The sequence below is a fragment of the Protopterus annectens genome, chromosome 3.part1 (assembly GCF_019279795.1).
Source record: "Protopterus annectens isolate FY-2018-M chromosome 3.part1, PAN1.0, whole genome shotgun sequence".
NCBI lineage: Eukaryota > Metazoa > Chordata > Ceratodontiformes > Protopteridae > Protopterus > Protopterus annectens.
The window spans coordinates 418,130,685-418,274,863 of record NC_056732.1 but is presented as its reverse complement, the minus strand read 5'-3'; positions in this window follow the sequence as shown (position 1 = coordinate 418,274,863).

The window sequence follows — 144,179 nt, the reverse complement described above, 5'->3', positions numbered from 1 at the left end:
GAATATTTTCTTTTCTATCTGGATATTCAGTCTGCACTGGTGATTTTTTTTCTTTAGAACTTGAGTGTATGCACATATAAATATCACTTTTGAGACAATTTTGCAAAGAGATGTGTCTCCACATACATTTCAACCACTCCTACTAACATGTTCTCTTCAGCATAAAATTATGCTATCATACTCGAAGTACAACATGACAGTGCTAGAGTCAGACATATGTGGTGTTGCTACTATTACATTGCATAGCATTCATCTTCCATACCTACACAGGTGTAATATTTAAATCAGGCCCAGTCTACTGCTGTGTATGTAGTTGATGGTACATTATGGTCCTTGTTGACCTTTGGAATCACTCTTCATTTCACTACCAGTTAGAAAACCTTTCATGTAGCCCCATGCATCCACCATCCACCTTTTCCCTCTGGTCACATGACATCCTTCCTGCAGAGGAGGGGAGGACGACCTCATGTCAAATATGCATATACACATAATGAAGCAGAGTCTTTCCATGAGCCTCTGCAAGCCATCTCAAGACCAACACATACTCACAATAGTATTGCTATCTTCCATAATATAGATATAGGGAGTTTGTTTTAAATGATATAATAATGGCTAGGATTTTATGTGATGTTGGCCATTATCTAATCCTATCCTATGATCCTATGAACAGTTGACATGTCAATGTTGCTGTAATTGACATGTGCTATACTTACATGCAGATGTTCATTATTGCTACAAGAGGGTATTACAATCTGTGATGTGAGCAATGTAGTGACAGCTGTTCCTGCCACTTCATTACATGCTCCTTCTATAACAGCTGTAGTAATATACCGCCTGAAGACTGTTGACATGGTATGATACACTTGTATATATATTGTTGGCTTATTAGGACATATATTGCAGTGGAGCAGATCAATCTTCTACACAGTTCACATTCCACCATCACAGTGACACTTGTAGTATGGCACAGGTGTGCATGTGTCTACATACCATCACTAAATGTTCTGCGACACATATCAATGTGATTATCTGAGGTATAGCCAGCTATACCAGGAGAAGTACGGGAGTAGATGTGTAACATATTCCAGCATAGCTAGCTGGAGTTTTGTAAAAAAATATATGTCATTTGTATATCAAACCATTTGCACAGGTGATTGTGTTGAAAATGTATTTGTAAAGCTACGTGTGTTAAAATGTACAAACAGTGGGTCCTACTGGACAAAAAAGAAATACACCTGTATGTCAGACTGTATTTTAACTGTTTAAATGATTGTATTGTAATAGAGGATACTGGAAGAGAAGAGGTTAATCTCAGTCCAGGTAACTCTGAAAAATAGTCTGAAATTAAATTACCTGTTTTTTGCCATAAAGATAGTCTCCCAGAATCACTATCCTTCCATGCAAGACTAGCTTAATCCTGCATGGAAGCGGTCATTTAGGAGCAGGACGGCAGCATGCCATGCATATGAATGAAGGTGTGCTGCCTGAGCTCCTAATCTTACATGGAACATGTAAGAGTGCAGGGGGCATGTCTGAGAGCAGAGCTATCAGAATATACATGCCCCTGCAATGAAGAACAGCAGACAAGTCAGAAAAGAATGAGCAAGACTGCTCATAGGTGTACACATACCCTCAGCAACATCACCCCACGCGTATAAGAGCAATAGTTAAAACAACAAATATAAAGTTTTTTTTTTTATGAAACAGATTAAATTTAACTGTAGGTGCATGGGTTTGCCAATTGCTTAGCTATGGTTAATGCAGCCTAAATGGCAGAAGAGGGTAAAAAGCAAGATATATGCAAATGAAGCAGTACAGCAATAGTGTAATGGGTAGAGCATTCACCTTACGAGCAGTCATTCCCGGTTCAAGTCCCACTAAAGTAGAGTCCATTTTACATGTCAAACCACTTTATGACTGATATTTTAATTGAATAACCTACTAAATAAATATTTGTGAAAAACAAAAAAGGTAGAAACTCTCCAGTAACCCTCCGGAAGGCTTGATAAAGCTATGATAAAATACCAGATGCAAGCAAAATGCAAACATGTTTATTTAAGCACAAAAACACAGGCTTTTCATCAGTAGCACACACCAACTTCTTCAGAACGGATACAACGTCACAACATTAGAACCCCTACTTATAAAAAAACATTATAATCACATGATCACCAGGGTATGGATTCAAAAAGCCGTAGCTGTGCTAAACAGACCCTGAAACAATGATAAACATTGACAAAACAAGTCAGTTCGCTCTACTAAAAAAATAGAGAATTACATAAAACAAAACAGTTGGCTATTTGCATTGTATTGATCTTGCAAAGCTATTAAATTTATAATACTTATTATAAAAACATGAACCACTGTCTACAAAAGTACGGACACCACTTATTTTTAAAACTGGAACATCAAACACAGTACGTGAAAAATGCCTGACTAGTTGGAAGGGAAGAATAATAAATGACCAAATTCCAGGAGGTAAACTTAAGGAATTCTGTAGAAGAGTTGAAAAAGTCTACAAGCAAATCTGCTACTGCCACATCTCCTTTCAGGATGATAAATATATCATCCAGGAAATGTGTGTACATCAATAAACTATAGATAATATATTCTCCCTTTCCCAATAGGCCATGATCAAATTGGCCATGCTAGCTCCACATAGAGACTCCATAGGGACACCTATCAACTGGAGGAAATATCTGTTATTAAATGTCACGTAATTGCAAGACAAAATAATGTCCAGCAATTCACTGACCAGTTGAATTTCTTCAGCTGGGGCTTTTTTTATAATCATCATAGCTAGAATCCAGTCTAAGGCTACTAAATGGGAAATGGAGGAATGCAAATCCTTCACATCTATGGTCAAGAAATGTCTATCTGCACTGTAAGGTACCTGGTTAACCCTGGATAGAAAAGACCAAGAGTCCTTAGATATTTGCAGCTCACTTACCACGTATTTCTTCAAAACAAAATTACCTCCAGTTTTGCCCTGGATAGGATTTCATATTTGGATGTGGACCTAATGAAGGATAAGGAAAACGGTTGTTTCATAGCCAAGATATATCGGAAGGAATCCTTTTTCAATAGTTATGTACAGTTTAACAGTTGCCACTCAATTTCACAGAAGAGGTCTATCATCAAAGGGCAACTAGTTAGAGCTGCAAGGATGGTGTAGAGAGACAGTGACTTCTTGGAGGAATGTAACTTCATGGGAAATATTTTCCTTAACAGAAGTTACCTTGAGGGACTTATTTCTGAACTCTTGAGAGAAGTACAGAGAAAGAGGAAAAAGGGTTTTTATTTACCTATTGTTAACTAAACTAGTGTACCCCAAGAAGATCATAATCCTAAGTTAGATTTGGGAGCATCTATGTTCAATAGTTTTATATTGACATATAGTATGGATGCAAAGGAGATAATTTCCATCATCTTGAAAAACTGGAATTTTGTCATACAGGATGTGTCTATCCAGAAGAGGTTGATAGAATTCCCAAGGATAGTTTTCAAAAGGGGTTACAACCTCAAAAGCATACTAGAGAAGAAAGCTAGGGTCTCCAATTGTAGGGACGGCATGTACAAGTGTAACATGTGCCGTTACTATAACAATATAAAAACGGGCTCCAAATTTGAATGCTTTGGTGAAACATATAGGAGACAACCCACAACATGAGTTTCTGTTCTTGGTAATTGACCGAGTGCAATCAGGTGGAAGGAGAGGACCAGAGTCACTTATTTTGGAAAGTAGAGAATTGACGTGGCAGTTAAGGTTAGATGCCTGCCATTTTCCTGGCATAAACGGTATGTCATCTATTACATACCTATTAAAACTCAAAAGGTTAAACAGGTGACAATATCTTACAGTCGTATTATTGCCTAAATATATTTTCCATTTAGCACACAGCAGTTTATAATGTAATTATTCACTACTTAAAAAAAAATGTTTTCTTACCACTTCCCTCCTTTGGTTTGCATAGCTGTAGAGGTTATAGGGAAATATCATTATTAACATTATCATTTTTATAATGGTTATTGGTCTAGGTAGTCATGAGGGTCACAGGTTTCTGGTCAAGTGCGTTTTGATTTAACAACAATAGTGCCTAGCAGTAATCAGTTTTATTCATTTTACACAGTCTTATATATTTTCATTTTAATCTGTATTGTATTTTATTCTGTATACTATTGAATTCAACTGAGGTCATTTAGGTGTATAGACCACTCTTTAATTTGCAGTCTATAGATTTTAATATTCTTCCCTTCCAACTAGTCAGGCATTTTTCACGTACTGTGTTTGATGTTCCAGTTTTAAAAATAAGTGGTGTCCGTACTTTTGTAGATAGTGGTTCATGTTTTTATAATAAGTATTATAAATTTAATAGCTTTGCAAGATCGATACAATGCAAATAGCCAACTGTTTTGTTTTATGTAATTCACTATTTTTTTAGTAGCATGAACGGACTTGTTTTGTCAATGTTTATCATTGTTTCAGGATGGGTTTTGCACAGCTACGGCTTTGTGAATCCATACCATAGTGATCATGTGATTATAATGTTTTATTATAAGTAATTAAGTAAAGGTTCTAATGTTGTGATGTTGTATCCATTCTGAAGAAGTTGGTGTGTGCTACCGACGAAAAGCCTGTGTTTTTGTGCTTAAATAAATGTGTTCACATTTTACACGCATTGGGTGTTTTATTATAGCTTTATCAAGCCTTCAGGTGGGTTACTGGAGAGTTTCCAACTTTTTTTGTTTTTCATTTAGTTTAATTCAGTTCCTAAGTTTGTTCAACAAATATTTGTGAACTGGAGTACTGCATTAACTGCAGATGTTAGGTGTCAGTGTCATCACATTGCAAAGTCCACAGATAGTTCGTGTGCCCCATACAGTATATGTACACAAGAATCAGGGGTATAAATGGAAGGTATAATGTGTAATGAATGATAATTCTATACAGCGTCCAAATTCCCCACCTTCCCAAGAACCATTAGACATTACTGTTTAAATTACTGCAGTGGTAAGTGGGAATAAGCACTAGTAAGCAAGTGCAAGCACTATTAAGCAGTAGTAAGTGGGAGTAAGCATATGTAAACACTAGTAAGTGGGTTAAAGCCCATTTGCGTGGGGGTAAGCAATGCGCACACAGGTTAAGCCATATTGAAGCTAACTCTCTGTAAGCATAATTAACCGGAAGTTAGTCTTGCTTACCCTTGTGCAAGCCCACGCAAACCCGCTTACCAGTGCTTAAAAGTGCCTTATTCACTCTATATCTAACAGCCGCTGTTCTGCCCACCAACAAAATAAACAGCCTTTGCAGATCTTGAACCCAGGTCCCTATACACTATAGGTACATCAATTATCCGCTAAGCCAACACAGCAGTACATAAAAATTGAGGTATCATGAAGCAAATCCTCACTATAGTAAAATCAAACTGAACACGTGAAAGGAATCTTATTTATTTATTTATTTATTTATTGACATTTGTTAACCGGGTTTGTCTAACTGGGCTTGTGGCCCATTTTCAGTGGAGACCCGAGGAGAAAAGCTCCAGTAATACATTTTAAAACAAGTACAATTTTAAACAATATTGATATAATAGCAGTTATAGCAAAATGATTCACATATATGTTCGGTTACATGCATAAAGTTAAAGTTGCATTAAAAAGAAGCTAAGTAATAATTTTACATTGTTATAGTTCAATAGGTCAACAATAAACATTTTTTGTTTGTATAAAATTGTGCAAATGCATAGTAGACACATTGGAGAGAGAGGTGTAATAAGGTACAAAGTATGGTCCTTTTGAGGGTACATAAAGGGAAGGAAGACTAGGTAGGGTCATGGCAAGGGCAGGTTCTGGAATTGAGAAAATAAGCTTTTAGTTCATTTTTAAAGTGTGAGGTGTGGGAGATTGAATGTAAGTCAAGGGGAAGTTTGTTCCAAGCATGGGCAAGGGAGTGTTTGTAGAGTAGTTTGCCTACTGACCTTTTTGGGTGGTAGATATCAAGTAATTGTTGGTTAGAAGTACGGAGGGTCCGGGATGGGATGTAGATGGAGACTAAGGAAGATAGAGATGGACAGAAGGAGGGTTTATAAAGAATAGAGTGTAGCATATGAAATTGATAAGATAGCAGAAATTGGGGAAGTTCAAGCCATTGTAGAGAGTTTAAAGAAATGCAGTGGTGTGAGTTGTATGTGGAGTTAGTAATGAATCTATCTATTTTATGGTAAGTCTGTTGCAGTTTGTTTAGAGTGGAGGCCTGGATATTGGTAAGAACTGGGGCAGCGTATAAGAGGGAGGAGAGGAGGAGTGCCTGGCCCCAGGGTAAGTCTAGATTCAGGGGTTAGGAATTTTTTATTCCAATATAGCAGACCTAGTTTCTGTTTTTTTTTTTTTTTTCTTTTTTTATACATTGGAGTATGTGTAGGTTGAACTTGAGTTCATCATCGATAATGACCCCTAGGAGTTTTGTGTGGGTGTCAGGTTGGAAGTTTGTATTGCTAGAAAATGTAATAAAAAAGGAGGTTTTATGATGAGAAAGAGAACGGAGAAGGAAAAGTATCTATATAAAGTCTTATGTTCTATATCCTACTACATAACATAAATATGTGAACTGGAGTACTGCAGTAAGCCCAGATGTGAGGTGTAATTATAATAAAGTGTTGAAGCCCGCTAATAAACACAAGGACCCCATACAGTGTACGTAAACATGAATCATACCAGACATATGTGTGTATATATATATATATATATATATATATATATATATATATATAACATGTAATGAACAATAAATCAATTCCAAAAAGCAAATATAATCTAAAGAAAATATTAAGCAATGCTAAGCATTGCACAGGCCAGCTTAGTAGAGGTAAGCAATGTGTAGGCCAACTAACTCAATTTGCCCATTGGTATACCCCTTTAAACAAAGACAACCTTAGGTAAGCAAGTTTGCCCATAGCTTAGCCTTTTCAAAATCAGCCAATCATGGCAAAGTGTGGAAATCGGCCCTATTTAAACCCAACAGGTGGGAATACATCTCATAACTGGTTGCCCTTGCAGGCACCATGTCTGGAATGTGAGAGAGAGTGCACTTTCAGGCAGAGCGCTGGGGCATCCAGGAGTCCAGAGTCATGGCAGGACTCCTTGTCAAAGACCATGAGCAAAGACTGCTGCGGGGCCAGTACCAAGGTTCCCAATATAATGTGGAAGCCTGGGACTGTCTCACCCGTGACCTCACCAGTGCCACTGGCATACCCCAAACTGGTGAGCAGGACAGGCATCACTATGCTAACCTGAAGTGGTGAAAGGCAGATCGCTTGGATCAGTGGATCCAAGGGGCTAGGAGGACAGGGCAGGTCCCAGTAGTGTGTAAGTATCACTCCAATACCTGTTTAATAATTGCCAGGTCATGTATATTATGGATAGGTATGGCTAAATATTCCTCTTTTGTCCTTCACAGCGGCAAGTGAGCGGGCTGTGAACCTGGAGACCCATGGCTGTCGCTTTGAGAGGTTTTGATGTGAGGCAGGTTAGTAATACTCTTGCATGTAGTGTCATAGGAAATAAATCTAACTGTATTAGTAAGTCAATTGTCTGTATAAAACCTGTATTGTTTAAGACAAGTACTGCATACACCAGAGAATATGGCAGGAACAGTCTCATACAGGTAGTATGTAAATAAAAGCATAATAGTCTAACTGCTGTACTGTATGTGTTTACTCTGGTATCATATGGTAAGGCAAATTTGCAATCACTTAATAGTACTGTTCTATTAAGCACTGTTGCGCATACTGTGCAACATAAATTAAAAATGTGTAGGAATGTCTGTATATGACTGTTGTAATCCCCAGAGGTCAACTAGTACAACTGGGAGAGACATAGACAGAAAACAGTGAAAAGACAGACAACAAAATCCAAATATCACACACAACTGAGACATAAACTGTTATATTGTTAGCACACACAGCCATGGTTCAAATCCTGGGAGTGGTAGTAGTCCTCATACAGAATCATACCCCACAACTGTACAGATATGTCCAGAATGTCCAGTATATTGGCCCATATCTGCTGTCTGTCCCCCTGTCCCCCTGGGAAATCAGTGGGGTGATTCCAGATGTTTAGGCAGCAGACAGGAAATACAACTGATTGTCACACCTCTATAAAAACAAACCTGTCACACTTGCAACTCCCCAAAATGTTATGAGAGTATTAGGCCAAGTATATACCATCTACACCCCCATGTTGTCAAGCTGTGACCAGAGTGTGCACAGTAACAGAGTGAGATGCAAGTGCATAATACTAATGTGAAATCTGGTACTTTGTGTGGCAACATACAGGTAGTGCTAACAAACATCGCTCCCACAGGTCCATCAGATACAAACACTGTGCCTAGAAATAAAGCTTGATACCCTGTACTGGTACTGTTCACTCTGGTATTGCATGGAATTGTGAGTGTTGCAGTTGCTCTAAATAATAAGGTATCACTGATCACTGTCACCCACACTGTGCTACATAATATAACTGTCTAGGAAATCCTGTATAATAGTGTTGTAAGTCCCTAAAGGTTAAAGAGGAAAATAGTCTACATATGTCCCAGTTCACCTGCATGTGGTCAAGACATGGCCAGAGTCTGTGCAAAATGAGATGGGCAGATATGTGGTAACATCAACCTGGAATCTGGGAGTATGTGTAGAAACAGTTAGTGTCAACAAACAATTCCACCACAGGTTTACCAGGTAAGAGGTGTATACTGCAGGTAAAACCAGTCCATGCATATAGTTGTTGACAGCCATATCACTGTCCAAACTAAGGCAATAGGGTAGTGTAGTAATACTTGTAAGGTACAGATAACAGCACTGACTAGGAAAGCAATGCAAACTACAGTAATATACTAATTATTAATTGACATCTTTCTCCCCCCCACCATATCTCCAACAATACACTAAATACCCACCTCAATCGGTACGTGATGACTCCACTGTAATGTTGGGACATATGTCCTGTTGTTTGATAATTATTTAAATCTGTTTCTATGCAAGTGCTATGTTGAAATACTCCAACTTTGGTGGTATGGTGCCATCAATGTACCAGCATGCTGTTGTTATTACCACTGTGGTCCCATATATGCATATGTTCTGTTTGCTATGCAACTGTTGCATATCTGGTGTCTGGATTAATGGGAATATCTATGCATACAGTTATACCTAATCCTGGAATGTGTTGACTATTACTAACCCACATATGTTGATAAACCATAAACTCCATAGCACATATGGGAATGCGGGTCCCAGCGGACCCACCTGTCCCACCTCAGCTGGCCATGGTACTGGGCATCAGTAAGTCTGGGGCACAACTCAGGACCTCCTTGTCCATTGGTACTGCACCACCTTTTGGTGGAACCACCTCAGGGGATGGGCTCACACTCCCCTGGGAGTTTGCATGGACAAGAACCGGTCATCTGTCACCAAGTCCAAGTCATGGTGCTTAGTGAGTTCTGCAGGGAGGTTGGAGATCTGCTACACCAGCTCGAGGGCAGAGTGTCACGACTAGAGGGTAGGGCTGGCTCTCCGACTCTGCCCCCAGCACAACCAACTTTGGGGCAGTGAAGGTGCAGTGGTGACTGCCCATGGGTGGGGACCACAGTCCCACTGCTTCCACTAGGGGGCTCATGGGCTTCTGATTTCCCAACACCCCTCCCCATCAAGGTGTTACCCCCCACATGTGTCATATATGGCCCTTGTATGCATCTTGTTTGTCTTATCTGTTAACCTACTCAACCTACCTCTCCAAATATACCTACTATTCCTCCCCAATATCCCACTCTCACCTGAAAGAAAGGGCAATCTGTTCCCAAAAAAAAAATATTGCCCCATACATAGCTGTCCATTTTGTACATGTGTCCACTGGACACATGTAATCTGGTCTAATTGGCATCACAACATATTATTGTTGTCCTCACTCCTCTTTCAGGGGTTTGAGTGCCCAACTCTAGCTGCAAATTCAGTGTATATGCACAGCTGTTGCTGTAGAAGAAATGGGCAGCTATTGACCTTCCCTACACCTTCCTGCAGATCCCTAGCTATTTTCTCTACTGTCTTTCCCTCTTTGTGCCCATTTTTCCCCACTTTTCAATCAACCCTTTTTCTTTCCTTTTAAAGAAATTATCACGGGGGTAAGCAGGAGTAAGTACTTTTAAGCAGCAGTAAGTGGGTTTAAACTTGTTTGAGCAGGGGTAAACAATGCCTACACAAGTTAAACAATTCAGAAGCTGAGTATAAGAAACTGTCACCAGGAGTTAGCAGTGCTTATCTCTGTGCAAACCTGCGCAAACCCGCTTACAACTGCTTAAAAGTGCCTTAATCATCCTGTATCCAATGGCCCTTGTTCTGTCCAGCAACAAAATAAACAGCCTCTGCAAGGCTCAAACCACGGACTCTACACACCATAGCCAAAGATATTTATCACTAAGCCATGTCAGATATACATAACCCTGATGTTTTCACAAACAAATCATCCAGCCCAGTCATTCAACAGTACAGGAAATTTATTTAAACATGTAGATGTGCGTGTGTGTGTGTGTGTGTGTGTGTGTGTGTGTGTGTGTGTGTGTGTGTGTGTGTGTGTGTGTGTGTGTGTAAATATATTAATATCTAAATAGATACAACATATCTATATTTGTATATATAGATATATAAATATATACATATATATATATATATATATATATATATATATATATATATATATATATATATATATATATATATATGTGTGTGTGTATAAATATATACATATATAGATACATATGCCTATATCTATAGATATATATGTCTACATCTATATGTCTATACATACATATATATATATATATATATATATATATATATATATATATGCAGCAATATATCTATGTAAGTATAAATATGTATCTATATAGGTATATACAGACATATATCTATAGATATAAAAGAGAACATAACAAAAACATATATGTCCATATGCACCGGTAATGGGGATGAGTGGGCCTAAATAACATACAAATTTGTACGTATAGGTATCCCCCCCCCCACAGCCAAACATGTCTGCCCTGCAATACAACATCAACTGTTGCAAATCCCATAATCAGGACCTGACACAACATGGGCACAAGATGTTAACAGTACTCCATCCCACCTGTATGATGTCAGGCTGGTATCAGTAACATATCATGCGGTACAGTCTGGCTACCATAGGGAATGTACAATGTGGAAGCAATCAACATTCCTAAGATACATATACACAGACACATATAAATATATATATAAATATATCTATATATATATATATATATATATATATATATGGAGATATATATGTAGCTACACATACACACACAGAGATATGTATAGGAAGATACATATGTAGAAGGTGCACACAATACAGAACAGCCACTATGCCTACAGTTGTCACCTTAGCAACTGGACAGCGTACCGTATGAGCCACCCATACAAATGGCAATTGCTGCCTGCAACATATACCCACAAAGAGCTCAAAGGATATAACACCACACACATGTTTACATACATGGGAAAGCTTTATTTGTGTACTATTACAGTTCTATATGCCATGTCATATAGCTGTTTAGACTCTGACATACGTATAAACAGAGTAATGCAACTGTGAAACAGTTATATTAATACAGTAGTCTGGAAAGGTTTACATATATTGCTGTCCAGGCCGAGGCCTTCAGGTAGTACAATAGTAAAGGCAGACTGGGCCACAGGATAACAATCAATCAACAGTAAGTAATGCAGATGTATAGTCCAGCAGCCTCTAACTACATTCTGTACACAATCCCTAGGGGATAAAGACCTCAGTTGACACAATGGGATGTATCTGTTACATAACAAGGCATAACTGACATCATCACAATCACACTGACAAAAGGAACAGTCTGTATGGCAGGAAGCAGTAGGCCTGCATTTAACCAAGATGAATTGTATGGTAATGTGCATCCAGATACCTTAAGGCAGCTTACCCCTGATACCCCCACATGTTGTAACACCCTAGGTTTGTTATGGTGTGCCCCCCCCCCCATTGACTGAATAATACAGGGCCATATACCACTGTTACATACACTGGCCTCTGGAGTGCATAAGGGCTCACATATATTGTGTAGATGAAGACCACACATATATGGTCCCAACCCCACAATATGTGTGGGGGCCACAACAGCAGTGGACTGATGGCAGGAATGGCAGCATGACATACTCACAGCCCACTACATAACAACTACTGACAGCATGTCATATGTACAAAGTTGGGTATGTAGGTGGAGGACAGGGGCTGGAACACAGGCCCATATGTGAAATACTGTTGTCATACACTAAGCAAGTCATTGGTGTTATAGGATATTCTACAACATACCCTTAGTCAGGAATATGAAGTTAGAAACAGACAGGGATGTAGGCATGTACTGATAGCACTCAACACACATACTGCAGGTGATATATCTGACACAAGGCCTGTGTGGTGGACAGACAAAACATAATAGGCACACCTCTGTCCTTCAAGTGGATAGGTCCACAGTTGAGAGCTATGCAGACAGACTGCATTCCACGTTAAACTAGTATGTACACATAAACCCTGTAACACTGCTGCTATACAAAGCATACAACAACACTACTTACACTCTGTCTGTACTTCTGGAACCTCCTACAAATATGTAGCTGGCCTGAGTGTGCAGGTTCTATTGTAAGAGGTATTATTACCTGCTGTCTGTAGCACTGCTGCCCACACACAGGAAGGATGTCCACCATACAGGAAAGGTAAAGGGACCATGCACACATGATGTAGGGATTTATAGTAGTTGGTTGCCATGACAGTGGTAATCGGAAGTACTACACAGCATGCTGCATGCAAGTAGCAAGTGGAGGACACTGATTGGTGTAGAGGCCATCACCAGATCATGTGCATCACCTACAAGCCATGCTGCAATCTATTCCAAGCAGATCAATCCATTTATTGGAGGGAGACCAATATATATATATATATATATATATATATATATATATATATATATATATATATATGTGTGTGTCTGTATATATATATATATATATATATATATATATATAGAGAGAGAGAGAGAGTGAGAGAGAGAGAATGTTTAAAAGGCAAAAACAAACACACAAAAAAAAACATCCAGCAAACTATCCAGAAGAGACATCATTCCCACAACAGGCATGTAAAGTATATATGCATGTAGTTGACTATAGTACTTGGTTCATAATACTAGGATAGATGATGTGGAATAATTTATATGTCTCATCGGGTGTTGTTGTTGTTATGATGTTCAGCTGAACAACTTCTAAGGACAATAGAGTCTGTCCCTGTGGGTATTGGGCCATACCTGTCAACTGTGCAGAGCAGCACTGACTGGTAAGATGTAAGCCATCATAGTGTGTGTTGTGTAATGGGAAGTATGTATATTACTGTGGCCAATAGCTGGTGGTGGAAGTAATGCCATAATGATGGACATGTGGGTTCCACAGCCCACCTGTTGCAGGATACTCAGGTTAACCTGTATTGCAGCATGCAGGAATGCCATAGGTGTGTAATAAGGTTACCTGCAATCTGCCCCTACATATACCCCCCTAATGTCAGGCTGTGTCCATATGTGGCACCTGTCTGTGTTGTAGCAAGCCAGAACAATCCAGCTTTGCAGGAAGGTGTTGTGATATTGTGGACCTGATGTCTGAATGTACCCCATATATAGGTATGCATATGTGTGCATATATATATATATATATATATATATATATATATATATATATATATATATATATATATATATATATATATATATATATATATATATATATACATGTCTACATATATACACACACACACAAACATATATGCATGGAAATACATGTCCCCTATATTACCACCACAGTGCTGCATGCTATGTGTGAGGGAACAGCACACATAGCAATACACACAGATATCTAGAGTTGTCAGTGTGTGCAACATGGAGGGGTATGTCACATGTGAATCCCCTTGTTGGGACCACATTGCCCTTGTCTGTGAAGTCTGGAATGGGAATATGAGGAAGTATGGCAGGTATAGTTATGGAGGTGGACAGGGCTGGTAGATATAGAGGACAGCCTACAGGGGGTGGTATGTGACACATGTGGTGGGTAAACACCCTGGATGGTGTGTGTTGTCTGTGATGTGGAAGCCCCATGGACCCCAATATAGACACAATGAGAGCAAGCCTCCCACCCACTGCTACTCACAACTGCAGTCCACGTCCCGAAGGTGTCTGGCCTGGAAGCTGAGCAGGAGGAACATGTGGACCCTGTGAATGTGTACTGGGTGCCTCAAGGTGATATAGCACATCCTACATGTGCCTGTGGGGCCCGTTATGGAACAGACCCTGGACCTGACCTCAGGGAAACACGATCATGCCTGTGTGTGCCCCTAGGGGAGGGGGACAACATCCCTTGAGTTGGTTCCACCTGAAGGTATTGCTGGACCAATACATGAGGAGGACCCAGCGTGGGTCCCACGTGTGATGTGGCCTGGTAACATGGGCAGATGTGTTTGGAGAGGTGGTTCTGCTGGCCAATAGTACATACACATGCTATTGTGTCACTGTTATAAAACATCTTTGGGTAGTAGTAGTCTACACAATCCTGGAACATGTCCAACAGCATGCATAGATATCCCCAATAGCATAGAATGTCAGATGTGCAGCAACCACATAGCAAGCATACCACAGGCATATATGAAACCATAGTGGCCCTGACAATGGCATGCAGGTTAATAGTCTGTAAGAGGCCAGCAATGATAGTGTCCATACAGGGAACATGGCTACAAACACATTGCACAAAGTGTGGTACAATACAATATCTGCCCCACTGGTAGGTAAGCTGTAGCCATACCTATTGAGTTGTGTGTACAGTTTGCTGTCACTGATATGGTGGGGGGGGGTGACAGTGATGTGTATTAAGAACTGTGGTAATCTTGCTCACACCAGTGTCCATCTTTATGTCTTTCTGGCAAGATGTCACATGGAAGACTTCTGGCTTACTCAGCAGCTGAGCATGACATTGTGGTAAACCACCTAATCCAGAACTACCCTGTTTTGTTAGGCTGGGCTGGCCATGATCTACAGGAGTGGACTGCCCTGTGGAATGACCTAGTCCACAAGGTCAATGATGGACTGCAAACCGCAGTTATGAGCAGGTCCGGTATCATTGTTCTGACCTGCTTCACAATGCCTATTGGCATGCTGCTGCAGTCTGGGGGAATCACCTTGCAACAAGGTGGGGCCATGCCATCCATCCCCCTGACATGTGTGGGGGAGCTCCTAGCCAGCTTTGTGGCACCTGCCTATCGGCATAGCCAACAACTGCCGGACACCATTGTGGAGGTGGGTGCTACCCACACACTGGCTGAGGAACATAGAGATAAACAGATGTGCATATGTGGTAGTATTGTGGACATGTACTGTTGATATATTGTAATGCTGCACCCACTGTGTAGCAATGCCACAGATGTGGCCACTGACTTTGCATCTGTCACCCTCTTATGTAGGTCCGTCCGGTATACCACGAAGGCAGCCTGTATCTGGTGAGTATGGTTTATGTTGATGCTTGCCAAGACACCGGGCATGTAATGGCTGTGGTATATTCCATGCACACATTTAACACACCTACGCAGAATGCATGCTGTACATGTGCAGTTATTGTTGCTGTTAAATGCATGGCATCACAGTGGTGACCATGATGGTGTATTGGAAGGGTATGTCAGAATCCTGCAAGATAACTAACATCCTGTCATTGCAGAATGTGTCCACAGAGAGCAACATAATGGTGGGAGACAAGGCCTACAGTAGGGACATGTTTGAAACATCACCCATATACAGTGCAGCACCAGTGTATATATCGGTAGGACAATGGCAACTGTTGCAGAGTTACACTATGGCATAACATATTACTGTGGTCCACATTATCAGCTGGGACTAGGCTGTAACATGTGGTATTCAGTGTATGGGACACTGCAAACTGACACATGTGTAGGCATTTCTTGTCAAGCATCTGCAAAAAGGCTGAAGGTGGAGGGGTTGTCAGCATGACACACCAGTGTACTGCAGCAGGGATCCTAAGGATGCTAAGAATGGCTGTATCTGCACATAGTCAGGTTCAGGAACTGTGGCAGATGTAACCCTACCCCCACAACAATAGTGACGGCAGTGTGTGAACACCAAGGGATGTGCACATGAGTAGACTTTGCAATCATGCAGATTAGGGGGACATGTGTAGGGCAGACTGAACATACACTGGCAAATGCAGATGGCCCATGTTAGTATAGTGTAGTACACATAACAATAGGTGCAACAAACAGTCATGATAAGGGTGTGCACACATATGCCCACACGGAGTGTATACATTGCGGTCAGCATCCGCACACCTAACACATTTCGTAGACACTGCATGTGAAAGTACAGGACATATGTCACATATCAGGCTCATGTACTGTTAATATATGCAGTGATGTGGTCCCATGGCAGATCAAGGAAGGGGCATCATATCAGTAAGGGTGTGTACACTCCCCATAGCCATGGTATGCTCTGATGGTTGTCAGTGTAATAGTATTGGACTGGTCATACATGGTCCGCTGATGTTGAGAGCTGTAAATCAGACATCAGGCATTCACAAGTGACATCTGTCCATATATCATCCCAGGTATGTGTTGCTGAAAAACATAGGAGCTGTGAGTATTAAAACTGACATACCTGACAGTACTACACATTCAGCAATGGGTTGTACACCTGCGAGGTGTGGTGCACAGTACATGGTAGGAGAAGGGGCATCACCTAGTAACACAACACATGCATCACACACATGGATTGACTATAGCTGCACTGCATGCTGTTGTGTACCATATGTTATCCATATGTTATGCATGTTTACAGATGGGTAATTGGAGAGCTGTGTGCACTATCATTGTGCAACCTCACCTGTGTGTGTGTGTGTGTGTGTGTGTGTGTGTGTGTGTGTGTGTGTGTGTGTGTGTGTGTGTGTGTGTGTGTGTGTGTGTGTGTGTGTGTGTGTGTGTGTGTGTGTGTGTATGTGTGTGTGTGTGTGTGTGTGTGTGTGTGCATCCTAGTGGGTGGCTAGTTTGTCTATAGGGTCACTCTGGTGAAGTGGAGGGATGTAGATGCATGTAGGATGCATGTGTGCATGTATGCGTGTTTATGCGGGTGTCCATGTATGCACATGTGTGATTGTAGGGTTGTTCATACAGCAGTACCTCCCTTTGGGATTCTGCAGTACATGGACATGGACTGCCACATGACACACCAGGGATACTTGTCATGCATGTAATCACAGGACAGCTGATAGTATAATAAGGTCTGTAGCATGGAACAGGGATTGAGAGGGAAGGTAGACACCAGGTATACCCTTAATATCGCATTCAGCAGAGAGGTGACTGACAGCCCATGTATGCAGCATACAGATGTATTGGGGAATTACTAGTCAACTCCAGGGAGTGTATCCATATATTACAGTTGCCACATGATAGGCTGAAGGAGCATCATATCTGGTATGTACTGAGCAATGCATACACATGACACTCCAGTGCATGATATTATGGATTGAACATAGTAGCCTCCACATACAAGGGACATGTTCATGATGCCCAGACATCACAGGGTGAACACTGATTGACAGCAGTGAGGTCATGTGAAACCACTCCACTCAGGTCAGGTAGGCAATGAAGCAGGCAATGGAGCAACAGGTCTTGTGTTGTGATCACTTGTCTAGGCATTTAGAGGACTGATACTTTAATGAGTGGTATCAATGAGTGTATGTTACCAAGGGTGATGCAGGATGGGGAATGCATGGGAATATATGTGGGGCTGTCTGTAAAATCACGGACAGGTAGGTATTAAGGTGGTGTGTGTGTGTGTGTGTGTGTGTGTGTGTGTGTGTGTGTGTGTGTGTGTGTGTGTGTGTGTGTGTGTGTGTGTATGTTTATGTGTGTACTATTATGCAATGCTGTACAGGTCTTAATGTGTGTTTATTGTTTCCCCCCACAATTGGTGAGGTGGGTCATGGTCCCTCTTGCATACAAGCTAATGTTGCTGTCCATACAGACACCAAAGATGATGATAGTACTGTTGAGGCACAGGTGGGGTTGTCAGGGGCCAAAACAGCACCATCATTTGACATCCCCCTTTCAGCCAACCCAACCCCGCAGACAGTTTCAGTGCCTATACATCAGTGGCCATAGCGGAGGTACAGCTGGCGTTTGGTGGCAGTGCACAGAAAAGTGTGGTAGCCATGCCTACTGTGTCTGGTCACAAGGCATCACATAGGCAGATGTGCCAGGGTGCTCATGGTAGGGCCACTGGTCATAATGCCCCTGGCAGATGCAACACAGCTGGTACCAGGAGGTGCATGTTTCAGGCTGTCATGGCAGTGCAGGCATGTATGGAACGTTACACAAGACAGAGCCTGAGGCTGCAGAGGGCTGCTCTCACATCTGCAATTGACAACTTCTGTGAACTGTCTGGTGCCATCCGTGCATTTACTGAGCTCATGGATAGACAGTCTGGTGAGATGATGGCCCACATCAACTGTGGTTTGTCCGTGCTTGAACATGTTGTGGTGGGAGTATGGCGATGGCCCTGTGGATGTAGAATAGCAACACCAACAGCTGGCATTCAACGTGGACATGCTTGGACACCAATGGACTCCTGTAGCGGCAGTACCAGCCCTGGAACTGTGGGGGGGTGCTATTCACACTATACCACAGCAGGCCACAAGCACATGGTCCTGGCCAGTCCCAGGAGGGACCTGGTTCCAGCGGACATTTGTCATCATCAGGTGAGAGTAGCACATTGAGGCCTGTACCTGGATGTGCCCATGGAACCCCTGGCAGGCACAGTCTATGTGTCCATAGCTGGAGGCAGTGAACTGCACACCCTGCCAGGTATGGTCTGCAGCTGTCCATAAACACCTGTGTAGGGCAGTCACATGGCAGAACTGTGTGCATGCATACCCACACACTATACAAACACACCTAGGGCAACCCCATACCTACACTCACCACATCACCACACACAGTTCACCTCATTACACCCCTCACCCACACACATGGTGTCAAATGTATGGCCCACTTTTGGCCTCTGGCAAACCAACAACACACTCTGTGCATATGATGATGCCTGTGCCACATCCCTGTCATCCATACCATTGATGCAGGGACAGGATAATATGGTTCTGATGCACATGGTGTCTGTACTACATTGTACCAAAGCACTGTAGTGTAATATGTTGTCAGGAGTAATATTTGTCTGGTAGTGTAGCCATCCAGTAATGATGCATTATAGCTGTTAGTAACACTGGTTGATTGTGGTCTCTATAATGTTATCCATTTGTGTTGTAGGTGTACATGTGTCAGTACGAGGATGGTCTGCAGTTATATTCCACAACAGGGTATGGCACTGTGGTGACACCATGACTGTGACAACTCTGGGGTACAGTTGAACACATGTCACAGGTTTGTATAACAGTTATTGCCTGTGCCACATGGGCAAGTGAACTGCTGGGATGTGCATAACTGCAACCTGATGTGGACCCACCCACATACATGCGCACTCTTACTTGGCAATACTGGTACTAGACCCCTACCTAGATATGTAGTGATACCGAAGTGTGTGGCTTTCATTGCACACACCACACATCATTTAGGGTGAGGTGTGTTCCGGGTTACCTGTTACATGCAGAATATCCCCAGACATGTACAGTATGCTAATGGGGGGTGTAATGGGTGTATATGGACAATGCATAGTGTGACATACCTTCATATACACATTAACAGACACATAAAAGGCAGAGACATGTCCGAGAGACCTGGGCCTATCACTGCTAACTGACCTGACTGTGTGCCCAATGTGCTACAGATAGGCTGCACACAGCACATGCATAACTGGCTTGGATTGTGGTATCATTTACCTGTATGGTTGATGGTGACAGTGGTAACATTAACGTGGTACATGGGACATATACCAGGTGTACCTTGACAGTGTATACAGCATCCACACCCGCCAGTGGATATTGTACTCCCTGAAACCCATGATGACATTCTGACATACCCACCATCACACATTGACCATGACTGCAATACAACCCATTGTGGTACTACAGGGATATGCATCTAATGCACATGCTACAGGCATAGTAGGGTGTTGCATTGTCATACCTCACCTATGGGTAGCACCAACACTATCTGTACTACTGTGTGGCAATAGGTATTGTAATAGGGGTATGTGGCCTCGGAATGCTATACCCTACAGATATAGAGACATGCACACATACTCAAACTTGCCAGAACTCAATGGGTATCCCATGCCTATCAACCCATTTGTACAACACTGTTGTGCTGGTACTGCAAGGCTTGTGTAGCCGGTATGGAGAGGAACTTAACAGGGTACATGTACTGTCCTGTACAACAGCAGCCACAACCATGGCAATGGGTGTTGCAGTGGTTGTGAAGGCCCTCATGGAATTCCCAAGTACAGGTGGGCTAACACACAGACACTGCTATACTCAGTAATGCACATGTACACATGTGTCAGTACTGGAGTGCATCACTGCAGTGGTCATAGCTGTGTACCAGCTATTGTCCAAGGAGAGATGGGTTGCGTAGGGGAGTGGTATCCTGCCACCTGCCATGTGGCAGCAGGCAATCTATCAACAGACACTGCTGTGGTGACCCTCAGGGTGAGAGTGACATGCATCAGCCAAACCTCCAGGTGTCTCCTGCAGATGGCCACTGAGGTGATCAAGTTGACATGTATGCAACATGCATTACAACACATGGTTAGTGTCTGTCATGGAGACCTGTACCCAAGCATGTTCTATTGACTGTGGTAGTGTAGTGGAGATAATGTGGCATGTGGTGCGTACAGGGTGTTATCTCTTATATGTGCCAGTTCTCACAAAGCTGGGCAGACATATCAGTGTCAATCATGCTTAGGTTACCTGTACATATCCCAGCTGGATACCTGCCATCTGCACATGTATACAGGGACTGACAGTCATCAACTTGGCAAGTAGTTATGCAGTAGGATGATTGTGTTGACAGATGTTTAATAATGTGCTGTACAGACGGTAGTCTACAGTTACATTCCACATGTTGGATCATTATCCAGTAGGGGTTATATACTGTGACACAGCTCACACATCAGGGATATAATAGGGAGGCCTCAGAGACCAGCTATGCCTGCAGGTGAGCCTGTTGTCAATACTACATTTAGCACTCTACTCTTGCCTGGGTAAGCACTGTCAACAGTAGTACCACCATGATACACTATATGCCAGTGTGACAGCATGTACCCTGGGCTACTACCCCTGTATGTAACACATTGACATGGATAACAGTGCTGTACAGGTCTCATATATAACTGTGTTCCAAACATGACACTCACACCCCTTGCTACTGTAATGACAGCACATAGGCGCATGTATTGTACATGGCATTACATACACTTATTACAGATGTCATTACCCTGCTATGTTATCAGACTGGGTGGTGTGAACTGGTTACCAAGGCTAAGCCATGCTTAGCAGGTGTCAGCATTGCTGCAATATACCAGCTAAGCTGATCTGTGCACTGGTAAGCGAAGCCTACACTGTGTAAGTGCCCCTATGTTTACCCGTAGATTAGCACTGCTTAGCTTCACACAAACCGGTGCAAATGTGCTTAAAACTGCTCAAAACTGCCTTAACCACTCTGTATGTGACAGCCCTTGTCCTGCCCAACAACAAAATGAACATCCCTTGCAGGTCTTCAACCCAGGACCCTGCCCACTATAGTCACAAGACTTAACCACTATGTCATGACCTCTGTGAAGACAACTGTTAATTTTCCAATATATTTGTCAATACACATATTGATTAGTATTGAACAATTGCCTTTACTTCCCCAATTGTGTAGTACTTGTTATTAATATGACTGTTGCATCATATATGTTGTTTTATCATAATGTACACATAGCAGATACATACGGTAAGATACATCTGGGAGGGTATACACAACTGTGAGGTTTACACATGACAGGAATATGGATATATACATATAATAAGAAATAAATTCTCCTCACCACTGCTAAAGACACTGAGGGTAGGCAAATAAACAAAGAAACAAGACCTTAGGTGTCGTCCACAGCTTCAGGCTTCAGACTGTTAAAACACAATTTATTAATCGCTTAAAAAGTGAAGCTGACAGGATGTAAACTTCACTAGAATATGATGAACTGAAAATAGTTAAGTATCCAAGCGGTTGTCATCCACAGCTTCAAACTTCAGGCTGTTAAAACTCAATTTATTGAAAGCTTAAAAAGATAAGCTGACAAAATGCAAGCTTCACTGAAGTACTGAAATAATTACCCTAGTAATTAACACCCACAGCTTCAGGCTTCAAGTTGTTAAAGCACAGTTAATGGATGCTTTGTAAGCAAAGCTGACAAAAGCATATACTTCACTGGAGCGTAAAAAGCTGAAAAGATGAAATTATCCACGATAAGCGCTTTCGGCAGATGCCTTCTTCAGATCGTATAAAAGTGTGGTTAGCTCTTCCTGTTTATAAAGGAAACACAACCAAGAGCTGGTAGCTGATTGTCTTTGATGTTCTTAAAGGTACAGGACAAAAATAAATGTTCAAAGTGGAGATTTGTCTCCTATAATGTAATTCAATGTTAAAGATGTTAAAATCATGTATTAATGTTTGGTAGGTTTCTTCTAGATTTTAAAACAGGTCTGAGAGATACTATTGTATTGAGATCTGGGTGAAGAAGGCATATGCCGAAATCGCTTATCGTGTGGACAATTTCATCTTTTCAGCTTTTTACGCTCCAGTGAAGTATATGTTTTTGTCAGCTTTGCTTACAAAGCATCTATTAACTGTGCTTTAACAACTTGAAGCCTGAAGTTGTGGATGTTAATTACTAGGTTAATTATTTCAGTACTTCAGTGAAGCTTGCATTTTGTCAGCTTCTCTTTTTAAGTTTTCAATAAATTGAGTTTTAACAGCCTGAAGTTTGAAGCTGTGGATGACAACCGCTTGGATGCTTAACTATTTTCAGTTCATCATATTCTAGTGAAGTTTACATCCTGTCAGCTTCACTTTTTAAGCGATTAATAAATTATGTTTTAACAGTCTGAAGCCTGAAGCTGTGGACGACACCTAAGGTCTTTTTTCTTTGTTTATTTGCCTACACTCAGTGTCTTTAGTAGTGGTAAGGAGAATTTATTTCCTGTTTTGTTGTTTGTTTCTCCCACTCTACACATGGCAGAAGGGCAAACAGGAGCAGCAGTGAAAGCGAAATCATGCAATTTTCCTGTTTTTTCTAGAGACATTGCGAATCCACTTTTAACTATTAATTTTAGTCGTGACTGTTTAGCACCCAATACTACTAACCTTGCAGTAGATGCTAGTTTTTCTGATACGCTTCGTGAAGTAGAAAATGCTGCTTATTGCCTTAAAAGGCTTCAATGGCAACGCTTCCATTTGGAAGCTTGCCTATTTCATCAGATAGTGCCAAGAGGAATGAGAGTTAAATGCCTTCCCTCTTATGGAAACACCTATCCGGAGCTGTTAGCCCAATGGCAAAGGAGCAATTTGGAAACTAGCCAAAAATACATGAGGCTGCTCATCGATTTTTTTAAACCTGAAGAAGAACAAATTTCCTCTTTTATTTCCAAGAAACAAGAAGAACTGGAACGTTGTGATTTGCAGGACCAGCATTTATGCCAGATTGAACAGTGAACTTAAACACTTATGACAATAAGCTTAAATTACAAAAAATGGGTAAACTGAATCAGGGTCATAGGGATTTTACTAACGGTCATATCTTTGAATGGCCTAGAGAGGACAATACCAGTTGAGGACGTCCCCATTTCTCAACTACCAAACAAAGGAAAGCTATACAAGGTTTGGCTATAAAAGAGACTGCTAACACTTTGCATCCTTCCCGAATAACTACTACCTCATCAACTTCTCTTCCCTCTTTGACTTCATCTACAGGAGAGGAGGTTCCTACTGTCAGCACTGATATTGTCACCAGGGATCTGGAAGGAACTGGTGCTAACGATACCAATGAAGGTAGTAATTCTAACACCACCATTAATTGTGCTACTAGACCTAAAGAAGCGATGATGCACCTACCAGTAAACTGGCCATTGCCGTTTTTTGTGAGAGAGAATTTGTACAGGCCACAGAGGACGCAGAGTCAAGAATGCAACGGAAGATGTTTGTGGACTAAATATTGGGGGTAATGACTTAGTAGTTAACTTATCCAAAATCACACTGGATCCTGATGTTATCAGCCTGTTAAATAAGGGGCTGAGTTTTACTCCAGCTGTTTCTTCTGATGTGAATGAATTCATGATGGATGTTAGGTTGTTCTGCAGGAATGTGTCCCTGAAATGTATTTTTGGAGAAGGTTCTACGAAAGAACAGCAGAGTGATAAGAAATTGAGCTTATTTACTTAGGTTAATCCTCCTCAAGTAGAACTTTTTATGAAATTGTGTGAGGATGAGATAAACAAGGTGAGAGGTACAACAGATAAAGTTAAGAATTGTTTCTATAATTTAAACAGGAAAGAAAAAGAGACTCTCCAACAGTTGAGAAGGACAGATAGCTTGGTGATCAAACCAGCAGATAAAGATGGCTGCATAGTAGTGATGGATGCAGACTGGTATCGTAATAAAGTTTGACTGATGTTGGATGACAAGATGACTTATCACAAATTGAGTAAGAAAGAAGTAAATCTGAGAATTCAATGTGTCAGAGGGAGCACCTATGATCTATTGATGGAAAGAAGGATCAGTCAAGATTTATAAGAATTTTTTGAAACACCTCATCCTATGTTTCCCAGCATTGGTGGATTACCTAAGATACATAAAGATCTTTTGGACCCTCCCTTACATCCCATTGTCTCTGGGAGAGGATGAATCACTGAATCCATATCCATGTATGTTGAAAATGAACTCAAGAAAGCTTTGCCTTATGCTACCACTGTCTTAAAGGATACAGGCAGCTTCTTGAAAGACTTGTTCTCCATTGTTAAGTCTCTGGATGGTTTTGATAACCTTCTACTTGTAACTATGGATATAACCAGTCTCTTTACTGTGATCCCCCATGAGTATGGCCTGAGGGCCTTACATGATTTTCTGATTAGACATAATTTAACAACGGAACCTCTTTGTTCTCTGCTGGAACTAGTCCTTGAGAATAACATCTTTATGTATGGAGATACCTTTAATTTGCAAACCTGGGGTGTGGCCATGGGAACTCCATGTGCCAACAGTTATTCAAACTTGGTCTTGGCTGAGTGGGAATTTAAAACAATCTTCAGTGATGGAAATATCTGGAAGAATGAACTTGTCTATTATGGGCGATTTGTGGATGATGTTTTTTGTTTATGGAAAGGAGGCATTGACCAATTGGATCTTTTTGTCAGCTTTATTAACAACAGCACTGACTTCCTTGAGTTCAAAATGAAACACTCATCCTCAGTCATAGATATTTTGGATGTCAAGATATGTTTACATCCAAATCAAGGTCTCTATACTGGGGTGCATAGGAAAGAGACCTGGCAAAATCATTTCTTACACAGGCAGAGCATGCATCCAAGACATAATTTTGATAACATCTTTGACAACCAAATCTTAAGAGTCTCAAAACTTTGTACTGATGAGGAGGAATTCTTGGAAGAGTAATCCAATCTACGTAGATATTTGAAGGATAGGGCCTACCAGGAAAATAATTTTCCACCAATTTCACAGGTGCAAGCCTATAGAAAGCAAAGAGGTCAGCCTTATTACTCAGAGAGGTCTGAACAAGCTTCACAAAGACAGTCTAATGACACAACACCTCAACAACTTAGATGTATGCTTACTTACAGTTCGGACAATTGACAGGTCTGTGAAGTGATCAGGAAATTCTGGCCGATTCTGACAGCAGATGATAAAATAAGGAACATCGTTGGAGAGAGACCTAGGATTCTCTATAAGAATAAAAAGAATATCAAGAGATTACTATGCCATAAAGATGGCTTTAAACGTGGTGTTCCACTATCAGACCACAAGGGTACTTTTAAATACTGCAGATGCAAAGCTTGTCCTTACTTAGATACTAGTAATACTTTCCTCCACCCAGTATCTGGACGTAACTTTTATTTTGATGTTTATGCTGATTGTACTACTAGCCACATTATCTATTTGGCTACATGTCGCAAGTGCCAAGCTTTTTATCTTGGTAAAACTGACCAACGACTAAAGGATCGTATTCTACGACATGTCAGAGACATTGATCAGAAAGTTCCACATAATACCTTAGCAGCACACGTATTGGTCCATCCTACGCATAATTTATTGTTTAAAGCTGTGGAAGTGGTCACCCAAAACATCAGGGAAGGAGATGTCCATAACAGGACAGAATTAAGAGAGATCTCTTGGATCAATAATTTTAGATCCAATCAACCCCCAGGTCTCAATACAATAGTACCTCTCAGCCCTGTTTTAAAATCTAGAAGAAACCTACCAAACATTAATACATGATTCTAACATCTTTAACACTGAATTACATTTTAAGAGACAAATCTCCACTTTGAACATTTATTTTTGTCCTGTGCCTTTAAGAACATCAAAGACAATCAGCTACCAGCTCTTGATTGTGTTTCCTTTATAAACAGGAAGAGCTAACCACACTTTTATACGATCTGAAGAAGGCATCTGCCGAAAGCACTTATCGTGTGGACAATTTCATCTTTTCAGCTTTTTACGCTCCAGTGAAGTATATGTTTTTGTCAGCTTTGCTTACACAGCATCTATTAACTGTGCTTTAACAACTTGAAGCCTGAAGTTGTGGATGTTAATTACTAGGCTAATTATTTCAGTACTTCAGTGAAGTTTGCATTTTGCCAGCTTCTCTTTTTAAGCTTTCAATAAATTGAGTTTTAACAGCCTGAAGTTTGAAGCTATGGATGACAACCGCTTGGATACTTAACTATTTTCAGGTCATCATATTCTAGTGAAGTTTACATCCTGTCAGCTTCACTTTTTAAGCGATTAATAAATTGTGTTTTAACAGTCTGAAGCCTGAAGCTGTGGACAACACCTAAGGTCTTTTTTCTTTATATACATATAATAGGTTGATATATGTCTACATGTACATACACATGTATATATACATATGTCTGTATACACATCTGCATAGTGCAACATATATATGGCTATGTGTACATCTCTTTGTGTATATATATATATATATATATATATATATATATATATATATATATATATATAAATATAGCTATATATGTATGCACATCTTATGTGTACAGATATGCCTATTTATGTAGATACATATGTAGATATCTATAACTATATGTGCATACATATCTATTCTGATATACCTATTATTGTCAGTATATATGTAGATATCCATAAGTATATGTGTATAGGTATCTCTAGCTGTATATGTGTAGACATATATTGCTGTGTATATGTATATATCTGTGTGTTTTATATATATATATATATATATATATATATATATATATATATATATATATATATATATATATATATATATATGTGTGTGTGTGTGTGTGTGTGTGTGTGTACATATACATATCCATCTATGTATGTTGATATGTATATATATATGTGTATACATCTATATAGGTATATTGATAATTATATATACATATATGTTCACCATATGTCCAGAATATGGAGTGGAGTCCTACCGCAGCCCCAACAGTCCCAACCTCTTATTGCAAGGGGCTATCAGGTATGTATTGCAGGTATATATGTAGACTATTGCTACTGTAATAGGTTTTTCTTCACAGACATGTGTGTGGGAGGTCACATCTGCTTTAAACATATGCGGCATTGGCTAGACAGACATCCTAAGGACATCATACTACAGTACCATTGGTAGCACAGTAATGGTCCTGTGCACTACAGTGGAGATATGGCCAATAAATGTGGACAGTCTGACACACTCTGGTCAGTCCAGAGGTATACACAGAACCCCTTAGTGCAAGACATATGGACCAAGCTGACAATGTGGATGTTAACAGCCATGTAGATGGGTATATCACATAAATACTGGTATACATTTGCCCCCATAGTTTATGCATTCACACATCCCTGTCTGTCCTGACACATAATAACCACTAGTACAAAGGTGACATGGCCATATACTACCCACTAGTTAGTGACATACATCTGTACAGCATCCCACTGCTTTGTCTGAAATACGTGACTGTTATGATGGCCTGGCAGCAGTACATCCGACAAGTATATGGACATAACATCACACTGGGTAAGTACACTAAGCTTCTAGGCATGTAACAAAGCACTGTGCAGACTGCAGGCAGACTGCCAGAACACTGGCCTACATTTCTTATGGGGGAATACACATGTACCTGCATATATAGCAGGCTTTACAGGCATGTCACAGCACAGAGTAACAAACACCTGCGTGAAAGTGCATAACCATAACCAATGTGAACACAGTCACAACCACATATGGTAAGCTAGCATAATATTACAGTATATGGATTATCTGATCAACACCATCCTCATAGGTGCCACTCACACACTAACCCTACATATACTGGGCCACTACACAGTGTGGTCTGATGCCTGTCTGTGGTGTGGAACATGTGTGTGTTTGGCCCTACAAACATGTAAGCTGATAGGGTAACATACACTGGAGCAGCATGTAACATCAAACAGAACAGGAGCAAGAACAATGATATCTACCACAGTCTGTACGCAGGCCAAGGTACATATTCACAATACACACACTGTTGACAATCACCATAGGTACACAGACCTCAGTGCTGTACACGCAACCACAGAATGCCCAGGTTATGTCCTCAAATATAACCCCTACTATACATAACATGTGTAGCAGTCTGATATCTCGCTTGTTATCAGATATGATGTCAATAAATTATGGTGCACAGAACATATGCACCTCTTACTGCATGACATATGTACAAAGGTTGACAGTTGTGGCTGGAAGCATAAACACAGGACCAGTATTGACATGTTGCTGTGATAACCTCATACATTTACTGCTGTAACAGGGTTTGTTGTGACATATGTCCTGTGAGGGATATGAAGTCATTAACTCTCATGACTGTCACCATGTACTGAGTGCAATCCTCACACTATGCTTCTGCAGTTCACAGATAGGTGCTCTGTGAGTAACAGAAGAAACAAAAGGCACCACACACTACCCAGTCTGCAGATGATCCTACAGATGGGGATTTCCACAGAAACAAAGCACTGTCATGACAGGTATTGAAACATGTAGACCAGCCATATCCACACACACACCCTGTTAAACCAACATTACTCCAAATGCAGAATAGCAACACTTACATTCTGAAGTCAAGACAGGCTCATCCCCCTCCTGTGTGTGTTGGCCTGTTTCCACAGTGTATGCTGTTAGAGGTAAATCCCCAATCCATCTGTGATGCTGTTTGCCAAACACCAGATCTATGTCTTGCTCACAGTGAATGAAAAGGCCCAACACCAACATGATGTTCCTAGATATTGGAGTGTGTTTCCATGCAATTGGCTATGGGAATGTTACCACAGCTGTTCCACATGCAGCTAGAAGAGGGCTACAATTCGGGCAGATGTCATCAGCTGACCATGAGCATCATTTACAAAACACATGCTGCTGCCTAAGAAAAGCAGGTGTAGTTCTCCACATCCACCAGAGTGGGAGTGGGAGAGGCAGATAGAGACAAGTAAGTCAGGGAGGGTGTGGGAGAGTAAAACCTAAGCATGTTTGTGTCACACACCTGCCAGTACAGGGTATCAACCCCCTAACTATCTATGTATTACTATCATGTCTGCAGTTATTGAATGCACCACATAGCTTACATGCTGAGGAACTCTCCGAACGTATATGTGATGGTGACTGATATCTGCAACAGTAATATGGTAGTGATACGGTAAGTGTAGTACATGTGCTTTTCCATATGAACAGGTGTCAGCGTCAATACAGCCACACTCTCTCAGGGACATACGCACATTGACACACTGTGCTGGTATCACATGCAGCATAGGGGTTATCCAGAGGTTATATGGGCAAAGGGTATGTGGAGGTGTCTGACATCAGGCAGCATGCTTCAGTATGCCATTGGGGGTTGCAGTGAGTGTAAATGTGGTCAAAAATATCATATACTCCACACACAGACACAGGGGCCAGTACTGACATGTATGCATGCATGCGTGCATTGCTTCACTGGTGTGTAGTGGTTGACTGTACCATAAGGCTATACAAGGCTAGGTGAAGGGTATACCTTGACATCAGGCCACATGACAATGGTATGCAGTGTGGCTCATGGGTGTAGTGTCTGGAATGGCCCACACCAGTGGGCATTGTATCCACCATCCAGTTACCAGGGTAACTATTGTGTGTGGCCATTGCTGTTCAATGTTTGCCATGTATGTGCTTTTTAGTCCATGACATGGATGCTGTCTGAGATGTGCACACATCCCACATGCATGTACAGTGACATGTGGAACTGTACCTTGAGTGTCTGGGCGATGCGTGTACACAGATTGTTATAATCAGATGTGCCTGCCCTGGCATCATGTGCTGGGAACAGGTAATGGACAGCAGGTTGACCCTGCATCTGCATTGATTGCATGATACATGTATTCCCTGATGTCAGTGGCATCTGTCCATACAGGGCATGTGTATAAGGCATGTCATGTCCTTTGTGGGACACATTTGATGGCACCACAAGTGTTGCAGGCATCCAGTGGGGAGCATAGTGAAGGTACACTGTCTGCATGTAAGTGCGTACTGTACTGATGGATAGGGTGCCATGCCCTGTGTAGTCCATTGCAATCACACCATGGTTACTATCTGTGGGAGATATGCAGGGTACTACCAACATAGCAGTTGTTGCCTAGGCAAGTGTGTTTGTGTATGAGACATGGATTGAGAGTGTTCTATGTGTAATACTATGGTTGTTAACTTTGTTCACCAGGCCTTGTTGTCACATGTAGGGGTATGGATTGCCACCCCAGCCTCTCAGCTATTTCACATCTGTTATCCTTGTAAGGTGGACATGGTGGCATATAATAGGGCCACCATATAAGAAATTTTCATAACCCACTCCACAATGAGTCCAGTTGTTACACACTCACAGCCACCTCCACACATGATACAAATGATAAACACAGAAACACACAAAGACACACACACACGCACACACACACACACACACACACACACACACACACACACACACACACACACACACACACACACACACACACACACACACACACACACACACACACACACACACACACACACACACACATACATACACACACATACACATACATACACACACATACACACATACATACACACACATACACACACACACACACACACACACACACACACACACACACACACACACACACACACACACCTACCATATCTGGGATTAGAACTCCTACCTAACTAGATTATTGCACAACAGCATTACGCAGTTATAGGAGATTTCTGTGCTGCACCTTTCCCAAAAGTGTATTTCACAGTGAATGACATCAGCAGCCTTGCCAATGTAGGGCATTTGATTTGTAGTGAGTGTGACTAACCTAAAAAGCATTGCTCCCTACACACACACACACACACACACACACACACACACACACACACAGTTGCCATGTCTGGGATTAGAACTCCTACCTAACTAGCTTATCACACTACAGCATTACACAGTTATAGGATGCGCCCCAGAGATTACTGTGCTGCACTTTTCCCAAAGGTGTATTTCACAGTGAATGACCAGCAGCATTGCCAAAGTAAGGCATTTGAATTGTAGTGAGTGTGATTATCCTAAAAAAGCATTGCTCTCAACACAGACAGAGACACACAAATGCACACACAGTTGCCATATCTGGGATTAGAACTCCTGCTTAACTAGTTTATCACACTACAACATTACGCAGTTATAGGACATGCCACAGAGATTACTGGGCTACACCTTTCCCAAAGGTGTATTTCACAGTGAATGACATCAGCACCCTTGCCAAAGTAGGGCATTTGAATTGTAATGAGTGTGACTAGCCTAAAAAGCATTGCCCTCTACACAGAGACACACACACACAAAGACACACACAGTTGCCATGTATGGGATTAGAACTCCTACCTAACTAGTTTATCACACTACAGCATTACACTTTTAGGACGCATCACAGAGATTACTGAGCTACTCCATTACCAAAGGTGTATTTCAAAGTGGATGACATCAGCAGGCTTGTCATAGTAGGGTTATGGGGAAGGCAGTGTGTGTGCATGGGCCATAACCCATTCATTTAGAGGTTGTCACACCACATGCAGGCACACACAGGATTATATTCCACAGGTATGTTTATACAGCTGCTAGATGACTTCTGCCTTGTACAGTCATGTTGCACAACTAGCATTTGCACCACATAGTCTGTAATGCTGATGGATACCAGTGGCTACTTTCTACAATTTGTGACATTTACACATCATGTGGTTGTAGCCATTTGGCTGTGTGCTGGGTGGGACAGGCCTCATGATGGATGGCTCTTTGTCACAGTCACTCTCTTCCATACATCTATGTATGTCTACATTTGGCATATTATAGAGTGTTGTCCTTGGATATATGTCTGTATTCCTATCCAATGTGTGTGCAAAGCATGACTGTTGCATACTGAGGAGTGTATGCACTAACATCTGCAACTTTCAGATATGTCTGGTCTACTGTTGTTTGCAGAGATGGGCTTCATTTGTTTAAGTGTGTGAGCATGCCCAGTATGACCTTTCAGTATGTTGTTGTCTGACATTGCCTTCATTTCTGTGTGTGTGAGCATGCCCAGTATGCCATTCTGTATTGAATGTGTGGATCCACTCCAGGTAGTTGGTACTCCAGTGCAGACCTTTGTGCTGTACACCTACAAGTAGCAAACTGTTTCTGCAGGGTATCTGTAGATTATTTGGCAATATGGGGTCATACTGTGCAAGGGGTAGTGTGTGCTGTAGGTGATTGTGTCTGTGCTGCATCTGCTTCATGGTACTGTTGTTAGCAGAGATATTCAGACATGCATACTGTTATACACTGTGATGTTTTAAGTCCTCAAGTACTGTCAGGCAGACATTCCTGCTCACAGTGATGTCCTGGGGAACAAGGGTAAATGCAGCTGTGTCCGGTATTGTGGGAAATGCCTACATATTCATGGAAAGTTATGCCATTCTGGAGGGAGGCTGCAGACACTTGCTGCAGGATCAGTGTATCCAGTTCAGCACCTTATTACAGTGCTGGCAGAGGATCCCATACTAGTACATCCATCGACATGACAATATGGCCTTATCTTGCTGTGGAAATACCTCACAGCTGTACAGATTTATATAGGTTACCCAGAGGCAGGGGTCATAAGTCAGGACATTACCCCTATTGTGGTGTATGGGCAGGTTTGTAGCCACCCATTCTTGTGTTTGCAGCCAGGGATAGTATGTGCACACAGCTGTGTGTCGGACCTTGCACATTCCATGCTGCCCATGCTCCCACCCCCCTCTATTATTCTAACCTCTTCCATACATTATGCATACATTCTATGATACTTTCCCAAAGGTTATCACCTCACCACAACTGTGTTTTGGTGTTGGTCCACAGTTCATGCAGTGGGACATGGTGGACATGTTACTGTGGTTTGTCCACATGGCATTGCATATGGCTTATGTGGAGTGTGTTATGTTGTTATTTGGGTGTCCATGACATAACATGCATTGGCAGTACATGTGAGACACAGGCCTTTGACAGAGGCCTGTAGGTCATTTGGTGGTGATGCATGCCAGCTGTGCTCGGCCATTGCATTCTGTCAGTCCTACAGTCTCAGACCACCATGCAGTATATTCCCCTGGGGTGATAGGGTAGGTGTGCTAGGTGTTCATGCCAATACTTTCTGTCAGTATTGATCAGGTGGTGTGGATGCTGGCAGGGTGCTACCTACAGCTAGGGACACACCTGTATGGGACACCTGCACTGCATTCTTTCACTATTGCCATACACAGGTGAGGGACATATTGTACCCATTCCCAACAGCAGGGATATGACCAGAGATGTATATGTGGGTGGTGTTTGGGTGAGCTGGATGCATGTATGCTATGGACACTACTTGCATCTGACTCAGAGATATGCATGGGGCATTCCAGTTATGCTGGCATGTGCAGGTACATCAGCAGTTTCCAATACATCAGTCCTATTATCTTTGTGAACTGCAAGTGTTCGGCCAGACGACACTGGTATTCCCTACTACAGGCCTAGATAATGTGATGCATACTGGTATGTACAATTCCAAGGGTGTGTCAATTTCACAGTTACACATTATATACTGTATGTCTGGGGTACTTTTCCCTGTGTACTGCTTGCATATCTAGACCAACAGCCATGTCATGTCCATCTTCAGATGATGACACATATTACCACCATACATTTACAATGGCTTACTACTAGCATGTGTTATACTGGTGGGAATTGTCTTTGGCACTGCATTTGTGAGGACTTGGCCCTGTCATCAGCAGTAATGAGAAATGGCCACCAGGTCAAACCTCAACATGCATACATACTGACCACCCTCACACAATATGAAACACACACCAACCTAACACACACATACCTGCATATTGTACAAATGCTACACTCTATCCTGCTACCTTGGCCACCTCTGGGCATCTGTGTTCCATTGGTATTATACCTACACATACATGTTGCTACATGTCTACATAGGATTGGGAAGGCACACCTAACTGTTGCTACATGTCTACATAGGATTGGGGACACACACCTGCCTGTTACCAAATGTCTACATAAAATTGGGGGGTGCACTTGCCTGTTACTACTACATGTGTACATTGGATTGGGGGGGTGCACACCAGACCATTTCTACTTTTCTAAATAGGATTGGTGGGGCCCACCTGACTGTTACTACATGTCTACATAGGTTTTGGGGGGCACACCTAACTGTTTCTATATTGCAACACAGGATTAGGGGGCACACCTGACTGTTACTATATTTCTACATAGGATTGGGGGCCCACCTGACTGTTACTACATGTCTACATAGGAGTGGAGGGGCGCACCTGACTGTTACTACATGTCTACATAGGATTTGTGGGGGGGCATCTGACTGTTTCTACATTGCTACACAGGATTGGGGCAGGGCACATCTGACACTTGTACACATTTGCTATGACTGTACTGGTATGTCAGGTACTCCATTTCATTCTGTTTTCTAACCTATCATGCTGACTAGAGACATATCAGTCTACTACAGGTTTTAGGTTTGATTGACCTACATATTAGTTTCTGACTTCCTACCCTTCAGAACTAATATCCCACTGCCTGACCTGATGTATTCTGTCTGTGTAGGCCTGGGGGGGAGGGTTACATATAGGCATCATTCAGAGGCCTTAGCACAGCCTTTGTGTTTGTCTACACCTGTCCTGCTGGCTGAGACTGTTGTTGGATATGTGAACCTTCCAAAAAACACCAAATGCTCAAAAAACAAAAGGAGTTACAGCAAGAACTCATGAGTAAAACTTCTAGTAATGTGTTCCAAAGCAATTTTAAAAATATAAATGAAAACATTGTCAAATTAGAAAATGAAGTTATGGGGCGAAAAAAGTCCAAACTTAACAGGGACATTAAAGATTATGAGAAGAATGAGGTGTATAATTGGCCACATAAAGGGCGTTGTTTTCATCGGAGTTTCAGAAGACGGACTACCGCAAGTGAAGATGGTTCATCCTGTTCATCGACTGAAGTGGGTGGAAGCCGAAAAAGCATTTCATTTGAAGATATCGTTTTAGAGAGTTCCAGTGAAGGTGCGGAGATCCGTAAAGGTGATCAAAATGCTAAGAAGCTGAGTGTGAGTGCACATACCAGATCGAAAAGGAATCAAGGAAAGATGGCTCCTTCGGCAGTTTCTTCTTCTTCTTTTTCTTACAAAAATCACAAGTAAGTCCAGTTTGGTTTTCTGAATCATTGGAGCTTAATAAAATTGTTTGTGATTCAGATAGTGAGAACCTAAATCCATCTGAGACATTTTCTGAAAATGTTATGGACAAATTTTTGTGTGTCAACAGTATTGACCGCGACATTTTGTATACAGATTATAATATGGTGTATGATGTTGCTGCTGAAGGTTCCATTGGTGTGGGTAGTACCAACTGGGGTAATTTGTCGGTACTTAATCTTTCAGAAATAAATATAAGTAATGAAATGAGTGAAGTTTTGAAGAAAGATACAAAGTTTGTACCCACTCGAATACCTATTCTAGCGGATGTGATAACGGACATTAAAAAATTTACCCGTAAGTTGTATTTAAGGGCATTTTTTTCAGATCATAAATCCGTTTCAAACACACCTATAGTAGGAAATGTTTTGGAGGATGATGAATTATTGAATATGAGCATTTATGATTATGATGATGGTATTTTTTGTGAAAATAATTTTTGTGAAACATTTTGGATGATGGTATTTCGAGTGGGAATATTTCTGTTGACAAAAACAGTTTATAGCACATTTTGGGGTGGGTTATGGGCATATTGAATTACCTAATCTTTCTAGTGATAGTACCTTTTCTCCTCCCAAAAGTTCTGTGACCATTAATTTGTTTGAACAAGTAGTAATCTCTTGTATAGAGAAGTCATATAAAACATTTTGTAGAGAGAATAGAGTGTTTAACTTTAATAAAAATGAATGGATGGCTTTACAAGAGTTTAGAATGAAGTTAGACAGAGTTACTGTTAAACAAGCAGACAAAGGCAGCAATTGGGTTATAATGGACACCAATAAGTATGAACACATTGTTGAGGCTATTTTGGAAGAAGATACTTATGTTAAATTGAGTGGGAATCCTTTACAGTCTTTACAGATGAATTGAATGATTTATTGGATAGAGGCGAAAGACTGGGATTTTTTAGTAGTGGTGATGTTAAAAAATTGATACCCATATATGACACCCATATATGTATATCATTCTTAAAATTCATAAAAGTATTGTGAATCCATCAGGGAGACCTATAATATCGGGTATTGGATCTTTCATTGAAAAAGTGAATACATTTTTAGATTTCCACCTTAAAAAGTATCTAACCAAGGTAATCTCACATGCTAGAAACTGTTTGTAGAGCATTATGCAGAATGGAATGGAAAGATAATTATTATTGGAGTACGGTTGATGTTTGTTCTTTATATACCAATATTGACATAAGATGGGGTTTACAGGCCATGCAAAAAATGATGGGTGAAGGACCGCATACTGGGTTTTTGTTGTCCCTGTTGGAATTTAGTTTAACACATAATTATTTCATGTGGAAGAAAGATTTTTTTTCTTCAGGTTAAAGGGAGAGCAATGGGAGCAGCTTTTGCTCCCACTTATGCCATTATTTATATGGACGAATCTGAGAAAGAGTTTATGTTCCAAAATACTTTCTTTGTTAATAATGTTTTTTTTTATAAATGTTATATTGATGACTTGATTTTTATTTGTAAATGTGAAGTTTCTTCATTTAAAATTTTCATGGATGATTTGAATAGTAATTTGCATGGATTAAAATTCACCTTTGAAATTTCAAAACGCAATATACCGTTCTTGGATGTTGAATTTTATGTAGGAAAGGATAATTTGGCTCAACATAAGCCTTTCAGAAAATTAATAGCGGTCAATAATTTTTGCATGCAAGTAGCATGCATCCGCCTCATTTGATAAAGGCATTACCTGAGGGTGAGTTCAAGAGAATTCATAGAAACACTTCTGACCTGACTTTATGGGAATAAATGTTGGGTGAAGTGTATGATAGACTGCTATTTAGAGGTTATGATGAGAACATACTGTATAACATTTATAGCAGTTTAATACAATGAATGAAGTTTGTAGGAGGTGGTAATAGGGAATGTTCATGTAATATTCCAGAACAAGAACCAATATTTTTTGTTTCTAAATATTCAGAATTCTCAGGGACTGTGGAAAAAATTCTTAAACAGCTGTGGCATGTCATTTGTGATGACATTGCTATTGGGCATTTATTTCCAAGGCGGATTACTTTTTCTTATAGCAGATATAAGAATTTAAAAGAGTTATTGAATAGAAAGTTGGAACACTCACTTGATGTGAATGTAGACATGTTTAGATGTGGACATTGTTCAGTTTGTGATAAGGTTAGTAATTTGAATGGGAAGAAAATAAATGGTAGAAAATATGTAGCTTTTGAGAGATTTGATTGCATGGCATCAGGGGTCATTTACATTTTGGGATGTAATTGTGCTGTACCCTCTTGGTATATAGGACAATCTACAAGAAGGGCTAAGGTTCGTATTCTGGAACATTTAGGGGACATCAGGAGGAAGAATAAGGACAGCCCTGTAGCTTTCCATTTTGTTACAGTACACAATGGAGATATTAATGGATTCAACTTCAGTGTTTTGGCTAGACCTCATTCATTTAGAAGAAATTTAAAAAATTAATTAAATAGGTTGGAAAGTAGAACGATTTTTAATTATCACACTCTACGCCCTAGAGGGATGAATTTAGATGGTGGCATTGTCTGATACTTTTGTCTGCTTGTTTATTAACCTGTTTTACTAGTCTGTCTTCTTAGCTAGTTTATATAAATGTATTTTAAACATTTCATGCATTTAAAGGTATGTATTACTGTAAAGTTTGTCATAGTTTTTTCAGCACACAGTTTATTATTAATCTTTTTCACTAAATAATTGATATTTAAAAAAAGGATATATCTTATATTTGACATTTGATATGTATGGGTATGCTAATGCATTTGCACTTTAAGTAGATGTAATTACAGCCAATTAAGGCTGATGAGTTAATTTATGTGACTGTTTATATAGGATGTTAGCATATTTCAAATTGTTCCACTGAAGGCGAATTGCCGAGGTACCAGAATGGATTATTAAATGGAGCTATAATCATCCTAGTGTTGGTTTCCTTCCTTTTGCTTTTTCAGCATTTGGTGTTTTTTGGAATCTATTTTGGTTTTCTAATTTGGTGTCTATATTATTGTGGGTATGTGAACCTCCCTGACTGGCATGTGTGTGTCATATGGACACACATGTGGCCCAGCACATTTCCTGCAGTGGGTTTTGTCACCATGTGTAATACTGGCTACTATGGTGACACCAGTATTTGTTACAGATCTCATGCTGCCACTATAGGTGTCTACTATCTGCTGGCATCCCATTCAGCCACCTGATTCCTTTGCATGCTCACATCCATACAGTAGATACAGGTAAAAACACATATTACTCCATTCAGCAATTGTAAGGAGAAAGACTTACCTTGTGGGTATGCCAGTATTGAGGATGATGCTGGATGGCTGTCTATGTCGGATGCACATAGTACACTCCCTACATATGGTTGAGCACAGGTAGTGTCATGTTTGGCATCCCTTTTATTGTTTGTGCGAGTGAGAGAGGTGTTATTCCCTGGGTTATTCCTGTGTCAGTGTATGTGCTATGCATTTCCCCTTTGCCAAGGCCAGGGCATACTAGGCATGGCTCCTTCTGCCTACTGGGTCAGGCTCAGGTTGTTCCTCCTCTAAGTCACTCTGTGCCTGTGCAGGCCTTGGCAATGGTGTGGAGCTGTGTGGCCCTGCCTCGTGCTGTTCCTACTGCAGCTGTTTCTGCACGATCATATTGTGTAACATGGCACATATGATGACAATTTGAGTACGTGTAGCTGGTGAGAACTACAGGGCTCCACAAGATGTGTCCAGGCACTGGAACCATGACTTGAGCATCCCAAACACACACTCTATTATAATTATTGTCTGTGTGTGTGCCTCATTATGGAGTTCTTGTTCAGGAGTGTGTGCATTTCTGATGGGTGTCATCAGCCACGGCTTCAGTGCATAACCAGCATCCCCCACTAGGAGACCATAAGGGATGTCCCCATTGGCAAATCCCTGGTACAACTGTGTCAGATGCCAGATGTGGGAATCATGATAGCATCCAGGGCAGCCAGGACACGCATTCATTATTATGCCCTGGGCATCGCACACAACCTGGAATTTGATGGATGGGAAGCCCTTGCGGTTGATGTAGAACCTACCCCACTCACCGGGGTCTACAGCACCCACTACCTCAGGGTGTTCTGCTATTTGGTGGAAGAGATGCATATTGCTGGCCAATACCTCACAGGTGTTGGGGAAATATATGTGCTCACTGGCATATGCTGACATGGCATGCAGGAACTGGTGGAGCACCCACGATGCTGATGCCTGTGAGATCCCCATGATATCCCCAGTTGGCCTTTGGAAGATACCTGTAGCTAGTATTCTTAGGCCTACACATAGCTTGGTATCTACTGGGATGGTTTCCCCTCTGTTAGTTCTGTTTGTGAGTCATGGCCAGCACAGCTCAACAATTTGCTGTAGGAGGTCCCTGTCCACCATGTAGCACTCCACAATCTCCAGCTCATGAGCCCCTATTAGGTTACCCTGGGTCTGTACACTCTTCTCCATCTCTTCACTGTGAGTTGGTCGACAACATTCTCATCCTCACCACTCTCAGCCTCTTTCACATGCTGTTGTATGATAGCTATTGCAGCCCCTATTATTTTGTTGTTTTTGTTGTTAAAATTCCTCTGATTGTATACACCGGTGGTGTAGAGTATGTGGGAAAACCAGAGGGAAAGGTGTTTGCATAGTTTATAGTAGTGTTCTGTGCTGGCCTGGGCTGCTGCCTGTGTAATTGGCTGATTCTGATACATTTCACCTGTCAGCTATGCTAGTTCTCCCTGATTACCTTCCTACTGCTGTTTTCCCTTCCCATTGACTTCCTAATTAAGCCCGGGGGCGCACCACACAAACACAGTGCTTAGATGTGCACAGAGCTGCTATTTCCTGGTTTCTTTTTTTTCCCTTTAAAACCCAGTGCACAGCACACACATCTGCTTAAACAATGTAAAGAGTGCTAGGCAGCCTCAGACACACACCCTTGCTTAGCTCTGCTAAGCTAAGGGCAAACCCGAGCCACAAGGCTCCAGTCCACTTACAGTATGCCTGACACACACCCATATGATGTCAGCTTACTTCTAGGCTTGCACCAAGCTATTCCTGCTCTTACACTTTTGAGTGCTGACTAGCATGCAGGGGATATCTGGGATTCAGTATCATTCCCCTCATTTGCATAGACTTGCCTGCTGATGCATCGTTACAGGTCCCACACTGAGCCCCCCCCCTTAGCAACTACTGATGTTCATCATGTTACCCTGCTGCAGTCATTACACTTGGGGTTATCCTGTCGTCAGGCGGTCCCGCAGTCGGCCGGATTTCCAAAGTCTTGGTCCGACGTCGGTTGCTGTCGCCTCATCACTGACGTCAGTGCGCCAGGGGTATATATATTGCAACCGACGCCATTTTCTCCAGTCTTTCTTGCCATGCGGTGCCCGAAGCAGAAGCAGTTCACAAGTGCCGGTCGGCCGACTCCTGAGATTTCCGAATTCGAATTTCATACCGAAGTCTTCTATAAAGCTAAGTACCCCATTGGGGAAACTTTTCTTGCCTCAGACCAATGTCAGAAAAAATTAATAAAATTGTATTTCTTGTGGGAAGTAAATACCTCATAAGGATTTTCATTCTTACTGCATACCTTGCCTAGGCCCTGATCACGGCGTCACTTCTTGTCGTTTTTGTGCTAGATTTAATAAACGTACTATTAAAAGACGATTTAATTTCGAACAACACTTTTTTGGCAAAAAATTTAATTATAACATGCCATCGGAGCTTCCGACTACTGTCGCGCACAAAAAACGCAGGGATAAGGATCAACAGCCCAGGCCTAAGCCCGATTCCGAGGCCTCGGTTGATCAGGTCTCCAGTTCTCCGGTTGTCAGTGAGGCTCCGACACAGCCTCTGACTACCGCAGTTCAAGAAACCGAGACCGCTACAGATCTTTTGACGGATTGTACTAGGCCGATGCAGCCTTTTACTTCAGGCCCTACCGACAATTTACCTTCCGAGGTCGTCGGTGCTTCTGAAACGCCATCGATTTCTGAAGGCATTTTCAGACCAACGACTCTTACAGTCAAAACGTTTTCTAAATCGAAGATTCCTTCCAAACCGAAAAAGGCTTCACTTCAGTCTCCTGTTCAAGGCCCTATGCCTAAGAAACAGATGCTCAAGATAGCTGAAGATTTGATTTCTGTTATAAGGGGTTCTCAACCCCCTCCTGACAAAAGGCCTAGACTAGAGGAAGAATCTGCTTCCTCTGAACAACTGTCTATTTCTTCAGATTCCTCTGAGGACCAAGGCTATTCCTTCTCTCCTTATGAAGATTCTGATGCTGAGGACTCTATTCCCTCAGCTTCCCCTCCAGAAGATTACTCTTTTGGGGCAACTTTACATACTATGAGGGAACATTTTTACTGGGAAGGTCAGGATTACTCTGATTCCAAGAAAAGGCTCAGAGAGTTTCTTTTACTCCCTCAACACAGACCTCTAGCCATCGCTCCTGTTTTGGACATTGTGGATGATGTCTATTTAGAATCCAGTTTCAACCCTGACTCTCTACCTCCTGCTCCGGCCAAGCCTGACAGATACTACAGAGTACCTGATTCCCACAAATTTCTTTACAAAAGCCCAGTAGCTGACCCAGAGAGTATCTCCCAGGGTACCAAGAGGGCTAAGGCTTCCATGGCTAAAAATCCAGTACCTTCTGAAAGGGATTCAAGAGCACTAGACAGATGGGGGAAAAAGGTTTATACCTCAGCCACTTTAGCTATGAGAGCTCTAAACTGTCAATTTCATATGCTTAAGTATCAGCAATTTCTGATCTCTCAGTTAAAACAAAAGGTAACCACCCTCCCTCAACAATCTGAATTGAAAGAAGTACAGGATTTGTTGCATGCCACCGAACAGGTAGGCAAACATACCTTGCAATGTGGGTTTAATTCTTTAGAGGCCTCTTGCAGAGCAGCTGTCACTGGATCAGTTATATGTAGGCATGCCTGGTTAAAGGAACAAAGTCTGCCTGATCATGTTAAAGCAAAACTACTAGATGCTCCCTTACAGCAGGATGTTCTTTTTGATGTTAAAGCAGAAGAAGTTTTAAAGAAAATGGAGGATAAGGCAAAATCAATGCAGGCAGTCAAAGATTTCCTACAAGTACAACCCCCTCGCTTCAGCAGAAACTGGCCAACAAAAAATTGGTCCTTTCCAGCCACTGACAGGCCTCAGAGGGGTAAATACAGGCGCCCAAGGGGCAGAGGACAACCACAAGCTCAGTATAAACCTCGCCAATGGGGCACTCCAACCCAGAAGGGAGGAGAAGACAGGTCTCAACCCACCAGAAGGCAAACTCAATGACTTGCACCTCAGCTGGCCAAACATAGCTCTTTTGTCAGCCCCCCTGGGGGGAAAGCTAGCACTATTTGCAGACAACTGGCCCATGGTCAGAAAAGACAAATGGGTACTAGACATAATTTTATGAGGATACAGATTCTACTTTCACACCTTGCCAATAAAAAGAGGAATGCCAAACCTGCCACAAAATCAAAGGGCAGAGGCTCAAAAACAAATTTCAGCTCTCATGGCCAAGAGAGCCATTCAAAGGGTACCAACTCAAGAACAAGGCCAAGGATTTTACTCAAGACTCTTCCTAGTACCCAGAAAAGAAAATGCTTGGAGACCAATTCTGGACCTTTCAATTCTAAACACTTACTTACAAGTTCCCAAATTCAAGATGCTAACACTACAGCAGCTACTTCCCATGTTGGGCAAGGAAGCATGGCTGGTAACTTTGGACCTCAAGGAGGCATACCTGCATGCCCCTATCAGACAAAGTTGCAGAAGATACCTCCATTTCATTGCAGGTTCAACCCATTATCAATTCTCTGCACTGCCCTTTGGCTTATCTACTGCGCCCAGAGCATTCACAAAATGCCTGGCACCAGTAATTGCATACTGCAGACAAAGAGGAATTCAAATATATCCATACCTGGACGACTGCCTCATTCAAGCAGAAAGAAAAGACATTCTCTTACAACATCTGACTTTTGTGAAGCATCTACTAAATTGTCTGGGGTACACAGTAAATGAAAAGAAGTCAAAACTAGTACCCTCACAAAGAATGACATTCCTGGGTGCCAGCTTGGACACAACAGCCCAGAAGGCTTATCTTACACCAGACAAGCAATTACACCTGACTCAATATTTCAAAACAATGGCAACAAAGACCCAATTAACTGCAAGAAAAATTCTGCAAGCTTTGGGCTTCATGGCATCTTGCATACTGATAATACCATTTGCAAAACTGCATATGAGGAAACTACAGTGGTACCTAAAAAGCATATGGTCTCAACACAGCCACAGCTTGGACACAGTGATATCTCTCATTCCCTGCCTTCAACAGGAATTTCTATGGTGGGCACAGACATGTCACCTCAACAAGGGTCAGCCTTTCACCTTGCCCCCACCCAGGCAAACTATCACAACAGATGCTTCAGACTATGCCTGGAGAGCACACATGGCGGGGCAATGCATTCAAGGCCTATGGACTGCAGAACAAAGAAAACTGCACATAAACCAAAAAGAGATGCTAGCTGTACAGAAAGCTCTGACAGCCTTCAAGGATCTACTACAGCCTGGACAACTTGCAATAAAAACAGACAACACCACAGTAATGTGGTACATAAACAAACAAGGGGGCACACATTCCTACCCTCTTTGCAGGCAAGCAATAATCTTATGGAACACAGCTCTGGCCTACCAAGTCCAGTTACAAGCTCACTTCCTGCCAGGACAGAAAAACACATTGGCAGACGACCTAAGCAGAAACATCAAAGATCCCCACGAGTGGAAGCTAGACCCACAAATATTTACAATGATAACTCAAAGATGGGGCCTACCAAATATAGACCTGTTTACCAGTCCTCAAAACTACCAGCTGACAAAATTTTGTACAAGGACATTCCACCACCAAGCTTGGAAAGCGGACACTCTCTCCTTCAGTTGGAAAAACCTGACAGTATATGCCTTTCCTCCATTGCCTCTTCTCACAAAGGTTCTTTTGAAGGTCAAAAAGGAGAAACCTAGAATGATTCTCATAGCCCCAGACTGGCCACGCCAGCACTGGTACCCGCTATTGAAGAATATGGTTCACAGCCCACCATGGATTTTGCCTCAAATACCTCATTTGCTCACGCAGCAAGACAAGCAGATTCTACACAGCCAGATCAAAACCTTAAACCTGGCTGCATGGCAAATCAATTAAGCATTCAACCAGCCCCTCTTTCACAAGCAGTGCTGGATGTTATTCTAGAAGCCAGGAGGCCAAGCCCCAGGAAGGCTTACTCGGACAAATGGAAAAGGTTTTCTGCTTGGAACCAAGCTAAAGGCCAAGACACAACTCAGCCTCATATGCCTCACATTCTGCAGTATTTAGCTGAGATGTTGCATAAAGGACTTTCCTTCTCCTCAATTAAAATCCATGCTTCAGCTATTTCAGCTCACTACGACACAAATCCACCTTTATTTTCAAATCCTCTCCTAAGGCAGTTCCTTAGAGGGGCAAAAAACATGAGACCACCTAGAAGAGCTCCTACACCAACATGGGACCTCAATTTTGTTCTGGAAAAACTAATATTACCTCCCTTTGAACCAGCTTTTTCTGCAGACCTTCAGTTCCTATCTTGGAAGACTGCCCTGCTCCTGGCAATAACCTCTGCTAGGAGAATTTCAGAATTACAGGCACTTATGGCAGTGGAACCTTTCCTCATTTTACACCAAGATAGAGTTTCTCTACGAACTAATCCTTCCTTCATGCCTAAGGTGGTTTCCAGTGTAGCTCTAAATCAAACCATCCATCTACCCACTTTCTATCCCAATCCCCAGAACAAAGATGAGAGACTCCTGTATTCCTTGGACATTCACAGGCAGCTTCGTTATTACTTGGATAAAACTAAGGCTTTCAGAAAAACTGACCAGCTCTTTGTTGCCTATGCTACAGACTCTCAAGGGAAGGCCATATCCAAGCAAACCATTTCTAAATGGATAGGCAATTGCATCAGATTCTGCTATACCCATCATGGCAAACCAGTTCCTCCTACCATTAGATCCCACTCATCCAGGGCAACAGCTACCTCTACAGCTTTTCTCAGGGGGGTTCCTATCAAGGAAATCTTAGAAGCTGCAACTTGGAGTTCAGTGCACACCTTCACCAAACACTATCACTTACCTCTTTATTCTATGTCCAGGGCAGGCTTCGCCACTGCAGTTCTGCAGGGCCTCATTGCCTCTGCTAACCCTCTATGATGCCTCCACCCTACCTTAGCTTTGGGATTCTACCCAAGTGTAATGACTGCAGCAGGGTAACACGATGAACATAGTACAGTTTTGTACCTACCATAAATGTAGATGTTCGAGTGTTCACCCTGCTGCAGTCCAGGTTACCCTCCCTCCAACCCCTCTGATCTACTGGCTAAACCTCTGCTATTCCTTACTGATGTATTTGCTTATAGCTGGAGGGATTTTGTGTTTGTACAGTGTTCACACCACTTGATACTAATTTGGATCACCTTTTTGGGGGCACCTGACATCTGGGGCAAGAAAAACTGAAGAAAATGGTGTCGGTTGCAATATATATACCCCTGGCGCACTGACGTCAGGGATGAGGTGACGGCAACCGATGTCAGACCAAGACTTTGGAAATCCGGCCGACTGCAGGACCGCCTGACGACAGGATAACCCCAAGTGTAATGACTGCAGCAGGGTGAACACTCGAACATTTACATTTATGGTAGGTACAAAACTGTACTTTCACTGGCCATGTTGTCTTCTGCCTGCCATTGAGTATAATGGCAAAACAGTGATTTTGGTTAGAATGCTTATTTTATTTATATTTTTCTTATTTTTTGCCCGATCCCATTTGTGCGCTGCTGCCATACACTTAAACAGCCAAGATCGGCTAAAAAAAAGAATTAAAGTTGATTTTGTTATTTTTGTAACTGTTTTTCATGCCAATGGCCTTATATTTGGCCATTGGCATGCTTTCTACATAATATCAACCCTTTATTTGCAGCTGCCATGGCTTCGTTTTGTAGTTTGCAGAAATGTACTCGGTTACTGGCGGAGTATATTTCTGCAGATTACACTAGTCCTGCACGGCTGGCTTCCAGCTTCCTCTACAACAAATTCACCTCATTTGCATGGGTTTCACCTGTAAATGGGGTGATTTGCATACAGGGGCTGATTCCATGCAGGACTAGTGCAGGAGCGCTCATGCACGTCCCTACAGCTTATTCCTGGATCGCACGGCAGACATATTACCTGCTGGAGCTCCTGCACTAGTCCTACACACTGTGCAGAACTTGCTGAATCTGGGGGGACTATTTTAAACTTCTGATTGTAGCCAGAGACAAAATGACCATGAAAACCAAGACTAGGAATCCTAATGTATTGTCCTTTGGGGTGAATTAATTGCTACCCTGGAAAGGTAAAAGGTTTGAAATGGTTTTATAACTTCCAAATGCTACAACACATCTTAACAATGCTCTATCTGTGTGTATGGTAAACATAGGTGCTAAATGCTGGTTTGGTTGCTAGAAAAGGGGGTAGTATGGAAACCAGAATTCAGATGGCCAAATGCGTGTGATGTCATTCTGTAATCCAGCACTGAAATGATGTTTTAATATGAGATGAGACAGAAGTCTCAGGACAGTTTGTTTTTGAAACCTGACAAAGAAGGAAGATCATTCACCCACTTCAGCTTGCCTTGTAAGTAACAAGGGAATAATAATTCTTTAGATCAGTCAGGAAAATATAGTGAGATTAGTTAAGTACTCTTTTCTGTATAGTGAGATTAGTTAAGTATTGTTTTCTGTATCTGTGTGACTCTATCCATCTGTGTTATTTTTAATATTCCCTGTGAATGAAACTCTGGTGTTTATTGTAAATAGATATTTAGTATTTTCATGTTCTTTTATTATTACTAAATATATTTAAACTTTCATTCTGGCTGGTCTTTTAGAGAATATTTTAAACTTTGTGAAAACTTATATTTTGTTGGTGACACTGTAGCCACCCCTGAAAGCCTTGCTGCATTGGTCAAACACTGCCATTTGTAGTAGTATTAATTTTACTTAGTATAATTGGATAACTTTGTAATAGCCTTAGAGTAGCTGGCTAGTAGTAGTATAACTACCTTATAGACTGGGAAAGGGTAGCAGTGCTATTAAATCTGTGCCAACTTTTCCCAGGTGTGTGTGTGTGTGTGTGTGTGTGTGTGTGTGTGTGTGTGTGTTTGTATGTGTATGAAAATCAAATCTCAAAGACTGTGTGTGTCAGCTACTTAGAGTAGGGACACAGAGCACTGGTTTCACAGAGAGGGTGGTGAAGGACTTGGCTTGGAAAACTCAGCTGAGCACATCAACTCTACAGCTGTGCCAGTTGGGAGTCTTATTGGCAGCTTGAAGAGAGAGAGGGAAACCCACCCCCCAGACTGATGTGTTCCCTGTATGCTCATAAGGGAAATTGTGTTGGTGCAGAGAGCTGCATCTGGCAATACTATGTGTATCTATTTTTGTTCCAAACGAATATCTCTGTACAGTGTCAGTGGTGAGGATTACTTGCTCAGAGCAGGGGCATCACAATCAGTATTAATGCATATTGATTACATGGTCACATAAGTCTTGTTTAATATACATGTTGTTATGCAGTGATATAAACAATAATGTATCACATGTTTTGATTCAATTACAGTCTTGCAGAAATCATTGCATGTACAGTTATATTGTTATTCCCAAGGAGTACTGAGGTGGTCAGCAGCACCACTGTGTGATTATTAGCATTTGTGTTAGAAAATGTACTGCATGAGCCACAAACAACTGATCTCCAATGTGTCCTTATATGGCATCAGAGCACTCAAACACAGCTTGCCCATGAAACACATATAGGCATATGTTGTGCAATTGATGTGAGTATGTTGCATTGGTACTGTTGTATGATTATGTGAATATCATCAATGTCTGGAATGCGATGAATGACCAAGGTTGTATTTAGCAGTCTTTTCACAAATCATTTATTCCAATAAATGTGAAATGATAAGGGGAATATACAACTAAGCATAAATCTGTATGCATATGCCACCAGACATACCTAACCCAAGAAAATAGATAATCCACTAGCTGACAGTTTGTCTCACATCACCCGCCTGTTGCCACTGGCCATCAGCCAAAGTATACACGCAAACATTGCTCAGTTTTTAGTCTCAGGAGGGCAGCTCATCTGTGCACTTTCTATGGCTAATAACACAGAATCAATGGGCCTTGACAACATCACAGGTTGCCTATAGCGTGCCTTAAAACCTGACCTACCATACACAGTTGAATCAATACTTCAACACAGCCTCCAGACAGCCTATGTTCCCATTGAAAGATATACAAGAACATGTATCCTTCTGAGTGGGGGGATCATCACCTGATGCATGGAGTTATAGACCCATCCTAACTCTCCTCTTCTGTCAAGAAGGCCAGCAAGTCATCATGGACCTTCTCTAAAAGGGCAAAGGTAATATCCCGACTGTGTACTAAACTCATGTTTGATTTGTTAAGGCTACATCATATCTGTTAAATGTGTTTGATGGCTTTAAGAAGGTCACCAAGGGCATGCAACATGACAATACTATCCTCCTGTGTAACTTGATCTGCCCAAGATATTTCACACAGATTCACAGTACAGTATTACAGAGAAACTGTCTCAAGTGGCCATTTATGTCACTAAGTGGTTAGACAACTGAATCACATATGTGATAGATAAATATGTTGAAGTTTGTGATGTCTCCTTTATCTAGAGTCCAGTGACCTGGTCCATACCTCAGGGATCTATGCTAGGCCCTTTCCTGTTCATTATTTAAGTCTCAGACATCAAGACTGACTTACACATCCTTTGTCTAACCAGATTTGTGGAAGACTGCAAATTGTGGACAGTCATTGAATACAAATGTGGCATTGGTATAATGAAAGCAGTATCAACACACACAAAGGATTACTGCACCAGCCTTGGAGACACAGTAGATGAACCAAAATCATCCGGGGATTAGTTCCATTATGACAGCAAATACACCAGCTACCTACAATACAGACAGCACATCCTTATGAGCAGACAAAATGGTATGTGACCTGTGTACTCAGGTAGATGAAAAACAGCAAAAAAATAACAGTAGGGCTACCACAGCTCATAGCATAAAATTTAATGAAGTGCACACAGGATAAGTGATTTCCTTTATCAGATCCAACACAAGGAAATACAAATTCTGAAGGCCACATATTTAAAGCTCAAAAGTACCAATAATCTCATGGGAACAATTAAAAGCAATAAAATCATTAGCTTGATTGCATTAAACAATTACTAAAAGGCAATCTACAATTAAAAACATTTTGAAATCTGCCCACATACTAGCAAACTAAAAATACAAGCACAGATCTGTAGCATAGCAAAGAACAGTACTAACATATCAAAAAGAGTCTAGCATCATCTAAAAACATTATGCATTAAGCATCTTACCAACAAATAGCTAATAAAACCATTCATTAAACTAGAAACATATCTGCAAAATAAAAACACAGGTTTAAGAGGTAGCTGTTAACATACGGCAAACATATGAATATACCACTGTGTCATAGTCTGTGAGCATTCAGAATAGGTTTCAAAGGGAGATGATATGTGGAACGCCCATCAGCATGTGCCCACAGTAGTGACTATTCCTTTGTAAGTAGCACAACTTCTGAGTATGTGCGGGACATCCATATTAAAGGCATTATAGTTCCATTTTTCTCAGCCCTTGTCACATCAATAATTGAGTACAATGCACCTTTTTGTATGTATCTCCCAATACATCTTCCAGGGATGTTACTCAAGTGTATCACTTTTGCCACAGTGAGCTCCCACACATTTTATTGGCCATACTTAAGCATTCTTTTTGGTGCCTAACCATTAGGGGTTGATGGTGCTGTACCCCCTTCAAAGTGTTAAACAAGATGCATGTGTGATACATGTTCCTGTGATGCACACAGTAAATACATAGCTGATCAACATTGATGGCATGGGTTACATTCATGACAGTGTGGATTGTGGCATATATATGCCATGCATACTTGCCAACTTGCCAGGATTGCATATCATTTCAAATACAGGTATAATAGTGTCCCTCCTAACACTTCCAAAAGATGTTAAATTTTGAGGAAGGTGCACATGATTCCCCTCATAGATTACTGGCAAATCATAACATTCATATTCAGGCAAGTCATTTTGCATTGCTTCACAGTATGCACCTACCTTCTACTGTATATACCATACTTGATAAATGTCCTCTCCAGTGTTTATGTCATAATGCTTATATTATGAAGAATCCACTACAATTATATGTCACCTTGTGTGACAGTCACATAATATACAATAACTGTGTGATGATATGATGATACCCACATAGGAGTTGTGGACAGCAGTACATACTATACCATGTAGATATGTGCTTAATGTTCATGCTACAATTGTCTTGTCTTTGAGGTGTACATAAAGTGACATGCCCTTATCTGCTGTACATTATCATGTTTCACTTGACCTCCTCCTCTGTGTTCATTCCTACAATTCATGTGTATGTCCCTTTTCAAAACACAGATCTCCCCCGAATACTTATTTCTAATGCAGTCTATGTATCCATGATATCAGTCACAAAACTTTTATTCAGTATACCTAAAACAGGTTTGCACACTAGTCTGCACTGAATACACTTTCATATAATATGCTGGAACTGAATGCATTGATTTATATTAAACCCTGGTAGTCACTGTTGCTTTCTGTGCAATCCCACAGACCTAGTTTGCCTGTAGATAAACAAGTTTACAAGTCTGCAGGTGGTTCGTGTTGCTTTACATGCTTTTTTGCTGGTCACAAAACCATGTTTAATTTTGTGTAAGAGCGATGCACAACATGCATATGCAAGTAGCACTGCTGCTCATCATGCTAACATGTAAACTCCATGTAGGCTTCACATTAAGCCTACACAGATTTTATCGAATCCCTGGACATAATTAAATGTGGAGCATAATCAACATATTCCAGCACACATACTCCAGGATGTATTGACTTTTTATTCTCAGAAAGTAGTGCAAAGATTTTTCACAGTACACCCAAAGTCTACATTTGTGACTTAATTTTTCTCAGAAAGATAGTACAATAGTTTTTTTTTTCTGCACAACATTGAAGAGTGACTTTAGATTGCCACAGAGTGTTTTTTTCAAAATCTGAAATTCAGTTACTGCTTATGTTTTTAGGTACATTACTTTTCTATACTTTGCATTTACTAGGAAAAATTTCCATAGACTTTCTCCAAATCAAAGGTAATTTGACATCACAATGCCTTATCAATTGTATATCTAAAATGTAGTTTGGAAATTTCACACAATTTGCCAAATTTGCTATTTGTCTTAGAAAAGTATTCACAGAATGCATGTTAAACAGTGAGAGAACATGTTTTTTCAAAAGCTTACCACATTCACTATGCAAATTTTGCTGATCGTTTGTTTATATTGTGTCTGTTTGACCAATAGTTAACAGTACTTGTCATTCTGCTACTGTTTAACATGCCATACTCCTCTTTTTAAAGTTGCTTTAAATTATTGCATTTACTTGCTATTCAGAATTACACTGCAATCAGTTAAGAACCCACTTTAAATTTAATCTTTGTTAGATTTGTGGTAACTCAGTAAAAATCTCAATTTTCATATATATATATATATATATATATATATATATATATATATATATATATAGTTCAAACTAGAGTCTCCACTATACAATGCTTTTTCCCACCTCATCAATACAACGCAAGTGGATTATTTAAATGAATCTTAGCAACATAGTCTTAAAACAAGCCTAATGCCCATAAACATTTGGGTGCCTGCAAAATATCTCAAATAACATCCAAACCAAAGGATAAAAAGGTCTCACAGATAAATCATTCAGTGAAAACTGCAAGAAAGGCCCAGTCAAGCTAGAGTATTCATTGTGCAGCACCTTAAATCTCCTGTAGTGGAGGCCCATGGGTATATCCAAAACCAGGTTCCCTTATATGCTCCAGGATTTAATACCTTCCTGTTAGGTTTAACAGAACATGTATTAACTAAAAATGTGTTTCACTTCAATGGTGAATGCTATTGGCAAGTGAAGTAAACAGCAATGGGAGCATCTGTTGCTCCCATATATGCTGATTTATTTATGGGATACTTGGAAGCGGAAATTATATATGATGTCAGTCACAATCTTTATTTGTTAAAAATTGATATATAGCAGACATACCTTGATGACTATTGGATGATATGGTGGGCAGATATTAACTATCTTCATAAATCTGTGATTTATCTTAATGATAGCAAATGGGACATACACTTCACCCTTCATTTTGATTATAAGGAAATTAACTTTTTGGATGTTATACTTATTAGAAATATAGACCATACTTTGAGTACTAATATTCATTACAAATTTCCGGCACATAATTCTCTTCTTTATGCTTCTAGTTTTCACCCCAATCACCTTATTGAAAATATAACCAAATCCCAATTTCTAAGAGCTAGGAGAGTTTGTTCATTGGCTGCATGTTTTGAAGCAAATAAACAGGACTTGACCCAGAGATTTATCCCTAGGAATTATGATTTGAACAATGTAATCCAGGCCAATGTATGGGCTTCCAAACAGGATAGAACTCAATTATTTGGAGTATCAAGGTAGAGGACCCTGTGATAGGTCTACTATTAGACTAACTACCATGATTGGTCGCAACACTGGACAGCTCAGACAAATTGTGGATAAATATTGGGGCATACTGCACACCGATCTACAATTATCAGAAATACTTAACATGCGTTGCATGTTTTCATACTGCAGGGTCAAAACAATTGGATCGCATTTGAGTCATTACAAACATAGGTCAGAGCAAACAAGTGTACAAACTTCATTATTTGGGAACAAAATAGTCAGATGTTTTCCCTGTGAGCATTGTTCATTTTGTAAACATATTATTAAGTCTAAGCAATTCTCCAATAGAAACACATCCCAGGTTTAGGATATTAATTTTTTTAGCAACTGTAGTTCTGATTAAGTTATATATCTGGCTACATGATCCTGTTCTGCCTTTTACATAGGTCAGACATCATAAGCCTTACAAATCCACATTTCTGAACATCTGAGTGATATAAGGAATAAAAGGTTATCTAGTGCCTTATACAAACATTCCATTTAACATACATCAGCTGATTTTAGGTTCATGGCTATTGACAAAATTCATGGAGATTGAATTAACAAAACAGGATGGCATAGCATATTAAATGAGAAAGAAAGAAGATGGATCATCAAGCTGGGGGGTTGTTTATTCCTGGGTTGAATAATCATCTTTAGTTTATCCAATCAAATGGATGTTGCTTGTCTTTAAATGATGCAAGGATGTATGCTTATGTATTGTTTCCACTGAGGAAGGCAGTCTTACTGCCAAAACCAGTTTGGTTTATGTTATCATGGTTTTGGCACGATTTCTGGATGCCATTTGATACGGTTTTCCATTAAATATATAGCAATATTTAGCCGTACACCATTGTATTGGCCTTCTTTTTGTTTGGAACATATATGCAAATGACCCTTAAGGGCAAACCAGTGCTTCAGATAATATCCAAAACAGTTTTGCACTCAGCCTGATATTTATGGACATCAGCCTTGTTTTTATCAGCAAACACTGTGACCTGCATGTGTTAATCGTAATTTATTTATATACAACTTTATGCATTGCACGTTATTATCAGGACCATCATACCATTTCAACTAAATTTTACAGGGCGTTTACAATTCATTCCAGGTACATTATTCAAGATTTAGCTCAGGTTAACAAATCATAGATGAATTTCTTTTTACCTTGAAAGGTCAAAATCTTGGTTAACAAATCTGCCGTGCTCTACATGGCCCTGCCTGTGTATGTCCTCACATCATTTCTTTTCTTGGCCAGAGAAACCCACATCTCTTTTTTTCTGTCTTTCTCTCTTCCCCGTCTCTCTCTCTCTCCCTGTCTTCTCCATCACCCCCCCCTCTCTCTCTGACTGTGTCTTCAGGAAGAATAGGTGTGAATCCTCCTTGCAGTTGCCCCCAAATTGTAGCTCCACATAACGTACAGCAGTCACATATGGGAGGGGTCTATACTGCCATATTTTAAAATTGCATTCACTTTTCACTTCTTGATCTTTTTTTTTTCATAAAATGTTCTGGAATGTGTAGGCTATTTGAAGTGTGACATTCCACTGCTCAGATGTTTTAAGGAGGTAAAAAGAATACATTTTATCCAGCAAGCAATCATGGAGAAGGACATGTCACAAATTCCACTTTCATGCCTATCACTGCTTGCCAAACCTAAATATAGAGAATTATTACATTTTGCGGTATTTATGGTTGTACCAAAAGTCCCTGCTTATTTAAAGATCAAGGCAACAGTATTTTATAGGCTATTATGCATGTGCTAGCCAAATGCCCTGTTCCATTTTTTTGTGCTTGTTTTAAATTTCATTGTTCTACTTTCTTTGTTTTTTGATTACTCTGAAATGAAAGCAGGGTCCATCTGTCAAAATTAATTAGCTTTTAAAAAGCTTAGTATAAGAAAGGCTAAGAGTAGTAGTCATATTTGATACTGATTTCTGATTTTATAGTTGTCACTAATTTAATAAGTATTACAACATTTAGTTTGAAGAGTGGTAATAGGAAGACAAAGCCTTTGTTGCATAGTGAGTTGTTTTCAATCTGGCATGGAAATTGCAGCAGTGACTATTAATTGTACAAAAAGTCAGATTTCACATTGTACAAAGTAATAACCAATGAGTATTATAGCAGTGTTAAGATAATATTATTGGTACTTATATAAATAACTATATCATGAAGTCTAAGCACATTATAGTAATCGGATGCTTAAGAACCTGAGCCTGTAGCTCCTTCACTTTCCTGTTAGCAGGCAAAAGGCTTGCAGATGTATGTAATACTCGGCTGTATGCAAGTGCTTGCCAGGTGAAGGACTAAAAATTCTTTCAAGCTGAAAGGCAGTTACAGCCTTCTGTATTTAAATACAAACCAAATAAAAGCGTATAAATGTGTATAACCCTGTGCCAAAATTAGACTTAACATTGCAAAGCCATGTGCCACATTATTTCAGCCAAATATATTTCAGAGTCTTGCTCTAAGGCACTGACAGCAGTGTTTGTGAAGCAAAGATTTATCTACATTTAAAATGGATGGTACATATACTGTGTGCTCTTTAGTTTAAGACAGTGTTCACCTGTTTATCGTTCACCATAAAAGTAATGCAAAAGCCATTCATTTTACAATACATCATTGCAGCAACTGGGTGCATTCAAGACTTTCTTAAGGCATTACTTCAAATTAGCACTATGTACAGCTTGCATGAATTACAGTTTGAGAAAGTACTATTCTAGCATCAACTGCATGGCAAATAAAAAAGCATACTCTGAGCAAAGGTAAAGTAAAAGGTTAAACTGTGCGTAACCACTACTCCTGGAATGAGTGCTTTCAATAATATAATATCTGTCAAAGGAAAACTGACTGGAAATGCATCTACTAGTATAAGGTGTGTACAATAATATACAATTAATAATAGGAATATAGATACAGGAATGCCACAGAATAATTTGCCTTTGAATATCAGGTAATTACAATTAATATACACATTTATTACATTGTTACCAAAAGTTAATCATCAAAATGTATGTGATCAAGTGGAGAAGAATGTTTTTTTAAAAACAGATCTACAAAGTACAAAGGGTCTACTACGGATACTCACCTGCTAGTAGCTCATGACATATTTGCTTGCTGCCACTTACTCTAAAAATCAAGTGCTTGAACTTCCACTAGCCAAATCTTTTGTTCTTATGTAACCTTCCTAACAGCCAGCCCTATGAAACTGTATAGCCCAATCAAAATCTACTGTCTAACCTTACAAACTCTCACACAGTTCCCAACCAGAGTCCTTGTTCCTTCTCCCTTAAACTATACTCCTTTTCTTAAACCTCAAGACCCTAAACAATCCATATCTAAAACTCCAACATTCCCTCCCAAAACCTAAATTCCTCAGTTGCTTCCTAACTCTAAAACTCCCCTGCTGCTCCCTAAACCAAAAATGTCCCTCCTACTCTCTAACCTTAAAATCCACCTCCAGATCCTTAACCATCAACCCCCCCCACACACACACTTAACCATGTCTGTCTTCACATACTCATATCCAAGTTTGAGTGTGAGCAACAAGCCATGAGCTACAAGACAGGGAAGTCCCTGGCTTCAAGACAGTGTTTTTCAAACACTTGAGACTTGACTAGTTGTAACTCTCCTAAGTAAAACACAAAACTCTAGACTATACCCAAAGTATTCCCTAAGAAATCAGTTTGTAAGGCAGAGATGATGAAAGTGGTTATAGTGCAAGAGGAAGCAAAGAGATCAGAATTACGTGACAAAGGCAAGGCCCTATTTTGTTGGAAGATTTATAATATGGTGGGTTAAAAAAACAAGCTTTTCCCTGGTAAAATGATTTGCCCAAAAAATTTACTTGCAAATCCATTCTGGTAAGGCAGCACTATTAAGGGTAAATGAGGATGAAACTTCAGACAATACCATTATTTCAGGACAAATTCAAAGGGTTAATGATAGCCATAATGTCTTACATTTTGCCTGGGATCGTAATGGCACAGCAAAATAGAGATATAGTAAACATGGTTAGGTAACTGGCCATTTTAGGGTGAATGCTTTTTTTTTTTTTTTTTTTAACCTGAGTTTATTAACAGTAAACGTCATACAATGAGCTACGTTGGAGAGGGGCACATGTAATGAAGACCACTTTCATATCTCTCTTTGCCTACCAAATCCAAGCATAGATAGGATCTGAAGACAATCAAAAAAGATCCATATCACTAGGAGCGACCAGTGCTCTGATAACAACAGTGTTAACAGCCAAAGGAATTATCAAAATTAGCAAAAATCTACCTTAAGGTATATTTATTTATTATATATTACTACAACAATGTCTAATATATTATGAGGTATGGTAGGAGCATCAATAACCTAGACTAAATCATAGCTCAGTAAGAATGCTGTGAAAATATTCTTATCTTTAGAGATGAACCTCAGTTTGTCTTAGTTACAGTCATATTGCCAGCACATAAAACTTCTTGACAGCTAAAGATGTAGAAATTGAAAAGTATTTTTTTATTTTAATTTTGGATGAACTTTCTCATGAACTGTAAGCTGCTACTAATAATATCTTATATTTACCATATCTAAGTTTAAGTGTAATATAATAGTATCTCTCTTATAGTGATTGGGCATGTAGACCTGTTCTATATGGCTATCATCCTTGAGAAGGATGGTGGCTTCATTCCCATTTTATTGAATTTATTGAGAAGTAACTAAAGTGAGTATAACCCTTCAGAGTTGAAATACAGTCATTATCCTCCAGACACATTTCCATGGTGATAACAATGTTGATGTCTTTATTAAGAAGCCACATATAAAGGGAGCAGTCTTAAGATTCCAGCTTCTTGAATTTGTATTGAAAAGATTAGGTTTGCCTTCCATCACTTCATGCTGATTGTTGTGAAGACCTCTTGAAAACCTGTGGCTCACATATAGTTTTAAAAGGTGTTACAAACAATATTTTCCTGAAGATATAATGTGTGTGGTGAGCTTTATCAAACAATAACTGTTATCATTACAGGAAAACATTTCTTTAGATAAGTATTTGTTTTCAGAATCATATGGCTCAATTTACCATTAGCATAGTTTGCTTTCTGAATTGTGAAGAAATAAGGTTGATATTATTGACTGAATATAAATGTCAACAAATCATTTAATTATCTTGCCACATTAAATAATCAATATATTTCAAATGATTTATGCCAACATGCACAATGACTTTGGGAAAGGGAATGTGGCTAGTGAAACATGTTATCCTAAGATCTGTTACATGTATTACTTTTTTTCTCCTGGAAAACATGATGTATTTCTATGTCTAGCTGGTCTATAGCAGAAGTTCATATCAGTTCCACTAAGTATGGAGTCTTCTAAAACAAGTACCCAGTCATTACAGTGTACCACCTCTGTAAAATCATAGAAATGAGTTTGTTTTAAATTATTGGCTGCATGTTCTAGTGCATCACAGCCACGTGTATTTTTCTGTTTTAATTCATTCCTCTAATCTTGATGTTATTGAATTTCTGCTGTTCTAACTAACGGACTGTTTCCTTTCTTATTATCTTCCTTATCACTCATTTAAACAGTCCTGTCTACATTGTCAACGGATAAAATACTATGGCTTCTATTACACTCATTTAACTCTCCTGTTTCTAAAGTAATATAATGAATTAAATGAACACATTCTTTGGAACTATCTAATTTTCCATTTTAATTCCTTTATGTTTTAACAGCTGTTTGTTTAATCTTTTCCCTTTGATTGGCATTCTATATGCTCTTTCAACTTTAAGGGAAAAGCAGAAACTACTTCTGGTGACAAAGATGGATTCTCCAAATTATTAATACACTCAGTTGAATTCTTACAAAAAAGTCTGTAAAACTTCCATATTCCCACTAATAGGTAAAGTCTAATTAAAATTTCACACTGCATTATTTAAAACATGTCTCCTGGCTTCCAAATCATGCAACTAATTAGCAGTAAAGTTAGTAATAGACTTCAGCAGGTTGTCATAACCATGATGAAAGTTATCACATTTAGTGCCTAATTTATAGTTTATGATTATATTCTAGTTGTCTCATCTTAGACAATTTAGACATTTGTTTGTGAATATTTTGCAGCAGTTACACTTAACCATTTACTTAAAACAAATAATAAGATATACAAATAATAATAATGAAGTTCTTTATGCACCTATACAATTTTTCCATTATATTTCAATCACATTCTATCTACATCTTCAGTTCCTCCATCTTACTTCAATCACATTCCAAATAATTTAAAATATAGATCAGGATGCAAAATAACTGCTATAATAGAACTATCCTAATCACATGATTTAATGCAAACATTTTCATTATAGCTATAATGTTATTTTAGCTATTTGAAAAGGCCAAAAAATGTTGACTAAATTTGTTAAGTGTCACTGATCATGATAACCAAATATACCAACTAGAACAGAAGTATGAGGCCTTCAAAAAATTAGTCACTAGTTCATATTCAAGGATCCACAGATTCCAACTATAGTTCTTAAATCATGGAAAGAACCTCACAGAAAGACATTTATATATATGTATATATATATATATATATATATATATATATATATATATATATATATATATATATATCTTCATGCTGACCTCTCACTGGCTTTAAATTGAGCTTGATTGATTTCACTTAATACTTGATGTTATTATATTAGTTCTTAAATCATGAAATGAAAATTATTAAAGACGTTTCTTGTTGACATTTAGCTGGCTTTATATCGAGACTGACTGATTTCAGTTAATACATATTGTCATTATATTAGGCAATATAAAATAAAGAAATCCTGCTGATGTAGTGGACAATTTATACAGGACCCAGTCTTCCTTTCTTGCATCACAACTGTCTTCTTCATTATCCAAATGCAACATCTAGTTTCATTATGGCATGCCCACATCAAACTGATAAATCTCACCCAGTTAAATATTTACACATAATTGAACCATGTTTTTATTTAATTATCATTACAAAGTAAAGCTACTCTGAACTTGCATAAAAAAGTAGGTTCTTATTAATTGTCAAATGAAGAAGTCTTATTTGCATTTTAGTCTTTTTAAAACTTTCATGATGACACTCATGCTTCCTACGCTGATCATTGGACCTTAACATAAAAGCCAGCCCATTTTCATAGTCATGTATATCTCTTTTTAATTTATTTTTTTTTTCTTTTCCACAATTTCTACCTGTAAGGCTTTAAGCTTCTCATTAAAGTTACTCATTAAATCATCCAAATGAGCAGCACTAAAATGAGAAGCAATGACAGCAGGCAACTCATATAATTCAGTCTTAATTTTTTGCTGTTTAAGCTGGTATCTTTCTATAAGAATAGCAATCCACTCCATCGAACATTTATGTGCTGCTGCAAACCAACAATCATAGAACAATTTATCAGTGTCATCATTTAAATGAAATGGGGTAGTGGGATTTTTAAGAACACAGAGACCTCTAGGAGACACATCAAGTTCAATGCATCATTGTAACCCCAAAATGTTAAAATATACCTTAGTTTCTTTATGAAGCAACAGTTCAAAACTTTTACATAATTCACAGACCTCTGAGGAAATAGTACCAATAGTTTGTCCCACCAATAAAAAGGGATTATTCATCCTATGTCTCTCTCTCTCTCTCTCTCTCCAACACATATCTATCCAAAAACCTGGGTTATTATTTCCATTATTTCCAATTCGGACCTCACTCTGTTTCTTGGATTAATATATTGCCCCATAGTTCTCTGAGAGCAGCTTGCAGCTCCCAACAAGGAACAAGCTTCTTCACGAAAAACTCAGGGTAAATTCACCGAAAGATCAGTAGTCATAAGCAAACTATTAAACACAACCCCAAGTAAAAATAAACCAAATAAAATAAACAGCTGGCTACTGTTCCACAGAAAAAATAAATGTATTGTTTCTAGCGCCTCAGCCACAAGGCCTTCAAGGAGTAACAAAACAAACATCAAAAACACACACACACACACACACACATATATATATATATATATATATATATATATATATATATATATATATCAACAGTTATTATACCATTAACCAATTAACCAGTTAAATCAGATATTTCCAATTGACTTCACATTTCAAACCTGCAGGTGTTAAAGTGTTATACTTTAAAATAAAAACAGAACAAAGAAGTTGTTCTTAGTAGCTAGTTGTTTATTTTATTGCACTGAAATAATAGTCTCATCTATTAACAAAGTAAGATTGAGTTTACATAAAAAGATTTTCAGTTCAGTTATAGTATCAACCACATTAAGGCACAATGGAATGAAAGTGAAACTTTTTTGAATAACTTATTCATGAACCCCAGTAGTGGTGATACCGCTGAAGTTAAATGTATTAAAGGCTGAATTTAAATCTCGGTTGTCAACAGACAAAGGGATATTAGGTGATTTGCTGAAAAGACTTATGATTTTTGGGGCTCCTTTTCATGTGTGCTTGCTCTTGATTCTGTTTCAATTGTTGCTATTTAATAGAACATACTGTCCCCTCCTGCTGTCAAGTCTATCTGAACGCCTCAGAGGTGGTTCCTCTAAGAAAGCTGTAGAGGATGCAACAGATCTGATATCACCAGTTTCATATGGATCTCAGTGTGAAGTAACAGGTGTGGTATACAAGTGGTTAACCATTGAAGTCTTAATGCTGTTATCAACAGAAAGCAAGTTCATCAGAATGTACTCATTTTTGTCCCTTTTAATTTTTTTTTTTTAATTTTCAAGGACTGTACAGAACCAACATGTTTTTGCAGCTTAAAAAATACCTTATTGCATTCATCTACTTTTAAATAAGAGGTTAGACATGGTCAGACTTGCATAATCTATTTAAAAATCTCATCCACCAAAACATGAGATACAGACAGCAAACTAGATAAGTCAAATTCATGAAAAAACATAGCTACCATAACTGCAGGTGAGATCGGGAAAAAAATAATTTGTGTGTGGGGAGGTTCATTCCTCATGACACCTTACTATTCATATTAGCTCTATGGTCACACACTGCTGGGAAAAGATGAACACACTACAGGGTTGAGAAACTGGTTCATTGTGCAAATACATTCTTTCAGGATAGCTCAGACATTTAAAAATATTCCAGCACTTGTGAATCTGCAGAGATGTGATCATGGTGATTGGATTTAATGAGCTTTCATTTGTCAAACTGAAGATCTCCACAGCTAAAAATATTATGCATAACATACAGGACTTAGACTATATAAATCTAAACAGTACACAAAAGTTATAAAGGTTTGGATTCCATAAAGTTTGTGGAATCTGGCACATTTCACTGAGCTCTGCACAAAGATTGTAGATAAACAAATAATATACTAATATGCCTTAGTGTACATAGAATAACTTAATGCAATACAGATATATACAAAGTTGGCACACTTTCAAGCAGTCACGCCAAATATGTATATGTCCAGGCAAATCATTTATAAACTGGGCTGTGCATTATCCATATTCATCAACGGGAATTATATAAGCTCAATGCAAACAAAAAAATCCATAAAAGAGGACAAATCTGCAGCAATCTGTCCATTAAGTGAAAAATATTTACAAACAGTTACAGATTTCATGCATCAGCATTCATATTAACTGGAAAATATTTGCAAACAATTACATATTTTTACTTAATGTTTGTATAGTTATATATACATATATGCACTATAATACATGAAATATGATGGAATTTGCAGAACTCCACATAAAAAAATAATAAAGGTGAAGAGTAATCATAGCCATGTCATCATGGCTAACAATAGTTAACAAGAAGTGTAGGACACGTGGGGAACAACAAGGCAAGACTGACAAAGGTTGGAAAAAGCATTCAGGATTGGTAAATTATACAGACAACACAATGAACAACATGAGTGAAACAAAAAAAGGCTATTTACAGCGAAAGCGCTTGTCTAATAAAAACTTTTGTTATCTATAACCTCAGCGTTCATATTCCTGATTCAATGTTTATACTTCTGGTTGAACGAGTGGCTTACTGGTTTGCTGGACTTTTAACACCATTGCATTTTTGGAGCTTTATTTTCTGCGTCGCTCTCTGCCATTTGTGTTTTTCATTTATTTTTTATTGTTGTTTGGCAAAGGAGCGTTCATCGTAGAGGTGGCTGTAACTCTGTTTTGACATAATAAAAACAGTCAACTATATTTAAAAGGACACACTGCACATGCATATGTTCACCACATAAAGAGGTATGGAAGTCCACCCAAGCTACATTGAAGCAAATGTCTAATGTATGGTAGACAGCATATCGGATGGCTCTAAACACGTCCATGTACAAATTACACAGACACAGTAATGTGCAACAATTAAAAAGCAAAATAACATCGGCACACAGCATAATATTCATTATTGCATATACATATATACTGTCATGCCAACATAATAGCACGGGCACAACAAACATCCTTATTGAGATAAAATTACTGATCGACAAAATTACTTCTCCACACTCCAAAACAATAATAAATCAAACCCTCAGAAATTCTGGAAAGGTATCTCTACTCTCCTTAACCCCAGCAAACAAGACACCCCTACCCCAGACCCAAACGCTCCTGACCTAGATTTGGCTACCCAATTTAACTCTTTTTTCATTGAATCTATTTCCAAATTAACATCATCTTTCTCTAACACCACTACATTCACCAATACTCCCCCACCCTCCCCCACCAACACTCTACCCTGCACTGCTACTACTTCCTCATTCCCATCTACTAACTCTCGTCCCTCCACTCCTTCTCCTACTCTAACTACTTCATTATCTTCATCTGCCCCTAATTCCCCCTCTTCACACTCTCCTTTTCTCTTATTAAAACCTATACCCACTTCTACTATAAAGAAACTCCTTCTAAAACTGAAGCCATGCATTAATGCTCCTGATAACATCCCTTCCTACTTTCTTAGCAAAGCTGCTGAAGCAATCCCCTACCCCATTAGCATTTTAATCAACCGCTCTATCCAAGAATTTATAGTACCCCAAATCTGGAAAAAGGCCTTTATCATACCTTTCTATAAAGATGGCAATAATAACAATGTTACTAATTTTTGCCCCATCACTATCCTGTCCCCCATCTCTAAACTCCTAGAAAAGTGTATTCAACTACAACTCCTTCCACATCTCTTAGATAATCACCTACGAACTCCCACACAACACAGATTCAGACCAAATCATAGCACTATGACCGCCCTCCTCTCCTTCCTTGAAACTGTCAATAAAGCCTGCGACTCTGGCCAAATTGTTTCTACCCTACTACTCGACCTCTCTAAGGCCTTTGACACTATCTCTCACGGCCTGCTACTAACTAAGCTCTCAAAACTTAACCTATCTCCCTCCTCTTTGAACTGGTTCTCCAGCTACTTATCTAACAGATATCAAGCAGTAAAATGGAAAAAGGCCACCTCCTCATTTCTAAATACCCCTAGTGGAGTACCCCAGGGCTCCATACTGGGTCCCCTTCTCTTTAATATATTTATAAATGATTTCCACAACTCTATCCCATTCTCAGACATCATCCAATACGCAGCTGATTCTGCTATTATATGCTCTGCCACTTCTATCCCCTCACTCCTAAAACTGACTCAAAATGCTTTTACAACCACTGAGCAATGGATGAAAAGAAATCACCTAGCACTCAATGCCTCTAAAACCAAATTAATGTTATTTACCCCCTCCAAAGTAACCTCTTTCGATAAAAACACATTCTCTATCACTAGTCAAAATAACTCACCTCTGGAACTGGTGTCAGAGACCAAGTTACTTGGGGTCCAAATTGATAGCCAGCTCAAATTCAACTCTCACCTACAGCTAAATATCAAAAAACCCATCAAAAACTAGGTATGCTCTACTGACAAAATCATTACCTTACACCTGCTACCAAAATCACTCTCTCTACCTCATTTCTTATCCCCTCCCTTCTCTACGGAGCTCCACTCCTAACTAATCTACAATCCTCTCTGAAAACACAACTTTCCTCTTGCTACAATAAAATCACCAAGTTTGCTACCAACCACAAGTCCTCCACCCACCACTGTTCCTCACTCCAAAAACTAAAATGGCTAGAGCTACCCAGATATCTCACATACATTCAACTAACTCTTGCACACAAGCTCATTTTCAACCCCTCCCTCTGTCCCTCCCTTTCATCAGCCTTTAAAATGCACCTTCCTGATAGAGTATTAAGGTCCAACAATCAAAATCTATTAGAAGTATATAAACCAACTCATCCCCCAGGCAAAAATCTTCTGTCTTATGGCCTTGCATGCCTTTGGAACTCCCTACCACCATCCATTTGCACCACCCCCAAGCATTTTATTTTTAAAAGATCTCTTCATTCACATCTAGTATCCCAGTGGGAATGCTCTTGCTCCCACCCCACATAACTAACACTTGCAATTTCCATCTTCCTTCTTTTCCCTGTTTTTCCCCTGCATTTTTTCTTATTATTTACCCCTAACTCATACATATTATTATTCCTATGATATTTGGAAAGAATGCACTAGGCCACACCTCCTAAGTGTTTGCTTCCTAATATCTTATTATTTCTCAGTACTTTCATGCAATATTCCTTTTAGTCTGTATTATCTATTAATTTCAACACTAGTCTGTACTAATTCTAGTTTTGCTGTATTATTTGACATTGTTTTTCTTGTATCTTTAACTTTTGTATAATAGTATAATTTGTATAACTACTATGAATAACCTACTGTAACCTATTTAGTTTTGGAGCTTTTCTCCCCAGGGCTCCATTGAAAACGGGTTCATTTCGGCCCAATGGACTATCCTGGTAAACCAACTGCAAATAAAATAAAATAAAATTAAAAAAATATATATATATATATATAAAGAGAGAGAGAGAGAACACTGTCCATGTGTATGAGTGAGCAAAAGACAGACCTACAAATGAAAATAGAAGAAATGAATGTACACAGTTCCAATGTACAAGGGCATTTGTGTCTCGATCATGCTACATTCAGAGACATGTCTATGTATGTAAATCATATATCTATGCCAAATACTTAAATATGAGCATCTATGCTGATATGATTGTGCATGTTGTAATATAACATTGAACGATAAGCAAGGCATTCAGGAGTTATGCTAAATAAAACATCAACTGTACTGTATATACAGTAACATAAAATGACTATGTATTATATGAAGTATAACTGCCCACGAGGAACATTCACTCAAACGTGATACAACATGGCACAATATGTGCCACTACATACCAAACACAAAGCTATTGTTCCAGTGTAACAACATGACAACACAATGTTACATGAATCACAGATGTAAGGACCAGTCATGCTGCTGAGCAGACATGAAAAAGCAACAACCAAGAGAGAAATAGGTGCAATTCATACACACAGGGATAGCATGTGTAAATAAAGGAAATTGATCCATCTCACTGTGTTATACTCAAAATATGTGAATAATACATTTGTTGAGTTGCTGTTATCCCACCCATGTATACAGTGGAACAATACAAGCAGACCAATTACTGTCTCATGTGCATAATGCTAACTGCAACAGTCAGACCTGTCACATACATGGACACAGCATATTGAACATAATATTATGCTGTACTGCATGCAGAGGAGTATACACATACACACAATAGTAAGGAGTAGCACCCCTGCCCTTATGGAGCAACGTATGCATTACGTACAGCACATCATGTAAATGTAGTTGTGTAATGCATGTGTAGTGCATTAATGTGTGTGTCATACTTCAGGTGAATCCAAATGCCACCTACAACATGATACCTGCAGTGTACAAAATAAAAGGTTGAAGCCTTTGACTCGAGGTCAAAGCAACAATAACTTTCACTATTTGGGGCTTTTACCCATGTTTTATCAAAGTTAAATAAGTCTTTGTGCATTTATAAATATCATTTTAAGTTTTAGAACATAATTACAGGACAGCAATTACCTGTTTAGGAGCATGTAGTATGTATTACTTAATTAAGTCTTACTAGGTTGGATATATCCCTTCCAGTTGTGATGTTGAAGGTTCTCGTATGTGATTTTTGAAGTTTTACACTGTGGGGTTGTTGTCCTTCCCAGCAGAGTAGATGGTTCTAGTAGTTAAGTTCAGTAGATTGTGCAAAAAGTCACCAATGAGCCTTCAAGTAGGCAACAAGGTCTGTATTAATTTATCTTCTTCAGCAGAGCAGATGTGCACTGTGTGATTAATGATAAATATTGGTGAGTTGGCTTACTTTTATGTGTAACAAAATGGGCATGTTTGTGGGAGGGTATCCATCATGGGTGTGACAATGGTGCCGTGTCATATCCAGAGGGCAAAAACCTTACATTAATCCCTGCCCATATGAAAAAAATGTCCTTTATGTTGAGTTCTTAAAATTTTAAATCATGTTGGTGAACTTAAGGTGTATGTCCATCCTGAGAACACACATACCTATTTGTACAATTATATACAACAATAATTGTTAAATGATGATCAGTTATTCACTCCATCCTTTACTGTTATAAAAACATTAATTTATGTTAATGTTCTTTTATATTAACTTTGTAGGATCATGAGTGGGTTGATTTCTTTTCATTCAGGGATATATAAGGACTTGTCTGTTGGGGTATATTAAAGGGCTTTTTTGTTTGAATTAAACTGATGGAGCAACACTTTTGCTAAAGATACACTTCTTCAGATCTGCCTGCTATCTAAAGGCAAAAGGAAATTCTATAAAACTAGCCAGGCTACATGGTTATTGTATTACATTGTATGGCATTTGTTTTTTGAAAACATTTGGAGTTAAACATTAGAAAAATACCAGTGTGAGTGGGGATGGGTTTTCTGTTTTTGTTGGTGTGCCATGTGGTTAGTGGTTGTTGAGCTATGTTGATTTTGAATTGACAATATACGGTATTATGTGGATGTTTTGAAATTTTCAATGCATAATGCTAGGTGATACTGTTTATAGTTTTAAATACAGTTTTTACTAGTGGTCCGACCTTGTTACGGGTACCTGGAAAAATAAGTAAAGCACAGATGAGGTTGGGAAGTGGTGGTTTTTCATGAACAATTTAGAAGAGTTTATTTTAGGGTGAACAGGGCTATGGTTGGGAACACCAGTTGGAATGGTGACTGCCTAGTCTCTGGAGAACTGGCATTTCAGCTGCCCTATCTGGTAATAGGTTTCTGCTACTGCCCTATGAGTCCTGGTCAATACTGTGAGTTGCAAAAATTAAGCAGATATCTTGTTTATGATAGAAACAATAGCATTTTGGTGTTTTTTAATGTAGCAAAGTTATGAGAGCTGTTTGATATGGCCTAGGAGGAACCCTGTGGTGCCCAGTCAGATTATAGGGTCAGACAGGAGTTTTAGCCCTATCTTGCATTGGGCAAGTGAGTGGCCATTTGAATTGCTAGTCACAACTATAAATTCACGTTTCTGCTTAATAAACATAATTACATGGAGTAAGGGAGGGCTTTCTTTCAGATGTGGTAATCCAGCTGTGGGTTCAATTTAAATTTAAATGATGGCCAAGGCTTGGGGATTCATCAGTGGCTTGGGAGCATTGGTGTAGCTAGTCCACCTGGTCAGGGGACAACTGTTTTGGATGGCTTACAGTTTTATTAACCATACAATAAACTGTGTAGTTTAAGAAATCCTTGTTTGCTAATGGATTATTTTGTATTTTTTTATTTTATTATATTATTTTACTGTGTTATGGAGTTTAGAGAGGTCAAAGCATCTCAGTCTGTATTGCAGAATTGTGATCCCTGATTTGGAAGTTATTAGCAGAGATGGGGGTTTGTATTACTTGCAGTTAAATAAAACTTATGTATAACTGTAGAGATGGGAGATATGAGTGGGCCATGACTGACTGTCAGGCAGTGCCGTTTGGTCTAGGGAGGGGGTCAGAATCGTGTCTCTGTCGATAAGTAAAAATCAGAATGGGGCCATCCTTGAGTATGTTTGTGATTGCTTTGTCAGACTGATGTGGAATACCACCATCCACAGAGTACCATGGGAAGGCTGGAGAGGGAATACAATAGTTATGAATGCCATGGGTACTAGCCTGCTTGTTGCTCAGAGAAATCCCAGTATGTGTGGGTGGGGAGTCCCACCTGTGTGCAAAAAAAGCTCCACCTGGGAATGGCTCCATAAGTGTACTGGGGATCTTGTTTGGTTATTCGAAAAGGGATGGTCAGGGATGCAAGCCATGATTCTGCTAGGGGGCCATTGTGGAAGAGAGGGGCCAGAAAACCACACCAAGCTGGTGACAGTCTAAAGGGCTGGGTGGAATTAGATCCAATCATGGATCAGTCTAGGAGCATGGGAACTTCTTTCTGTGTAAGAGATGCGCAATAAAATGGGAGCTCCTTTTGATGTAGGTGTTATGCAAGGTGGCCAGTAAAGGGGATATTATGTTCAACTTGGGGTTATAGCATATCACTTCCCAAATAATATAAACCCATCATTATTAAACATCATGAGGCCAAATTTTACTACCAACAGTTGGTGTAAAATATGTTAAGGAAAGATTATAATACTTTTTTGAGACATGCATTGGCATCCTCATGGGAAACAAATGATTAGACTGGCATGTGAAATAACCACAAGAATTATAAATAGGATTAAAAGTAGGGATACTTTGTAACATATCTTAAATCCTCTAAACAAAAAGCTAATAAAAATGTAATAAAAAATGGGAGGTTTAGGTGCAACATTCTACGTTGGTGTAAATTATGATGAAGAAAAAAATAATTTCATTTTAATTTTAAGACATGCATTGGCATCTAGATGGAAAGCACTTAAGATCAACTTCAAATGGATAGAATGGGATGCAAAAATATCAATTCAATACTCAATATGTATTAATCATTAAAAAAAACAATCTGAAGGCATTCTTTTGTCATAGATTATTCAGAGTCTTACCGGTGGTCCGTGGATAATGGGTCCATGAAGTAAATAAACATAAATTAAAATGAAAGATGTCCAAAGTCAGGTCTTTGACTAATAGAAGGCATGGTGTCAAGCTTTTTGAAGTTTAGGACACTGTTTATGGAGGTACTAATGTTTAGTCCCAGGGTTTTGCAGGCTTCAGAATGGATTTGCCATTGAAGTTCCCTTTTTTCCAGGAGGTCATTGACGGAGCCCTGATATTCCTTAGGTAGGATATGGTCAATGATATGGAAGTTGATGTTGTTGTGACCAGGTTTTTCATTGGCGTGCTTAGTTAGAGCACTGGTGAGGTTGTTGTATCGAATGTTGGTGAGATGTCTGGCAATCCTTGTCTTTAGTTTATTGTCTTTCCAATGTAAAAGGCCTGGCAGAGGTGGCATGGTGGTCTGTAAATGATGATTTCCATGTTGCAGTTTCCACACCTCTGATTCGGGTAGTATTTCTTGATGTTAGGACAATGGAATAATGAGACCTTACTCATGTATCTCCAGTTGCCATCTGTGGGGGAATCACAGTTAAAGGTGACAGCTGGGAGGTTCAATGAAGGCACAGGTTTGCATTTTTCAATGTAGTCTTGGATATTTTTGTTTCTTTGGATAGTAAAATATGGCTTGGCTGGTAGAATCTTGTTTAGGGAGTTTTTATTGCCGATAATAATCCAGTTGTCTTTTATGTCATTGATGATTTCTTTGTAATCCATGGAATATGTGATGATCATGATGATTTTGTTCTCATTAAAGTCAGATTTCCTGTGTTTGTGTGTAGGTTCAGGGTAGATGGGATCCAGGGTCTTTCTGCGGATGATGGGGTTGAGGATATTTTTGATGCGTTTTTGGCTATATCTTCTTGTTAGCAAGTGTCTGTCTAGATCTGACATGTTTTTTGTTAAGTCCTTGATTTCTTTTAAAACCCTAGCTGTTCTAAGTCCTTGTGATTTGATTATATTCTTTTTGGTGATGAAAGGATGCATGCTTTTGTGGTGTAGGAGCAGGTTAACTCAAGTGGGTTTCATTGAACATATATCAGCTGTGCATAACAGCAATATGCTGTTTCGATATAATTGTGCCTATTCATTAAATTGTTTTGAAAATACAAACACCATGGTGACATCATTACATAAAAGAATCATACAGACAATACTTATGGCCCTGAGGGCTCACTCTGATGGGTTTAAACATCACAAATGATCTCACTTACAATCTCCCGGAAGGAATCACCCATGACCTGTGCCATGTCCTGAGACAATTCCCCATCAGGTCCCTCATCTGTGTCTGAAACATGTCTGTCATCACCTCTCAAATCTGGTGCCATAAATCGTCTCCCTGTTGTGGTGGTTGACATCTACTGTGAGCACCAGGAAAGATGACATGTGCAGGTTCTGTTCTGTTGTCATCATCATTATCATCATCATCATCATCATCATCAATCCCATCAGCCTCCTGGTCCTCTGAGTCTAATTTTCCTGGCAGGGGTCTGGCACATTATCTTCTCCATCCTTCAATATAAGGGCTGCCACAGGTCCCATGCTCTGTTGTCAAGGGTAAACTCAAGAAAAAAAATACAGAATACATTTACCTAAATTTATTACTTCATAACATAAACAAACTGACATGCTCTATGGGTAAAAATGGTTCATTATGTCACATTATAGTAATGTATGACCATATACAACTGTAACACAATAGGCATTTCAATACGTAAAAAAAAAAATGATGAACATCATACAGTCATATGCAACATATCTCTCTCACAAAACACTGTGTGATGGCCACCTGAATAATGTGAAAGACATGTGTTATGCAGCTAACATGATAAAAAATGACAGCATAACTGTGACATGCTTGCTGAAGGTATATCACAATACAATACAGGTGTTATTTAAACAAATTTATCAGATGATATGGCCTATAAGGTGTCTTTATACTTTGTATAATATAAATAACTGAGGGTAGCAGATGTATGAAAAGGATCATTCAACATTCCCAATGCTATATTATCAATATGCATTGATGTTATCAATAGAAGGCAAGAGTGTCATTACTTTATTCTAGTGCATTACATGTCACGCAATACATAGTTTATCTGAGAAAATGTTATTACTTGTTCCAGTATAAAATAGCCATCAATATGCCTGAAAACAAACATGTACAAAAGCAGAACACATATATCATGACATATCAAAACAAGTATGGCACGACACTGTTACATATACCAATAATAGTTCTACATTCAAAAGTGATTGCTATACTGTAAGCAGGCAGTGACACTGACAGCATAATTTTTTTAATGGTGGCTATAATATAAAACTCTCAACATGTACCTTACAACAAATGTCTGACAGAAAAGAAGAGGTTCCATTGTTCAATATTTGTGGTGGAAATAGCACATTTATGCTCAAGTGGAACTGAGGTTTATGTGCAACTAAGGTGTGATGTGGACATCCCATGAATAACAGATGTTTCTTAACAATATATTGTAAGAAGAACAAGCAGTGGAAAAGGTAATAGCTGTATGCAAATGAGATGAGCAATGCAACATGGTTAATGGCTGACATCACAACATCAGAGAATAGGAATGCAGTGCACCACTTTAGAAAAACTTTGCAATCATAAACACAATGACAGCATATATCAACCAAAGCATAAACACAGTGACAGCATGTGAATCTTCCCAATCATAAACACAGTGACAGCATGTATTATCTCTCAATTTAGTTTATGTCACAGAGTGTTCATCATCAAGAAGTGTATAATGGTCACAACCTGTATTTTTAGTTATTCTTATCTATAATACGTCATCAATTCAAACACTGTAGTGATGATTAGTAAATATTTAACAAGCAGATAGAACATAATAACAGGACTGGGCTGGTCTATATTATATTATTGAAAAGACAGGTCAGAGAATGGCACTTACATTGAAAATGCCATTCAGTGAATTTGCTCTTCTGCAGGCCTGCACCCCCAACATCCACCGCTAATTATATATACCAACAATTTTCCGATCTTCACTGTACTGCGATCTTCATATGAACAGTGAGAATATGACAACTTCTCTGGACAGATAATACCAAAATTGATAACTTTTTGTTCTGTTTAAAACAGTACTTCCATCATAAATTCTTAAACCTGAAAAGTAGATTTTACATGTAACATTAAAGGTAGTCCATAAAGTTATCATGCAAAATTGGAAATTCTCTCCATTCTGCCTTTGATGATTGATTTAACTTTTTAAATAGTATATATATATATATATATATATATATATATATATATATATATATATATATATCATAATGAAACATATAAACTTGGCCTATTTTTATGTTCCAAACAAGACTGAGCAATGGATCAGTTTGCAGAATTTTAAATACAGATGGTTAGTGTATTTTGCCAGGAAACTGTTGAGCCATCACATTAATGCTTCTTTGCCAGTTTCTTATTTCTGTATAGGTTTCCCAAGTTTTAGATCCCATATATTTCACAGATAGAATTACCTCACTGCAGTTTATATATGTCATGTTATTCAGTACAGCATTTTATGCAGATTAATATTGTTCTTTCAAAGAAAAAAGATTTGTCTGAGAGGGGAAAAGCCCAACATACCCCACAATATATGGAACATTCTAATCAAACCTAAGTTTAACAAACACCAAGGTTGCTTCATCTTTGCATAAAATCTTTTTGTTTCCTTTTTTTGTGAAAACAGATAAAATAAAACATAACAATATTAACAGACAGGTGGTAATATGACTAGAGAATACATTTCTGAATAATAAAACATAAATTCAAAACAGTAAGAACATTTACACATATGCCAAAATTCCATCATTGATTATATATACCAACTACAAGTTAGAATATGTTCAAAAAGGGATTTCCAAAATTCTGTAAAGTGAGTGTGGGATTTCTCAGTGTAGGTTAAATATTTGTGAGCTAGTAGGTGTTTGGTAGCTAATTGTTTGAAACCCTCCCATGTGAGTGATGCTCTATCCTTCCAATGTAATGTAATGTAGTATTTAAGTAAAGAACCTAGTGTTATTAATATTTGTGTTTGTAGTTTAGTCAGGCCTGTGGGGATAATATGTAGGAGAGCTAGTTTCCAAGATAAGATGGACTTTTCATAACCCATTTTTTCTAGTTGGACTCTAAGTGAACACCACAGCTTGTAGGTGCACTTGCAGCTCCAGAAGATGTGGAGTAGATCAGCCTTGTGATTATCACAATAGGAACAAAATGGAGAGCTGGTTGGGTATATTTTATTTATAATGATTGGTGTGGGATCGGCATTATGAAGTATCATGATCTGTGTTTATTTAAGTTTTTTAAGGGGAATAAGTTTGGAGGTAAACTGGATCGCTTGAGTTATTTGTTTGTTTGCGATTGAAGGATCAATTTCCTTCCAGTAACTAGAATAAATAACTTATTTTGCATTTTGATGGATAGAATAAGTTTGTAGGAGTTAGATAGCATTTTTTTTTGTTTGAGGATAGGAGGTTCCATATGGTTTTAAAGGTTTAAATGCCATTTGCATTGATATCAGGATTGTGTCTGATGTATTGGCTAAGGTCTTGAATTTGCCTTAAAATGATTGTATAGATTTTAGGGAGCTTTAATTGTGTTCTTATTTCAATGATAGTATTGTTCTTGAAGAGAAATATATCAGAGATGATTAGTTTCTTGAGGAGGGGATAATTGTTTAGGTTAAACATGTTGTTATTCATTTTGAGATTGGGGTTAAGGTTGATAGGTTGTAGGGAAGTGAATGATAGCATAATATAGGTTTAATGATTTGAACATCCTTTGTATGATAGTAATTTTATGTTTAATGATTGGGTGTATTTTAAGATTTTTTAAATTTTCGTTGTAAAGGAAAGGGAGGGCTCTGGGGTTTATGGATAGCGTTTTGATATAGTTGTGTAATAGTTTGACCCAGGTTGGAGACCATTGTTGTGGTGAAGGGGTGTGGTCACCTATTGTTATTAGTCTATTACAGTTTATGTTATCATAGTAGAGGTTAAAGTCTGGCAGCCCTAACCCTCCATAGTCTTTACGGTATGTCAATTTATTATAACTGATTCCGACTGATTTAGGGACCCAAATAAATTTGTAAATTGTGGAGTGAATGCTTTTGAAGAGTTTTAGGTTGATAATGGTATTGGAGACATTAAATATATACATATATATATATATATATATATATATATGTATATATATATATATATATATATATATATATATATATATATATATATATATATATATATATATATATATATATATATATAAATCTGGGTAGAAGATTCATTTTGATTGTGGCTATTTTAGCCAGAAATGGAAGTTGAAGTTTTGTCCATCTGCCAATATCATGTTGTATGTTTGACCTGAGATTAATAATGTTATTTGTATATGATTGTTTAGGATCTTGGTGGAAGGATATTCCTAGATATTTTAATGAATTGTTAGTTTTAATACCAGCTGCTAAGGAGTATGTGGGAAGCTGACGGAGTTAATAGGGAAGATGTTTGTTTTCTTTAGGTTTATTTTATAATTTGAGAAAGTTGAAAAGGTGTCTATATTGGATCATAGTTTCTGGAGGTCTGAATTAGGTAGTGAATAGTACATTTTTAGATCATCAGTGAAAGCAGTTAGGATAATTTTAGTGTTAAACATATTGGTGATATGGTGGAAAGTTTTCTGAGAAATTAGGAGAAAAAGCAGTTCAATGTATAAATTAAAAAGATAGGGGGACATAGGACACCCTTGTCTGGCACCATTCTCAATGTCAATTGGAGAAGATAGGTGTTTATTAATTTGTAAGTAAGCATGAGCCTTGGAGTATAGTTTTTTGATAGCTTGTATGTAGTTACTGGGTATGTTAAAGAGAGGCAAGATATTGAGCAAAACATTTACACTGAGTCTATCAAATTCTTTTGAGGCATCAATAGCTAAGGTGTAGATTGGAGTACGTGAATGGGTAGTGAGATTGATCATGGTGTCCAGGGTAAGGGTATGATCAGAGGTTTGTCTGTGTATTATGAAACCTGATTGTTCAGGGGAAACCATGTTTGGAATGACTGATTTAATTCTGTTTGTTAGTATTGACGCAAATATTTTCATATCAAGATTTATTAGGGCTATAGGTTTATAGTTCAGGGGGGTTTTGAGGTCGGAGTTTGGTTTAGGTATGAGAATCATTTTGAATGCATTTAGATCTATATCACTTACACCACTGGAAGTAACACGATTGAATAGATGGAGAAGAAGAGAGATGATTTTTGTGAGAAAGCTTTGTAGAATTCGGCCGTAAGACCATCTGGACTTAGTGATTTGTTGGGTTTGAGTTTGTTGGCTGTCATAATAATTTCTTGCTGGGAGCTCGGGGAGGATAAAATTTTTTGTTGATCTGGACTGATTTTGGGAAAATTTAATTGGTTTAAGAAGGCCTCTAGGTCCTGTTTATTATGAGAGAGGTTTGATGGACTGTAGGATTTTGTATATATACTTTCAAAGATACGTATGATATCTTGAACCGTGTGATATAGTTTATCTTGGTAGATAAGTTCTGTTATGTTCAGGGAGGGTTTATTTTGGTTAATAAGCCTCGCCAGTAATTTAGATGGTGTGTGGGCCCATTCAGAGTAATTTGCTAAAGTTTTAATTTCTTGGTATGTTAGGTTTTCAGCATTGCGGTCATATAGCTTTTGTTGAAGTTGTGTTATTTGAGTTTGAGTTTCTTGTTTAAAGGATGATTGGAGTTGGGATTCAAGCTTAATGATTTGATTTTTAAGGTTGGCTTCCTCCTGGAGAAGTTTTTTTTTATAATATGAAGCCTTACTTATAAAGGTACCTCTAATTGTGGATTTTATAGAGGCCCAGTAAATGTCCATAGGAAGGTGATTATAGAGTAAAGTGTCTAAAGCTTGGTCCAGGATGGCATCTACTTCTTGTAGAAATTCCCTTTTTCCTTAATAGGTTAGAGTTAAGGACCCAGTTATATGCTCAGTTACTGTTAGTTTGATTGTTATCCCAATCAGTAGTTAGGTTAATCTTAAAATGATCTGATAAGTATCTGGGTTCTGTGTGAAAGGAATTTTTGTATTTAGTAAATATATTGGAAATAAAGAAATCCAGCCTGGACCAAGACTTATGACACATAGAGTAGAAGGTATATTTATTTTTGAGGGAGTTATTGGGCTGGAATATATGGGGGTCAAATAGGTTAAAGTCATTTTTAAGTTCCTCGAGTGCTGATATGGCATGGTTATTGTGTCTGGAATTGGTGTTGGATCTGTCAATATCAGGGTCTTGGATTGAGTTCCAGTCCCTTCCTACTATATAATAATGATTGGGGAAGTCAAGCAGCATTTTATAAATAGACATTATAAATTTGTGTTGATTTACACAAGACACGTATAGGTTTAATATCAGACTCTAAACAGGCTGGTTTAGCTGTTATATAGCACCACCTTCCATTCATGTCCATATCATGTTTTATGATTTCGCATTGGAAGTCAGTTTTAATAATGACTGCTACTCCTGAGCTATTTTGGGATTTGCCCGAGGCAATGATATTCTTAATCCATTTTTCTTTAGGGAGGCTTTCCATTGCTCTGGTAGCATGTGGGTTTCTTGTAGGAGGATTAAATTAGCTCTGGATTTGAATATCAAATGTAGAAGTAGTTTTCTTTTTTTTCGAGATGGATCCGTTTGACATTCCAAGACTCAAATGACCACACACCTACTATTATAACTATGTGTCAGTAAAGGATGAGTGTGATGGACATAGTTGGTACAGTAAATGTAAGAGATAGGACATTGGCATATAACTCTTCCTGCATCAAACTTGTGCCTGTTCACTAAACTACTATGCCTGGAAGAGATGGGGGAATTGGATGATAAATAGTTGTAACAGGAGTTAAAGCAGAAATGGTTAGGTGGAGATCTTCTTGTTACTAATGCTTTGATAACGTTTAGCCCCATATTAAAAACATATATAGTACAGATAAAAAACAGCAAGTCTTCCTATTTTAACTTCTGCTAGTCTTGTAGCTCTCCATAGTTTTTGAATTATGAGGGAAAGTAATGGGGGGCAATATAGTTTGGTGTAGTGAAATAGAATATCCCCCAAAATTGGTGTAAGGAGAGAGGGTTCTTAGAGTTGGTTATGGTAGTGTAAATATTTATATAACCTTGAGATTTTGTTGACTAGTGCATCTTGATTGAGGTATTAAGTTGTGTTATTAATTATAGAGCTAATACCAGTCATTTAAATAATTGTCACTGGTGGTATTAATGTATGACAAAATGTGTCAGGTTAAATGTTAGTGTTTCCAGGTATATTTCTCATCTCTGGTCTAGAAGCTTCAGGGTAATAAACCCACAGGTTTATAGGTTGTTAGTTTTATAACAGAAGAGGTATTACTATATTAATAATATACTGTTGTTAAAGTATAGTACACACACAAGCATACTGAATTTTTTTTTCCTCAAAGAGGTGGTTAGTCATAAAACAATAAGCAAATCAGAGCATATATAATACTTATGCATTTTGTAGCATTTGTCAAACTTATAAAGCATTTAACATCACAGTTTTACAAATTAACTATTTTTAACAACATGTATCTGCCAACTAAGATGAGGGTATTAATATTAGAAACATCACGTTAACAAGTTTAGAATGAATATCTTAGGTATGCTAGTTATTTGTATAGATAGACATGAGAGTAATAGTAAACACATTTTCATTTGGTCTTTTTTAATTCTTTTCTTCCCTTTTTCATTGCCCTTTTCTCATCTTCCCTTTTCTCATTCATGAAGCTTGTGTTGCATTGCTATGTAAGAGGGAAAGGAAAAACACATCCACAGTGTAGTATTCAAAGTTGTTGTCCAAGTCTGATAAAACGTGTATGTGGAGTTATTTATAGAAATATAGGCAAAAATAGTGTATAGAAATAGGTTCCAGAAGTTTTAATTGTCAAAAGAAAGAAATGTCATGCCTTACCTTGTACTGCAATGCAAAGTTTGTAGGTATCTGCATTGTTCCATGTGTGGCTGAGTGGAATACCAGGGCAGAGAATATTGAGAATGAGAAGATTGCTGTGCTGACCACTAAATGGGAGTGTAATCTGTTATTGTAGGGTAAGGTTAGCTTGTAAAGCCAAGTCAAAGGTGTTGGAGGATGAATTCAAAGTGAAGTAAATCAAAACTGATGATTTCCTGGTTAACTTGTGTTATTCCTGATCAAAATGATAGATGTATTGTAAATCCAACATTATGAATGCAGTTCTTGCAGATTTCTTTTTCTTGCTTGCATGAAAATGTCTGTAATTTGGTTGTAGCATTTTAAGAAAGAATAGGCTTCTGGGAAGTTAGGTTCAGGGTTAAACAGGAAGTGACTGGCAGATTGAGATGGCTGGATCCTTGTACACTGTATTATTGGAGCCAGAGACTGATTTTTGGCCAAGAAATCCACAAATTATTTCTCTTGGATTACAAACAGTACCAAAATGGTGAGAAGCTTATTTTTGCCTTATTTCAGTCACATGCAGTCGTCTTATTTATGCCACAACATTTTTTTTTCATTTTATTTGCTATTTTTGATAGTAGGTAGTTCAGGGACTGTGTTAAAGGCATTTAAGAAGGATTTCTTCACTTCCAAGGTGTTGCTGACATTGTATTTGGTCCCCTGATGCTGAAAGTGAAGTGTGTGGGGGCATTTCATTTGGAATCTGATTTGCTTTTGTATCAAAAAGTTACAAAATGGAGATAGTTTTTGACTTTCCATTTTAATTTGTAGAGGAAGATCTTGGGCAAAAAGTATTTTATTTCCATTCCAGATCACGTTTCTTTTTTTTTTTTTTTTTTGCAGATGTAAGGATTCTGGTTGCATGTTGGAAATTAAGCAATTTTACATATACTAGTTGTGGTTCAGTGGAGTCTAATGATGGGAGTAGGGCTTGGTGTGTTCTTTCTATTGTTATTTGGCTGGCTTCAGTGGTGTTTTCAAGTAGAGACCCAAATATTCCCAGAATTGTTTCCAGTAGTTGGCTTTGCTCAATACTTTCTGGTATACCCCTCAAGATGATATTATTACATCTGGATCTTGCTTCTAGGTCCAGGATTTTTTGCTGCATTTCTTCTATAGATTTGCTGTAAGCTTTAGATTCCCTCTGGAGTTCTTCGATTTTAGTTTTGTTTTCAAAGATTCTGGCTTCTGATTTTTCCACTCTGGTTGCAATGTGGTTAATGGAATCCCCAAAAGATTTTAGGTGGTCTGAGAAATTTTGTATGGCTAACTGTAGTAGCTGTAGAGCAAGTTTTAGGTCATCAAGGTTTGTAGATTCAATTTTATTTTTACTGGATGATTTAGTGGTTTATTGTTTCCCAGTTCTAGGCCTTTTAGTATTAATGTCTTTTTCTGGAGATCTAAGTACTGAAAACTTAGTCTTAGTAGTTTATGAGTCCATGGTATCTGAGTCAGTCATCATTATTTCTCTTTTGTTGCTTAGAAGATGCAAGAAGATATTTGGCCTCCGGGTGTTTCAGTCAGACAGCAAGCAGAGCACATGTGAAGGAATTCTGTCAGTATCAAAGGTAATCTTCCTATTTTTCAGTATTCTCCTCTGTTTTGGGTAGTTTTTCCAAGTTGTAGCAGTTAATCTAGATGAATATCAAGTTTTATTTTTCCCTGGATTGCGATTTTTGTCAGAAAAAGTAATTTTTTATATTGTTATTTGGAGAGCTAGGTAACTGCAGTGTTTATAGGTTGGCAGACATTTTGGATCTCATAAGGTTACTTCATCTTGAAGGAAAGGATGCACTGACATCAAACAACTGCTGGTTTGACAATTTGAGGTCCAGAAAATCACCAGTTGATGAGCTTTTTTTCAATGAATCATATACATCCTGTTAAACAGGTTTGATCAATACCAGCTAAAGACATAATTTTCTACTTCACACTAACATGCAAGGTAGTTCAGGCACTCTGATTGCAGCAGACAGGGATTAAACCCCCTTCCCAGTAGAAACTGAAATGAATAGAGCAATTGTAGCAATTTACTTTGAGACTCACACAAAGTGATTAAATGCAGCAAGCTAGCTGTAGTTTAAAACTTATTCTGGACACCTAATATTAAAAAAAGAATGAGCATTGATAAATATGTCAGAGGAAATCCTCCCAGAAAGTGAGAGACTCAATATTTATTTAATTAACAAATTTAAATGTAACTTCTGAAGAAGACAATGTATCGATTCACATTAAGAATGTATATGGACTCATATTAAGAATGCAACTGACCTTTGGCTAAAGATCCAAGTAAGGACTTGGGTGAGGTGTGACATAAAACATCCTTAATTGCCAAGCAACTTAGTAGGAGTAACTGTGGCAATGCAGTTGTAATTCTCAGATGCCCTGCTTCCAATTACCTGTGCATTGCTTTACTATACAGACTTGCACAGCTAGGAGTATTTTCATATTCCCTATAGGTTCCATCAAGAATATCCAGACAGGTCTATTGACCCTTTGGAAGGTAGCTGCCCACTCTGCTAAATCATGTGTCCATCTGTGAGCTTTGTTATGCTGTTTGTTAGCACATCTGTGTAGGGGGTTTGTGGAACTGGGTCATCAGCTATGAATTATATAGCATGACTTACAGGCATCACCTAACTGTGGTGGTGGTGCTGCGTTAGCGTTGTCACCTCATAGCAAGACGTTGTCCCATTCGATTCTCAGCTAGAGCATTTTCTGTGTGGAGGCATACATGAATGGGGCATGCCTTCGTTGAAGGTTGTGCGTCAGGGCTGGTAACCCGGTATGTAAAAATCCACTACCAGTCATTAGCAGACCGGAGTTCTGCTGTGGCGACCCCTAACCAGGAAAAGCCGAAAGACACAAACAGACTTACAGGCATCACCTATGAAACTCATAACATGCACATTACATATGTGTGTGTGTGTATATATATATATATATATATATATATATATATATATATATATATATGTATATATATATATATATATATATATATATATATATATATATATATATATATATATATATATATATATATATATATATATATATATATATATGGATATGTATACATGTGTGTGTGCGTGTGTGATGACTTTCAAAACCTAACTTTGTATATGTATGCCCCATCTAAAAGGGAAACATGGTACAAATAAACATTTTTAAATGTTCCTATTTGTTTTTAAAAAAATAGATAAACAAATAAATTATAAAACAAACAAATAACTATTTACATAGGTCCACAGCTGATCAATACACCAAAGTTATACATTGACAGCAATTAATATTTTTCAAGCAAGTCTTTAAGTTTAAACCAAGATTTATAATAATGATGAATGTGTAATATTAGAAGTTCTCATCTTCATAGTATGCAATTCACTACTGCAAACAAATTTTGCCATAATAATAAATTCAGCACTAGAAGGGGTAACGTTACTTTTCCAATTTTTTGTAATCATTTTTCTGGCTATTTCAAAAATAGTCCAAGGAAGAGGCACTTGAGTTTTTGGAATTATGTCAGGATTTGGAATATTAAATAAAACTAAAGATGTAGAAATATTATATCTATCTGACCATAGAGCTTGAATGAAGTTATTAATTTCTTTCCAAAAAGGGGAGATGGCTTCATATTCTTATTCCATATGCATCCAATCAGCTATTATTTCAGAATTACATCTCCAGCATTTAATTCAATTTGATTTATACATAATTGTAATTTTGTTAAGAGTGGAAAAAGCTCTGTGTAAGAACTTCCAGGAGAAAATTTTCCAATATAATGAAGATGTGGTCTTATCTGTAGATTTTAATATTCTTTTTTTGTATTCTTCAAATATGCCTTTATTATTATTATTTTTTGAGGAATAGTTCCAATAGGAATTGTCTAAATATGTAAAATCTAACTTAAGAAGGCTATACATTTGTGACAAATATGATTTATTTTTCATTGCATTATTACTGATATTTATTAAGAATTCCAGTAATTTGGGGAATGATTTCTTATCTAGGTTAAATATCTAACTTATCTCTGTGTTCACAAATTTCTAAATATTTGTAAAATTAACCAACTCTTAGAATCTTGATTGGATTTGGACCTTTGATTTTCAACAGTGCATATGTCAGTACCATTTAAGAACTGATGCCAATAAATTAAGTTACTTTGTTGTTTCAATACTAGAATTTTGTTAAAGTTATGAGTTTATAAGCAGTCATTTGTATATGTAATTTGAAACATATAAAATATTAAGTCTTTAATACAATGGTTAGACTATGTGAACTTTTGGAAAGAGGAAATTATGTTATTTAAATAGGAAATTTGTAAAGATGGTGTAATTCCATTTAAACAAAAATATTTTAATAACCAGATAAATCTATTTGGAGTGATTTGTTTTTTGACTGGCTGTGATATATTTATTATTTAGTAATAATATTTTTGATGTATTTGTTTCTGTTTTGAATCATAAGATGAACTTTTTTACAATGCTATAACTTTTATAAATGTTGAAGTAGCAAGCAGTTTGAATGTCAAGGAATCCTACTACACCATTATCCCAACCTTTCTTTGCCAATCAAAGGAAACTCTTGGTTTATTAGGATGCCAAAATCATTAAGTAGAATTTTTTTTGTCTTTTTCATCATTTTTTGGTGGAGGTACTGTTGAAGATTGCAAGACAAACCAAATTGTAGGTAGAATTACTATCTTAATAAGCATTCCATCCTGCCATGGTAAAGAAAAAATTGTTCCAGTTTGTGACTAAACTTAAAATTTTATCAACAACTTGCTGACAGTTTGTTTGTATTGTTTCTTTATTATTAGATATAATGGTTATACCAAGGTATTTCATTTGATTGCTATTCCAATTAAAGTTAGAATATTTTTGTATGATTTTTAATTTTTTTATTAATTAATAATGTACTTGTTTTATTATGATTAAATCTCAAGTTTGAGATTTATTCAAATTGACTCATAAAACTAATTATATGTTCTAATGAATTTTCTATATTTCCTAGCATCAGCAAAGAGTTGAATCTTTAGTTCAAAATCTTCTTTTCTTTTTATACCATTAATGTTCTTATTGGATCTAATACTATTAGCAAATGGTTCTATAGCTAGTGCAATATGTAAAGGTGATAATGGACAGCTTTGTTTTGTGCCTTTTTGTAATTTAAAGGAATTAGAAAGAAAAGAAAATATTTTAACATAAGCACAAGAGTTATTGTAGAATGTAGAAAATAATGCAATTTGCTCAGGTGAGAAATTATACACTTTAAGTGCTTTAAACAGGTATAACCAACTAAATGAGTCAAAATCCTTATCTAAATAGAGACTAATGATAGAAAGTTCTTTTTTTATTTTTATTTGCATACTCTTAATATATGTACTCTTATTAAATTATCATGTAGTTGTCAATTTAAAGTAGACCCAGTTTGATCATTGTTAATTAGTTTAGGTATAATTAGATTAATTCTTTTAGTTAAAATGGATGTGAACATCTTATAGTCTGCATTTAAAAGTGAAATGGGTCTGTATAATGAATACTTTGTAGGATCCGTATCTTGTTTTAAAATAGGTGATATAATGAAATATTTCCATTATGGGGAGACTTCAATAGTTTTTATTTATCTATAGACCTTATCTAATACTTTAACTGTTGGTATAAGACCATCTAAGCTCTGTGCCTTATATATATTTTTTACTTTTTTATTTGATCTTTTATTTCTGTTAAAGTGAATAGTCTATCACTTTTTTACTTGTTCAATGTTTATTTTATTATTTATATTCTCCCCTAGAAAAGTTTCAACTATATCATCATTATCTAGGTTATTTGCATTATTATTTATATTTTCATAAAATATTTTAAAGCCCTCAAGAATACCTTTAATATCTGTTCTTCTTTATTTTTATTATTATATGTGTTATAATGTGTTATCATTTCTTTGATATGATTTAGTTTATTCATTTTCTTTGATCCAAGAGCAAGTTTATGCAAGCTTAAAGGGTTTACCGAATATTCCTGAAGTTTAAGTTTTTCCAGGTTAATTGAAACTTTATGATTTAGAATTTCATCATATTTTGTATTTACGTTTGTAAGTTCAGACTGACCAATAATGTCATTAGGTTTTAGATTTAGCTTTAGTGTGTCTGTTTTGGCCTGTAGTGTATTCAATTCTTTGTCACATTTTCTTGTTTTACTAATATACTAGCTTGTAATGCTTCCATTTAAATAAGCCTTTAGGGAATCCGACAAGGCAATGTTAGATACTTCACCATTTATGTTTATTTCCAGAAATGTTTAATCTCTTTAACATACCAATCCTTTGAGTCTTTTTATTTTAATAATGTACACTGGTAATTTCCTGTGATGTATTAAACTGTTAGTTTTTAAAATAATATTAAAGATTATAACATCACGGCCCGATAATGGACTTGAAACTAATGAAACTTCTCTAATATGTGATAACAGATTGTTTGAGACAAAAATGTTATCAATATTTGTTTGTGTTCCATATCTATGTGAATAATGGGTAAATTAAAGTGAGTTTGTTTTCCTTATCTCATATCTAAATTCATTAGATTTATAAAATGTAAGTGTTTGGCTGAAGATTTAATTCTCAGCATTCTATCTGCTGTGGAATCTTTGATAAAATGCAATTAAAGCAACCAGTCATTATGACTTCACCATTCATGTAATAAGCTTTAGTGCATCTTTAGTTCTATCCCCTGGAATCTATTAAGTGTTCAGAAATGTATATAGTTTTCTGTTCCACTAAATTATAACAATGCTTAACATACCATTTTTATCAACATAGGTATCTTTTATTTTAGGCATTACTGGTGAGTTCTTCCATAAAATGAGGGTGCCTCTTCTTTTAGCTTGAAAGCCAGAACCTGCTAAAACCAAATAATTATTTAATGAAAGTTTATTTACATCTTTATTAAGTAAATGTGTTTCTGTAGAAATACTATTTGAGCTTTATATAGTTGGAAGTATTTGAACAGACTACCCCTCTTTACTGGATTACTCAATCCATTAATATTAATAGATATGCATTTGAAATCAGACATCTATATAAGAGAGAAAAAAACAGATATATAACAAAACATTTGAAACAAATAAAAAATACCTAATGATATAACCCTAAAACATTCTACCATGGAATAACGTATTCCTAGCTTGTTGAAAAACATGAGCAAACTACCTCTCAAACTCTCCATTAGACTAGCTCATGCTTCTACTTCATATTAATGTGTCTCATATTTTTAGTATGCATCATCTTAAAAAAGCCCATCAGTGAGTTATTATCAATAAGAAAAGTTAAACAGGTATTCAGAATCTTTATTGACCAAACTGAATATCTCTACAATCATCATTCCATGTGCCTCACATTACCTCCGTGGTCTACTATAGAGAGAAAATCAGTTATTATTTTCATATTTAACTTATGGGATGAATAATTTTATATTTTATTTACTATGTGTAAAGTTGTTCATAGGATCATAAGTTCATAAATTAGTACTTGGCTAATTGTCCTAGTAGGCCATACCAAGGCCAGCCAATTACTCCATGTAAGAATCAAACCCTGCACCTTGTGCCTATAAGGTGAATAATAGCTTAACCCCTATGCCAACCTCCCACCCTTGTAGACATATTTATATTCTTTAACTATATATATAGTTATTTATTCTGATCTCTTTTTATTTCTGTTTGTATAGTGTATCTTGTACTATTACTATATTCCTAGGTTTTATATTTTAGATATAATCCTAGTTTAGTGTATCATATAATAGAAAATTTATATTTACACTTATATATTTGATACTCTTTAATATAGTATTAATGTAAGAATCAGTCTTATTTTCCCTTAAATGTTATATCTAATAGTATCTGACCAAACATCTGAAAAATCGTCCATTTTAAGGTTCAAACTTTCCATAATAAATTGTTCTGAGATATTAAGTTTTGTTATCATTAAAAAGAGACAATAACAGAGAAACACAATCCTAATTTTTTATCAGAAGTGTCATTTTATAGGCTAGTAAATAAGCTATCCTTTTTGTATACTTGAAGCATTCAGACTTATTTAATAACTGACAGTGGTTTAGAATGCAATTCACTGTCTTTTGGTTATTATCTAACTTGAATTCATTGACATTTTAGATATAATTCAAAATATTATGATTATGTATTTTTAGACAGGAAGAAATAACCTGGACAGTTCTTAAAATTTTTAGAACTTGTGCAGCATCACAAAAGTGCTCATAACTCTAATTAAGCTGCTTCAAGCTGGTCCTCATGACAGGGGCTTGCAAATGAACAGTTTATCAGCTACAATTCACATAAAAAATGTTTATGAGTGAATCCAGTCCATCTCTACATTATACGTCAATACCTCAAACCCTTCCAAGCTACTAAAAAACAATAACATTTTAAAGTATGTTAACCTCTAAAAAGCTATTGTATGTAAAGAAATAACGGTACTGCTGTATTATCGCAACCACTTTTTTGAAAAGGCAGACATGGTAGTATTTATGCAAAAACTGTTTTCTGAGTTTCTTAACCTTGAAATGGTTGTGTAAGCAAGTAGGCAGAAGTCACTGACAGTGGCAATAAGCACCAAGAGGAGCAAGTTGCAACGGTCAATTTTCATGCTCCTGGGTGGGTGGGGGGACTCATTTCTTACGTGAACTGAACATTGCTAAAGTGCATCAGGATTCAGCCATTCCCGATCACAACCTCAGCACAGGGAAATCATTGAGGAATATTCCATGCAACTGTTACTGCCCAGCACTCATACTAAATACAGGCACCTGTCCCCAGTACTAAGTAAAAGGACAGTGATCCTTCATGGACTGCTGTCTTTCTCGCTAGCAGGACTCCTGGTCCACAGGTGGTAACCGTTCTTCCACTTCACAGAGATTCGTCTGATTATCACAGCCCCTTACATTGCTTGCCAGAAGTTCTGTAAATGAGGAATGACTCACACATAATCCTTTCAAATTCCACAATCATAGATGCTACTGTGTACAGCTAAAGGGCTTTGAAAGGATCCGGTTGTCTGGGTGACTTATAATGTTAAGGACAACTGCGAAGCACCACTTGTATGTTTAGGTGGGGAGCAGACACTCCCCGGGAAGAAGATTTCTCATGGTATTCCTCTTCCTATGTGAAAACCATTGCCACACAGTAGAATGGAAGACTTTACCCTCCCATTCTTAGGTTACCAGGCATCCTTTCTAAGAAACACAACCATTTCTACCATTTCAGAAATGTGGCTGTGATAATACATAAGTGCCAAAATAACATTTAATGATTCAGTAAGCACTATTTGTATGAGGTGTTTAATATAAAGAAGACTGTCATTTTTAAAGAAGATATAGCATATAAACTTGCATTAAAAGAATGGCAGTTATGTGTGATCCAGGTCTAACTTGCAAAAGTGTGAATGTTACTCTATTTGATAACATTCCAATAACAACTTTTATATATGTAAGAAACTATATATTTTATACTTTAGTTATAACGTAGCATAACTTTCCTGGGTGCTATTGCATGTCAATATACTCTCAGTAGCAAGCATTCAGAAATATGTAATAACTGATAGTGGCTTAGAATTCAATTCACTGTCTTTTGCTTATTATCTAACTTGTATTCTTTGACATCTTAGCATATGATTCAAAATATTATGATTATTTACTTTTAGACAGGAAGACATAACCTGGACAGTTCTTAGAATTTCCAGAACTTTTGCAGCATCACAAAAGTGCTCATGATTCTAAATTGTTTCAAGCTGGTTTTCATGAAAAGTGCTTAAAAATGAACAGTCCATCAGTTACAATTTACACAAAAATTCTCAGAAGTGAATCCAAGCCACCTACACAGCAAACATCAATCCCTTAAACCCCTCCAAACCACCAAAAAAAAAAATAAACAACAAAAATACCCACATCAAAGCATCCCAATCACTAAACAGCCATTGCAATCAAAGGAATAAAATGACAAGAGCTTGCAAATGAGTATTTATTGCTATTTTTATACTGTTTTAAAGCTATCTGTTCTGCCTGATCTGGTTTTCCCACCAAGCAGTACTTAATTAACTGATCTGTTAACTGTTTAAATCATTCTTTAGAGCCTCTTGGCTGATTTTCTCGTGTTTTAAAAATGTTTTCAGTATCTCACTGCTATTTTTCTGCTGTGTAAAATATTCTCTAGTGTTTCCCACTGAAACTAGGGTAGCTAGCAGCTGTAGCATAGTCTAGATCCAGGCCTGTTGTTTCTGGAATTGTTTGTAGTGGTTTGTTTGTTCTGAGAATGTTTTCCAGGCCATATTGGACTGGAAGGGGCCTATATGCACTTTTGTGAGAGAATTGTGTTTGATTGGCATTTGACTGGTAAAGGGAGGCTGGTCCAGGGCTTGGCATAAGCATCCTCATTGATCCTTTTCAATTTTGTTAGAGGTTTTTTTTTTCAAGTTGTAGCTTCTGGTATTTAGGTCCTGGATCTCAGCAGGTTTCTGCTTGTTTGCATGTCATGCAGCACCACACACACACTGCTGTGCAATTGTGTGCCAAAGCCGGACAGTTAAATTCAGCAAATTTTCCCTTAAAAGCCAGGGAGAAATATCAATTCACAGAACTCCTTTGTGATCATTTCTGAAAAGCCACCCCTAGTGACAACAGTCTTCAACCCAGCATTATGGACAGTTGGATTACCCTTGTTTCTGCTGCCAAACTTGTTGACTTGGGTCTCTTAAGACAGTGTAGCAACTGCTTCATGTACACAGACAACCCTCTACTAATAACACAGACTAGTACAGAGTGCAAGAGCTGTATTAATGCCAAGAATCTAGAATCCATGCTCTCTCTCTCTCAAAAGAGTAACATAGAGAAGATTGTCAACTCACCCACTACTACATATTCACGTAGTACCACTACTCAAACACATAGTATGCATCAAACACATAAATCCACATACACGGTGGTTCTCCCGAATAACTTACTGAAACACCAGAGACCTTCTAAACACATGTCTGCTACAGCTAACACAGTCTTCACAGCACCCATGACACATAGCAAAATCAGTGTCTCACCCACCAAACCAGTAAGGCCTAATACTCAAAAACTAAGTTTTCTTGTCATTGGAGACTCAATAGTGAGACACACGGATGCCCCACTCACCAGGTTGGACAAGGAGAATGTCACGGTCAGCTGCCTGTCCAGTGCCAGGATTCACCAAATCAAGCATGCACTCAGGTCCATCAGCAACAAGTACCATTATGACTTTGTCATAGTTCATGTTGGTGTGAATGACCTGAGATGTACCTCACTGGACTGTATGAAGAATGACATGGTCAAGCTCTCTGAGTATGTGTCACAGGCTGGTATGTCCCTAGCCTTGAGCAGCATACTACCCTCACCTAGAATGATGCCACAGTATAAACAAAAAATGATTGATTTCAAGAATTGGCTTAGTTTTTAGTGACATTCCAAGGGGATACAGTTCTTGTCTGCCTGGGAAGCTATGGTCAACAAACCTTGCTGCTTTGCCAGAGATAGTTTGCACCTGGCACCCCTAGATCTTTGGCTGCTGACAAAGGTTCTTGCCTTCCCCATAGTGTTTTTTTTAGGTAAGGTCTTGAAAACAACATTACCGACATGAAATTAACCAGTCAGAACAATGTAAGGGTCATGCTGCTAAATGCTAGGAGTTTAAACCAAAAACTGCACTCCTTGAAGCACGTCTATCACAAGAAGATGTAGATGTCTGTGCAGTCACAGACACCTGATTTAAGGCCTCAGAGAGTACCCTGGCCCTGCAAGGCTACAATGCCTTCCACACATTTAGACAGCAAAAAGAACAGGTGAAAACCAAAAGAGCAGTGTTTCAGTCTATATTAGAGATAAATTCACCTCATGTCAAGTTAGACTGGACAACTCCATGGAGGTACTCCACGTCCAAGTTATGTAGGTAAGACACCCATTCAAGTCCTAGCTAGTTATAGATCCCCCTGCATGGGTCATGACACCCACAAGGCCTACTGAACCAAACTGAAGACAATCCAAATTTTACCAAACACACAGGTTATGGGGGATTTCAATTATCCCACGATCAACGGGGAACCTGCTCTAGCCCTAACTTGCTAGCACAAAAGTTCCTTGACTTTGTGAATTTAAATGGCCTGGAGCAAATTGTCCATACCCCAACAAGAGGAACAAACATTCTAGATCTGGTCCTCATCAACATATCAAACAGGTGCACTGCCGCACTGTTGGCCCCTCATTAGTTAAAACCAAACACAAATCAGTCACCTTTGAACTGACACTAACACCAGAACTCACAAAGAGTGAACTCAGACTAAAAATCTTCACCAAGGCAAACTACACCCTCCTAGGTGAAGGTATAAATGTATTCCAAGCCCCACCCCAAGCTGAAAGTGGTAACTATGCCAAAGCTTACACTAAAGCCCTGTACAATCAGTTGCATAAGTGTATAAACTCTTCTGTACCAGATAGAATCAAAGCTAAAGCCCCAAGTAAAATCAAGCGGCCATGGTGGACTTCCAGCATCAACAAACTCTACAATAAATGCAAAAAGTTGCTGTCCAAGAAAACAAAGATAAGGACCCAACAATGGAAAAGCACCCTTCTCAGCCTCAACAGGCAAATAAGACAACTTGCCAAATCCTCCAAGAGCTCCTTTGAGAGAAACCTAGCAAGTACTGCCAAGGATAACCATAAGACATTTTAGAGCTATGTACATAACCTAAAGGGTAGGACCCAAGCATGTGCAGAACTGGTGACCAATGTTATCACACGCACTGACCCCACAGAGATAGATAACCTGCTAGTGGATAGGTCTGATGAAAGTTTCACTCCCTTATCCCATCCTAACTTACAACAAACCCTTCCCCAAACTACCACCACCTTACACCTCACATATCTGTAAAGCAGATTCTCAAAGCCCTGTCCAAGGCAAAGTATATGACCTCTATGGGACCACATGACATCCCAGACTGTCTTCTAAACAGGCTAAAACATGAACTAGCATCACCACTAAGTATCCTTTTCAATCATAGCTGAACCACAGACTTGGTCCTGTGGAATGGAGAACAGCTACTCCGCTCCACAAAGGTGGCCTAGCAACAGACCCAGGGAATTACAGACCAATAAGTCTGACCAGCCTCATCTGTAAGGCTATGGGATGTATCATTATGGACCTCAAAAATAAAGACATAGGTGTCTTCCAAACCCTGGATCCTATCCAATTTGGCTTGGTGAAGAGCAGATCCTGCCTGTTAAATCTGGTAGATTTCTTTAAAAGTGTGACCAAGGCCATTGATGAGGGCAAATCTATGCATGCAGCATACCTCAACTTGGCAAAGGTTTTTGACACAATCCCACATTCAGGCATTACTGATATATTTACCAAACTGAACATATACCCCTCCATTGTAAGATGGGATGCCAACTGGCTCACAAACCAGACACACACTATCAAAGTGGGTGACTCTACATCAACCAGCAAACCTGTTACCAGTGGGGTGTCACAGGAGTCAGTCAAAATAGGGGAAGCCACTTCAAGCAGTAGACCAGTAACAAGGGGCATACCCTAGGGTTCAATCTTGGGGCTTCTTTTATTTGGGATATACTTCTATGAGGTGCAGGCCAAAACCAGTGGGCTATGGCTGACCAAGTTTGCAGATGACTGCAAGCTGGGTACTATCATCAGTTCCCCTAGTGATGTGGATATCCTCCAAGAGGGTCTTACTCAGACAAATGACTGGTGCCAGAAACATGGCCTCAAGCTGAATACCAAAAATGCATCATCATTGCCTTTGGGGAGAGTGATGTCCCCACAAATTATCACATTAATAACAATGTCCTAAGCATGCAATCAGTCATGAGGGATTTGGGCACCCAGGTTAATAGCAACCTGACTTTTGACCACCATGTTGCTTCCATTGTACAGAAAGCCTTTTACATGGCCCACCTCATAAGTAAGAGTATCTCATCCAGGGACAAGGAGGTCATAACATCCCTGTATTTTTCCCTTATAAGGCCCATTATTGAGTATAATGCTCATTTTGGCATGTACCTCGCAAAGCACATGCAACAGCTGGAGATACCACAGAGGTTCCTCCCCAGGAGTATCCAAGGCCTCAAACATCTACCATACACAGATAAGCTAAAAGCTTTATCCCTCTACTCAGTTACATACAGACTCCTCAGAGGTGACCTCTGTCTGGCATACAAGGCGATCACGGACCCCACCTTAATGGGACTTTTGCATATCCGCAAGTCAAGCTCCACTGAAGTAACCCACACGCTTGGCCTCAACCTGGTCTGTGACATCAACAAGACTTGTTGGTGGGACAGATTTTTGTCCCAGAGACTCCCCCATCTATGGAATAGACTCCCTCTCCACATCATGCAGAGTACCTATTTACCCCTTTTTAAGCACAACCTGGATAACTGGATGGGAAATAGAAAATATACCCCTGGGATTCCACCCGTGTCCCTGCTGAACATGGGCATTGGGTGCTGATTTGTCTAAACATGGGCTAAACTCTTAGCTAGGCTTATAAGGGCCTCAAGGCCAATAGCCTAGTAACCTCCTATGATCCTATATACTTCTCAGAAGTTTAGGTCAAAACTAAAGGGTTGTGGCTGACCAAGTATGCAGAAGACTGCAAACTAGGTGGAATCATTGAATCCCCAAATGATGTCAGTATACTCCGGGATGGTCTCACACAGACCAATGACTGGTGTATTAGTCGTGATCTTAAACTGAATGGAAAGAAATGCATCGTCATTCCCTTTGGCACAAACAATGTCCCTTCACACTATCAAATCAACAACAATATCATAAGTACCCATGAAGTGGTAAGGGACCTGGGATCACAGGTTGACCTTGACCTTAACTTTGACCACGAAGTGTCTACCATTGTAAGGAAAGCTTTCCCCGTAGCTCACTTGATTAATAAAGGCATTGCCTCGAGAGCAAAAGAAGTTATAACCCCCTATACTCGGCACTTGTCCGGCCCATAATTGAGTATAATGCCTCATTCTGTATGTACCATACTTAACACCTACAGCAATTAGAGAGACCTCAGTGGTTTCTAACAAAGAAGATCAAGGGCCTCCAGTATGTGCCTTACATGGACTAACTAAAATAAGAAGTTATGTACTCACCATAACATTCCATGTGAGTTGTTCATCTCGCCTTCATTCTTGACTGATGGGTTCGTGGCCGATCCCTCAGCTCTGATACGGCCACATGCAAAGCTCGAGGTCTTCCAGTAGCTTGAGGCCAAGCCCCCGATCCCATGATGCACTGTGAATTACCTCAGATCTTGTTTGCTGCGTATACTATAACCATATATCATAGTTGTTCCCCAATAGAAGGTAAGAAGACATTGAGCAACCAGGATGAAGCAACATCTAGGTCAACAATCAGCCAGGAGGGGGTAGGAGGGAAGGACGTAAGAATGAAGGCAAGATGAACAACTCACATGGAATGTTATGGTGAGTACATAACTACTTAATGTGAAGTTGTTCAATCTCGCCATTCATTCTTGACTGATGGGTAGTGTCTCAAGCACCATCAATCTCGGGTGGCTCACGGGAGTACATTTCTCAGGACTGTGGACCCAAAGGATGCTCTATCCCTGGAGGCCTTATCCACTTTGTAATGAGTGATAAAGGTATGAGGTTTTGACCAAGTGGCTGCTGCACAAATGTTATCAAGGGGAAGTTTGGCTGAAAATGCAGAGGATGTAGAGACTGCTCTGGTTGAGTGAGCTTTAATCTTGTGTTGCAAGGGCATATAAGCAGCAGAATAGGCAAAAGTGATACAATCAGATAACCATTTAGACAGAGTTGTTTTAGCTACTGGTTTACCTTTCCTGGATTCAGAGAATGAAACAAAAAGTTGGTCTGATTTCCTGAATCTTTTCCTATATCCAAATAAAATCTGAGCTATCTGTGAACATCAAGTTGGTGCAGCATATACTCTAATTTGCTGGAATGATTAGGGAAGAAAACTGGTAACTCAATAACTTGGTTAATATTGGTTTCTGAACAAACTTTGGGCAAAAAAGAAGGATTTGTCCTAAGTGATACTCCATCAGCATGAAAAATCAAATAAGGAGGGTTGATAGATAACGACTGAAGCTCTGACACTCTGCAGGCAGAAGTAATAGCTACCAGAAAAATGGTTTTCCATGACAAATATTTGAGGTCACAAGATGATGCTGCTTCAAATGGAGGGAGAATCATACGTGAAAGCATAAAATTTAGATTCCATGGAGAATAGGGAGTTTTCACAGGTGGTCTCATATGAAATTTCCCCTTGAGAAAAGCTTTGGATAATTTGTGGGATATGATATTTAAACCATCAACTCCAAGATGAAAATTAGAAATAGCAGCCAACTGAACCCGAACTGTTGCTGCTGCCACTCCTTTGTTAATGATCATAGTCAAAAACTCTAATACAGATGTCATGGAGGCTTGATAAGGATTAATATTATTTTTAGAGGCCCATGTGGAAAATCTCTTCCACTTACTAAGATACAATTTTCTAGTGGAGGGCTTGTGAGAAGATGAAAAGATTTGTTTTGCCTCATTGGAAAGGTTATGAAGCCTGGCTATGAGGGGAACTGGAGCAGCCAAGCTGTCAGCTTCAGTGACTGCAGAGAGGGATGAAGGTCGCCCGACAGGTGTGTCAGTAGGTCTGGAACTGGGTCAAAAATCCAGGGATCCTCCAAGAGATAAGGTTGAAGGAATGGGAACAAAATCTGCCAAGGCCAATGAGAGGCTATAAGAATAATGGTCCTTCCCAGGGATTTTGCTTTCTGTAGACTCTTGGGTATCAATGGTATTGGTGGAAATGCATAGAGGAACCCGGGGGCCAATCGTGTATGAGTGCATCCCTTGGGGCTTCTCCCGGAGGGGGAATCAGGACAAAGTAGCTTCTGCATTTTGTGTTGATGTGACTGGCAAAAAGGTCGCAGCAAGGCTGGTCCCATTTGCGAAAAATCCTGTCCACAATCTCTTTCTTGAGGGACCACTCATGTGGCAATAGGATTGCCCTGCTTAGTTTGTCTGCTATCACATTGGATCTCCCTGGGATGTGTGTTGCCAACAGAAAGCGCTGGGAGGAAACAGCCTTCTGCCAAACTCTGAGGGCTTCTCGGCAAAGGGGGTAAGATCTGGTTCCCCCTTGTTTGTTCAAATACCAGACTGCTGACATATTGTCTGTCTGAATCGCAATCATTCCTAGAGAAAGAGAGTCCTGGAAGTACTGCATCACCAAAAGTACTGCTCTCATCTCCAGGATATTGATATGCAAATGTGACTACTGATCGGTCCATGTGCCTTGGGCAGTCTTTCCCTGAAAATGCCCCCCCACCCTATCAGGGAAGCATACATGGTCACAATGGTTACTGGAGGGGGTAGAACAAAGGGGCATCCTATGGTGACATGAAAAGACGTCAGCCACCACTGGAGGTCTTTCTTGCAAGAGCCTGTAATCAATATTGTGTGGTCCATGGGTAGTTCCTAGTAAGACCAATGAGTGAACAACAGCCATTGAAAGATCCGCATATGAAATCTTGCTAATGGTATGGCTAGGATTGCTGCAGCCATCATACTCAATACTTTCAGAACTTCTGAAGCTGGTGCTCTGTCTTTTGATACCAATGTGCTGACATGCTGATGAAGAAGAAAGACTCTTTCTATTGGTAGCTTTAGAGTGGTGGTTGAGGTGTCTACATCTGCCCCGATAAAAACGATATGCTACGATGGTGACAAGGCAGACTTTTCAGAGTTGACTGTAATGCCTAGATGACTGCAGAGTGACAGAGTGTACTCCCTTGCCTGAATAAGTTGATGCCTGGTGGTGGTGGTAAAGAGCCAATCGTCTAGGTACGAAAACACCTGGAATCCTAGATGCCTCAGGTGAGCCGTGACCACTGCCACGCATTTGGTGAACACTCTGGGGGCTGTAGTGAGACCAAAGGGCAGGGCTCGAAACTGAAAATGATTGGCTCCCAGTCGGAAATGCAGGTGATCTCTGGATGGCCTGGCCATCTTTATGTGGTAGTACGCATCCTTGAGATCTATCGAGCACATCCAATTGTCTTTCCCTAAGAAGGGAAGTATAGACCAAAGCGTGACCATCTGGAACTTCTCTTTCTTTACATATTGGTTCAGTCTGCTGAGGTCCAAAATGGGTCTCCATTCCCCTGTTTTCTTTGGAACCAAAAAGAATCTTGAGTAAGTTCCAGATCCTGTTTGGTCTGCTGGGACTGGCTGGATGACTCTTTTTTTTCTAGCAACTTTCGGACCTCTATAGTTGCCTGTTCCCTGTAACTGGGTGGAATGTCCGGGATTCTCCTTATAGACAGAGGGGGGTGTGGCGAATGGTATGAAGTACCCTCTGGAAATGATACTTTGTACTCAGCTGTCTTTTGTTATTTTTTGCCAGGCATCTGGGTACAAAGATAAGTGACCCCCGACTGCCTCCAGAGCAGGACAGTTGGGCCTCTTTTCAGGAGCGCTGGTAAGGTTGCCCAGAGAAGTGATTTCTGTCACCCTGATGTTGCGGACCCCCCTCTCTCGCGAGGGTGGCATCTTCCACTATTACCCCCTCCTCTGCCCCTGGAGGTGGGGTTCACCAGGTGTGTCCTGAAAGAATCCTTGGGCTTTCCCGAACCACATTTTCCCTCCTCTTTGACCTTTTGGATAAGTTCAGGTAGGAGTGGAAAAACAGACTCTGATGGCAGACAGAGTCTTTCCCTCCTGTTCACACCTGGTCAAGGTTTCCTTCACTTTAGGCCCAAAAAGGGATGAGCCATTAAAGGGGGTGTTCATGAAGGATGACTTGAAAGGCTCAGTGAAGAACACAAGCGCATCCAGGAATGTCTTCTAAGAGTTATTCCTGTACCCATTGCCCTACTCGTTCCATCAGCTGCATAGGATATGAGATGCATGGATGAGCTGACAATAGAATTTAGGGTAGAAAGCTGGGCAGCAACTTTATCAGAGACACCTGCAGTCACTGTACCCTGAAGAGTATCTCCCAACTCCTTAAGGAGATCTCTTTGCAACCTAGTAAAATGGGTTAAGTAGTTCAGTGAACTGAGAGCAAAAGTCGCTGAACTGATCAAGCGTTTCCCATATCTATCCATGATCCTAGACTCTCTATTAGGAGGCTGGATAGATGAGGAAGTCTCAGACATTTCCTTTTTGGTGGCCGCCACCACCATGGCATCAACAGGAACTCCTTTGGTTAAGAATGTTTTGTCTGGTGGGGCTGATATAAACTTGTTAGGCCTCCTAGGGCAGGCTCCATGGACTCCAGTGACTCCCACACCTTTCGAGAAACCAAGTGCATGAGCTCATCAAAGGGCAGAGACACCCAAGAGGTGGAGAGTTGAGCCCTGAAAGCCTTCAGGAGAACTGACTCATCCTCAGTAGGGTTTTTGGACTGCCAATCACCCCTCTGCCTAAGGATCTCAAGTATCTCAGCAAAGGAGATATCTCCAGAGGGGGACCTTGTGGACCCTTCTGACTCATCCAAGTCCGTATCAGATGCTACAGACTCCTGTGGGTAGTCCAAGTGTCTCCTCTTGCACAATCTCTTCCTAGGAACCTCCTCTGTGGGGGCTTCCGAAGAGGTCTCAAAAGAGAAGGGGCACCCTGTGGGGCTACCTGAGGCTCTGGGTCTCTACGCTTAGCCTGGATGATGGAATCAGAAGCAGACACAGGTGCTTTAGGGGATGAGGAAGCAAGGCCTGAAGTTGAGGATGTCTTTGGTGACAAAGCTCTCCTCATGGCATTGAAGGCACCACAGCTCTGATGGGAAGGAATTGACAGATCTGAGGGAACCATCAAACCCTCCTGCACTGAGGCAGTGGGCTCCGAGCCGGAGGTAGGAGCTGAGCTCATCTGAGCTGAAGCCCTGAGAGAGAGTTGGTACCGACAAGTTGGTTTGACTATCCTCTCCAGATCTGACTGGAAAGTGTCGGCTCCTAGAATCCTCTGTCGGCACCGAGAATGTCAGATTGGATGGAGCCGAGGACACTGGAACAGGCCTCGACCCCAATGGCTTCATGATCAACATGATGATTCTTCTGGCTCTGAAGGGCTGGCATGGCTCGGAGGAGGAGTAGTCAAAGCAGGAGTAGTGGTCTTCGGCTCCGAAACCACTTGGGTTGGAGCCAACAGCAATTTAGCAAGTCCTGGTGCCTGTAGAAGCTTCTGCACCAATTGATCCATATCCAAATCTGAAAGGCTGACAGACAACCTAGATGAATGCACTGATAGTGCCGACTGAAGTAAAGGTGACTGAGGCACTTCGGATACCGGCTCCAAGGCTGTGGGACAGCTCCAAAAAGAAAAGAAAGTCAGCTCTGAAATCTGTGGAGCTGATGTCTCATCAGATTTTTTTGATTTTGATTTTTTTGAGTCTTTAGATTCAGCAGATGACTTGGAGGACTTATTGGATTTGCTAGCAACATCCTTGTCACTCAATGCCTCTTGAAAAGGGTGCTTTAACAAACCCCTATCCATTAATTTTCTTTTCCTCTCTAACAGAACCCTGGAAGAGAAGGAATGGCAGATAGCACAAGATTCTTGCAAGTGGACAGCCCCTAAACAATAGACACAGGTAACATGCCCATCAGTGAAAGACATTTTTTGATTACAGTCCGGACATTTTTTAAAACATTTGGGATGTTTGTCCTTATCATCTGCCATGAAAGCACACTAAACCCACATGGATCAAAAATCAATGAGAACTTATCAACAATAGGCTCTAAACACACACGCACACACAAAGAGATCTTAAGATAAAACTATTCAAAAACTCTATACTATAACTATAACTAGTATAGAATGTCTAGCACAAACTCAAGTTAACTAGGCTGAAAAAAAACGTGGCCAAATATTTAAAGAGTAAATATAGTAAGTATATAATATCACACCAAAAAAAACTCTTATACTATAATTATAACTGCTATAGAATATCTAAGACACACTCATGTTAACTAGGCCAAAAACAATGAGGCCAAATATTTAAAGAGTAAATATAGCAAGAATATAATATCACACGGGAAGGGGAACTGCAGGGAAGCTGTAAGAGCTAACTATCTAACTACTTATGCAAAATATTAGTAATGCTATATATGAAAAGCTACTAAATAGAAAACATTTTTAAAGTTACTGGCCCGAGCTTACACTGAAACCTCTGATCAGATGACGCAGCAAACTAGATCTGAGGTAATTCACAGTGCATCATGGGATAGGGGACTTGGCCTCGAGCTACTGGAAGACCTCGAGCTTTGCATGTGGTCATATCGGAGCCGATCAATCCATCAGTCAAGAAAGAACAGCGAGATTGAACAACTTCACATTTCCTGTTACTATACTCCGTATCATATAGCCTTCTTAGGGGATATTTATGCCTGGCCTATAGAGCAACCCAAGACCCAAGTCTAATGAACTTACTGCATATCTGTAAATCAAATGGATCTAGGGCTACCAATTCCAGGGACTTAAATATGGCTTGCACTTGAATAGAACATGCTGGAGGGACAGATTTATCTCCCAGTGGCTGCCACTTCTTTGGAACAGGCTACCAATTCATGTTTAACAGAGCACCTCTATGAGACTGTTCATGAAGAACCTGGATGAGTGGATGGGAAATCATAAATTCTTACCAGGGATTGCACCCACAACCCACCTGGACATGGACAATCATCACTAAATGCAATCTTGGATATTGACTAGTACCTCTACACCATTACATTGGGTTGAAATGGCTAACCTTAAAATGACCTCTGGGTCAATAGCCTAATAGTCTCCTATGATCCTATGAACATTTAATTATTCAGCAAGCACTATTTGTAAGAGGTGTTTAATATAAAGCAGACTGTCATTTTCTTAAAGAAGACATGGCATATAAACTTGCATTAAAAGAATGACAGTTATGTGTGGTCCAGGTTTAACTAATTAAATAGTTATGTGTGGTCCAGGTTTAACTTGTGAAAGAGTGAATCATACTCTAATTACTCATAATCATTCCAATAGTAGCTTTTATATATGTAAAAAGCTATATTTTATACTTTGTTTTATAACATAGGATGCCTTTCATGGTTGCTATTGAACGTCAAGTATACTACCAGTAGCACACTGGACCATATTAAGAACGCAGAATGCAACTTAACGTGCCTTTTTAGCATAATTTGTTGCATCTTGTGTTATACTTAATAGTACATTACTCAACTATGCCAAGATTTCAGAAAGTGTGCTACCTAACATAAGTTTCATCATAATAATGATAAACTTTTAATAACATGAATAGTTTAACCTTTTAAGTTCAAAATGAAAATAAGTAGCTTTAATTTCAGATAAAGCTAAAAGAATCAAACTCTAACATTTTAAAAATGGAAATAATAACCATTTGAAGTAGGAAAAAAGAAATAAATGATTTATCTTTGAAAATGTAATATTCTGCGCCTATTTATAAGTATTCAAGCACTTCTTTAAATTAATAAGAATTCATAATCATGAAATGCATAATTTTCATTTGTCCTTCATTTTTTTGCTGTTTTTGTCTTTTAATGCATCCATCTCTTAATGCATTTCTCTTCAAAGAAGTTGATGGATTCCAGTCCATTTGTACTGTTTTATAGGACTTTATTTCTCTGTATAAGTCCAAGGTATTAAAAATCTTCTTTCCTTCTGGAAAGTGAATCCTTATTTTTGCTGGAAAAAAAGATTTGTGATTTAATATTGTTTTTCTTTAAGTTTTTAACAAGTGGCACACATGCTGTTCTCTTTGACATCACTAATGTTGAATAGTCACTGTCAGATTTTACAGTATTTTCTTTAATTTTGACTAGATTTTAAGATTAAATCTTTATCTGGAGTTGAAAACATCTTACAATCTCTGACCTTGGTGAAAGTGTTTTTTTTAAAGATGAGTTAGAAAGTGATCTATGTGCCCTTTTTATGCCAAAGGAAAAAGCTTCAGGCAGGTTCAAAGTTTTAGGCAGCCAGGTTTTAAGGAATTTAATCATATTGTTTCCCTCTTCTTTTTCAGGAATCCCATAAATCCTGATGTTATTCCTTCTAGATCTGTTCTCAGAATCTTCTATTTTTCCCAGAATAAATTGTTTTGTTTCAGAAGAAATTCAGTGTTATTCTCATTTTCAAGTAATCTTCCATCAAAATCAGACAGTGCCATTGCCTCTTCTATGCTTGTAATTTGTGATGATTGTTGTTTAAGAGATTCACTCAGCACTTCAACTTGTTTTTTTTTTACATTCCTCTTTAAAATTGTCCATTCTGCTTTCTAATTTATCTGTATTTACAGGCAACTCACTGATGTTACTTAGTATAGCCTGTGTGTCTTTTTCATAGTACTGTCCTGTACACTGGGCTTATAGTGGCTCATTCTGAGACAACTAGTTCTTTCTAGTTTTCTTGACAAGAAAAAGTAATTAAAAGAGTTTCAAACTTGTTATTTTTGTAATAAATCCTTCAGCAGATGTTCAACTATAAATCCACCTAGTTTTGAAATGTTCTATTTGAGTTTTTCAGTAAAAGTCCTGTCAGAGATGTTAAAATGAAGCAGAGGTAAAAAACAGTGCTGTCAACTGCTCATCATCTTGGCCATGCACCCCACAAATAAACATTTCAATCCCATTGCCTGTATTTACCACACGTGCCTGCAGCACAATGTACACATTTTGCTGTATATATGATTATGCCACACCTTGCTATATTTTACCGTATGTGTTTGCCAGCTGTCAGCGCATGTTACTACAATGTGTAGTCTTTATGTTAAGGACAAGCACTTTATTATGTTTCTTCATTCTTTATACAGCATTGACACTGTATACCCACCCAATATAATGCAGTAGTTGCAGAATTCCAGATATATCATTTATCTGCTACATTTTCTTGTTCGCCCAGCATCACATGAACGTATATACGACATACTTCTACATGCTGGTTCATCCACTTTCCTTGTATTAATATATTCCCAACAAAAGGAATATAAGATATCTGGTTTTGTTTCACAACATCATATTACATAATCCCATAAGTGAAACTGTTGCTGATCTCTGTTAACATCCAGCTCTCTTACAGGCACAGTGCTGACATTATTTATATACATTTTTTTGCCTGAGTTAGCCCTCCAAGATAAAGATCATTCTCAGAGGAAACCTCAGAAAAACATATAAAATAAAATAAAAATATGCAGTATTTTTACAAGCAGTTGTGGGAAAAATAATATTATTATGCACAGCCATATAATAATTTAAAAATAAGCTAACACAGTGTGCAATACACAAGATAGTTATAAATGTATAATTATTTAAAATGATGTATAATAAAAAGAGAAGGACTAAAGGATAATGGCGGTCTGTACGTACATACCTGATGTGTACACAGAGCATGATAAATACTTAAAATATTTGAGATGCAGGACCTAGTCACATTGGAAATCTTTGAAGAGTCGGACATGCCTTCAAAAATATGTGCTGTTACCACATAATAAACTGCATTATTTATTTGCATAACACATATAATTGCTGCATTCATGCAATTGTATACGTTCTTGCAAGACACATAGCAAGAACATTAGTCATTAAAACCAAATACCTGACTATTGCATGGTACAAAGCTTGCTTTTATATCTACAGCAGTAATATTAATCAACAACATTACATAACTGCTTCTGTCCTGTGGTTATATCGTTTCACTATAGAGTGTTCTGCATTTGTAACATCACTTCAGGCATTTTTCAAACCTACTTGAGTTTTATACATATATGCATGTCCATCTCACTGTTTTTCAGGTATACATAATTTGCAAGGACAGTTGTTAGTTTTTTATTCTTAGTTTGATGATTTTGGTATGTTAAGGGTGGCAGATGAATCAATGGCAGTTTTAGTTTAGCAATTGTTTAATTCTAATATCAATATCTGTCTAAAGAGAAAGGGAGAGAGAGATTTTATTTATTTATTTATTTATTTATTTATTTATTTTTAGTTTAACTAACAGGGGCCTAGATCATGTGGGTAAGTCTGTAACTATAGATGTTTTGGGATATTTGTACAAAATCATAGCCTTCTTACATTGGGAGAGAGCAGTTTAAGCTACTAGCACTTAAAACATTGATGCTGAAATTGATTGTTTAATAAATGTGCAGGAACTATGGTAGGCTTTGTCCTGGACCACATACTTGGGCCAGTTCTTTTATTTGCTTTTAATTTTTAGCTTAGGTATTAAAATTTTAAGCAAAGTGAGCATGTTTCAGTTAGTTTTTCCAGCACTGCAAGTGAGTTATATAATGACTGTAGTAGACTTGGAAGAGATAGGTACTAGGCCATCTGACTAGGCCTTACTTATAAACTTATTGGGGTTATGACTGGATATTAAACTTCCTATGAATATTTTATGAAGTCACAGTAAAATATTTTAGTCAAACAAATAGCATAACACATGTGGTAAACTACTATCTGGTCCTTGGCTGTGTGCCTATGTCTTTGCTGAAAGTATTTGAATTTGCTACTAAATGAACTGCTACATCCATGGCTAAATCTCCCCGCTAGGACTGATTTATTTGAGAAAGCTGGGCTTTGTTGTAGTAGTCAAAACTATTTTACCAATTATCCTGCCTGATATACAATTATAAAGAGTATGGTTGTGCTGCATAGATTGCATTATATATCTATGCTGGTTTTAATAACATTCTTACCAAATCTGATAGCAAATAAATATGCACTCTTGAGATCACAAACTGTGAGAACAAAGTTCTATAAATGGCTAACTATCAGCCTGCAGCAGAAAGTAGTTTGACACACATGAGCTCTACCATTGTTCCTTTAGAGTTTTTGTATTTAATGTCAATACAAAGGGCTAGATTCTGTAACGTTTGTGGCCTCTGGCACATTTCACTGCTATCAGTACAAAAGTTGCAGATAAGCCTGTAATATGCAAATATCCTCAGAGAACTTAGAATATGTCAGCACAGAACAGAATTGACCAGCAGCACTGACACACTGCCTAGCAGTCACAGACACACCATAATTCATGAAAAGTGTCTCATGAAGCTTGATGTACATTAACAAAGATATAGAAAATACACAAGCCCAATACAAGCTATATGACATTTGAAAGTTTGTTTCGTCCGCTAATGATTGGTAGTTGATTTTTACATACGCCTGATGCACAACCTTCGAAGATGCTCTAGCTGAGAATCGAACTGGACAGCACCACCACCATGGGTTATATGACATTTGAAAGTAATACACATATTTAGTAATCCCTCCAGTAAGCCCACAGACAACTACCCATGTATTTGTATGTCATGGACTACTAAAATACAATCTCTAGAAATTATGGATTCTCATGGAATCTGTAAAATTTCTAATAAAAAATGAATAAAGGTGAAAGGCAATTACTGCCACTTCACCAGAGCTAACGGTATCTAACAATGGGTGTGGGACATGTGTGGGGAACACAAGTAATGCACATAACCAAGGAAATAGGGTGATACAAAAGTAGATGTGGTGTATGGGTGAAGAAGAGGGACACATGTGGGGTATGCTGAAATAGGAAAATCTGATGAAAAGTCAGAGGTGCACGAGCAATTTTCTTTTGGAGATAATAGGCCCCACTTTTGGGGGGGAAATAGATGAAAATGAAAAGAGAGGTAAAGAGGAGGAGATGGGGTAAACAGCTAGTTAACACATGTAATGAACTAATATCACAAGACATGACAGACAAAGGTTGAAAATAAAGAGTAGGGAAAGGTAAGGTACACAGGCAGCACACTTTGCAGCCAGAGCAATGAAAAGTTGACAAACAAGGGTAGTCCTACATGCCAGCCATGGTGAAATGCATGATTACATATATACCTATGCATTATTAAATTATGACATGTTGGAAACTGTGTTACAGTCATACCTGAATGTGTATGACTGATGGCTGGTGAGGGGTGTAGGGTATTAAATAGGGATCATAGTATACACTGGATACTGAATCCAATATCCAAACAGTCTGTCGGCAAGCAACAGCATGGATGAGCAAATGCAGCCCATGTAATAATGGAAAAAAACATCAGAAGTTAGAATAGAACCTCTAACCATGCATGTGATAGGCAAACAACCAAGCACAATGCCAAACAGCAGTGCTGTAGCAAAGCAACAAACTGGCTGCTCCTTACACATGTAGGTGTACATGGCACAAACAGATGTATAACAAGAACAAGGATGCAATGCAAGCAGTAGCCAGCAGCTTGTGTGCAGATGTCTTGCATCTGTATAATGGCCATGGAGTTGGCACCAGTTTACCTTCTAACACAACAGCTGCATGAAAATGAATGATAATTCAAAATACAATGAAGACCATGCATATGTGCAAAATATATGCCATACCTACGAAGAGGAAGGGAAGTGGACAACAGGGGCCCACATAGAGGAGGACATGCAAGCAAAGCTAAGTAGGCAAACAAAAAAGCTGGACAACATTATGAAAGGGGACACATTGCAAATGCATGTGTACACCATATAGGGTAGAACTGAGGGCAGCCCAAGCTACATTGAAGCAAATGACCAATGTGTGCCATATGGGCAGAATGAATTACTGACAGCAAAAAACGAAACATACACACACACACACACACACACACACACACACACACACACACACACACACACACACACACACACACACACACACACACACACACACACACACACACACACATCATGTGGAATAAACACCTATGGTAATATAGATATATATATATTACATATATAGACCTCCATTGGACCGTTCGACATCCCACCAGTTCGACATTTAGGGGTCGATTATTACATGTTCGAACATTTCACTGTTCGATCACGAAATATAGACCCTATATAGGCACAGATATAGATATATTTAAATTTAAAAAAATATATATATATATATATATATATATATATATATATATATATATATATCATTGACAATGGTCATGATTGAACAAAGGACAGTCTGTGAACAATGTTACAGTACATGAACATGGTTTCAATAACTGTTCACAGTCCCAAGGTACAATGGGGTTTCTCTATTGAGTGGAATATGTGCAACATAATTCAGTGCATATGTACACCATTTGATGAAATATGGGGATGTATGTGAATAAGCAATGCATATGGAAATGTAACATAGGGCAAAGAAGGCATACTTTAATGTTGCTATATAAATCAGCAATAGTAAGGTATATACATGAAAGGTACAGTTCCGGTCTATGCATTCTGTAAAGAAGGACTGCCTATGCAGAGCAGACACAGTTATATGATATGGCATGACACCATCATTACCACTACATGCCATCCACAAACCCAGTATGTCAGTGTGACAGCACAGCAAGTATCATACAAAGCACAGAGGCAAGGACTTGTACAGTTGTTGAGTAGACATGACATGGCAACCCACAAATCATAACCATTTCATTGTGTTATTTGTGAAGTGTGGGCAAAATGCTGTTTGCAAGTTACTGTCAATCCCACACGTGCATACAGTGGAAATCTTGCATCAGTAGCAGCATGTTAACTGCAAAATGCGTAACTGCAACATACAGGGCCACAGTGCATTGACCATAACAATAATATGCTGCACTACATAAACAGGAGTGCACACATATGTAAATTGTACCACGCCTGCCCATATGAAGAAATGTATGCATCAAGTTCAGAAACTCATGGACATCAGCATGATAACTGCATGTCTAATTTGTTAATGTGTGTCATGCAACAGGTGCAACACAATGCAAAATATCACATGACATCTGCAGTTTATAGTTAACCATGTATCATATAAGCATTGCAGCATTATGCTATGCATGCACAAATGTGCATATTCAGTCCAATTGTATATATGGCAAACACCATGATGGCAGCAGTACACAAGTGAATCATACAGACAATACTTATAGGCCAGGCTATTTCCCCTGAATGTGTCCCACACAGCCTGTACCATATCCTGAAAGAAATACCCCATTAGACCCCTCATCTGTGTCTGAAAGACATCAGTCATCACCTTCTGTATCTGGTCCCAGAAATCATCTGCTGGTAGTGGTGGTGGTGGTGGTGGTGTTAAGAATCCTCTCTGGGGTACAGTTGGAATAATGGCATGTGCAGGTCCAGGTCATCCTTGTCATCATCATCCCTGTCATGATCATCATCATTATCCAAGGACTCAGGCAGAGGTCTGGTATGAGCTCATCTCTGGAGTCTGATTGGTGAGCATCCATGGGTCCAATGCTCTGTCAAGATTAATCATATGCCAAGAAAGAAAATGCAAAATATGCATACCTACAACTATATGAGTCCATAACATATGCACTATGACACAATGCACAGGTAGAAAGAATTCAGTATGACACATTACAATAAGGCATGCCCATAGTCAAATCTATCACCGTATGAGATGTAGGTCAAGAATACAAACCATAACAATGAAAACTACATGTCCATCAGCCCTTCTCTCCTTTTTACACTCTGTCAATTCAGCTCGAGATTCTGGTAACTTAGTTTTGTCTGTTCTGCTAGATTTATCTAAAGCTTTCAATACCAACTCCCACACCCATCTACTAAGCCATCTATCTAACCTCAACATCTCCCCAAAAACTCTTTCCTGGTTCTCCAGTTTTATTTCAGACAGGTCCCAAGCTATGAAATGGGGCCAAGCCTCCACCACCTTCCTTCCCACCCCCACAGGAGTACCCCAAGGTTCCATACTTGGCCCTTTGCTATTTAACATCTTCATTAATGATTTCCACAAAGCTACTCCTAATACCAAAATTGTCCAATACGCAGACGATTCACTTTGATCTGCTGTGCTTCCAACCTAACAGAACTCCAGTCTCTAACTCAAACTGCCTTCTCAACCACTGAAAAATGGATGCACCAAAATCACCTCTCACTTAAAGCTAACAAAACTAAGATTCTTCTATTCACTCCCTCTAAATCCATTCCCACTGATAAAAACTCATTTCAAATTACCAGCCTTAACAACTCCATCATTGACATCATTCCCTCCACCAAACTCCTGGGGGTTACCATCGATGAACACTTAAAATTCAATTCTCGGGTCTATATTAGATCACCGAATGCTTAAAAAAGCGAATGGTGATTGATCAACCCTATGTAAGCGAAAGCTTAAAATATCGAAGCAACAGAAACCCAAATTTTTTCCTAGGGAAAGAATTTGGTTGTCCGTTTCTGTTGCTTTGGTATTTTCAGTGCTGTGGTGGAAATTATGGTTTGGGTTCAGGTAAGTGTGCGATTGTGTGAATGAGAGTGTTAGGGCGGGTTAGGTGAGTTAGGGTTAGGGCGCGGGTTAGGTATGTGTGCGATTGTGTGGACGTGAGGGTTAGGGCAGGTTAGGAGAGTTAGGGTTAGGGACCGGGTGAGGTGAGTGTGTGATAGTGACGGACTTTAGGGTTAAGGTTTGGGTTAAGGTAAGTGGATAGTTAGTGGTGTGTGTATAGTTTAGTGTAGGGTTAGGTGTCAGATTTTAGGTGTATATGTGTGGATTGCTATTTGTTTGGTGTGCTTGTGTTGTGTGTATGTGTTTTAGAACAGCGATTTTTTTTCCTAGGAAAAAAATCTCTGTTCTGACAGTTCGAGATTGTAAATGTTCACTTACATAGGGTCAGTTAATCACCGTTTGCTTTTTTTAAGCATTCGGTGATCTAATATAGACCCCAATACCCACATCCAACTTAACATCAAGAAAACCCACATAAAATTCGGCCTACTGTACAGAAACAATCACTTCCTCTCTCCCTCTACTAGACATACTTTGGCCACCACATATCTCTTCCCATCTCTTTTGTATGGCGCTCCTCTGCTTACTAATCTATCTTCCACCCTCACCTCCAAACTGGAAGTATGCTATAATAAAATCTCCAGATTCGCCACCAAGGCAAATTCGTTCTCTCATCACTGCACCTCCATACAAACTTTAAATTGGCTTGAACTTCGCAATCAACTTGACTTCCTCCAAATTGTCTCAGCCCACAAATTATTATTTCAACCCACCAGCTGCCCTGCACTATTTAATATTCTACAACCATATACCCCCTCAGACCCCTTAGATCTATTCACCAAAACCTTATTACCATCCACAAACCCAAACGCACTGCTGGTCAGCTTCTACTCTCCTTTTCCCTAGCTAAAAAATGGAATGCCCTGCCCTCTACACTGAGGACCTGTAACAACCTAAACACCTTCAAAACACAACTTCATTCCTAACTGTTTCTTCACAGAAAATGTAACTGCACTCTTCATCCCATACCTCCCATGTTCCCCTCCTCCTTCTCTTCTGGCTAACCTTCATACCTTTCTAATTTCTCTCATAGATCTAGATTATAAATGTAACTAATATCAACATCCAGCCTTTATGCTCTATGCCTCTCATCCTCCTGGACAATTCTTTAATATCTTAGTTGCTTTAGTGAATCATACCTATTTGACTGCAATTCTACCTGTTGTTTTTATAATACTACCTATTGATTGTAATGCAAATATTTTCTTTGTAATTCATTATGGGATATAACTTTGTATTGTGGAGCTTTTCTCCCCGGCCTCCACTGAAAATGGGCTCTTGAGCCCAGTGGACCTCCCCGGTCACCAAACTGAATAAATAAATTATATATATATAAATATCAGGCCACACATTCCTGTGCAAAACATGGCTATCATGAAACATAAACTGATGTGCACATAAAACATGTAACAGACATGAACTAATATGCTGTCAACATGATCTCTGCATATGAGAAGAAGGATATATCACCATACATTACAGGTGTCACTAAAACCACATTCTCAGATGATATGGCCTAAAAGGATTATGCATAAGGGGTATAATAAAACAGGTATGATTAATGGGTAGATATTCATGCTTACAACATATGCGTTATGTCCTGTTATCTATAGTTATGGATGATTCAAGAGAGGCTCATGTCAAAGCCACTACATCCATCAAAAAATGTCCTTAGCATTCTTCCAGTGTAGGTCATCATAGCAGTGATGAACCTGGACTCCAATCCGGTAGATTCTCATGCAATGCTGATGCTCCCTCACAATCTGGTTCCAGATGCTGATCGTCAAGAAGTTCTGTAGTCTGGCTCTCATATAATGGCCGACTCCAGCATAGACAATCACCATCTGTGTGGTCTCTTCCTCAGCCCAATTGGGGATCCAGACAAGTTGAAGCCTCCTCAAAGTAAACATGTCACTGAGAATGTCAAGACAGCAAATTTCCAAAAATTGCTAACTAAGGTCCCACTCAATTCTCCGGCAGCAATGGTCTGAGCTATGAATGTATCAAAATCACAATTTAAGATTGGCACTTATGGGATGGTATCAGGTCATGAGAAGTTAATGGGTACATGCTGCGTATGGTTCCATTTAACAGTACCTATTGGGTATTTACATGGAACACCTTCCAATTATATAAACCAAGCTTAAACAAACAACTGAGGAAAAAGAAAAGGAAACAATCCGAGACCACAATAACCCACCTTTATTTTAAAAAATATAAATTATTAAGCGTTTTCGTCCCACTGTATGGAGACTTCATCAGAATAGTAAAACCATAATTTGATAAATGCTTGCTCTTAAATACACAGCCTCATTTTTTGATTGGTTAGACAATAATGACAAAGACTAACAAACATTTAAAGGCATAAATTATTTAAAGCACATATTATATCACTCTCTGCTCAAAGTAGGTACCAGTATCCTTCATACAAAATAAAACCCATCTACCTATAAATACATTAAACAATTTTTGCTCACATAAATCATCAAATACATTTTTTACTGTTATAAATAAAAATTGCATGTGTTCACATGTTCATAGACTGAGGCAGCTGCTGAGACAATAGTGTTAACAGTTTGGATATACTTATAACTGTCATATTTAAGGTAATGTGAAATGGAAGTACAGTTTTTATGAGCACAAGAGTTTCTACACACTGCAAGGTAAGTATTATCAATAATGTTTGAAAGTTAAATCACAATGTGCCGCTATGCCTAAACTATAATCCTTCCTATATAAAATTCAGTTTCAGTAGGTGTGCTTCTAGTCAAAAACAGATTTTACTGTTGTTAAAGGGTCACTAAAATGGCAAGTTTTATAAGATTTCTTTTGAAACAATAGTGTGTGTGTGTGTGTGTGTGTGTGTGTGTGTGTGTGTGTGTGTGTGTGTGTGTATATATATGTGTGTCTCCTATTTTATGTATGTACACAGTATACATCTATTTTATAGGATAGTACTAGCTACTGTACAAATAAGAGATTTAAAAAGCAAGCTAGAAAAGGTTGTTGAAATTGTGGGTATTACAGTGCACAAGTTGTGGGTGGGCAAATGTGTAAATACACGGCCTTTACTTAGGTTAAGTTAAAGGTCTTCACAATATGATATTGTAGTGCTCTCGATCGTGATCAAATGAGATAACAATGGGGAGGACTTCTGAATGCAAATTACATAAGGAGGAAACTCAGAGCAACTGGGTTTAAGAATACAACAAGGACAAGATGGCTGAGATGGCAACAAACACAAAGTAAACAAACAAGCAAATAAAAAATGTCAGGGCTACAATGGCTAAACGAGCAATCCAGCTAGACTATGGAACTTAGGTCATGTCTCCCTGCATGCTAATCTGGTGTCTATAATGTGTTCTGTTAGCTAATTTTTTTATATCTCTGCAGATCTATGTTCAATACTAATTAATTGTTGTTATAATGCACATTAGGGAGCAGAGTGCACACCTCAGGACCAGGAGATTTTTCTTTGTGAGTGAATCATTGACAGGTGAAAATCTCATGGCAAAATAGGAGAAAGGTGTAATAGTGCCTGCTAATACCACTCATGCTGTAGTGGTGCAGGTAAAATGAAATGTCTGATATTTTGGTTATATATTTTGTCTGAAAAAGCATCCCTTCACTTATTTAGTGACTGAAATTCTTGATACTTTATCTGGTTGCCTAGCATAGCAAAAAATACCCGTAGAAGCAAATAACATGATTCATTCAACAACAGCCAAACTGTAGCCCACTTTAGTGACTGTAATTCCTGATAGCAAATCTAGTTGCCAGCTAGGAAGTATATTACAGTAATATAAAAAATAATACTTACCTTGTATTATTGTGACCTTTGATTGTACTTACAAGCCAACAGTCTGTAACACATTTGCTCTACTATTTAATATTCATAGACTTTTTTTTGTTGCCTCATGGGAAGACAATGAACAGAAAATAACTCAGATTTTTATACAGGAATACAGTGGGCAACTTATTTGTTTGTTTAATTGCTTACTTTTAAAGCAGCTGAATGTTTTACCTTAACAGTAAATAAATAAATGAATCAATCAATAAATGAATGAATGAATGAATGAATGAATGAATGAATGAATGAAACGCCCCTTGATGAATAGCACCACCAATCTGTGTTGTGCATACATAAATAATAGGCACTGTAAGTATACTGATTAAAATAGTCACAGTGCTTTTCATTTATTTATTCATTTGTTTGTTTGCTTGTTTATTTATTTATATTAACTAAAAATGCACACATTTCCTACTGATTATGTTTAGTGCTTTAGTATATAACCTAAATCCTTTACTAGTGCTAAACATAACAAAGCTTATATATATATATATATATATATATATATATATATATATATATATATATATAGATATATGGGAACACTACTATAACTCGAACTTTTGAAATCTCAAATTTCAAAAGTTTGAGACCATGTAGCCGAAACCGCACATTACCGAAAGACCAGAAACGCGAAATTCAAAATCCCGATGGTAAGGGATTTTGAGTTAGCGCTTCTGGTGTTGCGGTTCAGGTAAGTATGTGTGTGTAAGTGTGTTTGTGAGGGGCTTTAGTGTGTGTGTGTGTGTGTGTGTGTGTGTGTGTGTGTGTGTGTGTGTATGAGGGGCTATAATGTGTGGGTGTGTGTTTGCCTTGTGTGTATGTCTGTGCGATCTCGGAGTTGGAATATTAAAGTCGGGGGGTGTGTGGGGCACAACCCCCCACATGGGGTGTAGAGTGGTTTGTTTGGTTATGGGGGGAGGCTGTGAATGTGTTTGTGTGTGTGTTGTATGTATGTAGTACTTTCGTGATTTTGAATTTCGTGCTTTTAACATGTCGGTAATGTGGGGTTTAGGGATTCTGGTCTCGGTATTGTGGGCTTCAGGATTGTGTAAATTCGGTATTCAGTAGTGATTCCATATATATATCTATCTATATATATATATATATTTTTTTTTTTGGTCTACTATAACTGCCTGCCCCCTCACAGCTGTGGGTCCTGAATAGCCATCTCAATTGCCCATATTTATATGCTATTGGTGGAGGGTGGATGGTAAACAACAGTCAAGAGTAAATGAGGAAATGCAAGGAAGGCAATTAAAAGGAAAGTGAAAAAAATATGTGCTGTTGGCCTGGTTATTGCAAAGAAAGATGACAGTATGACTTTGTCCCCAAAGACCTGAGTTCAAGTTAGCAGCCTGGGTGCTGAAAAAGAAAAAGATGGGCAAGGGATATTAGGAATGACAGGCTCAGGCCAGCTGTCCTATCCTGGGTGGGGAAAGAAGTGATGGCTTCAGCAGGTCAAATTTTTCCCATTCACTCAGTGACTAACACAATTGTCATGATCAAGGCCAGTGATGGTAGCCCTCATGGGCATACTTGAAGGACCATTCACTTTCCAGCCAAGGACACAGACCATTGCACAGTGATGCAGGCACTTATCATAGCCACCAAGAGATAAGATTAGGCACTCCTGATGGCTGTTTGTGTGATAGTTCCTGAGGAAGAAAAGGTCGATGGTCGGCAGGCAAGGGGGAAGATAGAGAATTAAAATGATTTGTTGGCACACAGTAAATCACTTATCTGTTTCAAAGAACTTACGTATAAAGAATCTGTGTTATTTCATTAGGCTGCAGTATATATTGATGGAAATGGAAGACAAAATCTTTAACATAGCATAGTCACATACACAAAGTAAGAGTAAGGAGTTTCAGTCCTTAGGTCAACTATTTAGATAAGAAATTGTGGGGGGAGGCATTCTGCCAAGTATGAAGACCAGCCTAAGTGTGGTGCCTAAGATGAACAGGAAAATCAGCAGTTTAGGAGTTCTCAAACTGCTGGGACATGGGATCTGTCAAAAAGTGGGCGGACAGTATGTGGGACCTGTCTTTAGCCATTGACAGGCTAGTTATACATTATGGATTGGTAGATTGAGGGCAAAAGATGGGACTAGCCTGGAAGATGAAAACTAACCAGGAAGAAGACAAACCTTGAAGGGCTCTAGGGGTGTATTGTTGATAATGCACCCCTAAGAGTTAATCCAGTGGTCAGGAATCTGTGCACACATGTAGACAGTAGCCTTATCTTCGATCACCATGGGGCCACAGTGGTAGGGAAATCATTTTATGCTGAGCAACTTAAAAGTAAGGGCATGGCATCTATGTCCAAAGAAGTTATCTCACTGTACTCCGCCCTTATCAGACCAATCATAGAGTACAATGCTCCCTTTGGTATGTACCTGACCAGGCATATGCAGCAACCGCAGTGACCTCAATGGCTCCTTAAAAAAGGTATACCAAACCTGCTTTATGCACAGTTCCTTGAAGCCCTTTGCCTCTACTCAGTCTCCTATAGATTGCTAAGGATTGATCTATGCTTGGCTTACAAGGCATCCGTGAACCCCACACTTATGAATCTCCTACATATTTGTAAATCAAAGGTACCAGAAATACAAGTTCTAAGGACCTGAATTTTGTCTGTGACATAAAAAGAACATGCTGGAGAGATAGATATGTGTCCCAGAGACTGCCCATACTATTGAACAGGCTTCACATCAATGTGAAGTTGAGTTTGTCTATTACCCAGTTTAAGCACAACCTAGACAAGTGGATGGGGAATAGGAAATTTACACCAGGACTGTCACCCATGTCCGTTATGGACAGAGATAGCTTATAAATGCCTGGCCTTCAATGTCATATTTGGATACAGTACATCATTATTCTTTTGGGTAAACTTAGCTAGGCTTAAAAGGCCCCTTGTCATGACCAAGTCTTTGCCAGAAAAGAGAAAGTTATAGATGGAGCAAATGTCTTGGGCTTATTGGCTGTAAGCTTTACTGGAAAGGCTCACCCAGACTCTGCCACAGCTTGCTGTGAGGGGAAAATTTTGTTTGCTTTTTATTTCTTGTATTTTGTATTGCTTTGCAGCCTTTTTCTATTTTGTATACTCTGATTTGTTTTCCTTACACTGTGTTTTAATTGTACTCTGCTTTTAACTGCATATTAAAACTTGAAAAGAGACCAGAGCTCTGTCTCTTGTGAGTCAGACAGAATTTTTCCCCATGTCCCACCCTGTCACTGTAGTGTTCTTAAACACCACTGTCTTTCTAGTTGCCTGCACCTTATGTTAATTTGACCATATATCTTGTTTCCTCTCTCCTTTCCCTGGCTGCTGTGAGTAAGCACAAAATTATTATTTTGTGAAATCACTCCCCTTCAACTATTTAAATGTATTGGCCAGCCTACTGTATTCCATAGCACCAGAAAATAAAAGTGCCCAACTCTTTCAATCTATCTTGCTCTTTTAAAAATAGTGTCTCTACACTAAAACTTAACTTTTTTAGACAGTTAAAATTTAAGTTACCCACTTTCATATCTAACTGCTTAGTGTACACTGCAGTGTTTAGGATAAACCTTTTTTTCTCGTCTTACTTTTAAGCATCTATTGCAAGACCACCAGTTAATGCAGAGCCCACAGTCTGCCTCTCAGTAGTCATCTTGAAATTAGTGCTTCTGTTTTCTACTGGTGAGTGAAGGACTACAGGGACATTATTTCCTGGAGACTGCTGATTACCAGAAAGCCCAATAACTTTAGATAGTAAATAGCTTTACTAGAAAGGCTCACCCAGACTCTGCTACACTTTGCTGTGAGGGAAAGGTTAGTTTGCTTTTTATTTGTTGTATTTTGTATTATTTTATTGCCTTTTTCTGTTTTGAACACTGTGATTTGTTTTCTTTACTTTGTGTTTTACTTGCATTCTGCTTTTAACTGCATAGTAAAACTTGAAAAGAGACCACAGCTCTGTCTCTTGTGAGTCAGGAAGAAATTAAAACAGGTCAATTAAAGACTCACACATAAGATAGGAGAGGTCAGTTAAGGTGAATCATCTGTGAACTGAGGGGGTAGAGCTTGGAACTAAACCTTCTATTTAAGGGGTAAAATAATACACTGCAGAGCTTTAATAGAAACGCTCACCCAGACTCTGCTACATTTTGCTGTGAGGGAAAGGTTAGTTTGCTTTTTATTTGTTGTACTTTGTATTACCTTTTTTCCCTTTTTCTATTTTGAACACTGTGATTTGTTTTCTTTACCTTGTGTTTTACTTGTATTCTGTTTTTAACTGCATATTAAAACTTAAAAAGAGACTATTGCTCTGTCTCTTGGGAGTCAGGTAGAAATTAGAACAGGTCAAATAAAGACTCTCACATAAGATAGAAGAGTTCAGTTAAGGTTAATCATCTGTAAACTGTGGGGGTGGAGCTAGGAACTAAACCTTCTATTTTTAAGGGGTAAAAATAAAACATTTTAGAGCTTTACTAGAAAGGCTCAACAGACTCTGCTACACTTTGCTGTGAGGGAAAGGTTAGTTTGCTTTTTATTTATTTATTTTATTTTGTATTACTTTATTGCCTTTTTCTACTTTGAACACTGTGATTTGTTTTCCTTACCTTGTGTTTTACTTGTATTCTACTTTTAACTGCATATTAAAACTTGAAAAGAGACCACAGCTCTGTCTGTTGTGAGTCAGGCAGAAATAATTTTTCCTACCCTCCTGCCCAGTTACTGTTGTGTTCTTAAACACCATTGTCTTTCTAGTTGCCTGCCCTTTATGTTAATTTGACCATATATCTAATTTCCCCTCTGCTTTTACTGGCTTGTGTGAGTAAGCACCAAATTATCATTTTGTGAAATTACTCCCCTTCAACTATTTAAATTTATTGGCCATCCAACTGTATTCCATAGTACCAGAATGCAAAAGTGACCACCCCCTTCCAATCTATCTTGCTGTTTTAAAAATAGTGATTCTCCACTAAAACTTAACCTTTTAGACAGGTAAAACTTGTTACCTACTTTCACATCTAATTCCTCTAGTGCACACTGCAGTGATTAGGATAAACCACTTTTTATTTTTTTCCTTTAAGCATCTATTGCAAGACCACCGGTTATTGGAAAGCCCACATTCTGCCTCTCAGTAGTCATCTTGGGATTAGTGCTTCTGTTTTCTCCTGGTGAGAGAAGGAGTGCAGTTACATTGTTTCCTGGAGACTGCTGATCACCATAAAGTTTAATAACTGTTTGTAGGTGACAGCTTGGAATCTGTGCTTATATTCTGGTCCTGGTGAGAGTAGGAGTAGAGTGCATTGATTCCTGACTCTTTCTGGTTGGAGTCCCTGTCACTAGCACTTGCTCTAAAACCTGCTGGAAAGCACTAGGAAGACTTAAACTGATACAAGCAATCAACTCTCTTTGCTTTAAGGGGTAAAAGTAAAACATTTCAGAGCTTTACTAGAAAGGCTCATACAGACTCTGCTACACTTTGCAGTGAGGGAAAGGTTAGTTTGCTTTTTATTTGTTGTATTTTGTATTACTTTATTGCCTTTTTCTATTTTGAACATTGTAATTTGTTTTCTTTACCTTGTGTTTTACTTGTATTCTGCTTTTAACTGCATATTAAAACATGAAAAGAGACTATAGCTCTGTCTCTTGTGAGTCAGGCAGAAATTAGAACAGGTCAATTAAAGACTCATACATAAAATAGAAGATGTCAGTTAAGGTTAATCATCTGTGAACTGAGGGAGTGGAGCTAGGAACTAAACCTTCTATTTAAGGGGTAAAATAAAACATTTCAGAGCTTTACTAGAAAGGCTCACCCAGACTCTGCTACACTTTGCTGTGTGGGAAAGGTTAGTTTGCTTTTTATTTATTGTATTTTGTATTACTTTATTGCCTTTTTCTACTTTGAACACTGTGATTTGTTTTCTTTACCTTGTGTTTTACTTGTATACTATTTTTAACTACATATTAAAACTTGAAGAGACCACAGCTCTGTCTGTTGTGAGCCAGGTAGAAATATTTTTCCTACCCTCCCAACAAGTTACTGTTGTGTTCTTAAACACCACTGTCTTTCTAGTTGCCTGCCCCTTATGTTAATTTGACCATATATCTAATTTCCCCTCTGCTTTTACTGGCTTGTGTGAGTAAGCACAAAATTATCATTTTGTGAAATTACTCCCCTTCAACTATTTAAATTTATTGGCCGTCCAACTGTATACCATAGTACCAGAATACAAAAGTGACCACCCCATTTCAATCTTTCTTGCTGTTTTAAAAATATTGACTCTCCACTAAAACTTAACTTTTTAGACAGGTAAAACTTGTTACCACTCTTTCACATCTAACTCCTCTAGTGCACACTGCAGTGATTAGGATAAACCACTTTTTTCATTTTTTTCCTTTAAGCATCTATTGCAAGACCACTGGTTATTGGAGAGCCCACATTCTGCCTGTTAGTAGTCATCTTGGGATTAGTGCTTCTGTTTTCTCCTGGTGAGAGAAGGAGTGCAGTTACATTGTTTCCTGGAGACTGCTGATCACCATAAAGTTTAATAACTGTTTGTAGGTGACAGCTTGGAATATGTGTTTATATTCTGATCCTGGTGAGAGTAGGAGCAGAGTGCATTGATTCCTGACTCTTTCTGGTTGGAGTCCTTGTCACTAGCACTTGCTCTAAAACCTGCTGGAAAGCACTATGAAGCCTTAAACTGATACAAGCACTCAACTCTCCTTGCTAATAAGGATAAATTAATTGTATGCGCTAAGCTTATAATTGCAAAGTACCTTGCCAAGGTCAGGGAAAAAATAGCACCTAACCAGGCATGTCCAAGCATCAGCTTCTGGTGATTTCTCCTGTCCACCTTGTGAATATGGGCATACTGCGGCAATGCAGCAATTGCCTCATATACACAGACAACCCTCTCCTCCTACCATCCAACACTACAACCTGCGAGAGATGCACTTACATAGCCAAACTGCAAGCAAAGCTCTCCAGCCAAGATTGTGCTAGATAATCAAGAGGAGAAGGTTAACACCTGCACTACACCTCAAGCAACACATAGCCCTTGAAAACACTCACCACTAACACCCACACATAGCAACACTAAACACACATATGCGGAGGCCCTTAGCATTAACCTGCCCAAGCAACAAAGACCTCCAAAGCTGAAATGCAAACAAACACTTATCACAACCAAAGTGTCACATAGCTCACAACACCAGTGTGCCACCCAACAACAACCCCTAAGGCAAGACAACATATCCAACACTTTAGTCATAGGTGACTCTATACACAGGCACACTGATGTCCCACTCACCAGGCTGAACAAGGTGAAAATTACAGTCAGCTGCCTGTTGGGTGCCAGGATCTGCCACATAACACATGCACTCAAGTCACTCCACAACAAGTACAAATATGACTCTGTCATTGTCCATGTTGGAGTGAATGACTTGAGACGTACCTCCCTGGACTACATCAAAAGAGACATGGAAGATCTCTCAGATCATGTGACCCAGGCAGATATGACCCTAGCCCTGAGTAGCATCTTGCCTTTGTCCAAAATGATACCACAGTATAAGGACAAAATGATTGACTTCAACAATTGGCTAAGCTTCTGGTGTCATTCAAAGGGGATCCAGTATCTGTCTGCCTGGGACGACATGCTCGACAAACTACAATGCTTTGCCAGAGATGGTCCACACATGTCGCCCATGGGATTCAGGTTATTGGCTAAGGCTCTTGCAACTCCTAGAGTGCCCTTTTTAGGCAAGGCTCAAAGGACAAAACCACCACCATAACAGTTACAAGTATGCAAAATCTGAAGGTAATGCTACTCAATGCTAGAAGTCTAAACCTCAAAATGCACTCTCTAGAGGAGCTCCTAAAAATGGAGAACATCGATATCTGTGCAGTAACTGAGACCTGGTTCAAGGCTCCAGAGAGCACCCCTGCAATACCAGGCTACAACACTGACCACACTTTTTGGCCACCAAACCAGGATGAAACACTAAAGGAGGAGGAGTGTCCTTATTCACCAAGGATATTCACACCTCCAGGCTAGTTGCCCAATACAATGCATCCGAAATTCTCCAGGTGCAACTAACACTAGGTAAGACTGCAATCCAAACTGTAGCTTGCTACAGATCCCCCTCCATGGCCCAAGATTCTCACTAAACCTTTCTAAACATACTGGAAAATATTGGGCTACAATGCAACACCCTAATACTGGGTGAGTTCAACTACCCTGCCATTAACTGAGAAAACTACTCATGTACCAACACCTTTGCCCAACGGTTCTTGGAATTCATAATTTCAACACCCTGGATCAACTAATCCATAGTCCCACCAGGGGCTCTAATATCCTGGACCTGGTCATTACCAACATGGGAAATTGATGCTCCACACCAGTGGTCACCCTTTCTTTGGTTAGGTCTGACCATAAGCTAATCACCTTTGACATCCACATCTCACCCCCCGCCCCCAGTAAGGAAACATCCGTAAAAAACTTCTCCAAGGCCAACTTCATGCTACTCAAGTCAGAAGTGACAAACTTCATGACACCCACGCAGACAGGAACTGAAAGTTTGACTGCTGAATTGTACACTAAAGCACTATACAAGCACATCCACTTGTGCATGAATCGTACCATCCCAAATAGAACTAAGACTCTCTCCTCCAAAAAAAGGAAGCCAATCTGGTGGTCCCCTGTAATAAAAAAACTATACAACAGAAGGAAGAAACTGTTGCAGAAAAGAGGAAAATCCCAGGATGCAAAAAACTCCCTTACCAGCCTCAGTAAGAAGCTGAGATCCCTCATAAAATCCTCCAAAACTAGTTACGAAAATAAAATTCCCAAAGATTCCAAAGACAACCACAAGGCATTCTATAGCTATGTCAAGAATCTAAATGGCAATGCTCAGATCTGCTCTGAGCTACAACAGAATGGCATTAAATATACTGATCCCAAGGACATTGCCAATATCCTGGCAGATCGATTCAGTGCCAACTTCACCCCCCTCTCACCCCCTAAAGGGCCCATCCCAACACCAAAAGATTGCCAAATTTCAGTAATCACTGCCACACAGGTAAAAAATGCACTCTCCAAAGCTAAGAATACAGCATCCATGGGACCAGATGACATTCCAGGCTGTGTACTACATGAACTACAAAATGAACTGGAATCTCAACTAAGTGTCATGTTTAATCATAGCCTCACCTCAGGCTTCGTGCTTACTGAGTAGCGCACAGCTACAGTTATCCCACTCCACAAGGGGGGATCCACCTTGGATCCTGGGAACTACCATCCCATCAGTCTGACGAGCCTGATCTGCAAGGCCATGGAACATTATATCATGGAACCTATAAATAAAGACATTGGCAACCTTCAAACACTGGACCCCACCCAGTTTGCATTCATGAAGGGCCAATCATGTCTCCTGAACCTGACTGGTTTCTTCGAATCAGTCTCTAGAGCCATGGACGAGGGTAAGGTGGTCCACACAGCCTATCTGGACCTCGCCAAGGCTTTCAACACCATCCCCCATTCTGGAATCATAGATAAACTTAGTAACTGGGCATAAATCCCTATGTCACTCGATGGGTTGCCTACTGGCTTACTAACAGAACCCACACTGTAAAAGAAGCCTACTCCAAATACAGGTCCAGACAAGTGGCAAGTGGAGTACCTCAGGGTTCAGTCCTGGGACCGCTCTTGTTTGGCATCTACTTCTCTGAAGTACAGGCCAACACTAAGGGACTCTGGCTAACAAAGTTTGCAGATGACTACAAAGTGGGAGCCATTATTGAATCCTCAAATGATGGGGATATTCTGCAAAATGGCCTTACAGAAACAGATGCTTGGTGCCAGTGCCATGGGCTTAAGCTCGATGCCAAGAAGTGTATAGTTACCCCCTTTGGGAAAAAATATGTACCAATGAATTTCCACATAGGTGGCAGTACACTAAACACCGAAAGTGTGATAAGAGACTTAAGAACACAGGGGGACAGTGGTCTCACCTTCAGTAACCACATCGCCACAACAGTCAGGAAATCCTTCTATATGACACACCTCATCACTAAGGGCTTTTCATCCAGAAAAAAGGAGGTCATTGTCCCACTGTACTTATCCCTCATTAGACCCATCATAGAGCACAACACCCCATTTGGTATGTACCTCACAAGACATCTGCAACAACTGGAAGGCCACAGAAACACCTCACTAAAAGAATCACAGACCTAAAGCAATGCCCTGTGCTGACCGACTATGAAAACTCCAGCTATATTCTGTTGCATATCGTCTACTCAGGGATGATCTCTGCTTAACATACAAGGCCATGTTAAACCCAGAGCTGTTGGACAAGCTACACTTAAAGAAATCCCAATCCATCAGAGCTATATGCTCCAGGGACCTAAATATTGTCATCACAATGAGCAAAACATGCTGGAGGGATAGGCTCCTGACCCAGAGACTCCCCATACTCTGGAATAAACTTCCCATACATGTCAAGCAGAGCACCTTCTTGGCTGTCTTCGAAAGGAACCTTGACGACTGGATGGGAGATAGGAAATTTACCCTGGGTATCACGTCAGTTGTCCTGCTAGACAGGGGTCCAGGGAAGTAAATATTGTGGGCAGAAATAGCCAGGGAATTGTTATGTACAGGCCCTAGGGCCGATAGCCTAGTACCAACCTATGAACTGCTTTGTAGGTGACAGCTTAGAATCTGTGCTTATATTCTGATCCTGGTGAGAGAAAAAGCAGAATGCATTGATTTCTGACTGTTTCTGGTTGGAGAGTGAGTGTCTGTGCTTTACATATCTGATTGGTCTGGTTGCTATTTGAGGCATCTACCAGAAAAGGCTACAGGCCTACAGACACTTGCATCATCCAGGACAAGACTGTAGATCACCAAACAGGCTGTGACCTGCTTCTCTTCTTGGGATTGGTGTTAATATTTTACTTCTGGTGAGAGAAGAAGCAAAGTAGCATTGTACCCCAACAAAGTGAAGCTGTGGTGAGACCAGCATTAGTAGTAGCCAGGCAGTAGCATATCATGCAACTTCCTTCTTTTAATCATTCTTGACAAGCTAATTCTTTGTTTTCAGTAAATACTGCTTGATTTGTTTCTAACTTCAGAATATCTGCCTAATTACTTAATTCTTACATTTTCAGGGTCTATGTATTAGTTTCCCTTCAAGTGTTTGGTAGTGCTCTGTACAAACTCAGATACCTTGAGTGACATTTTTCCTGTAAAAGCACAATTGAAATTTCTCCAATACCTAGTTGCACACAGGACAACTAGTTTGCAGTGACAAGCACTGTCCACATAGTTGCAAACCGGATACTCCTGACAGTGATTGATATTCTCACTGTTGTATCTTTTGGCTTTTCCCGGTTAGGGGTTGCCACAGCGGAACTCTGGTCCGCTAATAATTGGCAGTAGATTTTTACGTACTGAGTTGCCAGCTCAGACGCAAAACCTTCAACGAAGATATGCCTATTCACGCATGTCTCCACACAGAATACGCTTTAGCTGAGAATCGAACAGGACAACGTCTGACTGTGAGGAGACAACGCTACTGCAGCATTGTCTAATCTGTAAAAAAGGGTCTGTTGCCATGCATATGAACTTTCTTACTGCCTCCATTACTGGCTTGGTGGATATGGGCATCCTGAGGCAATGTAGAAATTGCCTCATGTTTACTGTTTACTAACAACCAGTTAATTCTCAAACAAACTGATATGGTATGTGAGAAATGTATTTACACAATGTCGCTGGAGGCAAAGCTCTCACATAAAAGTACTCCTAATGTCAATAAGGTTGTCATTAGTACACACTCTGCACCCATCATTCATAATACAAAGCAGACACATAGACCCGCATATACTGAGGCACTTACATGTAACCTTCCTAAACCACAAAGACCTCCTAGATGAAGTACACATAATAAATACTCTCAGCAGCCCTAAATGTGCTCTTTCAAAACAACACTGACATCAACACATAGAGCTACATCTCATGGGGCCTCTACCTCTAAGCCCATAAGGCAAGTCACCACACTATTCAACATTCTAATCATTGGAGACTCCATCATGAGACATACTGATGTCCCTCTCACCAGGCTGAGTAAGGAGAAAGTTAGTCAGTTGCTTATCAGGGGCTAGGATCCACCACATTACGCATGCACTCAGGTCATTGGACCACAATTATCAATTTGACTCAATCATAGTCCATGTGGGAGTAAATGACTTGAGACATACCTCCCTAGACTATATGAAGAGAGATATCATGGAGCTCTCAGAATATGTGTCCCAGGCTGGTATAAGCCTAGCATTTTACCTTCTCCAAGGGTGATGCCACAATATGAACAAAAGATGATTGACTTTAATAATTGGCTTAGCTTCTGGTGTCATACTAAGGGAGTGCAATATTTGTCAGCATGGAAGGAGGTGGTCAACAGACCACATTGCTTTGCCAGGGATGGTCTGTACCTCTCCCTTCTAGGCTTTCGAATATTTGCTAAAACATTGTCTTCCCCCATAGTGCCTTTTTTTAGGCAATGCCAAACTGAAAGTACTTCAACCATAACAAATCAAAACCAAAGACATATAAAGGTATTACTGCTCATTGCTAGGAGTCTAAGCAAAAAACTCTACTCCCTAGAAGCTCTCTTTACCATAGAGAATGCTGATGTCTGTGTGGTCACTGAGACATGGTTTAAAGCCATGGAGAGCACACCAACAGTGCAAGGTTATAATGCCTTCCACACATTTAGGCCAGCTACTTCACAGGCAGGAATTAAAGGTGGAGGTGTCTCTATTTACATCAAAATAAATGTACTTCAAGGCTGTGCAAACAGGGCAATGCACTTGAGCTTCTCCATGTTCAAATCACCATAGGTAAAACCCAGTACCACTTCCTTGCAAGCTACAGGTCCCCCTCTATGACCCAGGAAACCCATGCCATGTATTTAAACTCAACACTGTCAATCATGAGCGGACAGGTGATCCGCTGTGATTCCCCTAACCAGGAAAAGCCGAAGAAGAAGAAGAAGAAGAAGAAGAAGAAACACTAACTATCCAACCCAACACCATATTCATGGGTGACTTTAATTACCCCACTATTAACTGGGAATCCTATACGACACCAAATGTACATGCACAGAGATTCCTGGATTTTGTAAACACAAACTCCCTGGACCAGGTAGTAAATATATCAACCAGGGGTGCAACCATACTGGATCTGGTCCTCATTAATTTGGGAGACTGCCGGACATCTCCTACTGTAATGCCTTCCCCGGTAAGTTTAGACCGCAAAATGATCACCTTTGAAGTAAAAATAAAACCTGAACCCCCAGCTAAACCTGGAATATTAAGGAACTATTCTAAGGCTAACCACCTACTGTTAAGTGAGAAACTGGCAAAACATCAAGCCTCCATAAACTCTAGTTGATTAATATGCAGATAGGGAGTACAATGCCATCAGCAGAGCCAACTAGAAGTGAATTGCGAGACCAGGATATCTGCAGAAATTATCATTGAATAATGTGCTGTTTTTTGGAGGAAAGACTGCAGGTAAGCTTGAAAAAGAGTACTGAGAGTGTGAGGCAGTGGTTAACAAGGGTAGGTACACAGTAGGAGAGGAGTGAGGGATATAACAGAAAGTAGAATGCGGAAAGAATCTGGAGCAGAGCAGTAGTACACAGTAAGTTCTTGCACCTATGAATGGGGGTGTACTGCCATCTAGAGGCAAAACTATGAAGAGCTAAAATGTAGGTAGAATAAGCAAAATTGCAGGCAGGGAGAAGAGGTAGTGGAGGGGGAAATAGTAGGGGAGGGAGATAGCCTTTAAGCAGCCAGAGTGCATGCCGTAAGTTTAAATAAACAATACTCATAATAATAGGCTAAGAGTCAAGGAGCAGGAGGTTAACATACAGTCAATTTAGTAGCTGGGGATGGCAGTTGCTTCCAGAGTTGCCAATTCTCTGCACACGCTCCTACATTGTAATATGTTTCTACCCATGTCTCTTATTTCTTTTGCCCTTATTGCAAACTATACTGTGATGATGGTTACAAATTTGAAAAAAATATTTTTACTCCAACCTGTACACAGAGGTAAATATTTCCCCTACTGCAAACTGTTCTTTTGGTTCTAGCTATTTACTTTTGTAAACCTTAGTTTCCATTTTGTTTCTTCATATGTTCTCTGTTTAAAGTGTACCAAATTTTGTTATGTACTTTATATTCTAAACCAAGCTGTTGTTATGATACTTGTGTTGTAAATATGTCTGTACAACAAATATTCTTTGGAGTTTTTTCTCCTCGGGCCTCCAATGAAAAGGAGATTTATGCACAGACAGGCTTTCCTGTTAAATAAAAGCAAAATAAAATAGATTAGGACAAAAGTCCATATTTAACAGTTTATTGATTACATCTCATTTTTTACAGAGGACATTTATCCATTCTGTTTATATAGTTTCCATAAATATTTTATTATCCACTTTTCTGAACACTTGCAGTTTTTCCCCACATTGTGGCACATACAGGTTCATAGGTTCATAGGTGTTTACTAGGCTAATGACCACAAGGGCCTTTTTAAGCCTAGCCATGCATTCCAAATCACTGACAAGTTCTGCTACCCATAATAAGTGTATGCATGGGAGTGGGAGATGAACCAATTACAGTTACCAGGGATGGATGACTTTCCAAAGGATACTATTATGGATTTCTTGTCATTTAGTTTTAGTCCATGGCTCTGACACCAGTTGATTGTCTGTGTCAGCTCCTCCTGTAGAACATTTGCATCAGTATGAGATTCAATGACAGCTCCTAATTTGCAATCATCTGCAAATTTAGTCAGCCAGAGACCACTGACATTGGCCTTGACTTCATAGAAGTAAATGCCAAAAAAGAGGGACTCCACTCCTAGAACTAAAATCCACCACTGCCCTGTGGCTTTCCAAAGGCACCCTAACCCTCATGCATACTCGTGACAAAGCATGGAAACTCCACCAACCCCACACACTCACCAAACACAAACAACTCCGCAATAAAGTAAAAAAACTAATTGTGTCTGACCACAAATCATACTACTCACAACTCCAAACCAGCCATAAATTCAATCCAAAAAAGTTCTGGAATAGTGTCACCAACCTCCTAACTCCAGGCCAAAAAACTAATCCCTGCCCTGACCCCTACTCCACAGACCACTGCATTGCCTCTAAATTCAACACCATTTTCATAGACTCTATTACTAAGCTCACCACATCCTTCCCCCAAAGCTCTAGTACTCCATCAACTCCTATTTCCCATACCCCCCTGCCCTAACACTCTCTCTCCCCACCCCTCTCTCTTCTCCTCCCAACCCATCCCACTATTCACTATAAATAAACTCCTTCAAAAACTAAAACCCTGTTCTAATGGCCGTGACAACCTTCCAACTAACTACCTCAAACTAGCTGCTGATGGCATTGCACTCCCTATCTGCATATTAATCAACCGGTCTATCCAAGAATCCTACATACCCCTTCTCTGGAAAAAAGCCTACATCATTCCCTTACATAAAGGAGGCAACAACACTGACTAACTTCTGCCCCATCGCCATCCTCTCCCCATCTCAAAAATCCTCGAAAAATGCACTCACCTTCAACTCCTACCATACCTCCTAGACAACCACCTACTTATCCCAACACAACATGGCTTTAGACCTGGTTACAGTAGCACCACTGCCCTCCTATCCTTTCTTGAAAACATCAACCACCCTTGCGATTCAGGTAATATTGTCTCTGCTCTTCTCCTAGACCTACCTAAGGCCTTTGATACAATATCCCACATTCTTCTTCTTTCTAAGCTCACCCAACTCAATCTCTCTCCCTCCTCTCCGAATTGGTTTTCCAGTTATCTCTGTGAGAGACAACAAGCACCCAAATGGAATAATGTAATTTCACCTTACCTTAACAATCTGACTGGCATCCCCCAAGGATCTATCCTGGGTCCGCTGCTATTCAATAACTTCATGAATGACTTCTTCAAATGTATCCCCTCAGATAAACTTATCCAATATGCAGATTACTCTGCCATTATTTGCTCTGCCGACTCCCTACCTAAACTGGCTCAATTAACACAATCAGCATTTGACAGCACAGAGACTTGCATGCAAAATAACCACTTAGCACTTAATGCATCCAAAACAAAAAATCGCGATTTTTACCCCTTTTAAAAACTCCAAAATAGACACAAACTCCTTTTCCATAGTTAGCCGTAATAATACCCCCATCGAAATAGTTTCTCATACTAAACTTCTTAGTGTCATTATTGATGAGCAGTTAAAATTCGACCTTCATCTCCAAGCCAACATTAAGAAAACCCATAAGAAACTAGGAATGCACTACCGGCACAATCGCTTCCACACACCATCAGCTGAGCTTACCCTCTCTACCACACACCTCCTTCCCTCCTGCTTGTATGGGGCTCCTCTCCTCACCAAACTGCAAACAAAACTCAAAGGCAAACTAGCATGTTGCTATAACAAAATTGCCAAATTTGCTACTGGCTTTAAATCCCCCTCACACCACTGTTACTCCCTAAACTCCCTGAACTGGCTAGAACTCCCTCACTACCTATTTTAAATTCAACTCTCCACTGCCCGCAAACTCATTTTCAGCCCTTCTGACTGCCCTTCCCTCTCCTCCATCCTCACTATGCATCTCCCCACCTGCACCTGCAGATCTAACAATCAAAACCTCCTTGCTGTACACAAACCATCACGTAGCCCAGGCCAACTTCTTTTATCCATCTCCCTTGCACGTAAATGGAATACACTCCCTCCCCTCATCCATACTACACAAAATCTTTCCTCTTTCAAGGCACAGCTGCACTCTTATCTGTCCTCTTCATGGGAATGCTCCTGCTTTCACCCATCCTAAATCCCCACCTTCACTCCTCCTCCTCTTCTCATACTGCCCTACCCTAGCTCAATTATGCTTTCTGCCAGCCACATATGGGGTGGGAGACAAAGGGGGTGTATATGTACATTTCTTCTTGGAATCTTCTACTGAAGTACTGTTATTGTTTGCCTTACCCCCTGCCTAACTCTCAATTGTCCATATCTAAACATACTGTATTATATCTTTTTTCCTGTATTTTGTGATACTTCCTGTCTGACCATCAATTCCTTGCATCTAAACATAGTGTATTATACCCTTACCACTTTTGTATTATCTGTTGCTCACAAACATTTTAAACTATTATTTTATTTAATCTATAACTACCTGTTATATTTTATTTTTAGTCTGAATTTAAATATATACTGTGTAGCTTTTCTCCTCGGGCCTCCATTGAAAAAGGGCTCACCTCGGCCCAATGGGCTTTCACAGTTAACAAACTTCAAACAAATAAATGTGTGTGTGTGTGTGTGTGTGTGTGTGTGTGTGTGTGTGTGTGTGTGTGTGTGTGTGTGTGTGTGAGGGAGAATGCATAAGCACTCCCGGAGCTGGATAAAAATCGAATGTTAATAGTGGGTAGTGATAACTGAAATAGAAAGTGAGCATAAATAACAGTGTTTAAGTGATAAGATAGAAGCAGGAGAAATGGTAAGAGAGAAATAGGAAGGAGCAGGTTGCAGGAGAGAAGTAAGAAGAGGTAGGAAGACTAGCGTTCAAGTGGTAGAGAAGTAGGGGGAATACATGAATACCGAAATATATAGTGGAAAAGTGTGCCAGTTAAGGACTTTGAATATACTTTGACAGAAGGAGGAGCTAGTAGGATGTGGGAAGTATAAAATGTTAAACATGAGCTTTTGTCATCCTTGAAAAAAAGAATGTGGTTGTCAGGAAAAGGAGGAGTTGGATCTACTCTCCTAATGTTTTATGTTCAACACTGACTTTAGTATTCACACAATGGCGTGACAGAAATAGTTGAGGTGTTAGAGATCTCAATAAGAATCCACTGAGAGGCAATATTTTGTGCTGACCTACATCTAAGGAATTACAGTAATTCTGAATGAGAAGATAAAATAATCATAAAAAAGAACAGGAGCATGGAAGTAAAGAAATGCAAACGAAATCAGGATTGATGGCATAAAACTAGAATCTAAATCATACAAAGAATGAATATACTGCTGAGTGTACATTTAATGGACTAGTAGCACAAACTGTTAACGTTGTCTAAAATGCAATGAGAAATCAAGGGCTGGCTGGAGTATATAATAAAATGCAATGAAATGGCAGATGGTTTTGAAAGAATATGTTTTAAGATACACTGAGGAACATATGGAATTGGTGCTATCTGGAATATTCTAAGGAATGAATGCAGAAAGAAACATAATCAATATGTTAGGAGTGATTAGCTAATACTTAGTGTAAAGAGGCAGGGACAACTGGAAGAAATGATACACTAAATTAACATACCATACATTCATATGGTTATGCATTCAGAATCCTGACAAACAAAGAGACTATGGGTGATATTGTCATGTAAAAATGTATTATTCATTTTTCCTGCATAGAAAGCATCTGCATCTCTAGTAAATTAATATTTTGATTCAAGTTGAAAATTAAAGATATATTTAGGTTACAACATATTTTTCTGAATGTCTTAAGAAAATTATATAGTACAGAAAAATGTAAAGTTTAAAATTATGGTTAGATCATTAAATGTCGCTCTTCTGTACCAGCTGAGGTTGTTAAGTGGAAAAGTATCTGTATACAGTGCTACAATATCACATATTTTGGAAAATGAAATTCATTTTGGACAGTATGATTTTTTTCTGTGTCATACATGGTAATTAAAAACTCATCTATTCATTTTAAGGTTTTGTTTTAAGTCATGCTTACATCATTTTCCACAAAAGCCTATTCTTAAAGTCAAAGTGGATAATTATCTTCTTGCTGAAATATTTTTCTGATTTTGTATAAGCTTTATGTGTTCAAATACAACTGGAGGACTTCTGCTATTTAAACTTTAGATTAAGTCATTTAGTTAATGCAGATCCTTTGCCATGTAAGTTGCAAGTAAAATGTCATATCTTATTTCTCATTGTTAGGGATAAAAATGTTAAATGTTTTCTTTGTGTAAAATATAGCTGAGGTTCACAACCATGTTTTTAAGCTTGCTGGAATGTATGATCTCTTTACACATATTTCCTTGTCATTCAATATCTCTGACTGCTGCTTCTAAAATATGACTTACATATAGCTTTTGCTAAGTCAATATCAATTAAAAACCTTTGCTTACATTTTAATACAAGAACAATTCTGAATTCAAATCAATACTAAGTGCTGAAAGAAAAATAGATTACTAACTGCCCCCCTGCATAGCTGGCACTACCTCACATCATCAGTGACAATAGGCCTACATTCCACACAGGAGGTAGTGGTGACACTAGACTAACCTAGCGCACAGAAGGAGGTAATGGTGGCAAAAGACTAACATACCACACAGGAGGTAGACAGTAAGCTAACATGCCACACAGGAGGTAGTGGTTTACAATAGGCTAACATATCACACAGGAGGTAGTGGCAAGAATAGGCTAAAATGCCACACAGGGGAAGGTAGTGTTGACAGCAGGCTAACATACCACACAGCAGTGGTAACAATAGGCTAACATATCACACAGGAGGAAGTGGCAACAATAGGCTAAAATGCCTCACAGAAGGCGGTAATGGTGACAATAGGCTAACATACCACACATGAGGTAGTGGTAACAATAGGCTATCATACCGCACAGGTGGCAATAATGGTGACAACAGGCTAAAGCAGCATACATAGCCAGATTATGGTGACCAACAGATTAAAGTCTAACATGTTGAGGGGTGCTGACCATGCTCTAGCAGCTGGTTTTCAGCCTAATTCCTTAATTTCACTGGAGTATATATATGGCCAGTGTTTCATTGTCAACTTATCGTCCCACTACTTCAACTTTGGAGGGATAAGTGGTAGGTGACCAGTTTGCATCAGTCACTAAGGCAATCATCATCAAAATTGTTTCTTAATATGAGGGCTTTATGACTTAAAAAAGGTGTTCCTCATCCTTGAAGCTGGAGTGCTCATGTTTGGGATGAGATAACTTCTTCTTCTACCTCCCATTAACTCTTTGAAGGCTGTTTAGCTTTTACTGCTTTTTCAATGAATTCCCATGTAGTTGCAGTGTGGACATCCATGGACACAATGTTGCATAGCATGGAAAGACATCTGATGATGATCTAGTTTACTCTTATGTGGATGAGACATCCAGTGCCCAAATGTCATTGTGCAGGTATTAAGTATGACTGGACCTTAGTCTCCTGATATTAGGGGAGATTTTTGTATTTGGTTACAAGAAGTTTGCACATAAATAATTTAAGCCTATGTAGCATTCTTTGATGGCTCCTAGAACTTCCAAATCTTCATCATCAGGTGTTTCAAAGAAGAAAGAGAAAGGAGAAAGACAGAGAAAAAAACTCCAACCCTCCTCCTTCTTTCAGAACAAATGAAGATGAAAATAATGGTGATTTAGCTCATTTTGATCAAAGTGGTCCAGTCACTGGCCTTTAAGACATTAATTCAACTGTTATAACAGATAACAGATTTTAATTGATACATTGGACCTCCTGAAATAGCATTTTAAATAGCATGCAAGCCTTTATAGTCCACCAATTTAAGATATGCCACGGTGATGAAGCTATTGGGAGCCTAAGGCATAAGTAATGCAACCTATTATAAATTCTTTACTAGATATGTTTTTTTATCAGAGTAATGTGAAATACTGACATGAGTGGTGATATTCAGGTTGGGGATGATTAATTTAAATAACATCTGATTACCTGTTGATCATTTCTCAGAATTGTTACTATGCACTAGCAGATAACAAAATAATAACGTATTCATCTTCTGAATACAAGCTATTTGGATTAATGTTACCTTACATGTGGTTTATATTTTACTTCAAAGGAGCATTCTGTTAAAAAAAATAAACAGACAAGTCTAATTTGCTCAAGAATAGCAAATATACAAGAAAATGTTTATTATGTTAAGAGGCACGAGAGGCTGTCTAAAACAGGGCACTCCTGGCCTCTCATCTGAACCAGCAGGTTCCACTGTTTTTTTCCCAGACTTCTTCAGATTTAAACTAGGGTAATTAATAACTTCTCAGTTGTTTGAAGTACAAACATGATGAATGTTTTCATAGCTTCCCTTTGGATATTAAGATTACTGTTAAAGCTAAAATGGAAAAAAAAGTAGATTTAACTCCCTTTCCTCAAATGCACTAAGGCAGCCTTGGTTCACACAATGAAGGCAGATCATCCATGTGATTCTTGTTATAACAACATGGCATAGCTCAGCATGCAAGCTGCAAATCCTTTATTCAGATACAATGGTTGATCATTTCAGGTCAATTCCAAATGATCAACTTTTCTTTTTAGGAGAAATATCTATACCGAAGAGTGTTGGAAGAAAAACTACTAGAAAATCAGACTTTTCGAAACAGACCAGCTTTTGTCACTCACATGGTTGCATTGTTCCTGAAATGTTAGAAATATCTAACTTCCTTAATCTATACTGTTGCAGCTTATTCATTCATCTGTGTTCATATTTTTTGTCCTTTCAGGTTTATGTTTGTTTCTTCAACTACAACATCTCAACTCATTCTAAAACAGTTTTCAAAGAGACTTATTCGCCTCAGATCTCCAACAAATTCCTTTCCTGCAAACTCTTTTCTTAGCAATAGTCATGGAGTTCATTGCACTGCAGGAACTAATGTGTAAGAAGTCACCCATAGTTTTTCATAGTGACAGTATGCTATTAAGAAAAAATGCTTCTTTCATTATTAACATTGTTCTGATATCTTTTTAATCTGTTCTGGCCAGCTGTCTGCCTTCTTTCTTAAATAAGAAAAAAAAAATGGAGAAATAATTTTGCTTTTCATGGATGCACACAAGTTATTCAGGTTCCACTCTGAGAGAACCAGATCTATTAGGCAAACAAATCAGCTATTTGATTATATTATAAAAGAAAAGAGGGTTATTTGATCACTAAATAGACAATGCCCAAGTGTTTAGTTAAAAGCATTACCATTTATTTATTTATTTTGCTTTTTTTTACTGGGAAAGTCTGAGTAAGTCAACCGTGCCAATTTTCAGCAGAGGTCTGGGGAAAAAAGCTAAACATATATAATTAGTAAAACTACAAAAACTACTACCACTATAAGCACAATATCTTTGCTTTTGGTGAGCAAATATATAAGCAATCAATGGCTTGGCTATGGGCACTTCTTGTGCCAATAGCTACGCCAATGCTGTTATGGTCATTTGGGAGTATGACCATATATTTAATGGGCCATTCAATGAACATGTTTTGTTTTTTCGTAGATTTGTGGATGACCTATTTATTTTGTGGAAGGGATACCTTGATATATTTGCTTCCTTTATGGAATATGTGAATAGTAGTACCTGTTATTTGAAGTTTACATCTCACTCCTCAGAATTAGCAGTGGATTTCTTGGATGTTTCTGTTATTAAGGATGAAACTGGTGTTATTTACACTAAGTTGCGCAGGAAAGACTGTCATGTGAATCATTTATTACACAAGGGCAGTCTTCATCCTTCTTATGTTTTTAGAAGTGTGGCTTCTAACCAGTTTTATAGACCTTCAACATTAAATTCCAGGGATAGTGATTTTATTGGTGAAGTTGATAACGTGAAGATGAGTTTGAGGGAGAGAGGTTATGAGGAATATCTTATCCAAAACAATGCAGTTAAGGTTTTTGATAAAAGGATGAATGAAGCTAGACCATATTTTTCTACAGGTAATACTAAGTTTGTTAGGAGGTGAGAAAGTAAGTATAACACTGGTTTGAGGTTTAAAGTTACTTATACTAGTGATGTAGATTGTTACAAGGATATCATTAAAAAACACTGGGGTGTCCTTAGAACTGATAATGATATCTCTAGGCACATACCTGAAGTGCCGTGTTTTTTATATAAGAACAGTAGGTCACTGAGAAGTAGATTGTGTTACCCAAAGGATGCAGGTAGGAATACTCATTTAGTTGGAACTAAACCATGTGGTCATTGCAATTGGTGTGCATATATTGACAGCAGTTGCAAATTTGAACATTCCGACCAAGGTAGATGTTATAATTTCACGATAGCAGCTACATGTGATACCTCGCATGTTGTTTATTTAGCTCACTGGGTTGTATGCACAAAGTTTTACATAGGTAAGACTGACCGTCCCTTCAGAGAACACATAAGAGAACATATCTACCATATGAATAAAGGTAATGTGGTTAGTGCATTGGCAAAGCATGTTTTAAGTACTGACTCTAGTCATGGTTTTAAATATTTAGTAATTGCTAGGGTTTATGAGAATGTGAGTCAGGGTGATATACGTGCTAAGACCGAAGATTTGGAATCCTCATGGATAGTGAGGTTTAGGGCTGATGTAGGACATGGGCTTAATGAATCAGTTCCATTAGTACCCAAATTAAAGAAGAGACCCCTAAGAAGGTAGTTATTAGTATTGAAGTATAGTTTTAGTATGCATTATTTATGTATGTTTTAAATTAAATTTATATGTCTTTTATATGTGTTGTGTCTTTAAATTTGTGGTTTTAAATTTGAATTTGTATCATGTGACATTTGATGTATAAATAGGGGTGTGTTTGTTAGTGCTTTTGTAATACACCTGATGATGCCTGTTTGTGAAAGTGCTTGTATTTTGTTGCACTGCAGTAAAAGTTTTGAACTGGATATATCAGCTGTCTCTGTTTCTTCCTATTAATTTGTTGCTGGAATATATAATTAGTAGACAAGAATTGAAGTACAAAATGCCATAATATTTTAAAGATAACAAAGGATAAGACAGTATATGTACATATTTAAACATTTTAAACATAGCATAAAATCGCATAAGGTGTGAATATACATGTTTTAAAACAGTTTTTCACAGAAATATTAATGAAACAGGAGGCTTCAGTGCACAGAGATTTCTTTGTTAGTTTGGTTATTATAACAAATGCAATAAGAATCTGACCGGATAGGTTAGGACATGAACCACATCTTTGTTCTACTTCAAGAATATGTCTGCTTAGAGTCTTCATGAGATTGATACTCTGAATACTGTAATCTGGGTGATCAGTCTGATGGTATAGCAGAATTTGTTTCAAATGTTCTGTAAATATAATCTAGGTGATCAGTCTGGTGGTATAGCAGAATTCGCTTCAGATGTTCTGTAAATATAATCTGGGTGATCAGTCTGATGATATAGCAGACTTTGCTTTAAATGTTCTGTAGGACATGGTTATATCTTCCAGTTATGTACAGGAGCTGAAGGCAGAGTGCTTGGTATTCCCAGACCATACTGTGATTGCTATGGCAACAGTCATTATGCTGAACAAATCACAATATTGTGAGTGAACTCATCTGTATAGTAGATGCTTAAATAATAGGCTCATTATTGCAGACTCGCCCCTTTCTCCAAGACACTGGTCATGCACATGCTATTCGTCCAAAACATATTTATATAAAGATCATGCATACAAATAAGTGAAATTGTATGCATGCATCTTTTAATTGCATGATTATTAATATGTTTACCCTTAGCATATGCTACATGTGCTTCACTTCTCCAATGTGTACCAAAAGCCTATTAAAGTTTGTAATATACATTTTCCGTATAATTACTGTGAGTTATTGATTTAGTGCATGCTTTTCTGTCATTTTAGGTTTCCAGGGTTCATTCAGCCTCCTCCAAAAGCATTTGTTGGTAACATTACTAAGTATAACACTTCTAAGCATCAAAGCAAAACTGAGTTGGGTGATGTAATCATCATTTATAGGTGGACTCCATGTAATGGCTCTGGCACAAGATTGCTCCTGCACTTCCATAGGGATGTCTCACCAATATATTGATCTGGCCAGAAGACTGAAGCCTTCCACTGGCATATCCTAGTCATATTATTTATCCAGTGATTCTGGTAGTTTAACATCACACTTGTATTTTATTCCAGATATAATAAAAGTCCAAATTCACTGAATCTCACAAGTTATATTACTGCCAGGTTTTGTACACAGCTCATACATTGCACCAGGACCAGAATAAAACATAACTATTTTGCTCGCAAAAGTAAGATCTCAGATTTAGGTTATGTTGATGAATTTCAGCTTTTCATCTCATCATAAGCACAATTAAAACAGTGGCTAAGCATTTCTGTCTCTACAGAGACTTCATCATATCCACAAATATTAGTTTGATTCTGAATCTCTTATCCAGTGGCAGGATAAAAAGCTGCCCATTGTTCTTGGTAGGGTGGAAAGCACAGTTATTGCACTCACTTTACCTCATAATGAAAAACTAATGAGTAAACATCTGAAGTCCGACGTTGAAACTATATTTTCCTATACCATGCAACACAGAAGGCACAAAGTTAAACTTGCATTTAATCATAAAAACAAATGTTTAGTACAAATGTGTTCACTAATAAAATAACTAACAGCAATGCAACTCAGTGCAATTTAACTCAACTCAGTTTAGGTCAGCTCAAGACAGTCCTAATGGCTATATATGCTTTTTATGGGGCACTATCTGTATTGTGGCAGAAGTAATGTGGCACAGCCATCTGGTGCACAATTCTGACAGTGTTACACACTTCAATATTTTATTTCTGGTGAGCTATAATCTAAGCCATTTTTCATCTTAAGCCAATAGATATCACACCAGCTCATACCAAGACATTACCATGGCCCTTACTCAGAAGACAGGAAGACAGGTACAATATTTTTTAGAAAAAGAAAAAAATCTCAAACAGACTGACTTTTAACAGAAATTTCAAAATAATGAACAAAACAACAAGTAAAAAGGTCACAAAGAATAACATTATAGGAAAAAAACAGGAACTTCACTGTGTATAATATTTTAAACCTCCTTTGACAGAAGTCCATGGGAAATATGCAAATTACTCCTCAAGGATATGTGCGAATCTCAGTTACATGACTTTTATAGAAATAAGGCTTTGTTTAAAGGTGAGTGTTTTCAGTAATGTCCAAACTATTAATTCATGCTGCATTAATAAATTCATAAAAAGGGTGAAACAGGCCATGTCGACAGTGGTTTGGCTTTACTAGCCTGAATGTTTAATGAAGACTTGCAAAATAATAAAAGGTCATGGGCATTGAGAAGCCAGAAAGCTGCGACACTTGTAGGCCTTTATGGTTATTGTCCATAGGAATGGGTCAGCAGGAATTAAGATTGACCAGCCTGTGCCAGTATATTACTCTGTTTCCTCCATCTGAGGTGAAATAGGCAGGCCCAGCTATGCCATTCTGTCTTTCCACCACATGCTGACTCCTGAAAGTGCTTGGACTACTAATCAAACTGGAGTTACATGATCATCTGGGCTATAAGCAGGCTTTCCACTTTACCAGCTAGTTTTATCCTGATATTATGTTGGACCCACCTTTCAATATGTATCTGTTACAGAAATCTATCCAGTCATGCTGCATTGAGCTGGGGCCGTCATAAAATATTGCCACATATTTTCCATAAGGTTGACCATAGTTTTAATTCAGGGGTACTTTGACTATAAATCTTTTCTCTAGGAACCTGAATTCTGAACTTTTCATGTCATTTGAGTTGTTTCAGGACAAACTGAGGCTTCTACTCATACTGGAATTATCCAAGCTGAATGCCATTATATGTGTTAAGTGTAGGACAGACTTTAGCTAAGCATTTTTCAGCTGCATTCTTTCTTCTTTGTAAAGCAAATAATTATCCTAACTGTTGTTTTCCAGGTAGATGTCCATGTATATGTGTTTTATCTATCCATTGGGGTTGGCTTAATGGTTAAGGTGTTTATCTCCCAGCCTCCGAGCACAGGGTTTGATTCTTGCCTTGAGAAGAATGGGTAGGTTCAAAGAATCCCCCCACTGTCATTAACCTAGTAATACCATATAACAGAAGCAATAACATTTCCTATCAATAAGGCATTTAATAAATTGCTCAACTAACTGAAAATGAGCTGATTGGCTAACATTTCTAAAATTATTTTTCCACCTATTTCCTCGTTTTCTCTGGCCAATACAATGCACTGCCTTAACCTCTATGTGAACTGCTGTAACATGTGGTCTGAGCTCTAATATGTAATTTCATTGTAGCTGATTGGCTAGTATTATATACTTCCAGTCATGTTGCTACTACACACATCTATGTAAAGCTCATTATTCATGAGTGTATTTAATGAGCCACAGTTTATATGACTACTGTGCCATTTCCTATGTTCGATCATGCCTCTACTTCTTAATGATTTTTCCCTGATGCATGTCTGCGCACAAACTAGTTCTTAATTCTGAAAACTGTACACTATGAGTAACTCATTGGTACTGTATTTTACAAGGCTAATGCGCAGGAAATATCAATGAATCAACAAACATTTCAGATTCGCAATATTTTAAATTCTGTATAGATTCATAGGTGTTTACTAAATTAACAACCACTAAGGACCGTCAAAGCTTAGCCATGCAGCTCAAATGTGACCCACAAATTTGATTTCTATTTGATTTATAGGAAGTGATTTACTGACTGCCCCTCCATCGGTGACATAGGAGTGAGACCAGGGGTGAATTTTAGATTATCCATCCAGTGGTCCAAGTTGCATCTAAATAGGGGTAGGGAGGAACTCTGATTCGCATAGATGGGGAGCCTGTACCAGAGAATGGGAATTCTCTGAGAAATATATCTATCTGTCCAACAGGTCCTAGTTATGTTGCAAGCAAAACTGAGGTCTTTTAATCTAGAAGTTCTGAAGCCATTTGTTTTGTGGATATGCAAAAGATTCATGAAAACAGGGACCAGAGATACCTCAAATGCCAGGCATATGTTTGTTTTAGTTGACAATGGCTGCTACTCAGGTTGGCACATGAGTGACTGATATATCTTTAATCAGGTGTTTTTTGTCCATTCTCGGTTTGCTAATTTTACTGACTTTATTTGTTATATTTAATACTGTAACTGTGAGAACCTGGCTCCCCCAATCCCCATGGCCTTCCTGCCCATGTTCCTCTTTCTTTTGTTTCTATTTGAGCTGTACTTCTGGGAGCTACTGCTGACATCAGCTGCATCTCAGCCTGTGGCTAGATCTGTCCTCAGGACAAAATGCATTCATAAGACAGGTCCCAGTTCTATCCATCACTGGGCAGGGATACACATTAGGAACTTTGTGAGATCTGTACCATGTCCCACTAACCAGGGAGTAGAGCAGATAGAGTGCAGTTATCATATTATTGTTAATTTGGTAGCAGATTTATTTATTTTATATTTGTTTAACAGGAAAGTCCGACTGGGACAGAACCCATTTCCAGCGGAGGCCCAGGGAGACATGCTCCAGATGCATGTTTTTGGAGTGTGGGAGGAAACCAGAGCCCCCAGAAGAAATCCATGTGAAGGCACCCCAGCTACCTCTTGCTGTGGGGTGACAATGCTAACTGCTGTACCACTGCACTGCCCAGATGCTCTTAACGTAGATGGCCTTAAATGTAAAATTCTGATGTTCTGCAGAAGGCCACTGCTTTAAGTAAGGCATGGTCTAGGAGCATACCATTTTCATCTTCCCACAGAGCCTCATTACTTCTCAATACCACCCCAGTGCCAGGCCGGGCTTCATATCTAAGTCCCTGTCTTCAGCAGGGCTTAGAAATGAATAACCTGTACCAGCACGTTACTCTATCCCTCCATCAGAAGGCATAGTCTTGCTATTCTTCCTTTCTACATGCTAATTCTTACAGGTGCTTCAGCTACTAAGCATACTGGGGTCACATGGCTACTTGGGTCATAGTCAGGCTTTTATCCGCCTACATCAGTGTGGAGCACTTATTCACAATTTGTTCAGCTACTGTATTTTGAATAACAGAGTGCATTTCCTTTGTTTTCAGTTGTAAAACAATAGTGCTGACATGTTTAAGTAAGGGGTTGGATGTAAAGGTTACAACATACTATATTTTATGTGTCACTTGATTTTATCAGTATGTTTTCAATCCTTTGTAATAAGACAATTATTGTGGGGCAATGGAAGATGCTGTTACTTATAATTTTATTGTAGCACTATCATTAAATGCCTGCCTACTTCTTGAATATCCTGATACACTAGAAGCCATTTGTTCCAGAAATTGCATTTGAAAAAAAATCTTAATTCACTATTATCAATTTCAACTTATGTGCAACACATTGATAGACATTTACATACATCATTGCTTTTTCTCACAGTTAAATGACAAACAGAATATCTGTTGACAATGTTAACAACTTTTTCATATATATTAATGGAAAATTCCATCTAGTTGCAGACTGGATCGCACTGTATAATTTCTTTTCCTGCCTCACCACATATTGCATAAATAGGTTTTCCAAATGAAAGTCACTCATCTATACTATTGCAAATATCATTATATTTTCCTACTGTTTTTCGACTTTCCATAAGTATACAGCATTAAATTTAATCCTTTCTCATTCAGATAATTGTAGTCTTACTTAAAATGACCTCCAATTCATTACTTGTAGTCGGTTCTACCTGAAGAACCTTGTAGTCCACAAGAGAGTTTCTGAATCATTTTCTCATCCTGTAATGATATGCCACAGGGTTCAACCTTTGTATCATCTGCATACTTTTTACACCAGAGGTCATCAGTTATATCATGGTCACTTAAGTAAACCTTAAAAAGAAACAGTCCAAGCAATGAACCTGGTCACACTCCTGCTTCATTTTTTTTTTAGCTTTATGTTTACTTTTCTATTCTTCATCAATCTTTGATTTATATAATAAGATTGTAGCTGATTCCTATCCTTCCTATTCTTTTCAGGCAGCTCTCGTTATTAAACAGAAGAAAAAGTCTTATAAAATCCACAACAACAATGTAATCTTACAATCCCTTATCCGGTGCATTGACTCTGTCTCCAAAATGTTGCTCCATTTGTGATAGTATGCAGGGTTTACCTTAGAATGCAGTACTAGATGTTCAGTATAAAGCATACTTGACTTTGATGTTGGGCAGATT